We start from the raw sequence: 144,179 nt of genomic DNA on the forward strand, positions 1-144,179 counted from the left end.
GTTGTTTAAGCAAGCACAGAAATGTTATCAAGTAATTGAGATGGCCAATTACTTAGCACCTGTATTGATTTAAAGATTACTAATATTGGAAGTAACTTACTGCATCCAGTAATTGTTTGCAGGAGGCAAATGGCAGAATTCAGCTTTCACGTATGAACCTGTTAATTCTGAATGATAGAAAGTAACTTCTGAAACAGAATTAAGTTCTGCACAAAAGTGTAGTCTTCATTCATTGAAAAAAAATGTCTCTTATCTCTTGGGCCTGGGGGAATTTGACTGAATCAGGGCTGCAGTTCAAAACCATTTCTCTAATGGCAACCAGCACCAGTGATTGAAGAGGAAGATACAAGTGTGAAAATCTGTAGGGCAAAGTCACAAGCTGGTGGGGACACTCTTGTGTCATACCCATCAGCCAGAAACTACCTTCTGTCAAAGCATGAAGGTGTGAGCAACGTGGAGAAATGTATGTACACTTCCCAGACGCAACAGTTTTTGTCCTTCAATGGCCTTTCTGGAGGGGCAGTGGTGAGAGACAGCTTGTGCTTGAGAGTTTGTTTTCCCAGTCCCGGTGGTTTAGCAAGCTGTAGGAATAAATTTCACTTTTTAGATAAGATGAAATACGGAATTTATTTTTTAATTTAACTTTATTTTAGAAAAGATACATCAGTTAAGTGGTGATAACGTCACAATTACTGTTATGTCATTCCTGATATTTACATATTCCCCCTGCCCCATCCCTTCCGTAAAATATTGAATGACAGCAATTGCTGCATAAAAGATAAAGCATCACAGAGGATAAAGTGGTATAATCCTTTCATATCAGTAATGACAAATAACCTTCAGTGTTGTTGGTTAATTTGGAAAATTGTTAATTTATAACAATATGTTAAAAAGGGGATAGTGGCACTTCTCTGCAGTGCAGCTCATGTGAATGATTACTGTCAAGTGCCCTTGAGATGGGGAGTGGGGTGGAAAGAGAGCTTTTGTAGTAAACTTCCCTTTTTTTCCAGACACTGGAAAGCAAAACAGAAGAGTACTTAGAGTAGGGCAGCTCAGTCTTACTAACTGGAAAAGCTAGAAGACACCAGCTATGTCTGTCAGTTTTAGGACCTTTTCCATATGATCCCCATAATCTGCAGTGGTAAGAGGAACCATGATCAGCACTTGCATTTATTCTGGGCAGCAAATTCTTGTGCAAGAGGAGGCATATATCACATCTACTTATTTTTCCACCATTTTTAGATGGTTCAGCAGATTTGCAGATTTATCATCTTCATAACATTCTTATACTACCTCCCAAAGCTACAGAAACCAATAGCAACATTTGATGGCCGTGAAATCATATTTATGGGATCCATTAAAATATCTGTATTGGTAGTTAAATTTGGAACCTGGCATAAGTGAGGAGAGTATATTGGAGAAGTCCCTGTGGAGCAGCATATGTGGGCTCATGTTCATTGCATCAGGCAGCATCTGTCACAAATTTCAGCCCTCCCAAGCAGATCTAATCTGGCATTAGAGTTCAGGAAGCAAGGCACAGCCAAGAAAGATTGTGTGAATATGGCCTTTTAAATAAGTGTTCACATTCCCACTGCATCAGAAGGCTTTGACTTATATATTATGTAGAGAAGGTTCTACAGAAGAGAACAGTCCTTCCAAGCTGTAAGGAAATAACCAGACTGACTGACAGCAGACAAGGGAGGCTGTCTCACAGTGCCCAGCAAAGCAGACTCTCAGGTGGGGTTTGAGAATGACGTACCCTCTGACCATGGCCTGAGGATCTGCACTTCCATGGGAGGACACTTGCTCCTCATATGTGACTCTTCAGGGTATGCAAAGCACCTATGGGCCTCTGCAGATCCTACTGTCCACTGTGGCAGCTGAGTTGTCCTTCTAAGGGGGATTTCACAGCAAAAGCACTTCCCAGCATTAGTCTAAGTGGCACCCACTTTGCAAATATGGGGTAATTTTGATGCCCCACGTTGGAGGACAATAAATGTGCACTAATCAGCCTTACACAATGAATTTTTTGAGGGTGGGTTTGTTTCCAGGCAGTGAGGACTCAGCATGTCTGAGGTCTGAGTACAAGCTAAGGACTGTTCTCCCAAAGCAGCACGGACACAGTCAAGTGTCTGCAAAAGAGAGTTGCAGGACAAAAATGTGTCATGGAAGGGTGACAGAGATGGCCGTACCACTGCCCTACAATTGCACATTTCACCTGCTGCAGACCCACACCACCACCTAGCCATTTGTTTGACCACAGAAGACTTTCTGTAGAAGATGGGTTTCATTGAACAGAATCAAGAAGGAAGGTTTTTAAGTACTGTTCTTCAGTGGGCTGCAGAAAACATCTTTAAATACAACAAAACCACATTTTTCCCTTCTAAAGCTTCTGATTTAGCAACACTTTAGCTAATCAGAAAACTGATAATGCTAAGATAATGGTTTGCTACCTTATTTTCTGCTTCTTATGAGTCAGAGGCCAGCACCAAACGAATTGTACCTTCCTGTTCATTGTCTCTTAGAGATGATGCTTGGAGCAATGCAGTTGGAAAAACTTGGCAAGCTGAAGGCTGAATCAGTCTTTCAAAATCTTCAGGCCCAAGCTCTTAACTGGGAATGATGCAGGGATGCTTTTTCACCAGAGAACTCTTTGCTTTAGTGGAAGTACCAAGTAAGGAGATCTTGTGATGCCTCCTGCAGAGGCTCACAGCCCATACTCTCCTGATGGGCTCCTGTTCTTCTCAACAGCAAAACTCAAATGGCCCTCTGACCTGATTCCTTTCAGCATTTTGCTGAGGAGATGCAGCAAGGAGAAGTTTCTATTTTATTTTAATCTCTGCTCTTATCCCCTCTCTCTCTACCTGGGAAGTTGCTGGCTTTCTAAACTATCTAACCCTAGGCATCAATTTCGTGAGCAATTAACTCCGGTAGCAAACATTTTACTTGTTTTCAAGGGGTCAAGTCAGAATAGGCATTTAGAATACTTGCCAAGTAATTTTAAGGTTTTCAGTCTTCAGACACCAGGCTAAAGGCTGCTCATGACCACCACTTACCTTCACCTTTGGCCACAGGACACCAATGCCCCTGCTATATAGGCTGCTGGAGGCTTGATGGACCTAATTCTCACACCACTGTTGATCTTGAAGGAATCAGCAGCGTAAAAGCAGAAAGTATTTCATTCTGGAGTGGGCCAAAATTTGCTCTTCCTAAACTGCACCCTGAGGCACAGCCATTTTCAGGCCCTGGTCAGAACCATTTTTCTGCAGCACCAGGGATGTATTTGTGGACTGTTTTGCTCATACGAGGAACATGTGAAATGCTGAAAATTGATTAATAGGATCAATCAATCCTCTTGAGCAGGTTCTTCACTCATCCTTGACTAGGTACTTCATTAATTAGAGAGGGATGAGTCAGTGGCACCTATCTCACCCTCTTTCTGAATGTATTTTCTTTATGTAGTTGCATAAAACTACAAGACAAATCCTTCTAGCATATTCAAAGGCATTAACAAGGGACTTAACAGCAATGTTTGCTTTCCCCTTACCTGTGTGTTTCTGATTCCTTTACATTGTTAATATTTTTTTAATTTGTTTTCCTTGCTTTGTTTGGCTGCGGCTCATCCTTTTGTTCTCTGACAATAATGCCAGTTCAAAATCCCAAAACCTTCCTTGGCTTCAATGAGGTATTGACATTTTCCTTACTTCTTCAATTATTAACCACGTTGCTGTTGCGCTGAATCAAGGTCTCACACCTTCTGTGCGATGCTCTGACAAGTGACGTCTGCTTAATTCTAGCCTGAAAAGCAGCTCAAGTTGAGATGGGCAGTACCATCAAAGCTGAAGCTTCTGCAGGCTAGAAAAAGCTTTATTACTGTATATTGGCCTGCAAGCTCAATGTGAGCACCAAAGCTCACACATTTTATGATACTGCATATTGTTTCTACTAAAATCTCATTATATCTTTGTAGTTACCTCATCCCACTGTGAAATAATGTGTGATGTTAATGACATAGCAATGGTAATAAAGTGCCCCTAAGATGATTTGAAATAAAAACAATTTCCCCCCCTCAAAAGCCTGATAACTAGCACTTACTTTTATGATGGACTGCTCATTCACTTATTAAACATTTATTGTTTCCTCAATAAAAGTAATCTTAGATGTATTCAATTATTAATATAAATAAGGCACAAAATGTGAAACAGCAGCAATCTCATTTTCTTTTTGCATTAATCTTCTTTCTTATTCAACTATCACAAGAGGAGAATGAAAAAAAACCCCACATTCAGACTTACTGAAAAACAAATCCAGTTGGCATGAGAAAAGCAAAATTCTTATCTATATTCCTATATCTGTGTCAGGAAAAAAATAAATTAAAACTCCTTGGAAACCGATAATGTTTCTGAATATGTGGTGGAGTATTGTTAGTTTGGCATCCCTAGCATGCAAATAACTGCAAACAGGTTGCCCCAAATGTTCATCGAGGACTATCTTGGGGGAATGCAAAATAAAACTGAAATAGCTCTGTGCTGTGTGTGTGTATAAATGAAAACACACACATATATTTTTACATATATATATATATATATATACACATACACACATATTCTCACACACACATACCCATGTTTGAATGTTAACAAAACATTAGGTTACTATTTCTTACACAGAGCTCAGATATTTAAAAACTATATCTCACACAAATCCTTTTGGATCAATATTCCTGGGATCATAGCAAGAGTTTTGGGGTTCATGCTTATAGAGTAGCCACAGATTAACAGATCTCCAGGCCAGCTGAACGGATCATCTGCAGCAATAATTGGCACTTTGGGTTGGTTTGACCCATGGTGGTTAGGAAGGCGTTATGTTTCTGTCGCCAGTCGACTGGTGTATTTGCAATAACTTTATAGACAGTTGCTCCTGTGAAAGTCTACTTTTTGTTACAAGTGTTTTTACTTCATGTTATCAGTGACACCCTTGAAAGCAATAGCTGTGTCCTCCTGGTGCAACATCAACTCAACATGAGATATAAGTTTTGAGTCTGGCACTAGGCAAATTTTCATTTGAACCCTTTCAGGATCTTTCCCTAGATTTAGCTGTGACTTGGTAGTTTGGAGTGATTTTCTACTCCAAAACCAGCTAGGATAAAATTGGTTTACATTTAAGTAGAAGACATTATTTGTACATGATTTACCCTCTCCATGCTTCCTCCCATTTTGCAGGTGTATCTTATAGAGAAAGATAGTTGGAGGAAAAGAAGGGAAGAATGTCTTCCAGCACTAATATTTCTGGAGTACTCAAACTAGAAAGAAACTGTGCAATATGCGAGGTGAAGAGTGAGAGGTCATGGACTATTTAGTCCAGTAACCTCAAAGACAGATATTTTGGCAACATATGCAAACCTCCATATCAAATGAAAAATTGTCCTTTAGTTCGCAGCTGAAGCAAGCAAGCAGATGAACATAGAAACTCAGTGACTTGAACTGCTCAAGAAATCTTGTAAACCTATCATCATTTGCTATGGGGAAAAAAAAAAATATGAACCAAGTATGCAGATAATTAAACTTCTGAACAGAGGGCAGAGAAAGGAACGATCATCTGAAATCAGAAGCCATCAAAATCTGAAGAAAAATTTGTAAGCTGGTTTGAAGTTTCACTGATATTTTGAAATTTGAAACTGCAGCTATATTTCTGAAGTTTTTGCTTGTTTCATTCTATTCTAGAGCAGTTAGAAAGTATCTTTTAAATATAGGAGAGTTGTTGCAGCTCTCTTTTGTTCCTGCTTATTTTAGCAGATAATCATAATATTCTGATGTTGAAGCAACATTCAGAGCCATACTTATTTAGCACCTGCATAAAGCCAGAACTAGCATTATATTTCACTAACGTTACATTAATTATGGAGTAAATTCTTCCATCTTATTTCCAAATTAGATAACAGTTAATCAGGATTTGGCCATTTATTTAGGGTTTACACATTGTGAGTAAATCTGTAAATTGATGGAATTACTTGAAAGCCATGAAAACCAATATACAGTTTTGGTGTACCTGAGCCATATTTACAGTCATAGACCAAAATAATGTGAACTCTGAAAAAAAAACCAAACCCAAAACAAAAACCAACAAACCCCCCCCAACTAAACAGCTAAAAAAAGTTAGTTGATAAATGCATAATGAAAATATCCCAGCATGTACCGTAGAGCAAAAAGATCAAACCCTGAACCCCGTCATTCCAAAAGAGTAATTCAAATATTACCCAAACAACTAGAATTGCTCCCCTATGTGCTCATGCTCTATTAATGGTTGTGTGACTTCTAGCACCCAGTTGTGGAAATCATAATACTAAGTATCCTCCCATAGCAGGGAATTATCCATTCATTGACAATAATACGGGTATTATATATGTCTGAATATTATTCTCATTTTGCTGCTTTTTTTATCAGCATTTGTATATCATGGTATCACCTTTGTTGACAAGTGCATATGTAGGTAGACACACAAAAAGGGAAAAAGAAAATAGGTGAAGATATGGAAAAGATAAAAAATCTGTTGAAGTCGAATTGAGTTTTTATATTAGAATAGGCTTAATCAAGTGCATCATTTATTAACTTTGAAAGAGGAAATTCTGGAATGAAGAATGCTACTTCAGCTATTTCAGAATTTAAAAACGAACATCAGTTCTTAAGGAAAGCTGTTTTGAAAAGTGAAAATGCAGTGTACATCACAAGTGTGAATTCTGAATGCATTTTATTGCATTGCATGCATAAAGGTTCCTTACTGCCAATGAATAGGTCTAGTGTCATGAAGAATAAATTTAATCTTGCTTGTAAGCTAAAAAATATACCAGATTTCAGAATAATGTGTTTAGATGCAGAAATGGGCAAAACAAAGCAGGTCATTTAAAAAGGAAAGTAAATGATTCAGTTATGAACTGCAATATTTTGAACAGTTTGAAAGGATTAACAATGGGTTGATTTTTTTTTTTTTCTTCAGAGATATTTCATAGAATCATAGAATAGTTGAGGGTTGGAAAGCACCTTAAGACCATCTAGTTCCAACCCCACTTACATGGGCAGGGACACCTCACACTAAACCGCGCCACCCAAGGCTTCGTCCAACTGGGCCTTGAACACCACCAGGGATGGAGCATTCACAGCTTACTCAAGCAGCCCACTGCAGTGCCTCACCACCCTCACAATAAAGAACTTCTTCCTTATATCTAATCTAAACTTCCCCCGTCTGAGTTTGAAGCTGTTACCCATTGTCTTGTCCCTCCCGAGTATCCCTATAGTCCCCCTTCAGATACTGGAAGGCTGCTATGAGGTCTCCACGCAGCCTTCTCTTCTCCACGCTGAACAGCCCCAACTTTCTCAGCCTGTCTTCATACAGGAGGTGTCCCAGTCCCCTGATCATCCTCGTGGCCCTCCTCTGGACTTGTTCCAACAGTTCCATGTCCTTTTTATGCTGAGGACACCAGAACTGCACACAATACTCCAGGTGAGGTCTCACAAGAGCAGAGAAGAGGGGCAGGATCACCTCCTTTGACCTGCTGGTCACGCTCCTTTTGATGCAGCCCAGGATATGGTTGGCTTTCTGGGCTGCAAGCGCACACTGAAGCCTGCTCATGCTCATTTTCTCATCAACCAACACCCCCAAGTCCTTCTCCGCAGAGCTGCTCTGAATCTGTTCTTTGCCCAACCTGTAGCTGTGCCTGGGACTGCTCCAACTCAGGGGTAGGACCTTGCATTTGGCATGGTTAAACTTCATAAGGTTGACATCAGCCCACCTCACAAGTGTGTCAAGGTCCCTCTGGATGGCATTCCTTCCCTCCAGCGTATCAACCGAACCACACAGCTTGGTGTCATCAGCAAACTTGCTGAGGGCGCACTCAATCCCACTGTCCATGTCAGCGACAAAGATGTTGAACAAGACCGGTCCCAACACCAATCCCTGAGGGACACCACTCGTTACTGGTCTCCGGACAGACATTGAGCCATTGACCACAACTCTTTGTGTGCGGCCATCCAGCCAGTTCTTTATCCACCGAGTGGTCCATCCATCAAATTGATGTCTCTCCAATGTAGAGACAAGGATGTTGTGTGGGACAGTGTTGAACGCTTTGCTCAAGTCCAGGTAGATGACATCAACTGCTTTGCCCCTGTCCATCAGTTCCATAACCCCATCATAGAGGGTCACCAACATGGTCAGACAAGAGGAAAGGACTTACTTAGGGAGACAATCCAGTTGGGAATCAAAAAGCATTTTGTATGAGAAATCTGGAGTTACTTCTCAGATAACCTGTTGCTTGAAATGATAGAAGAATGTGTACAGAGACATGGGTAATTCTCATTGCAAGAGAATTTATTATCCAAAAAGGAGGGAATATTTTGTTTAACAAAAAAGTAGGATTCATTTGAGTATTGTTTATGAGCATTGTTATGAGTTATTTATTATTCGAGTATAGTTTATCAGTATTTATTCTGAGTATTCATTTGAGTATTGCTTCTGTTGTATAGGCTCCATATGAGATACACATCATCTTTACCACCTAAATTTCATTTTGCAATAGATAATTAATTAAAATACCAATGGAAGGTTGCATATTTTTTCAGGGATTTTATTTTTTTCATCATCAGTTGTGGCTCTTGATTTGGGTATGCTTTGAAGGGGCAGTCAAATTCTTGTAAAAGAAAATCTATACCAGGTTGTCAAGATCAATTGGATTATTCTCTCATCAAATGTGTTAGGACACTTGACAAGTCTGAAGGCACAGCACATACTGAGTGGCTTTGAATAGAATATTCTCTAGGGGGCATATGCTCCACAGGGTGCAATATTTTGACTGTGAAAAAAACCAATGCTTTTCTTTAGCCTTCTTATGCCAAAATATGCTCACTTCCTTTCTTTGCATGTCACATATTTTTGAAGCTGTTTCTAACAGCTGATGGCTAGCTCATGCTGAGTTATGAAATGATTAAAGCAGCCTTGATTTTTTTGACAATTATTAACTTCAGCAAAAAAAACACGTACTCATGCAGCTTGCATTAAATTGCAGCCAAAAAATAAAAAGATATTGGAATCAGTATTTTGAAGTATTCTTTGGAATGAAATAGTGATCTATTCCAATAAAATATTAGGACCATTCAAACACAGTATGGACCTGTATACTCCCATTAACACCATCATAGTCTTTCAAATCATATGCAAAAGGCTTGAGAGACCAGTTCAGTGTAATTGAATTCAAGGCAAAGCTTGCAGACTGAAGAGACTGATTACAGACTCAGCAAGAGAAGTGTGAAGCTGGAGAGTGTTTGCCTAATGACTTTTCAAGGAATTGCTGGTAAAGCTATTCTTCAAGGATAGCAGAAGACTGAACGCAAAATGTACATGCCCATCATTGACTGCTTGACTGATAACTCGGTGCCAAGAAGCAAAAGACATTAGAACAACTTACAAAACTTCATGATACACGTGTTAGGGAAATAAAAGTGTGAGAAGCTTCTTCATCATCACTAATGAAAAGTGTGTATCTTGTTTCTGAATGTAATTAGTTTAACATGTTCTTAGTAACAAAATGTTTAGTCTTCATTTAGACAGAAAACAGACAAGCTGAAGTCTATCTTCCTCAATACCGATATTGTTTTACAGATTTTCTTGTCTATGACTGGCTGCTGCAGCAAACAGTTTTTAAATAAAAACTGACTGAAATGAGCAGCACAGCCTTAGCACAACCTGTTGATGCTAAATTCAGCACAATTTAGCACAACCAGTTGCTGCTAAATCCCCATTCAAGACTATTGACTCAAATTTTTAAAGAAAGCCACATTTTTTTCAGAGATCCTCGACAAAAACATCTCAGAAATCTTCTGAATTTTCCCCTCTATATTTTAATCTTCAAATATAAAAGAATTTCTCACCTGTTGTCCTGGGTTCAGCAGTAGCAGTCATGTTTCTCCTTCTTGGTAGCTGGTGCAGTGCAGTGTTTTGACTTTCGGCCTGGGAACAGAACTGATAGCGATGTTTCGGTTTGGCCAAGGACTTTGTGAGCCTTATGCTCTGCCAGGGAGGAGGGGAAGCCAGGAGGAAGCAGAGACAGGACACCTGACCCAAACTGACCAAAGAGGTATTCCATACCACAGCACATCATGCCCAGGATGTAACTGGGAGTTAGCCGGAAGGGCTGGGAGACTGCAGGGTTGGAGGAGGTATCGGTCTGTGCTTGGTCGGGCTGAGGGGGGGCAAGTTATCGGTCGGCTGGTGCTGAGGTGTTGTATTCTCTTCCCTTGTTATTTCCTTTATCATTATTATCACTGGTGGTAGCAGTAGTGATTTGTGTTATACCTTAGTTACTAAACTGTTCTTATCTCAACCCGGGGGAGTTGCATTCTTTTTGATTCTCCTCTCCGTCCCTCCGAGAGCAGGGGGAGGGCAAGAAAGGGAGGGGAAGTGAGCGAACGAATTACCTGACTGGGTTTAAACCACGACACCTGTCAAGTAGATGTGTGTTGTTATGATATGCTAAACAATAACTTAAACCACTAATCTGTGTTTATAGTAGCTTAAGAGCCAGACAAGTTTCCTAGCAGTTTGTGTTGATGACTAGACATTTAAGATACAGCCACTGGGTCCAAGAAAAAGGAAGCATAGGGACTAATCTCCTGGTTTAGTTAAAAAACAAGGAAATACTTCAGTGAGGGCTGGGGGTAAGGACCAGATAGGAATGAATCCAGGAAAGATTTGGGCAGAGAAGATGAGATGTATGAATGATTTTATTTTGTTTCTGCCTAAAATATGTGTGCTACTGCACAGTAAATTCTCAGACAAATACTGACTTTTCCATTAACTGGGGCTAGAGGAAAAGATAAAGGTAACATATAGTACATCTCTTTTCTGTGGAAGTGACAGCCAAAAATTTCAGCGAATGGCTGGTACCGAGCAGTCTTCCCATGGATACCCGCAAGGCAGGAGAAAGCTGTTCTCTATGCACCCAGCTCCGGTGGGAAGTTCAAGGGATAGGTGTGAAGAGTTGCAGCAGGTATCCTTTGACAAGGTCAAGATGTCTGCTGCATTCAGAGGTCATTGGGAAGCAAGCACAGACTGCAGCACACACGGTAAATCATATTTTGGGGTCTTTGTTAGAATCATAGAATACTTAGGGTTGGAAAGGACCTTATGATCATCTAGTTCCAACCCCCCTGCCATGGGCAGGGACACCTCACACTAAACCATGCCACGCAAGGCTCTCTTCAACCTGGCCTTGAAAACTGCCAGGGATGGAGCATTCACAACTTCCCTGGGCAAACCATTCCAGTGTCTCACCACCTGCACAGTAAAGAATTTCTTCCTAATATCCAATCTAAACTTCCCCTGTCTGAGTTTGATCCTGTTACCTGTTGTCTTGTCCCTCCCCAGTATCCCTATAGCCCCCCTTCAGATACTGGAAGGCTGCTATGAGGTCTCCACACAGCCTTCTCTTCTCCATGCTGAACAGCCCCAACTTCCTCAGCCTGTCTTCATACAGGAGGTGCTCCAGTCCCCTGATCATCCTCATGGCCCTCCTCTGGACTTGTTCCAACAGTTCCATGTCCTTTTTATGTTGAGGACAGCAGAACTGTACACAATACGCCAAGTGAGGTCTCAAGAAAGGAGAGTAGAGGGGCAAGATCACCTCCTTCGACCTGCTGGTCACACTCCTTTTGATGCAGCCCAGGATACAGTTGGCTTTCTGGGCTGTGAGCGCACACAGACCTGCACAGGACCTGCAGATGTATTTCATCAGGTCCCACGGACTTGTGTGTGTTCAGGTTCTTAAGATGGTCTCTAACCAGATCCACTCCTACAGTGGGCCTAGGGTCTTCATTCTCACAGTCCCTGCGTCTACCTTCCAAGACTTGGGTGGTTTGGTCAGAGCCTTTGCCAGTGAAGACCGAGGCAAAGAAGTCATTCAGAATCTCAGCCTTCTCCAAATCCTGTGTAGCCAGTTCTCCCCATAGTTTTCGGAGGGGGCCTACATTGTCTCTAGTCTGTCTTTTATTCACTATGTAACTATAGAGTCCCTTCCTGTTATCCTTAACATCCCTAGCCAAGTTTGATTCTAACTGGGCCTTAGCTTTCCTAATCTGGTCTCTAGCTTCCCAGACAACATCCCTGTATTCTTCTCAGGCTGCCTGTCCTTGCTTCCACTTTTCATAAGCCTCTTTTTTCCTTCAAAGTTTCGTCAACAGCTCCTTATCCATCCAAGGTCTTCTGGCCCTCCTCCTGCACTTCCTTCTATTTGGGATGCAACACTCCTGAGCTTGCAGCAGGTGATCCTTGAATATCAACCAAGAATCTTGGGCCCCCCTGCCCTCTAGGGCTATATCCAATGGAACCTTACTAAGCAGGTTCCTGAAGAGGCCAAAGTCTGCTCTTTTGAAGTCCAGGGCAGTGAGCTTCCTGCACGCTCTTCTCACTGTCCTGAGGATCTCAAATTCAATCATCTCATGATTGCTGCATCCAAGGTTGCCTTGGGGCGTCACATTTCCCACCAGCCCTTCCCTGTTGGCGAGCACGAGGTCAAGCATGGCACCTCTCCTTGTTGGCTCCTCTATTACTTGCAGAAGGAAGTTGTCTTCTACACAATTGAGCAACTTCCTGGATTGCTTGTGTCGGGCAGTACCGTCCTTCCAACAGATATCAGGGTGGTTGAAGTCACCCATGAGAACAAAGGCCTGTGAGTGTGAGGCTTTTGCTATCTGTCTATGGAGTGCTTCATCTGCAGGTTCTCCTTGATCAGGCAGTCTGTAACAGATCCCCACAGTAATGTCTCCCATTGCTGTTCTCCCTTTAACCCTGACCCACAAACTCTCTGTGGACTGCTCACCTGTCCCCACACAGAGTTCCATACTCTCCAGCCTATCCCTAATATAAATAGGAACTCCCCCTCCCCACCTGTCAGGCCTGTCCTTCCTAAAGAGCCTGTAACCTTCCATTCCAACACTTCAGTCATAGGAGCCATCCCACCATGTTTCTGTGATGCCTACTACATCACACCCCCGTAGATGTGCACACATCTCTAATTCCTCTTGTTTGTTCCCCATGCTACGGGCATTTGTATAGAGGCACCTGAGCCAAGCTCCAAACGAAGCTGGCTCATTGGCTGGAGTGGCTGGATATTTCTACATTGCTCCAAGCATTTATTATAGGTTCTGGCAACTGACTGGGTGTGTTGGGATGGAATGATGCCCCCCTCCCCCAACACATCTAGTTAAAGCCTCCTTGACCAGTCTGGCAAGCCTCCTACCAAACCCACTCTTCCCCTTGTCAGACCAGCTCCATCAGCCCCCACTAGACCTGGTCTACAAACTTGGGTCCCGTGTTCAAGACACCCAAACCCCTGACTATGACACCACCCTTCTAACCATTTATTAACCTGGCCAATCCTCCTAGCTTTTTCAAGGTCCTCCCCTGTGTGCTGGAGAATTGATGAAAAGACTATCTGAGCTCCAGAGCCCATAACCACTGCTCCCAGGTCTCTGTAGTCCTTCTTTATGTTCTCCAGGCTACTGCTATCTGTATTACTAGCAGCCACATGGATCACTAGAAGTGGGTAATAGTCCATGGGACTTACTAGAGCAGGCAGCCTCTCTGCCACATCCCTGATCCATGCCCCCGGTAGGCAACACACCTCCCTTGAGATGGGGTCAGTCTGACAGACAAGTGCTTCTGTCCCTTTCAAAGTAGAGTCCTTTACTACTACGACCCGCCGCTTTTTCCTAGCAGCACCAGTAGAGATCTTCTTTACCAGTGCATCAGCCGGCTGTTTCTGGCTTGAGTGCATTTCCTCATGACCCCCTGCAGGACAGCAAAGTGGTTCTGGGTGGGGGCAACAGGGTTAGGAGCAATTCTCTTGCTTTTAATTGTCCTCTTCTTCATTTTTTTTGTTGTTTTTTTTTGTTACTGTTTCCCAGCTTCCTGGGTTAATGGCCTCCTTCTTACTTCCATGAACTACAGGGGACGCTTGAGGCCCCTGCACAGTTTGGGCATGGAGCAAGCGTTCCTGCTTCCTCTCAGCTTCCGTGTGTGAAATACTAACTCACTCCTCTAATATAGATAACAGGGTTTTATTGAGGGACAAAGTCAATAAAGCAAAAGCAACAGTGCTGGGCATATGACCGTAGCCAGAGGCGCACTGATTAGCATTTGTTACAGGTTTATATACATTCACTATTTCATTAGCCATATACATATTCATAATTCCTGCATATAGGTGGGGTATATCATAACTAGCCCCAGGAACTTACTGTCATAAGTCTCCTCCTCTTGGTGTCTGCACACTGTTCTGTGGTGATTGTGGGCAGGGGTTTGGGGGATGAAGTAAGCAGTGTTCCTCACAGTGTACTTTTCATCCTTGTCACAGTTGGATGCCCAGCAATCACACAACTAGCTGAAACCTGTCATATTTGCAAGTTTCTGATAGCTGGCAAAGATTTAGAACAGTGTGACCTTCATACAAAATTTATTGCAGGATGGGCAGACAAGGAGTATCCCAAGCTAGCAGATGTTTGGGAGGCACTATCTCTAAAGTAACTGATAAATAGAAGGATGGTGTGAAATCATTCATTCATGTTTAGTGGGGTCACTATCACAGTATCACAGTATGCTAGAGATTGGAAGGGACCTCAAAAGATCATCTAGTCCAATCCCCCTGCCGGAGCAGGAACACCTAGATAATGTTACACAGGAATGTCTCCAGGGAAGGAGATTCCACAACCTCCCTGGGCAGCCTGTTCCAGTGTTCTGTCACCCTCACTGAGAAGAAGTTTCTTCTCAAGTTTAAGTGGAACCTCTTGTGTTCCAGTTCGTACCCATTGCCCCTTGTCCTATCATTGCTTGCCACTGAGTAGAGCCTGGGTCCATCCTCGTGACACTCCCCCTTTATATATCTATATACACTAACAAGGTCACCCCTCAGTCTCCTCTTCTCTAAACTATAGAGACGCAGCTCCCTCAGCCTTTCCTCATAAGGGAGATGCTCCACTCCCTTAATCATCTTCGTTGCCCTGCGCTGGACTCTCTCCAGCAGCTCCCTGTCCTTCTTGAACTGAGGGGCCCAGAACTGGACACAATATTCCAGATGCGGTCTCACCAAGGCAGAGTAGAGGGGAAGGAGGACCTCTCTCGACCTACTAACCACCCCCCTTCTAATACACCCCAGGATGACACTGGCCTTCTTGACCACAAGGGCACAGTGTTGGCTCATGGTCATCCTGTCGTCCACTAGGACCCCCAGGTCCCTCTCCCCTACACTGCTCTCTAACAGGTCCTTCCCCAACCTATACTGGAACCTGGGGTTGTTCCTGCCCAGATGCAGGACTCTACACTTTCCCTTGTTATATTTCATCAAGTTATTCCCTGCCCAACTCTCCAGCCTGTCCAGGTCTCGCTGGATGGCAGCACAGCCTTCTGGCGTGTCAGCCACTCCTCCCAGCTTAGTGTCATCAGCAAACTTGCTGATAGCACACTCAATCCCCTCATCTAAATCGTTGATGAATATATTAAGTAATACCGGTCCCAGTACTGACCCTTGAGGCACTCCACTAGTTACAGGCCTCCAACTAGACTCAGCCCCATAGACTACAACTCTCTGGCTTCTCTCCTTCAGCCAGTTCACAGTCCACCTCACTACCTGATCACCCAGTCCACACTTCCTCAATTTAGCCGTGAGGATGCTGTGGGAGACTGTGTCAAATGCTTTGCTGAAGTCAAGGTAGACCACATCCACCGCTCTGCCATCATGCATCCACCATGTTATTTCCTCATAAAAGGCTAAGAGATTGGTCAAACATGATTTCCCCTTGGTGAAGCCATGTTGACTGCCCCTCATAACCCTCTTATCCTTGATATGCCTTAAGATGGCACCAAGGATAAGGTGTTCCATCACTTTCCCAGGGATGGAGGTGAGGCTGACCGGTCTATAGTTACTCAGGTCCTCCTTCTTGCCCTTTTTGAAGACTGGAGTGACATCGGCTTTCCTCCAGTCCTCAGGCACCTCTCCCGTTTCCCAAGACTTGGTAAAGATGATGGAGAGTGGTCTAGCAATGACTTCCGCCAGTTCCCTCAGCACCCGCGGGTGCATCGCATCTGGACCCATGGATTTATGGATGTCCAGATTGCTCAACTGGTCTCTAACCCATTCCTCATCGACTAAGGCAAACCGCTCCGTCGACCTGACTTCATCTAAGGTCTCAGGGGTACAGGGCTCTTCAGGACTGCCTGCAGCAGAGTAGACAGAGACAAAGAAGGCATTCAGTAACTCTGCCATCTCTGTATCTTCTGTCACCAGGGCACCCATCCCATTCATTAGTGGGCCTACATTGCCTCTGGTGTTAGTTTTATCTGCCATGTATTTGAAAAAGCTCTTTTTGCTGTCCTTGACCCTTCTCGCCAGGTTTAATTCTAAGGAGGCCCTAGTCATCCTAGCTGCCTTCCTACATCCTCTAGCAGCAGCCTTATATTCCTCCCAAGTGGCCAGCCCCTCCCTTCCATGACCTGTAAACTCTCCTCTTCCACTTGAGCATACCCAGCAATTCCCTATTTAGCCACACAGGTCTCCTGGCCCTCTTCCTTGACTTCCTACGTGTCGGGATGCTCTGATCTTGAGCTTGGAAAAAGCAATCCTTGAATGCCAACCAACTATCTTGGGCCCCTTTACCTTCAAACAGCCTTGCCCATGGGATTTCCCCTAGCAATTGCTTGAAAAGGCCAAAGTTTGTCCTACTAAAGTCCAGGGTCGCAATTCTACTTGCTATTCTACTGGTCCTACCACACAAGATCCTGAAATCCACCATCTCGTGGTCGCTGCAACCAAGGCAGCCCTCAACCCTTACTGCTTTGACCAGAACCTCCTTGTTAGTGAGGATGAGATCCAGCAGCACTCCTCTCCTGGTCGGCTCATCCACCATTTGCATGAGGAAGTTATCATCCATACACTGGAGGAACCTCCTGGACTGTGGCTGGGCTGCTGAGTGGTCCTTCCAGCAAACATCAGGGAAGTTAAAATCCCCCATGACGACCACGGCCTGTGACTGTGAGGCCTCTCTCAGCTGCCTGTAGAAGGCCTCGTCAACTTCCTCACCCTGATCTGGTGGTCTGTAACAGACACCCACAACAGTATCCCCCCTGCCAGCCTGCCCCTTAATTCTCACCCACAGACTCTCAACTCGCTCGTCATCTGTGCCTGGACAGAACTCGGTGCATTGTAGTTGCTCTCGCACATAAAGAGCAACCCCACCACCCTTCCTGGCTGGCCTGTCTTTCCTGAAAAGGACATAGCCCTCCATGACTATATTCCAGTCATGTGAGCTGTCCCACCACGTCTCTGTAATTGCCACCAGATCACAGTCTCCTGACTTAACACAGGTTTCTAACTCCTCCTGCTTATTTCCCATGCTGCGCGCATTGGTGTACAGACATTCCAGGGAGTGAGCTGAGCACACCGATTTCACCCTAGGATTATAGGAGGCCTCCCAGTCATCATCAATTCTGGAGTGCTGCCCCACTGGGGCAAGCCCAGCTACATCCCCATCCCCCTTCGAATCTAGTTTAAAGCTCTCCAAATGAGCCCTGCTAATTTGTGCCCCAGCATCCTTTTGCCTCTGTGAGATAAACCTTTCCCACTTGTCATTGTCCAGACTGGTGCCCTATAAAACCAGCTGTTATCAAAGAATCCAAAGCCCTGCCTGTAGCACCAGTCTCGAAGCCAATCGTTTATGGACTGAATCTTCCCATTCCATCCCACATCGTCAGTGGAAGATGGAAGGAGTAAGGAGAAGATCACTTGAGCCCCAGACTCTTTCACCATCCGCCCCAAGGCCCTGTAGTCTTTCTTCATTCCCCTCAGACTGCGGGAAGCAGCTTCCTCCCCACCTGTCTGGAAGACCAGCAGCGGGTAGTAGTCTGTCGGGTGCACCAGCTTGGGGAGCGCCCTAGTGATATCCCTGATCTGGGCTCCGGGCAGACTACACACTTCCCTATGATGAGGGTCAACTCTGTATACCGGGCCCTCTGTTCCTCTCAGAAGGGTATCGCCTACAACGACCCTTCTTTCTTTCTTACCAGAGGCAGTCTTGAGGTGCAAAGTCGACCTTCCTATGTGGCCTTGCCCCACATTCTCACCTACCTCTCCTTCAAGATCCAGGGCCTCAAACCTATTACAGAGGGACACCTGGGGAAGCAGGGCAGGAAGGGGGGAGGGTTTCCCACGACACCAAACTGGAACTCGCTTCCAACCCTCGTCTTTTTGGTCCCCTACCTCTGCGCAACAGCTACAGGGCAGTGGCTGTCTCGGGCCATCCCCCTCTGTGTGAGAAGGCAGGGGGTCCTTCCCCTTTTGGGGGGTAACTCCCTGGAACCGTTCCGACTGGCACACCAGGGAGTTACTCCCCAGTCGATCTCCCTTTCACATTCCCTGATGGTCCTCAGTGTCTCAACCTCCTCCTTAAGTTTTGCCACCAGTCTAAGCAGATCTTCCACCTGCTCACACCTCACACAGGTGGAATGCTGTCCTCCCTCCCCCGGCAGCAACAGGCTCTGGCACTCCCTGCATCCAGAAACCTGAACAGCCACAGTTTGGGACGGGGTCTCTGTCTGAGTTGCTGCAAGCTCTCTTTCTGGAGGCGACCATATATTCCACAGACTTACAACACAACCCTATTTTTTCCAGGCACTAGCTTTTCTTGTATCAAGCCCCACCCCACCCGCCCCTTTTATTTTACCTTTATGAATTCTTTTGCTAGGTGACTCCATTTCACTCAAGAGTTCTGGCCATTTTCAACTTGTCTAATCTTGTGTTTTTAGCAAGCTTTGCAAACTTATACAGATATATCCACACAGCAACACCTATGATTTGCGAAAGCCAATACATTTATGCGTTTTCCACACCTGACATCTCGCAGTCTATTAACAGCATCCCCCAGCTCAGCCCCTGCTGCAGGAGGACCTCCACCAGGGAGCACCGAGTGCAGCCCTGCCCGTTGCGCACCCTCCCCTCACCAGACCGGTGCAGGCACTCTCCTCTCTGCACCCCGAGCTCTGCACCGCAGCCTCCCCTCTCACCGGCTCTGTCTGGGTGCCTCCGCTGGCACCGCCGGGGCAGCCAGAGCAGAGCTCCCGGGCCGGGCCCTGCTCACACGCCGAGTGCTCACCATCCCGCCCGCCAGAACCGCCCCGACCCGCCCTGTTCGCCGCGCTCCCTGGGGCAGGTTTTTAACCAATCAGGGCTGGTGCCGCTGCTCCTGGCTCCGCCCCCTGTGAGTCAGCTGCTCGCTCTCGTCAGCTGAGCTGCCGGCTCTGGGCAGGTCCTGGCGAGGACTCGAGGCTCCCTCGGTGGCTCTCGCGGCTCTGAGCTGAGGCTCCTGGACGCTGATCTCCCCCCGCTCCGGTGTTGCAGGCGTCCTCTCTCGAGCCACTCACCTCAGCATCTCATTCTCACCACTCATCTTCTCAGCTCCTTAGTTACACTATTTTTATTAAGCCGGAAAAATGTTTTATAGGGAACAGCAGTGCACAGTGGCAGGGAAACCTTTGTTCTGCTGTTGACTGAAGAACACAGCCCAACAGCCAAGAAGCTAATTCTTTTGGTTTTGTGTTTAATTCGGAGGAGGAAGAAAATTTAAACAAATAAAAAAATCACTAAATGCTTTTGCTGATACAAGTTCTGATCCAGGACTGCACCAATATTGTTTTAATTTCTGCAAAGCAATTTACTGGGTTTGATCATTCCAGTGAAAGATGGTAGACCAGACATCCATCTATACTGTGGTTAATATAAAATAATGCATGCCTCAGCTGACTTATTTCTGGGAACAGTATGAACAGTGGAAAGAAAGATGTTCTGCTTGCTTGTTGTATAAAAACACTGCCTTTTTTTTGCACATAAACTAGCTTCTAAAAGTATCAGCTGAGAAAGGTTTAGCACAGAGGACATCAGTTTAATCCTGTTTTGTTCTTAGTTATTCGGTTTGCAGTTGTGGGTAGGAATCCCAACACAAAGCATCAGGAAATGCATGCCAAACATACCTCAGAAGAATATCTAGTGCATCACTTTCTGTGCTTCCACCTCCAGCAGAATCTTTCCTGACAGATACATGTGAGATATTTTTCCTGGTAATTAATGGTGGAAGTTTTACCCCCTCTCTAGGTAATTTTATAATAATTTCCATCCTACCACTACACTGCTTTTCTAATGCTTAGGGATACACTAAGTTTGTCCAGGTAAAGAAGTGGTAAATGATATCCCTTCCTTTGAGGATTTAAGCACTGTATTACCTTCGATGGGATTTCCTTCCTAATGTTCAATTTTAAGAACAACAGCTGTTCTCACATGAAATTCAGTGTTAAATGAGCCATCCAGCTAATCTACCCAGAGCAGCAATGTTAGCCCAAGTATTGCCTTTAACCTCTACTCAGCTCTTTCCTGGAGGCCAATGGTGGGTGACTGGTCCTCCCGTGAAATCCCTGGACAAGGGGTGCCAATCTGTCCAGCGCCATTCTGCCCTAAGGCTCATACCCATGAATTGACCTTCAGGGTATTTCTCTCATTCTCCAGAGTGAAGCCTCTAGACCTGTTGGGAACCCTCATAAAATAGTTCACAAAGATCTTCATTTCAAGTGTATCAGACATACATTTTGTCAGGGGTGCTGATGAAGTTTTGCTAGTTTAATCAGCTGAGGACCTGGCATGAATCCTGTGATATTTGGAACCAGGTCGCATTTCTGTCCATGTTTTTGGGCTCACAGCACGCTGGTGGCTCTACTCATAACTATCCTTCCCTGACTTCTGGCAGCCTAATGTAACAAGTCTAAATGTGATCAAATTGAATGGTTTCAACCATGTAATGGGACTTACTGTTCTAACTCTCCCACAGGCTGGAGATTTTCTGTTGTTTTTGGAAGAAGATTCAATTTTTTTTTTTTTTCCAATGAGAAAGTGTAATGGAAGGGCTGTAGTTCTAGCTGAAAACTTGTAGGAACTACCAGTGTGAGTTTGCACTGTCCAAAGCAAATGTAAAACTCCACCAAGAGAATTTATAGCTTCAAAGACTTGATACTTTTCTATCTGTAACATACTCTGGAAGATACTGTCTAGCTGACCCACCCCTTGGAACTATGCTGTGTAATCACGACCACACAAGGGTGCACTGGTAAATCTTCATTGCCATCCACATGGACTTGGTGTCTGTGACTCCCATCTTGGTGTCTGTGACTTCTCACAGAAATTGGCATTCACAGTTTTGCTTATTGTAAGGAAAATAAAGTGATGGTTTCCAGTAGAAGCAATATAGGAGAATAACAAGCTCTCTAAAGACTTCTCACAAACCTGAGAGGTGAGGTGAGGCACCAGGACTGCAGAACACCTGAAACACCTGGGAGTCTTGATTAGTCAAAGTCCACTATAAATAAACTATCTAGGTGCATATCATTAATGATGAGTAACACTGATTAATTAAGGATTATCCTATGGATGAGTGCTGATGTAGTCTCACATCCAGCAGGAGGTTGGACTGGAGATCTCCAGAGGTCTCTTCCAGTCAACATTTCTGTGATAAACAGGGCTTTTTTAGCTCTGTTCTCTCTGCACACGTCCCTGGAGATATGAAGAAAACAAAGCACAATGCCAGTGCCAGGTGCTAACCCAAAAGGCACTGAATAGCCAAGACAGTTACACAGAGAGAAGCCAGAGCCCCAGACCCCAAGTTTAAGCCTTGTCCTGGTGCTCCTGGGAGCTGCTCTTTCCTGTGCCATCAATCTGAGGCACATTCATGGCACATGGCTGCTGTGCAGGGCACAGATAAGCTTTTCAATGTGGTCTTTGGATTTGGACCCATTTGTGAAATTTTTTATGCTAAGGGTGGTGAAATACTGAGAGTGGTTGCCCAGAGAGGTGGTAGATACCCCGCTCTATGAAGTGTTCAAGACTAGGTGGGCAAGGCCTTGAACCTAGTATGGTGGAAGGTGTGCCTATCCATAGCTGCAGGTTTGGAACTAGGTGTTCTTTAAATATCTGTTCCAAGCCAAAGCATTTTATCATTCTGCAATTCTGTAATAAAAAGTAACCTTATTTATAGTATAATGAATCAGTAATACAGAAAAAAATATAAGAGAGACACTTGCTGGGCAGTGTTTTCTTGGTAAACAACAGTATCAAACTTCCCCAGAACTTCCCCAGCTGATTATCTGATCTCTTACTGCAATGATTTTAGCAGCTGTCAAAATCAAACATGAAGGGGCTTTAAACCACCTTTTTAAAGACCGAAAAGCGTTTTCATAGTTTTAAGAGTCCTTCAAACCCAATTATCGAATCAAAATGCAGTTGCAGCCACTCTAACATCTCTTCAGAAGTATAAAAACATTCATGTATAACTAATCGCTCATCAGCTTGCATAGTAAATGCTTTCCCAGTGTGTGCCTTATGATAGCATGTATGAATTAAAAGTGAAATGCGGTTCTCTTAGCATTCACCTATAGCCACAAAGAAGGCTATGTTTCCCCAGCTGCAAAAACACGAGCCCAGATCCTACAAGCCACGTGGGAAGCTCTCAACAGATGAAGCTAAATGGAAGCTCTTCAACAAGCTAAGACATCAGCAGGTGTGGAGGAATATATATGAATACATATGTAAATAAATAGATGTATGTATATGTGTGCATATATATGTGCATATATATGTGTGTGTATACTGGCATATAAATCAATGAGTAGTTAAGTAACACTATGATGGGCTTAGCAACTGTGCTAGTATGCATTAAGAAAGGTTACTTTTTTTCAAAGCAAGATTCCCAGCTTGGAGAGCCCAGACATGTGCCACCCCCCCCCCCCCCCCCTCACCTTCCCAGACCTGGAAACTTGTTTCAAAAGCTTGAATAAAATGCTTCAAATATCAGTTTAGCTAGGTTCCCTGCTGTCAGTACAGCTTCGTGGATTTACACTGTCTGATGCTGCTGTCCCCTAAATGCTTACTCTAGGGAAAAGTGTTAGCATATTTCACATGTTTATTACTGTCCTATATTACCACAAGCTGATTCACAGCTGGTGTGAATTGTTGTGTCTCTGTGAAGTTAACATCCACATCTTTTCACAAATGCATATACATCACCTCTGTCCCCATGAATAAGTATTTATATATAGCACATAGAATAATGATTCAAGCCCTAAATCCTCAGCTAATAACACTTGGTGTACTTCTCTTAATAAGTATCATTAAATATATCTTACTCTGCTGCTTTTCTCCTTGTGTAGATATATTAGTGTTGATGGAAGTAAAATTATTACAGCACATAAAAGGCCATATGCCTGAAATATAAAGTGTTAGAGTCTTAAAAGTGTATTATGGCATCAGTCCCTAAATTTTAAAATGCTTTGTTTAATTTCACAACAGGCTACTTTTTGATTAATTTGGTTATTTTTGTTGCTACATTTGGGACTTATATTAAAGTCAAATAAAAACCCAATGTTTTATCTTAATCCTACTTTTAAATACGTGTGTGTAAAAATAATTATTTAGGCTCCCACGTATATTTCTGGGCAGCATCATTATTGATTTCATTTCTTTCTCTCACTTTGTCTTACTCATAAGTCTGTTGTTATTTTACATTTTTTGCACCTTTGTCTTTTTCCCCAGATGTCAGCAAAACCTCTCCTGTAGAATCTTTTCTATTCTTGGACCACCATCATGGCAAGAAACTAAAGTCCTTATTAAAAAACATGCAACTTACTTTTGCTTACTGACATAACCTACTTGAAAATCAATAAGAATTAAATTCTTCACATAAAAATATTACTAGAGTTTTATAGGTTTTCTTTAAGGCCACGTTTAATTAATAAAGCTATACTGCTTTGGATGTTTCAGCCATTCCACAAAAATGAAAAGGAAAAAAAGAAAGTTTAATGAAGTAATTATTAGAAGAGGAAACAGTATCAGAAGGGACATTTATTTTGCAGTATAAGGTATTTTTGCCCAAGGAAAGAAAAAACATAAGGTTAATTGAGGAGGGAAAAATAGCTGCTGGGCAATACAGAGGCCTGGAAAGGTGAGGAAGAAAGAAATCAGAGTAAGAAGTGATTTAATTCCATGCTAAGGATGTGTGCAAAACAGTCATAAACAGTTGGGTACCAACAACCACCCACGTTTGGAAATTATGCTGAGAGGAGCTGCAGTAAGGATAAGGTCAAAGCAAGCGAAAGAGGCTTCTTTCAAAATTAATGTTTTTTATTTATGGAATCACACTTCCCTGAAATGTTTTGCTATTTTTTTTAAAAATGCAATATTTCCAAAATTGTCAGGAAAAATATAACAGATCCTGAGCAATCCATACTTCAGGAGTGTATTTGCTGTTGTAACGGAGCTGTGGAGAGACACCAAAGGGATGTCCAGGACAGAGGAGAGTCTGCCTCTTCTCTTTAGGGACGGATTGACCTGCAGAAAAAGTAAGAAGAGAAGGAAAAATAATTATCATATTCTCCATATGATATTTCTCTTAAAGTCTCTCAGACAATTAACATCCTTTGGAAATGTGAAGGACTTAGATTATTTCCTTAGGCTTTGCTGGATTTTCCTCTTGTTAACACCGGCACTGCTGGTGCTCCAATGCCCCTGCCTGGTTCCAGTGACTTCAGCAGAAATACTGCTGATCTTCACAAAAGTCTGGGCCTGTATGTACATGCACGGGTTTCCTCCCAGGAAAGAGTCCTTTAGTCAACATGCTACAAAGGCTAGAAATTGAAAATCAAATTGCTTTCTGCTCCAGGTAGCGCAGCAGCTGATACTGGGTTTACAGTTTCAAAATGCCTGAAAGATTAAAACCATTACTCTGTGCACTTCCTCCAAGTGATCATGCCTGAACCAAGACCAAATTTCATCCCAGGCAGTTATTAACATTGGGTGAACAGTACTTTGTCTAAGAGACAGCAACAGAAGAAAGTGAGCTTGGATTTTTGTTAGGTTTTTTTTTTTGGTTTTATTTTGGTTCAGTTTATATCTTGTTTGTGGAGGTTTTTATTTTTAATGAAATAAAGTTTTGCAGAGTAATGATGAAGAGAAATTGAGTCTAATTCCCACCCCCATTCTTTTTTAGGCTAGGTGGTGAAATATAATACCTTCAATTGATGACACCAATAGCAGCCATCCCGTTAGGACAGTCTCTCACCCTGTGGTCCTTTATTGAGAGGCATGGTGTCCAAACATGGAAATGTTTGGACCTCACAGCCCTTGGTGTTTGGTAAATAATTTGCTAACATGATAGGTTACTAATGTTTCAGCTACTTTTATTTAAAGCTTGTGTTTGAAATATGTCTTTACCATCATATACTGATGTAACAGCATGATAGACAAGCTCCTGAGATTTCTGCTAATTACTCTGAGCCTGAATACAATAGGAAAGACCTATATATGTAAAAATGAATATAATCGGAAAGACCAATTTTGTTTTTTCAGATAACTTAATTTAGAGCACAAGAAGTACGATTACAGCAGATCATTTATGATCTAATCCCACTGGTTGCAGGGTCCAGAGCATGCTATTTGAGAAGGATAAAACAGGGTATATTTGCCTTGGCAGGCTTCACTTTTAATGTACTCTTGGTGCAGCATCCAAGCAAGCTCATGGAGAGCTGAGTGTACTGTTGTGGCATCCTCTGAACTGTTTACCTGCAAGCACACCAGACAGAGACTAGGCTGTTTTTATGTGGGATTCCTGTAAATACAAGTCCATTAGGATTTGACAATGTAATGAATAGGGAAGCCATTTTTCATTAGAAATCTCTGAATGAAAAATACATAGTCATTTTGTTTGTAATGAAGCTAAATCAATGAGTGGCTTTACAATCCTAACATTAATGGGAAACCCGGTATGTTGCTGGAACATTACATAAGGTGAGTACCTTTTGCAGCAACTCTAGTAATTGGCTGTAAACTGAAACTAAGGAGTGGTGAAAATGATTAGATGAGTGGAAGGTTTCCTGAAAGGAATAGAAATCTGTGGTTCTCATCTAGAATTTCAAAATGTCTTTGCACATGTAGGCAAATTTTAAATGACACATTAGTTGTTTGTGCTCTAAACTAATGTATTTAATGTATTAGACCAATACCTTCTCCTTCCGGATATTTTTTAATATCAGGGGTGATCCTGCCCCTCTACTCTGCTCTCGGGAGAACTCACCTGGAGTATTGTGTACAGTTCTGGTGTCCTCAACATAAAAAGGACATGGAACTGTTGGAACAAGTCCAGAAGAGGGCCACGAGGATGATCAGGGGACTGGAGCACCTCCCATATGAAGACAGGCTGAGAAAGTTCAGGCTGTTCAGCGTGGAGAGGAGAAGGCTGCGTGGAGACCTCATAGCAGCCTTCCAGTATCTGAAGGGGGCCTATAAGAATGCTGGGGAGGGACTCTTCATTAGGGACTCTAGTGGTAGGACAGGGGTAATGGGTTATAACTTAAACAGGGGGAATTTAGACTGGATATAAGGAAGTTCTTTACTGTGAGGGTGGTGAGGCACTGGAATGGGTTGCCCAGGGAAGTTGTGAATGCTCCATCCCTGAAGCTTCCAAAAGCCAGGCTGGATAGAGTCTTGGGTGACATGGTTTAGTGTGAGGTGTCCCTGCCCATGGCAGGGTGGTTGGAACTTGATCTTAAGGTGCTTTCTAACCCTAACTATCCTATGATTCTATGGGGAAGGAGAGGCTAAGGGAAAGCATACAAAAGAATGAGAAATGTTTGAAAAGCAGTAGGTGAAGAAAAGAAAACAAGGTGAACCTTAATCTTATTTTTGTCATTTTTCTTTTAAAAGAAACAAGCAAAATCCTGGACAGAGAAACAGAAAGAGAAGGCTCCAAGGAGAAAGTCACATACGGCACATGTGACTCAGATTGGCAAGCACAAATGCAGCGTGGCCCACAGTTTGCTCACCTGTACATCCTGGTTCACTAGCTTGTGTGTTACATGAAAAAAATCCTTCTGGCACATTGCTGCAATGCATGAGTTTTATAGCTATAGATGATTCAACTTCTATTCAGCTGTAATTGCTACTGGAGTAGTTGAACACTGTGCCCATCATCAGTTGTGAGTGCATGTGTATTTTCTGTTCCTGGGGAAATCTTCACGACTTTCTTGTCTTTTCATGAAGGGAATCCATGGGTGTAAACTTGGCATCACTAAGCTGTTAAAAACCTGCTATTTAAAATGTGTATTTATATATAAAAAATGGGTTTTCAATTGCCCACCTACTAAAAATCCACTGTAAAGAAAAGGGAGAGAGTGCTTAGTACCTTTGGAAAAAAATCCATGATCATTTTAATCACAATAATTGTCACTGCTTGCTTACATCAAACTAACACCAAAAGATTGCAGCCCTGTTGGATAGCTGCTGTGCATAAGAACAACTCTTCTTGAGGCAAAGATCTTATATTCCAGCTGCAGCGTCACTCCGTGGAGTAATTACGCAGCGGTGCTTCATGCTTGAGGACTCCCTCTTCAGATCAGCTGAGACCCAGACAAAGCAGGGCTGTCTGCAGGAGTGAAAGCACAAGATGCAAACATCAAGGAGGGATTTCTGACTAAGTATCCTTTGTTGATGCACAGAGCAGAGGAGGGCTGGGCAGAGCTGGGAAGGTTCCCAAAGAAGTTGGTGTTCAATGGAGCCTGAGTGAAAGTCTTCCAGTCTCTAGCGAAAGGGTATGAAGGGGAGGGAGGATAAATAACCTAGTCACACAGTTAAACTGCATGGAGGTGTCGTGGTTTAAGAGAAGCCAGCAACCCACAACCATGCAGCTGCTCTCTCACTCCCCCCCCTTTCCTCCCCCCTGCTCCTGAAGGGATGGGGAGGAGAATCCAAAGAATGTAACTCCCACAGGTTGAGATAAGAACAGTTCAGTAACTAAGGTATAATGCAAACCACTACTGCTGCCACCAATAATAATAATGATAAAGGAAATAACAAGGGAAGAGAATACAACCACTCACCACCTGCCGACCAATACCCAGCCCGACCTGAGCAGTGATCTTGCCCTTCCAGGTAACTGCCCCCAGTTTATATACTGGGCATGACCTCCTTTTGATGCAGCCCAGGATTTTTATGTTGTGTCCTCCATGAGAAAATGAACATGAGCAGGCAGTGGGCGCTTGCAGCCCAGAAAGCCAATCTTATCCTGGGCTGCATCAAAAGGGGCGTGACCAGCAGTTCGAAGGAGGTGATCCTGCCCCTCTGCTCTTGTGAGACCTCACCTGGAGTATTGTGTGCAGTTCTGGTATCCTCAACATAAAAAGGACATGGAACTGTTGGAACAAGTCCAGAGAAGGGCCACGAGGATGATCAGGGGACTGGAGCACCTCCTGTATGAATACAGGCTGAGGAAGTTGGGGCTGTTGAGCCTGGAGAAGAGAAGGCTGCGTGGAGACCTCATAGCAGCCTTCCAGTATCTGAAGGGGGCCTATAGGGATGCTGGGGATGGGGACTGTAGTGACAGGACAAGGGGTAACAGGTTAAAACTTAAACAGGGGAAGATATAAGGAGGAAATTCTTTCCTGTGGGGGTGGTGAGGCACTGGAATGGGTTGCCCAGGGAAGTTGTGAATGCTCCATCCCTGGCAGTGTTCAAGACCAGGTTGGGCGAAGCCTTGAGTGATACGGTTTAGTGTGAGGTGTCCCTGCCCGTGGCAGTGGTGTTGGAACTTAATGATCTTAAGGACCTTTCCAACCCTAACTATTCTATGATTCGATGATTCATTCAGGCCACAATAGTCTACCGTTAGTCTCCACTCTCCGTTAGACTTTCGCACTGGCCATATGGGGCTATTAAAGGGCAAGCGGGTCCTGCTGATCACCCCCTGACTCTCCAGTCTACGGATCAGCTGGTGGATGGGAATCAGGGAGTCTCAGTTGGTGCGATATTGCCGCCGGTGCACTGTTGTGGTCGCAATTGGAACTTATTGTTCTTCGACTTTCAGCAACCCCACAGCAGAAGGATCTTCTGAGAGACCAGGCAAGGTGGACAGCTGCTCAATTTCCTCAGTCTCCAAAGCAGCAATACCAAAAGCCCATCAGTACCTTTTTGAGTCTTTGAAGTACCCTCTCCTGAGGTAGTCTTTGCCAAGGATGCATGGAGCCTCTGGACCAGTCACAATGGGGTGCTTTCGCCACTTTCTCCCAGTCAGGCTGATTTCAGCCTCCAGTACAGTCAACTTTTGGGATCCTTCTGTCATTCCAGAAGGATAAATGGGTTCCACCCCTTGACAGCTTGATGGCATCAGGGTACACTGTGCACCGGTATCTACTAGAGCCTTATACTTCTGTGGGACTGATGTGCCAGGCCATCTGATCCACATAGTCCAGTAAATCCAATTGTCCCCTACCTCCACCTGGCTGGAGGCAGGGCCCCTCTGATAGTCATCACAACATTGGTCACTTATGCCTTGTTGACAGGGATTAGTCTTTATCACAGGAGCAGGAGTAAAACCAGCTCTTCCACTTCATCTGGAACCTGCTCACCAGAGACCGAAGCCGCAGCTTTCGTGGGATGACCATCCTTGACCTTTGTTCTCCTCTTCAATTCATGCATCCATTCCTCCAGAGATGAGGTAGGTTTTCCATCCTGCTTCCTCATGTCTTCTCCATGATCCTGCAGGTAAAACCATAGGGTGGCCCATGGCATATACCTCCTATATCTCATATCTTCTCTCTCGAGTGGTAGGATGCCTTTTGTTAATAGCTGAGACGTGGCTTTGAACACATGGGGAGCTGGATAGATCGATCATCTCTCAATTGTTTGAGATCCTGGGACAGTTTTTACACAGCTGAAATGATGGAAGTAGTGAGATTATCTCCAAACTCTCAGAGTTGATGAATCATTTCATTCACTGTTGGTGGTGCTACATCATTCCAGGTTATTGCTGCCAGGGAGTGGGCATATGATGACAGTGCATTCCGTGTAAATTTCTGCCATATGGGTCATGTACATTTGACTTCATCTGGATCTATGGATCCTTTCCTGGTATTTGGCTTGCGATAGATCATCTCTACAATGGCCGATTCCCTCAGATACTGGATGCCTTTCTCTAGAGGAGTCCACTTGGCTGAATGACTCAACATCGTCCTTGTATGGAAACCTTTCTTTCACAGCTGTCAAGAGCTGCCTCCAAAGGCTGAGGGACTTTTTCTCTCTTGCAATTGCTTTGTCAGTTCCCCCTTCCCTAGCAAGTGATCCCAGCTGCTTGGCTTCCCTACCTTCTATTTTGTCACCATTGGCTGCTTTGTCCTAGCATCAGAGCAACCAGGTGATGATGTGCTCACCTGATTGATGGGTAAAATCTTTTTGCATATTCTGTAGCTCAGTTGAGGTCTGGGGTTGAGATGTCACCTCTTCTTCTTCTGATGCTGTCCTGGGTGGTGAATTCATTGTTTCTTCATCTTGTTTCATCTTTCTTGCCTCTTTTTTGCTTTTCCCCTTGAGTACAGGGGCAACTGATATTGGCACAAATTGGTCCTCTGGTTTAGATGCAGTGATTAGCACTGTGGTTGCAGTGGCTGCAGTATCTGTTGTTGGGGTTTGGGTAGCTGCTGTACTTGTCACTAGGGTCGGTATAGCTGCTGTATTTGGAGTTGGAGTAGCTATGTTGTCTGTTGCTTTGCCATCAGATCCAGAGACATTTTTTTCACTTTAAAGGTGCTGGATAGTGTTGAACAGGGCTCTGTAAACATAGGCCAGACCCCAGCACGTTGCCATGATTTGTCCATCTCTGGTATGGCCAGAATGACCACACACCTCATTTAAGTATTTTACTAATTTTTCTGGATTTTGCACTTGTTCAGTGGTGAATTCCAAAGCACTGGAGGGGCCCACTGACCTAGATACTTGCCCATACTGTCCCACACACCCTGCCACTCATGACTGTCCAGCCTTGGGGAAAATCTCTTGGTCCTCCTATATTGTTTTCTAACCCTAGACAAGGTCCAAACCCGACTCTGCTTAATTTTTGAGATCAGACAAAATGGTCTTGGGTAAAACACACTCTGTATGTGTGCCAACATGGTGATCCCCATCACAATAAACAGGCAGGTCTCAAGGGCACCCAAAGGCTATTCAAAACCTACAGAACTCTCAAATGAAGCTGTAAACAGTCTGGGGGGGGTGTGGGTGTGGGGTGGGCAGGGTTGGGAAGGTAAGGGAATGCCTCCTTCAGAGACTGATCACCCGAGGAGGGGAAAAAAGATGTGCAATTGCTAAGCACTTCTATTATATACCTCCCAAAATACAGAGATGGTGACCACACTGGGAATGCAAGCCAGATCAGTTTCATGATCAATGATTCTATTGTATTACAAGTCATTATCATAAAGGACAGTGAAACAAGAACCTTAGCCCAAGGCCCCCACCAGATAAACACTAACACAGCAGATACTGGCTGTAAGTAAGGTACAGCATGCTGAAACTCCGAGATCAAGAGCAACAACTTTGAGAGCCAATAAATGAGCATTATAACAAGTGACTATTAATCTGAAACAATGAATGCTTATCACAAATACGATTAGACACACTCTGGTCAGATCTGTCGTTATCTCAACCCTTCATGCCCCATGTTGGGTGCCAAAAAGAGCTGTCATGGTTTAAGCCAAGCCAGCAACCCACAACCATGCAGCTGCCAGCTCACTCCCCCCTTTTCCTCCCCCCACTTCCAGAAGGGTGGGAAGGAGAATCCAAAGAATGTAACTCCCACAGGTTGAGATAAGAACAGTCCAGTAACTAAGGTATAACACAAATCACTACTGCCACCACCAATAATAATAATGATAAAGGAAATAACAAGGGAAGAGAATACAACCGCTCACGACCTGCCGACGGATACCCAGCCTGGCCCAACCAGTGATCTAGCCCTTCCAGGTAACTGGCCCCAGTTTATATACTGGGCATGACGTGCTGTGGTACGGAATACCTCTTTGGCTAGTTTGGGTCAGGTGTCCTGTCTCTACTTCCTCCCAGCTTCCCCTCCTCCCTGGCAGAGCATGAGGCTCAGAAAGTCCTTGGTCAGAGTAAACATAACTGAGCAACAGCTAAAAACATCGGTGTTCTCAGCATTGCTCCCAGGCCAAAAGTCAAAACACTGCACTGCACCAGCTACTAAGAAGGAGAAAAATGACTGCTACTGCTGAACCCAGAACAGGAGGTTGAGGGATATTTCAGTAACAAGTGATAATAGCAAGATGCCCAGGGTTGAGTCACCATCCCTGGAGGGATTTAATAGATGTGTAGGTGTCACACTCAGAGACATGTTTTAGTGGTGGACTTGGAAGTGTTAGTTAAACACTTGGATGTGATGATCTTAAGGATTGTTTCCAACCTAAATAATTCTATTACTCTATATTCACAGACAAAGTATCCCTTGGTGAGGGTGTGGGCTCCAAACACCTGAGCAATAGCCTTCTGGGTTCTGTTCAGAATAGAAGTGTTTTAATAAGTAATGGGAAGGGACATCTGAATATATATTCCGTTAGCTTAGTGCTTTTTATGCAGGTGGTGCAAATTCATGGTACAGTGATGGGTAAAGACACAGCACTAAGAGACTGGACCTGTAGCCTGTAGATGGTGTGAGTAGGAGGAAATGCTGAAGCAAGAGTGGCCATAGTCTCACTCCTGAGCCAGACGTGATGGCAGGAAAGGTCAGACATACTTGTATGTACTGTCTGGGGTCTGATGGCAAAAGAGTAAGAGTTCATGCTGCTCTTCATGGGTATAAAACCAGGTTATATATACACAAAGAAGTGACTGAGAATCTAGTATACACAAGCCTCACCTATCTATCCGCACATTTAGCTTTTCAGCCTGGATGCTTCAAGAGAGGAAGGAAAAAGAGAGTTATCCAGCCCTGACCTTTCATTCCAAGCATTAGCAGCCCTGGAAGAGGTTTGCTTTTCTTTTTCTTTTGTTTCTTTGACTTTATGATTCACAACTAACCCTTAACTATAGACCAGTGTCCTGGTTTCAGCTGGAATAGAATTAATATTCTTCTTAGTAGCTGGCACAGTTCTGTGTTTTGACTTCAGTCTAAGAGTAATGATGATAACACACCAATGTTTTAGTTGTTGCCCAGTAGCACTTACCCCAATCAAGGACTTTCCAGTCTTTGCCAGTGAGGAGGGGCACCAGAATCTGGGAGGAAGCAGACACTGGACACCAGACCCAAACTAGCCAAAGAGATATTCCATACCACAGCATGTCATGCCCAGTACGTAAACTGGGGGGAGTCATGCAGAAATGGCTGATCACTGCTTGGGTTAGGCTGAGTATCTGTCATCAGGTGCTGATCAATTCTATCATGTATCACTTGTGTTTTTTGAATTTTCATTTCCTCTTTTTTGTTGTTCCGTATTATTAACAATTCTTATCTCAACCCACAGGTTTTACGTTCTTCTGATTCTCCTCCCCATCCCACCTGGGATAGGTAAGGGGTAGAGTGAGTGTGTGGCTGTGTGGTACTTAGCTGCCAGCTAGGTTTAAACCACAAGTGGAGAGAAGGTTATAATAAGGACAGTCTCTGTAAGAGGACAATTGTTCCTAACTTTTCAGAACGTGTTGCTTTAGAAATCTCACCTTGAAGAACAGCAAGGAAAGCCTTAGTGCTCCCTGGAAAGATGGTGAATGCTGAAGCTGAGAGCAACCATCAGTCATCAGACATGGATGTGACAGCTATGCACTGTGCTTTGTTTTTTTATCTTTCTGTATGCTTTCCTGAAGCACCCCTCCTTGTTGCTACAGCTCTCCAGCACACAGAGCCCATGCCTGGGGTCAGGCCTGCAACCCCCTGAGACATCTTCCCAGTGACTCCCTGGCTAGCTAGGGACATCTGCTCACTCATGCACTACATACTTCTCATTGCTGGTGTTGCAATCAGTAATCACAGAACCAGTTTTTGCAGTCACCAGGGAGGTTGTTCATCTGCATGTATTAACTGAAGGGCAATTCAGTATACTGGGGAGTCAGACTTTCCCCAGCAAAGCTGTGTAAATATAACTCCAAAGGATTTACAAACATGCTGGGAAGTTTTCTCTGGGCCAAACAATACTTTAAATTTGTTGATAGCATTTTAATTTTCTCATGATGAAGATCTTCTAAAGGCAACCACGTTGGAGAGTGAGAAAGGGTCAAGAGGCAATTAAGAAAGGAAAATCTTGCTTTTCACTGCTAGGAGAAACAGTTAATTAGGTGAAATAAGTGAAAAAGGGAGAGAGAAGAGCTGAACTGTAATTTGGAAAATTTAAAAAGCTTTCTATCAAATAAATTGATTAGCAGACTAATCATAATCAGGACTCTTGGATTAGCAGTTAATTTGTGGAATCAATTAATAGTGGTATTATTCAAATCACAGTTTCCTCCAGAGCACAGGGAATTTATTGCAACATGTTTGTAGAGATAATAGATGCTGGATTAGGGCCGTGGAATCATTCCCTGTCAATGTATCAGCTCTGGTGTACCCTGATTTCGGGATTCTTATTTTTAGGAGGTTTTGTGTGTGTGTGAGTAGGTGTTAGCTAAGTTGTTTTAATTCCTTTCTTGTTGCCTCTGAACTTTCTCATTTTTTTATGCTAAAACCCAAATTATTCTCCCAATAACTTTTTAGGACTCTCTGGTCTGAAGATTAACATAATAACCTCTTGAGGTTGAAAGTCAATTTCCTGCATTAGAAAATAACAGCTGAAAACAGCCGAAAAGTTAGTGGGGCTTTGTTATCCTTGTGTTTTAAGGCAACTGCAGCTGGGGGTGCTTCAGGAGCTGAACACTGAGAATCTGGGACTTCCTTCTGACTTCAGCTAACCCTGTCCTAGTCACTATGCTGGATTTTGTGGGAAGATAAAAAAGGGTCATGAGAACAATTGCATGTTGCTATTTATTAATTAATAGGGTGCATTATACTGCATAATTACATGAACTTAAACTAAACCTAAAATGTATTTTGGCAATAATTCTGTGACAGTTTGACAATTGCTGCCACAGCTAAAGCAAACTGAAATTATTATTGGCCTTGCCAAGTCCAGACATTTCTTGAGACCACAGATTAATGCATCAATGCATCTGTAGTGGTTACTGCAATGTGAATGGCCCATATTTTGGAGTACAAATCCATGGGAGAGTTCATACACTGCTTATTTGAGGACCATGAGTATTGGATGCCATCTAGTCCTTGTATTTATCATGTCTCCTGACTCCCATTGTTAAAAACATTGATTTAGCAGAAAACTTTGCAGGAAAATGTCAGGAAGATGGATGAGTCCAGCAGTCCCTGTACTCCTTAGGGTGACTGTGCTTGCAGCCACAGCAGCCGGACATGGGCTTATGAGGGAAAGCAGCCAAAATTTCCAGCTCTTCAGGTGCCTGATAAGTCAGTGTCTACTGTAAAAGAGCAGCAGGTACCCCAGCCTGGGGAGCAGTTTCTTCAGCTCATGTGTTTCTGTCTCTGCTTCTGAATGTCTAGAAGGAAGGCACTCACCAGCAATAAGACCTCTGGGCAAACCCATCTTACTCTTTAGGGGTCAGTTTCACCATGTTCATATTTCTTTAATGCTGACACCAATGAATAGTTTAAATGCCACTAATTTCAGTTACAAGGAAGATCCCCTTCTGGGCTGTTCTGTGGAGTGTTAGAACAGCCAAATCCTTGAATATCTGTATCATGCAATCAAGGAGATGCAAAGATTTGGGAAGAAGGACATAATGACTTCAAGAACTATAATTTTCAAAATTAAAAAAAGCCATTCTTTTACCATAGTTTTGATGGAGCTGAGTGTCTGGCACTCAGTTCCTAACAGACACTGTATGTTTCTAGCAGGAACTGTGACTTGGGCTGTCACGGGCTCTTCAAAGAGTCCTAAAATAAAAGTTTTTCTGATTAGGGTGATAAGAAGCCTTTTGCTCTACTTCTATTATCCCTCTCTTATTCAGGAATCTGATCTCTTGAGTCTGTTGTTAGTTGGTAGAAATACAACTAGTTAAAAAAAAAAACCCAAACCAAGCCAGAAGTATTTTAAGACATATGAAAAACAGAAAATCACATCATTTAGTCAAAAACTGGAAAGGCAATAGACACAGACAGATCCAAGTGAAATCCACTTTGAAACTACTACTAAGTGAATTTCCCAGCATGGCGTTTCTTGCAATGCTTCAATCCTGATAAAGAGAAAAGGCAGCAACAAAATGTTTCAGGAAGTTCCAGACTAAAACAGCACTAAAGATGTCTGTTTCTAAAAGTACTGTCTCACAACTTTCATTTTATGGTTGTCTAGTTAAACTTGCTTTTTCCATTCATGGTATATAAGGAATTTTACTGTGCAAGCTGTTCAATCTCACACGCCTTTTGTTTCCTAGAGATAAACCAACCCTACTGGAATATCCAGTATATAGAAACACATTGCAAAATATTCATTAACTAAAGATGATGGTTTATCTAGCATCTGTATAATTATTTAGAGAAAATATGTGTCTGTCATTTCACGTCTGCCAGCTCCTGTTTCTAACTTTCTTACCTCATGAGTGCCCTAGAAAAGCTTCAAAAATGTTCATTAAAATTGACTTTTCTGTCCAATTTCATAAACAATGTAAATATATTAATTATCTATCTCCTTTGAGTAGTCTTTTGTTTCCTCCACAGCAGAATGCCGTAGTATAACCAGCAATAAAAGCAGCACAATGAAATGAAAACTATTAGCAAAATAATGTGTATGACACCAAAAATCAGAGAATAGAAGGCATTGTGCATAGGATGTTCAGGAGACTTATTTATGTATCTGTTTCAAAAATTGTGGATTATGATTTTATGTGGTGAAATTATAGCTGAAATGACAGATATGGTAGAAAAGGTGATTGGTGTATTGTGTATAACTTCATTTTGATGTATAACTTCACTCCTGTAGGACGAAGTGAACTTTCTAGGAAAGAGTCAAAATCATTTATAATTAAGTTTGCATTCATATTTCCAGCCACATACGCTTTGTACAACCACTGATATCTATAGAAATTACAACTTTTGAAACAAACGTCCTAAACATGTTGTTCTGCACATTTTGGGATGGATGGAAATACTTAACTTTAAAATGTTTTGTTTAAAAGGTGATCCCATTCCTCTCCCCAAATTCATAAATAGCTGCAATATTGATGTGCTGAGTGGAAAAAATCTAGGTAGAGCACTAACTGCTTTGTCCTTCCCAAAGGATGCTGTGATTACCTTGCCACTAAAATTAGTAAGCACTGGCAGCTTGAGAGCATCTGAGGAAAGACTCCTGACAACCTAAGTGATTTTGGCTCCCTACTTAACCCAGTTTAACAGTTTATTGACATGGACTCATTCATTGCCACTCACTTTAGCCCACGTTATGAATAATTAATTACACCAACACATTCATTTAAACTATTCTTAAATTAATGATGCATTTGACTAGAGGACTTTATAGATCAGGACTGCAGGGGGATTACGAATCTCATTTCACTGGGAGGAAAGGCTGCACCTGAGTCATGAGGGTCAGCAGTCAGCTCTGATTGCCTGTCCCAGCAAGCTGGGTAGTTTACTTAATCTGTGTACAATGTGAGACTCTTATCCTAATTAACTAGCTGCTGTTTCTCTTCAGGTTTATTTTAATGGCTTGTTTAAATGAAAGACAAACAACATGCCATTACACTGAGATGTATTGCTCTTGATATTTGATATCATGTTATTAATTTAGAAGATGAATATCATCTTATAGCATGTATTTTTTCTAATTTAATAGGTTTACAACTGGGCAACCGTCCTTGTCATGCAGGCCTATTTCCTACAAGAGAGATGACCAGCATCCCTCTGGCAGTTTTCCCATGAACCCTAATAATTCTGAGGTGAACCAAGAATATTTTTATATCAGAAATTGTTTCATAATTTACGCCTACTGGCCACCACAGCCCACAACATTTGTTCTAAGAAGTAGTTACTCACATACCCAAAAATGTGTCCATTATAGTTCATTCAAATATGACTACTGTCAGCTTCCAAAGGAAAAAAAAACTTATATTTTTGCTTTCTAATGAACCCAATTTAATATTAGACATCTGTGCTCTTAAAACATTGCAAATGAGATAAAAATCTGACACTTTCAATGATAATCAAGATGAAACTATATTGCCCATTCAATGCGCACTCCTACAGTCCAGAGTGAAAAAATTGCATAAAGTGGTAAAAATCTGGACATCATCTCCTAGAAGGAAAAAGCAGTCCTATAGAACAGGAATGAAGCCTCCTCACTGTAAAAACCTCTCTATATTTCCAGGGATGTACATGTTCAGGGATATGAGGCTGATTGAGGTGGTCAGCATTGTGGTCCTTGTTGCTCCCCTCACTTTTGGCCAGTCTCAAGAGCTGCTGTGGTTTGAGCCAAGCTGTGCCCAGCTTCGTGTGCCCCAGCTCAGTCCAGCTGAAGTCTGTGTGAGCTTTATTAAACTGAGCCAAGGTGAACATTCTTGACAACGAATGCCTCTCCAGGCCACTATGTTTATCTCCACATTGCCAGGTTCACTACCATTGTCATTTGAAAGAGTTCAGTGTTTGCATGTGAACTGGACTACGGCTTTTTACTCAGATTCACTACCATTGTCATTTGAAAGAGTTCAGTGTTTGCATGTGAACTGGACTACGGCTTTTTACTCATCCAGTCCTGTAGTTTTTCAGTCCATTTGGTCCCATCCTGGACTCAGTGCAACTTTTTTTCCAGCTACTACTATTGTAATAAATAAGACCACACACATATTATTATTATTACTATTACTATTACCATTACTGTTACTGTTATTTTTACTATTACTATTATAGTATTGGTATAATAGAATCATAGAGTCATTACTATTACTATTTCTATTGCTATTCCTGTTGCGGTTACTGCTACTGCTACAATTACCGTTACCTTTACCATTCCTACTATATATTCCATTACAGAATATTAATAATAATGAAAAGAATACTTTTAACCACAATGATAATGACAGCAATAGGAGTAACAATAGCAACAAATCTTCAAAAGATGTGTGACAAACTGACATCTCTAAATTTTACAGCTGCTGTCTCCTAGCTGGCTGATTTCAAACACAATGCTTCTCATAGTGCTAAATTACATGATGACTGCCTCACTGGTTCTCCCAGAGGGCTCTTTATGTGGGACTTAAATAAAAATCCCCTAGCAATTAACATTTATCTTCCATTATACTATCTGGAACTGGTCTTTTCTTTTAAATTTCACTTTAGTTGTTGATTCAGTAAGATACTCAGGAGTGCTTTGTAACAGTGTGAATGTGAATTGACTGCACAAAAATAAACACACTTAAAATAAGTGGTGGAGCAAACCTGGGCTTTTGTTTCAGACCTGTGTGGGAATGTGTAATCAGCTCCCCTCATTTAAATCTTATTTCTGAAATTTGCCCCAAGCTTAATTAATTCCAAATTATAATATTCTTCAAAGTTTCTCATGTCTTGTCAGCTGCTCTTTACATGTACATATTTTAGATATGTGCATTTAGTTTTGATTCTGAAAAAGTGTTATTAAATAGGGAATAAAATATTTATGCAGTATGACTTTAAAGCTAAGAATATTAGATCAGAAGAGATTACTCTAATTGAAATAGTCTTTGTGTGTAGCTGGAGTCTAAATTAAACTCTGACAAGCTTAGTTAAAACTTTAAACAATAACATACATGTAACACCTTATCCGTATTGCTTTTCAAATACAAGTGATTATAATATTATTAATTCTTTATTACATGAAAAATCAAATAAAGCATTTACATTCAATGAATATTGCCACCTGCACGACTTGACTATTTCTAGATTCCTATAATGTGTTTCTCATAATGTGATTAATAAATAAAATGCACAGGTGTGCAAATGTGCATACATGGCTGCATATATACATGATCATGTACGGTATAACACATACTCGTATACTGTACATACATATTATTATCAAGGCCAAAATTTAACGAGATACTGTAACAGATGCTTAGAACTAAGCCTTTGAATTAATCCCTGGTTTTAGCTGTGTTCCCAGATTCATCATGGTCCTTTTGGCCCTTTTGGAACCAGCTTGACATCGCTGACCTCTCTGGGTACTTTAGCCTTAGCTGGTGTATACCTTACAGCCCTTACAAGTGAGCTGCCTCTCTATACATTAAACCAGACACAAAGCACACTGAAGAAGCCTATCTATCTACCTGGAAAGTTCCATGGCAGAAACATAATTTAAAAAGTGAGTGATTTTGCATGAGAGGTATTCTCTGGGACAACATCTAAGCTGGTCTAAGGGTGGTATTCAAAACCTAAAATTACTGTAAAACCTTCCTGACACTCTGCAGAAGGTATCGCTGGACCCTGCACATTGCTGTGACTGAGCAGCACTGGTCAGCGGCAGGGATAGTTGGTACCATTGGTTAGTCCAGAAGAACGAATAATTGAAACATTACAGAAGATTTGGTGGGTGAAGTTTCCCCTCTTGTTTCTTTACACATGTAAGACCAGTTCATTCATCAACATAAATCAGAGTAGGTCCACTATCTGCAGAGAAGTGACATTGGTTTGCACTAAGACTAAAGGTGCCCAAAATTCCTTGGGCACATTCACTAAAGAAAAACCATCATCAGGATTAAAAGCAACCCACTGATTCCATTCCCTTCCTCCACCACCCATTCCCAGCTACTTTTTATGCCTGTGTGCCTGGCATGGTGACACTTAATATCATTTAACAACTGCTCATATTAGCAATAAAGATGCTTAGGATGGGATTCACTTGTAAGAAATGTGGATGCTGGCATCCTGAGCTAATTATCAAGGCTTCATAATCTACAGAGAGAAACATGCATTTTTGGTACAGTCTCTTCATCCAGAAGTGTGATAGATTGTTCTCAGGACACCTCTTTCACTCCTCTAAGCAAAAAGAGAGCTGAGTGTGACTGCCATGGAGACTTGTAGTGGTGGGTTGAGAGTCCTGCTTCATCTGCCCAGGATCCCTCTGCTTCAATCCACATTGTAACTGGCCTATTTCAGCTCCTGAGTAATATATTCTGACAGTACAGCTCAGTTGTTAGATGTTCAGAAATGAATAACTGCTCCAGCTGGCATCAAAAACTGTAAGGCAATGTAGCCTTTGAGCCAAACAAAAGGCAATGTTTTCAGAAAATGAAAAAATAAATACAAGGATGAGCGCTCTATAAAGATGAGTTATGGTCTCTGGTGGCACACGAAACAGATGAGGAGAGTGATAGCATTGTTCGAACACAAGCACACAACCCATGAAATCACTGGGATCTGAAATACAGTTCTGTATTTCCACTGCTGAGCACAATGATGGCAGCCCAGTGACAACGTTTGTTAATAGGAGAGGACTTGTAAGCAGCAACCACTGAGTCTTATCAGCTCATTGTCAAAGCAAAAAGCAATTGGAATACGTGCCCCAGCGGCTCAAACCACGTGGTTGGTATTAGTACAAGCAAGGGCTTCTGTGGAACAGTTACATACACTGAGAGGTGTTTTGAAAGTGTGCCTTTAAGGTTTCCCAGCTTTTCACCTCATTCTGGAAACAATATGTGGTGGCAGTTCTGGTGTAAGAAATAAGTATAATGAAATTTTTCTCTGTTTTGATTGAAGTGAGGCTATTTTGTTTTCAGCTCAGATAGACTTTGTGCTTTCAGAAGTCAAATCACAAATCAGGCTCAAAATTTAAGGAAAATGTCCTTAATGATGAATCAGCAAAGGAAAACCCAGAGTCCCATGATCTTGTGATTTTGTCCTATACCACAAAATGAAACACAAGTCATATAATCTGCCCCCATAGTTCATGAAAGAATCATAGATAACCCTTTTCTGACAGATATGCATCTAACCTGTGCTCCAAGACCTCCAGCACAGAGTTGTGATGACCTCTACCTGCCTCTCCCATGACTCTATTACCCTTTACACTGGAGATTTTTTTTCCCAATGCTTATCCCAAATCTTCCTTTCAAGAACTGAAAACTACTTACACTTTTAAGAGCCTTCTTGGGAATAGAAAAATGATTATTCCTTCCTTCTTTCCTTTTTTTTTTTTTTTAACTTGTTTGAAAATTTCCTCTGAACTCAGCCAACCACAGCCACCACCCGTCCGCTTTTGCAAACTACTAGGGATGAATTTCTTAATGATTGAAGGGTTCACTGTCATGCATCCATGTGGTGAGTCATCACTTCATGGCTTTGAGGAATCATAGATGAGAGCTGAAACCTTCCCTGGCACCAGAAAAGACTGCTGGAAATAAAGTTTGCTACTCCAGACTTTATTGCTTCTTGTGAAATATTGCTAAGTAATATAGGCTTCTGGAGCTTAACCAGAATACCTATGAACTAAAAATAGCAACAATAAAGAGACAGGAGCATTTCACAGATCTCTTTAACAATACCAAGTCTTTTTTAAATGACTCAGTACTTACAGCTCCTTAGGAAACAACCTCACAGGTTTTGCTTTGTTGCTGATCACCCCTTAACAAAACTGTGTTCAGCATCAACTGGGCTAGTGCGGAACTCTGCATTTCTGATGAGTGAAGTATTGGTAAACCAAATTTCCTAATTACAGTACCGCAAAACCAGAGACTTGAATGGTTTAACCAGAAGATGCAGGAGCAGGCACTCAGCTGACTATAATGAAGACATAGCAATATCTAATCAGCCTGAGCCCCAGCCCAAGGAGCTCTGGTAGCTGTGTGCATTGGGGAGTTATATATGCATATGAGCGGTCACCACTGTGCCCTCCTCTGCAGAGAGATGATTGCCTGGCACATCAGTAAATTGACTTTCATCAGAATAGCAAGACACAGTGCAAGAACTTGCAGAGAGGAAAATTTGGCAATTTTCAGCTCTGCATGCTCCCGTGCAAGTCCCTCACCACCTCTGGTGGCATTTCACTTACCAAGACACAACTTTGGCCTCCATTTTTCAATTCAGGAAATGGGAGGTACAATGTCTAAATTATCTTTGACTAAAGAAGGACATTTTTTAGAAGAAAATAATCCATAACAAAAAGAAATGAAGAAAAATCCTGCTGCACTTAAAAAACAACCAAACCCACCCCCCAAGAGCAAGTAGGTTGAGATTGTTTCCTTTTTATTTTTTTTTTATTATTCAAATTGCCTATGTTAGTAGCAGCAGTATTTTCTCATAAATTACCCTTTCACATATCTGAAAATTTTTGAGATATGTGTCCTGTATGGTTCAGTTGCCAAAACTCATGATCAGCTTAGAGCTCAGAGAAGTAAAGTAAAAGTGATTACTATACTTTACAAGCATCTGGTTTTTAAGCAAGAGATGTGGGCTCATTTTCCAAAGTGGAACTTATTGTCTCTCAAAGATTCAAGGAACCAGTTTGGAGGATGGGGACTGTAAACATTCAGGAGTCTCCAAAGGAATTCTGGCCACTAGGCAAGTGTGTGGGAAGGAAAATGTAAAAATCGCACTTTTCAGAAACCTCATTTAATTTTTTTTCCCTTTGCCAATATATTACATGAAATACGCAACTTCCACATTGTTTAAGATTAAATGTATTCTTATAAGTAACACCTGTCTAAAGCAGAGCTGATTTTCCTAGGATAAAGTTCAGCAGCAATATGTCCGAAGCTCAGCATAACCAGCAGTGTGAGCTTGCAGCCCAGAAAACCAACTGTATGCTTGGCTGCATTACCAGCAGTGTGGCCAGCCGGTCGAGGGAGTTGGGGCTTCCCCTCTACTCTCCTCTTGTGAGACACCACCTGCAATATACCACATCCAGCTTGGGGGCATCCAACATAAGAAGTATGTGCAACTGTTGGAGCGAGTCCAGAGGAGGCCACAGATGCTCTGAGGGCTGGAGCACCTTTCATATGGAGGCAGACAGAGAGAGCTGGGGCTGTCCAGCCTTGAGAAGAGAAGGCTCTGGGAGACCTAAGAGCAGCCTTCCTTCTGGTGCCTGCAAGAAAGCTGGAGAGGTGTTTCTGACAAGGACATGTAAGGATAGGACAAGGGGGGATGGCTTTAAACTGGAAGAGGGTAGATGTAGATCAAATATTAGGAAGAAGTTCTTTATTGTGAGGGTGGTGAGGCCCTGGCACAGGTTTCCCAGAGAAGATGTGGCTGCTCCATCCATGGCACTGTTCAAGGCCAGGTTGGATGGGGTTTGAAGCAGCCTGGTCTAGTGGAAGGTGTCCGTGTCTGTGGCAGGAGGTTGGAACTGGATGATCTTTAAAGTGCCTATGAGCAACTGCCAATGTTATTGAGGATCCTTCTAAGAGTGCCCTCCTGGGCTTCCCACAGTGCTGTAGGATAGCACAGGATCTTCCCCAGTCTGAGTGTCCTACTCCAGGGGAAATTCTACTGTGAGCTTCTGGTCCTGTCCTGCCCAAGGTGTGTTGCACCAACCACTGCCTCCTGTCCCAGCAAGCTGCTGTAGAAGAAACTACCCACCTTTGAGGGATAAAAGTGGAGGCAAACACTGAGACTATTGATCCATAATTTTGCTTTCACAGAGATAAGCAGACTTTAATTTGTAACAGCTCTTTGATTTGTTATAGCTACAACAGCACTCCTGCCTTTCCTGGCTGTGCAAGTAAACAGGTATTTAACAAAACGCTTTGATTCAAAGGGTCTCGCATGTTACTGAGAGTCAGCCAAGCAATCCTCAGACCTCCTTTCCCATGATGAATCCTCCGCTGGGAGAATACAGTGCCAGGTGTGTGGTTGCCTGTGCCCCATCACTCCCTGGAAGTGCACAATCTGCTATGCAGCCCTTGTGCTCCCATCCAACCCAACAACAGCTAGAAAAACTGCAGCTTCAGATGTTGGCAGAACTTTTGTCTCCTGGCTCTTGTCTTAGCTATGGTCTTATTTGATCAACAGACTTGCCATATGGTCCAAGCACGGTCCTATTACCGAGTGAGATTTTTTTTTAGTTCAGTGGCAGGGGTTAATGCAGAGGCATTCCCAACAGAGCTGCATGCTGCATGAATAACCCAGCAGTGCCATGTTAATAGACAAATCAGACCAACAGGAGGGGTATAGGAATTAATGTCACCTCCATTTGCTAAGGTGATGAAAGCAGAGAGAAAATAAGTGACTTCCCAGAGATCATTCAGGTGGAAAACCTATTGCACTTGTCTCTTTGTACCTCAGTTCAGTGCCATAGCACAAGCTTGTTCTTTGAGTAAAAACTTCTTTTTTCCTTTTTAGCCAGTGTAAGGGTAGGATCAATGTAGCATAAGAAATGTCCCTTTTACTCATGCTCCATGTGACCACCATAATAAGTTACAGTGACTTGGACGAGAGAGAAATAAGGTAGCAACAGGGGTATCAGGTACAGACTTCCTCTAGTGCTACCAGGGGAGTCACAGGCCCTGCCAGAAATACCCTGTATCAACTACCCTCAGTTACTCTCCAGGCACTAGAAATGGACAGCACAGACATCTTTTAATTCTCTTGAAAAGCATAAAAAAGAATATTGGTCTTTCTTGAACATAATATGAGTTTCTAAATATAACCCCTACAAAGATTTTCATTCAGCATTTAGTGGTTAAATAGGGCTTTATGAATCTCTCAAATTGGTAAAGAAAAGGACTCATAGCTATTTTTACAGGCTTAAAGAAGATGGATCAGAGATGTGGGATATGTGCATGCCGTATTAGTGTGCTTTGGTATTCTTATCTTACTTCTTTTTAAATATTTAAGCACTGTTTGCTGCTACACTTGCTGTAGGATATTGAATCATCTGTTCCACATTAACCTTTATGTAGCAATATTCCTGAAGCACAGAAGGCTTTAATCTACTGGAAAAAAAATGTATCGATAACTAAGCTTCTTTTCATAAATTATATTAAATCAAGGCATTTGGTGATAGCATTAATGATTGTGCATAGCCCAGATTATGTGAGAATTATAACAAATACAGTTCTTAATATTGTCAAATGTGAAAATTTTCTTGCCCTCCTCAAAGGCTACTTCTTAAAAACAAGGGAAAATGATGATCCCCAAGCCTGTAAACTCCACTTCCATAGAAAAGTTTAAAACTGCTTTGCAGCAAATTCATCATGGACCAAAAGATCACCTGAAAAGAGCAGTTGCAGAGCTCCAAATCTTCAAATAGCAACACATTGATTTAGGACCTGTAAAGAGGAGGGTCTATAGCGTTCCTATCAAATTTGCCTCAGTTTAGACTAGGGTGTGTTAGCAACCCATGTGCATAGCAATTGGTTTAAAGTCAATTGATAAGCACACTTTATTTCTCATATTTTATTCAAATACTACAGCATCATATTTTTTTTTCAAGGAGATTAGTTACAAAGCAACATATTTTTCAGTGCAGGAAAATACTTTTCTTGGTTAAAACACTTGAGTTTCAAACTTGCCATTTTGGGTTTGCCTGGCTTCTTCCTTTTTAGGGGCTGTTTGGGGAGAACGTATGCAAATTACAAATACCAATATTAATAACAATGAAGATCTTAATTTTAAAAGGTGGTGGTTTACATGTTATCCTTGTGCAACCTGTGACTACATTAATGCATGGTGCTACTGTCCTCAAATGGAGCCTTCAACTGTGCACAGGGATGAGCACCCTGCAGCAGGGCTTTCCACTTAGATGTAGCATATGAGCCACACATCCCTGATGCTAACACATCTGCTTCAACTTATTCTATTCAATTAAGTGCAGCATCAGCGACACAAGGACCCTGTCTGGCTGCTGCACCTAGCCCCCCATGCACTCTTATGCTCAGAGAATAGAAGGTCCCTCACCCAGAAAAAGAATTAGGAATTTCATGGTTTGTGATAAAAAAGCAGGACAGGCTGCACTGGCCAAACATAGAGCATGATAATACCAGCATGCTGATGAGCCAACTTGCAACTGGCCTTTTCTGTCCCCTTATTTTCCCATGCTTGTTTCTCCCCATATCACCTAAATTCATCCCTTACCCTACCTTTGGTTTCTCCCATGAATATCCCATAATCAGACCTGCGCAATCCTAAAACGCACTTCCTTTGCATCCCCTAACATGTGCCACACTCCTGGGCAGTGATCCCTCCATCCTAAAGGTACCCCAGCACTGATTACTCCTCATGGGTGTCACCTTTGGCCCTTGGGACTTAGGGTCCCCTGAGTCAGACAAGGGAGGGTCTGGATGGGGTGCTTTATCCTTCATTTGGGTTCCAATCATTTGCCTTTGTGCTCCAGTGGTCCTCTTGGCTCCTAGAGGGGGTACTGATGGGCTGATGGTTCCTAGCATGGACAATGGGTGCAATTAGATGGGCAGGGTGTTACACAGGGTCCCCTTCACCACTGTCTTCATCTCCTCCTTTGTGGGTGTGCAGATGAGCTTCTTATAACATAGCCTAACAAAATATATCTTCCTTCCTAATTTTATTATGACTGTGTCCTGGGTTCAGCAGTAGCAGTCATTTTTCTCCTTCCTGGTAGCTGTTGCAGTGCTGTGTTTTGACTTTCGGCCTGGAAATAGAGCTGACAACAATGATGTTTTGGTTTGGCCAAGGACTTTGTGAGCCTCATGCTCTGCCAGGGAGGAGGGAAAGCCAGGAGGAAGCAGAGACAGGACACCTGACCCAAACTGACCAAAGAGGTATTCCATACCACAGCACATCATGCCCAGGATGTAATGGGGAGTTAGCCGGAAGGGCTGGGAGACTGCAGGGTTGGAGGAGGTATAGGTCGCTGCTTGGTCAGGCTTGGGGGGGGCGAGTTATGGGTTGGCTGGTGCTGAGATGTTGTATTCTCTTCCCTTGTTATTTCCGTTATTATTATTGTTGGTAGCAGCAGTGATTTGTGTTATACCTTAGCTACTAAACTGTTCTTATCTCAACCCATGGGAGTTGCATTCTTTTTGGTTCATCTCTCCATCCCTCCAGGAGTAGGGGGAAGGAAAGAAAGAGGGAGGAAAGGGGGGGAGTGAGTGAACAAGCTGTCTGGCTGGGTTTAAACCACTACAGACTGGTTGATTTAATTTTTATTTTTTTTTTCCCCCCATAATATTGCCTGTCTGTTTGGCACCTAACTCAGGGAAATCAAACCAGCACAGAATAAATTAAAGGGAAAGACATATTCTGCCCCAGAGTGTACGTACTCTAGGGAATCTTTCTTTCTCTCAAGGAGGGTCATGATGAGCTATTAAATTCAGTGCTAGTTTGACCAAGGAAGAGTAAGCTGCACTAGCAAAGGGTTACCGGTGTGAGGGGAGTGAACATTTTTATTGGGTGAAACATTTTTCCTGGAGTCTTTTCTTTGCTGTGGCATGGCTTGAGCAGCTTTGACCCATCAAGCTTGTCTAAGTAGCCCCCCTATATTACATTTTCATCCATCAAAGAAACCCCCACTGTTGTAGTGCCCTTCTTTAAAGCCATTGCATTTCCACCTAAGCAGTCATGAGCCCTGAAGAGGTCACGCTATGAGCTTCCCTCTCTAGCAAGAGCACAAGGGGAGGCAAGCAAGGCTGCTCACCTCTCTGTTGGCTATAGCAGGGAGAGGGACATCATTTCAACGGTGTTAGCTGGTGATGTGAGAGCAGAACACTTTTTTGTCCTGGGACTTCATTTTCATCTGACTGGGGCGTACTATGTTGCTGGTGATGCTGAAAACTACAACAGATATTTAGCTCCTTGACCCTCTCCTGCTGGGCGCTTGTTGTAGGTCCCCAGTGACTTGCGTGGGTGCAAGCTCATGAGCCCGGTGCAGAGGACTCTGAAGAGCAGAGTGGGTGCAAGGACCCCTTCAAGGACTCCATGAGGTACCTTGAAGTCCCAGGTGGTGAGCCACTGAGATCATAAATTGGTCATATTGCATTTCAAAGGTGCTTTGATGTTGCTCTTATGGGTGGTGTCACTAGGAAGCTGTTCAAGAGCTTTGCTGATACTACAAACCTCATTGTAATCCACAGCCTGAGTTTATTCATAGCCTGTTTAAGCCATTGGGAATTTGTGTGTCATACTGTGACATTGCAGACAATTTTCTAACCAACTACCATCAACCTGACACCTTTTAAAGGAAAACAGAGTGCTCTGCAAATGACTTCTCACTATTTATCTCTGCTGGGAGGGACATGCTTCTGCAGAAACAGTTGTTTGCATCTTTCCATATTTGATCTCATTTGGGTTTGGATGACTGCCTGCCTGCCTGTATGTATTCCTCAGTGTCACTTACACATGACAAAATCTCCCTTCTCTTTCAGATTCTCCTGCATGAGCTACCTTTGCCCTGAAAAGCAGAGTCCTCCCCACTAGGACTCAGCGGGTACCCCAGGCTGCTGACGCAGACCCCAGTGAATGACTCGGGGAGTTATGTGGACACATCTATCAGCTCCAATGCAGCTGGTGTTTTGAAGATTTTACACGTAGTGTGAAAAAGCCTCGGCATCAGAGACTGTAATTAGTCCTGGGTTCACAGTGAAAGTTTCAATGTAGAGGTGAAAGTAGTAGCTTGTACACTGAGGCCATGATACAGGATCATGAAATACTACCAGTGTAGCATGGAGATTTCATTCATACTGTGGAAAAGCACTCCCTCCACAGAAGGCCAAATCTATGGAGAATGCACAGTTCATCAAACAGAAATGCAGCACATGATGGTTTGTTTTTTTTTTTAAGGTAAGAGACCTCAGCATGCTTGGCTGAGCTATCAAGAAGCCACCTGGAGTAGCTGCCTTCAAACATTAGTAGTTTACTTCTGATATCTCCAATAGTCAAGGAAACAGCTCCCTGACAGTTTCCCTCTTCTCTTTCAGCTCCACTGTGATAATGGTGTTACAAAACAGGAAACATAACCAGTTCTCTGTTCTCCATGAGTTATCAGGCAGCTGTGCCAGAGAAAGCCACCATTAATCCTTACAACTGCAGTTTAGGGTCCTTGTCTTAGAAATGCTTCTGCCCATGCTGGAGTAGGGCTAGTCCCTATAGTAGGCTTAAGTATCACAGTACCACAGTATGCTAGAGATTGGAAGGGACCTCAAAAGATCATCTAGTCCAATCCCCCTGCTGGAGCAGGAACACCTAGATAATGTTACACAGGAATGTGTCCAGGCGGGTTTTGAATGTCTCCAGGGAAGGAGACTCCACAACCTCCCTGGGCAGCCTGTTCCAGTGTTCCGTCACCCTCACTGAGAAGAAGTTCCTTCTCAAGTTTAAGTGGAACCTCTTGTGTTCCAGTTTGTACCCATTACCCCTTGTCCTATCATTGTTTGCCACTGAGTAGAGCCTGGCTTCATCCTCGTGACACTCCCCCTTTATATATTTATATACACTAATAAGGTCACCCTCAGTCTCCTCTAAACTATAGAGACGCAGCTCCCTCAGTCTTTCCTCATAAGGGAGATGCTCCACTCCCTTAATCATCTTAGTTGCCCTGCGCTGGACTCTCTCCAGCAGGTCCCTGTCCTCCTTGAACTGAGGGGCCCAGAACTGGACACAATATTCCAGATGGGGTCTCACCAAGGCAGAGTAGAGGGGAAGGAGGACCTCTCTCGACCTACTAACCACCGCCCTTCTAATACACCCCAGGATGCCATTGGCCTTCTTGACCACAAGGGCACAGTGTTGGCTCACGGTCATCCTGTCGTCCACTAGGACCCCCAGGTCCCTCTCCCCTACACTGCTCTCTAACAGGTCCTTCCCCAACCTATACTGGAACCTGGGGTTGTTCCTGCCCAGATGCAGGACTCTACACTTTCCCTTGTTATATTTCATCAAGTTATTCCCTGCCCAACTCTCCAGCCTGTCGAGGTCTCGCTGGATGGCAGCACAGCCTTCTGGCGTGTCAGCCACTCCTCCCAGCTTAGTGTCATCAGCAAACTTGCTGATAGCACACTCAATCCCCTCATCTAAATCGTTGATGAATATATTAAATAATACTGGTCCCAATACTGACCCTTGAGGCACTCCACTAGTTACAGGCCTCCAACCAGACTCCGCCCCATAGACTACAACTCTCTGGCTTCTCTCCTTCAGCCAGTTCACAGTCCACCTCACTACCTGATCATCCAGACCACACTTCCTCAAGTACATAATAATTTGAAAGGACTGGAGCCTAAATGCAATACTGTCTCACTCTTTCTCTGTTATTATCATTCATTTATCAAGTCAGATAATCTCATCCTTGACAATGACCATGAGGAGCCCACTAAGTCTTCTACATTGTGTTTCAGTGCAGGTAGTACTGAGCTTCGTCTCTGGCAACAAATGAGATGATAGGTATCCACTGTTAATGACCTTCATTACCTATTAATTCTCTCTATGTTTGAAACATATACAACATACCTGGTACTCACTTTTGACTTTGTCACTTCTTGCAACTCTTACAATTCTCTTTCAGCACGAAGATATTTCCTGTGGCAGTAACAAATGCCTTCCCTTCTGTTTCCTAGCTCCCCACCCCCAATGTTTGGAGATGCAGCTTTAAGACTTTTCACCCCTATCCTAAATATATGCTTGAATTTATTTGAGAAAGTTAATCAGAAAGGTGACTTTCCCCCATTGTGGAAATATTTTTGATCAGAAATTCAAGTGAATACGTATTTATTCATTCAGATTCTCAGGCATGGAAATCTCTCAACTTTGAGTACAAACTCAAAGATGTTTTTATTTTAACCTCACTTCTGCAAATTAACATAGTCATATAGTTTTCAAAATTAAAAACTCATGGGATTAAACTCAACTGGCAAACATAGCTTGGAAATAATTTTGTGCCCCAAATATTAAGATTAATAAATGTAGATGAAAGAAGCAATTCCAGAAGAAATTTCTGTTCCTTCATGACTAAAGAAGATAAGCCTTAACTATATGGGCATGCAAAAAATGTAATATGATTTATTTTCCAATGGGCAAAACTACTCTATATTGCTTTAGGTCACAGAGCAATGTGACTGGAGTATAAGTAAAACTCCAGGGGCTCACATGCTGATGATGGCTGTAATTATTGATTAATTCTGCTTTAGAAAGATTGGAAGCAAGTCTGTCTTGACACAGACCACAACATAATGTCTCTCTCATTGCATGAAACTAAAATGTACCCCTCATTAGAACTGCCTCAGGTTTTCAGACTTGCCAAGGGATAAAAGTCATATCTGTAGACAGGAAATGAAATTTATACCTCCAACTTTTTGGAGAGAATTTTAATAAGGATTAAACTAGGCTGTTAAAAAAAAAAATGCAAAACAACCAAACCACAACAAAAAAAAAAAACAACTAAAAATGCCATGCTCACCAAAACCCCCATAAGCAGGTTTTCCAACCTGAACACAGATAGTCTCTTGCGGTTTTTAGGGGAAAACAGGTTTCTCTCTCCCACACTATCTTAGTAAACTGGTTACTGGTTTATCCTTGTGTATTAATAGCATCTGGGGACAGGTACCCAGCTGTGTTCAGCACAATGCAGACATCCAGGCAATGCTGGTCCCTTTCCCACAGACTCCACAATCCACAATTAAGACAAGCAACATGGGGCTTTTTCAGGTCCTCTTTACTCCAGTTCTAACAATTTCACCCCAGTAAAATCTGTAGTAGATTGGTTCACATCACCTCCTTTGCCACAATGGATAGTTCACTTAGAAGTCTTGTCTTTTTGCTTTTAGAAAGAATCAGTCAATGTATCTGTGCTGGAATATTGCATACCCACATGAACTATGCTACAATGATTGGTAAGGGATTAAAAGAGCTGTCTGTTGACATTTAGTATAGGCAGAAGATATCTTCTACTAAGAAAATTCTCCTGGATGTGTGTCTTACTGAGAATATTTCTGTTGGTTGGTTTGAAAACAGGAGAGGAGAACGGCAGAAAAAAACCTGACACTGGTCAGTTGGGAAGATGTTCCCTATGTCTGCTTTACCATGGCAAACACATGGTAGGGCCATGCATGACAACTGTATCAGGTGTCTGAATTGTATCATTGGAGCAGACCAGGAAAAGCCTGCAGCTTCACACTCCTCCACAGTGCAAAAGGAAACTGACTGCTGCTGATTTACCGAATAGAACTTCACAAAGAGAGTTATAAAGCATGTATGTTTATTGCGACGCCGGGTACGAGGGGGATCGCTCCTCCTAACGCGCACACCAAGAGCTCAAAAAGCTGGATATTTATTATGCACAAACATACATATTCATTAGGTTCCTGAAAGTTCAGCGGGGATATTACAATTAGTTTAGGTACTCATTATCATAAGTCTCCTCCCTTTTGGCACTTTCGCACTGCCCTCCGATGGTTGTGGGCCAGGGTCTTCCAAGATGAAGTAAGCAGTCTTCCTCATGGTGCACTTTTCACCCTTGGCACAGTTTCCCCAGCTGGCAACCTCAAGTCTTATAGAAAATAGTTGAAACAAATTCCTGTCAAACATTCATCTTCTTGAGGGAAAAGGGTTTCTGATTTTAAACAATGTGTTTCAGCTATCTATTCCATTCTGGGTTATAGTTTAACTGGCAAGAACAAGAACATACCTGTTCCCTATTCTAAGTTAAGACAGTGTATAGTTTGAAGAAAACTCTTAACTCTTTCCTTAGTCCGTTAATATTCCTCGCATTAAGGTCACACAGTGGCCACTTAATGTCTCAGAAAAAGAACTCTGGAGAGCATGGGCATCATGCTTGCCTTCATTTATCACAGAGGACATAATAATATTGTGTCATGGTTTAAACCCTGTCGGCAAGTCAGCCATGCAGTCTACCTCCCTCCCCCAACCTCTTTCTTACCCCACCCCCCCCACCCCCCCGCCCAGCTCCTGAAGGGACGTAGAGGAGAATCGAAAGAATGCAGCTCCCACGGGTTGAGATAAGAACAGTTTAGTAACTAAGGTATAACACAGATCACTACTGCTACCACCAATGATAATAATGATAAAGGAAATAACAAGGGAAGAGAATACGATACCACCCGCCAACTGAGCCCGACAGAGCAGTGAGTGCCCTTCCGGGTAGCTCCCACTTACATCCCGGCCATGACATGCTGTGGTATGGAATACCTCTTCGGTCACTTTGGGTCAGGTGTCCTGTCTCTGCTTCCTCCCACCTTCCCCTCCTCCCTGGCAGAGCATGAGACCCACAAAGTCCTTGGTCAGACCAAAACATCAGTGTTATCAGCGCTGAAAGTCAAAAACACAGTGCTGCACCAGCTACTAAGAAGGAGAAAAAAATGACTGCTACTGCTGAACCCAGGACATACTGCCAAAACATCTCCTGGGAGAGGGTTGCACCACCAGTGTCTAAAATCTGCCATTTGACTGGTATTATCTGAGCTTTGGGCCAGTCATGGTTAGGGGTTTTTGGGTTGTGCTTTGGCATCAATTAGTTTTGACATCTGTTTTCTTATTAAATTTGGACAGTTTTGCAGAGGTAACTCTCAAATCTTTGACCTGTGGTGGCACAAGGCTGAAGAATAAGAGTATCTCACATAGAGACAATAAGCACACACTGAGTTCTTGTTTGCATCCGGAATCACCAGAATTATCTGATGGATGTGAATTTAATGTGGGGATATTTCTGAAATGTGAAGTCTGAGTATAACAAATATCCCAACTTCCATTGTCTTGAGAATGATAAATGTTTCAAAAATTCAGATTGTTTTTATTTTCAGTGAGTCAGTGGCTGACTTGACAGGGATATTAGCTGGAAAAACAGATGGGTGGAATCATAGTTTGGGATGTCAGGTTTAAATTGTCAGCATACGAATGGTCTGCCATTTTGCCCTTGCATGCTTTGATCAGATACAGTCCTGTTCCCTCCCAGTTATCAGACAGCAGCAGCGGTAGGTGATTTTTCATTAATGTGAAAAATCCCCAACCAACTGATTAATTAGCTAATTTTATACTATATCATGTAATGATTAAATATTTTCCCTTCCAACTATATTTTAGCAGTAGCTAGTCTATTAAAAATAATAGTGATCTGAATGTTGAGCCAGCTTTTTTGATAAGCTTTATGGCTTCTGTGGCTATCTTGCTGGAAATATTTGAATTAGCTATGCCCATAAAATTGCTTTTATTGATGTATCTTTAAATTTCTGTAAAGCATTTGGTACCAACTGACCTTCAGATCAATGACTAGGATGATGCATAGTTGGCATGGCAGCTACTATGTGAATTAATGCCTATCTAGTTGTCAGGAAGTTATTATCTAGCTGATATCTCTAATACTGGATCTTAACTATGTTAATATTTGAAAATAGCCAAAAATTTTCACTAATCAAGGTTGCAGATGACATCAATTAGGAGAGTAGCAAATTACAAAGAGAACAGGGTGCTAATGAGTAGCTATTGCAACAATCATTAAAAAAGGTAAAAACAAACACTGAATGACTTAATACAGCCTAATAAATTCTCAGACAGCGAGGAACAAAGAATGTATGCCACCCCTTCATGTTGGATATTTGTTGAATTTCTGTGGAAGAGTTATTTTGTTTATTCCAATATCTAGAAAATTAATCAGACAGATTTAGAAATATGACATAGCTTTTAAGCAGTGATGTAATTAATCCTGGAACAACTTCACAAGAGTGTTGTTGGATTTCCCATCACTGCAAATTTCTAAAAAGAGACTGCAGCCTTTACAGAATTATACACTGTATTCAAATAGGAAATAAAGAAGACCCAATGGCTGTTTTATTCAGGAAGTCAGACAGTTAAAACATTTTCTAGTTTATGAGTCGGTTGGGTTTTTTTTTTCTTTTTTTAAGATATAGACTGCTGTCAGTACCAAACTGATGTATTTTGGGCTAATACTGTGAGATTATAATCCACCCACAATGGTAAAGTTCTTGCACAGAGGAAGCCATTCAAGTGCCTAGATAAGTTTGGAGATAATGTGACATGACTTGTACTCCTTGAAACTCCTGATGAATGCAAGAGCAGAATTTAATATCAGATCTCAGGTGAATATAAACAACCCTTGCTGACCCTATTCAAAGTATGACCAGGTTTGGAAAAGAGCATTGTGAAAGCCATAAAGCAAAGATTTCTTCTCCTTAAGTACCACCTGCAAGTAATAGGAACCTGACAGGGTGCAGGTAGTACTTTAGAATATATTCTTCATCTCCTTGACATTGTTAATTCTTCTCTCTGCACACAATATATGGAAAGCAAATAAAAGCTCCTCAGAGCAAAGGTCCAGAAAAACCCCTCTTTGTTCTTGACAATATGAATACAAACAGAACTTTATATTTCTTTGCCATTTCTACAACCACATCAGTTTTGCATCAGCAGGCAGATTTCTCACATTGGTCCCTTCTTGAACATGGATCTCTGATTTCTTTTTGTTCCATGTTAGAATTCATTATTAAAGGAGACTTTTCTTTTTAAGCTTCATATTTTCACTGCTCAGTTACTTACTGCTCCAAAGCCGTTGCCTTGTTGTACTATTTTAGGTGTGAGAGGTTTGCATAACCACTTAGATCACCATTGCGAGGCAAGACACTAAGAGGAAGATTTTGAAAATAAGTGCAGAAAAACACATGGATAAATATTTTTAAATATTTACAGCATGTCGCTTTGTGTACAGGGGATCCAGACACAGAAAGTGTGAAATAAACTTGGAAAGACAGTGAGGAGCTAAAAGCACAGTTCAAAGGAAGAGAGTGATCTTAGTCTGTCACTTTTCCCACAGAAGATGGCAAAAACAATCATTCCCTTGGAATGTGTTTTACAGGAGGAAGGTGCTACAACCGACCGTATCATCTCTACTTTGTACATGATTGATAAACCATGACCTTCAATGTGTCACTCAAGGAAACAATTTCCTGTAAACAACACTGTAGCACACACATCTGTGCTCAGCCTTAGACCGTGAATGCTAAATAATTGACCCATTTTGCCCATGGCAGGAGCAATGCATTCCTAGTGCTGTGTGACTTCATTTCTTAGTCTTCCAGAAACACACTCTGCTCTGTGCTTCAGTGTGGCTGGCAAGGCCATTGCACAAGGAGAGGATGGAGCACCCCATTCAGCCATCTGCCAGGATTCATTTCTGCCTGGCCTCATCTTTGCAAGCAGATGCCCGGGCCCGTCTGGTCCCCTCATGGCTGCAGTGCCTGCACATTCAATACCCCACATATGCCATTGGCTGACATTTCCTCTCCAGCAATCTTCATGGGACAGTGGGAGCATTATTTCTGTCCTTCTCCAAAGACATCCAGTGCAACAGATTGACTCATCAGCATGTAGCACAGCTATCTGAAGGGCAAGTTCCTGGGATCTGTATAAAATCATGGGGTTTTGAGGAAATGTCAGGCTTTTCTATGTGTTTTGGAATGAGATGTGAACACTTACAGGCTGTAAATTCCTGCTTTGCATAGTCCCTGTTGTCATTCTCATGGAAGGTGTAATAACCACCCTTTCCTTGAAACTGGGTACATCACGGTGTGCTTGTCCAGTGGTGGCTTGGTTGACACTGTGGCATTGTGTCTGCTGGGGATTGCCAAGAACATCACTGCCCGATAGTCCCCTCCCCATCTACTAAATGAGGATCAGCACAGCTACAGCCATCTGTAACTGTTCATGGTGGAGATGGTTGGTTGTCGTGGTTTAAACCCAGTCAGGTAACTCGTTCGCTCACCCCCCCCCCTTCTTTCCCTCCCCCTACTCCCGGGGGGATGGAGAGGAGAATCGAAAAGAATGCAACTCCCCCGGGTTGAGATAAGAACAGTTTAGTAACTAAGGTATAACACAAATCACTACTGCTACCACCAGTGATAATAATGATAAAGGAAATAACAAGGGAAGAGAATACAACACCTCAGCACCAGCCAACCCATAACTCGTCCCCCCTCAGCCCGACCAAGCACCGACCGATACCTCCTCCAAGCCTGGAGTCCCAGCCCTTCCGGCTAACTCCCAGTTACATCCTGGGCATGACGTGCTGTGGTATGGAATACCTCTTTGGTCAGTTTGGGTCAGGTGTCCTGTCTCTGCTTCCTCCCGCCTTCCCCTCCTCCCTGGCAGAGCATGAGGCTCACAAAGTCCTTGGCCAAACCAAAACATCCTTGTTATCAGCTCTGTTCCCGAGCTGAAAGTCAAAACACTGCACTGCACCAGCTACCAAGGAGGAGAAAAATGACTGCTACTGCTGAACCCAGGACATTGGTTAAGGTTCAAAATGCCTATTTCTAAGCTCAAGGCCCTGCTATGGCTATTATTTCCCTTCAGTATCCTGGAAGTAAAATGCTAATGTAGGTCTTAGAAGGGCTAAGGCATGAGTGAGTCCAGGCCTCATTCAGAGTGCTGGAGGTGGCACTGTTGCTGTTTTCTGTAGGCATATAGCAGAGTCAACTTCCAGGTGTTACTGTCATGTTGTATGGGGCTACAGCATGCCATAAGCATTTGTTATTATGCATATCCTTTCCACATCCAGATTTGTTTTATCTCTTCTGTAGCTGAAGATCTTTTCTTGTATTATCAGTGGCGTATTCTAATAATAACTGAAGAAGAGTGAACACAATGAACTGCTTTCCCCCTTTTTCGTAGCTTTTCAATCTAGGTATTATTAGCTATTATTATTCAGGATACTTGCAAGTGTCCCTGGATCCACCCAAGGATGAAAAGCCCTGAAGAAAATACCACTGAAGTCAAAACAATCATTGTAGTACATCAGCACAAGCTCTGGAGGACACTTATGTCTATTCCCAATTTATTGATATTATTAATGACCTTTTTTTTTCTTGTCCCACCATTTTTTGGTATCCTCTCACTCTCAGTAGCAGTAGGTTATTTCCTACCGCTGTTAGATGAATAATAGTAAAACAGGACTATCATCACTAATAACAACAGACATCATGGGTATTATCATATATAAGCAGGAGGATTTGTAATGGCTGATTTCCTGTACAACTATCCCAATCATATATATACCCAAGATCTTGTATTCCCTGTGAAAGCAGCAGAAAAAACAGCCTGATGATGACCAGACAGTTCCTATGTGTCTCCTTCACCAGCTGGTTGTTCTCAGGTAAAATCCCAAGGAAGAAACTATACAATTTCTAACAATATGTAGCAATATTGTCTCTGTTTCCCCAGCGTTATTACTGACATAGGTCTTTCTACATCATGCCTAAATTTTATACAAATATACGTATAGAGATCATCCTTGAGATGATCCTTGTGTTTACTTCTCGTAAAAACTGTTTTAATTTTACCAATGGATTCAAAAACACCATGTGGTGTGTTGCTGTGTAAATCACGATGTTGGCAGCGTGAGACTGTGCTTTTCAATCAAGCCTGATGGGGTTAGGTGTAATTCAGAGGGATTTGCATACTATACTGCCAGAAGCACCTCTGAAAATAAGGATTTTACCAGATACCCAAGCCCTGTTGTTGTCCTGTCCTATGCACAATAGTTGGAGCTATACAGGTCAGTTGTCCAAGCAGGACTGCTGAATCAGGGTGGATATGTAAGAGAAAAAACATATTAATTAGCAGCATCAATAGTCCAAAGACTGAAGTCCTGCTTCCAGCATTGCTTTCAATCTGTGTTTAAGAGCATGTCCTATGCAAAGTTCAGGACATGATTCTTCCTTGGTATCTCATTGGTGTAGAGTGAAGCAAAGGTTTCCCTTTGGGGCCCTTTTTAGGGCAAAGAAGGTGCAGTTTTCCTCTGGGAGGGTGTTTGGTAATCTTTTTTAAATAAGCTCTGAAAACCACAGCAGGATCATAGATTGATATTGTTTAAGGCACTTTTTTCCATGACTCAAGCAAAAGGCTTCAGGAAGCTGCTCACATTAACAGTTGCACTGCTCTCTGCTCCCTGCAAGGACTGAATAACAGAAATTACAATACATGAAAAAACATTTTAATAAAAGTAAGTGGCTGAGATGTGTAGTCCTGATATCCATCAGTCACCAGAAACCTGCCTGCTGGCAGTGGTGCACACACAGAGTCACAGAGCAGATCTGTGCTCACGTCTGGAGCACAAACTTCACCTTTTTAGTGCAGACAGACGTTCTTTATTTCCCCATTTAATATTTCATCTCTAAGAAGAATGCAGTCATGGAAGTGGCCAAGGCTATTTGCCAATTCAAGCTGAATTCAGCAAATCGCTTCAGCCATGCAAAACATGAACATGAAACCTGGACATGAGAATGCAACTCAGTTTGTCATTTCTAGGATTAATTGTTTTGACTATTTGTACAGTTTTTGAGCATTTTGGCATAACTCATTACATGGTAAAAGACCTCTTCCCCTTTCATCCTTCAATAGTTAGCATTGAGAAAGAAAAGGTCTATCTCTGAGAAATCTGAATTTCTCTCTTCAGGCTGTTCCCATTTGCCTGCAAGGGAGCATTTGAAGGGCTTCGCCAGCTGAGTGTATGCTGAGCACCACTCTGCTGGGGAGGTGGGAAGGGGAACACCTCAGTACAGCTGGGCAGGGGTTAAGGCCCTTTCCCAGGAGATCAAAAATTTGTCTTCAGAAGTCCTGCCCTGAAGACAGGCTGTGGGTGCCCCTGGGGTTGGGTGGACCTGCTCTGACCCTGAGAAAGTTGTACAACCTTTTCCTGCTGCATTTGATATCACACAAACACACACGTATGCGGAAAAATGGCAGGGAAGCTGAAGCAAGGGAAATTATTGCATGTATTCACATATTTGAGTGCTTAAGATGAGATCTGATCTCCTTGAAGGCTTCTCCCATGTGAGATGAACAGTAGAAGACCCTGAAGACCTGTAGTATACACCCAAGCTGCTCATTTAATTTTCACCTGCCAAGCAGGAGAATAGACAGGTAAACATTTATACAGAGCAAAATTCTTCTGCACTGAACTACTCCAGGAATTCAAAAGCCCAGGAAAGCACTATTACCAGCTGAGTCAATGCTCTTTACGCCTTAACCAAGGCATTAAGATGTAGTTAGTGATCCTCAGCGATCAATGGAAGAGAAAGATGGAGAGGCATGGAGAGCAGGGTTTGCCAATAATCTTCTGCTGGGCTTGCCTTCTGCTGAACCACATCCATGCTACTTTATGATCCTCTACGTATCTTTAAGCCATCAGGGTAGAAGGAAATCTTTTATGGAATCATGGCAGATAATGTTCCTTTCTCTTTGCACCAGAGCATCTGAAGACATTAATACTACTTAGATTCGTAGTTGACTGAAACTTTGGAGGTATTTAGCATTACAGTTGAAATTATTCCCTGTGTGAAGGACCCAGCTGAAATCATTCACCAGCTCTGTCTTGTATAAGCCCTTAAATCCAATTTGAATTTGTGCCAGATAAATCTTACAGCTCTCAGCCTGGTACATTCCCAAATGTTATTAACCTTCCTGTGAATAGTGCACTAGCACAAAGGCCTTCTGCCTTGCCTGTGTCCTCAAGTTACTGGAAGTATCCTGGATAGTCGAGGGATGTTTTGGAGTCACAATATTGCCTGAGCCACTGCTTTTGGTCAGAGAGAAGTCTGCAAATGGAAACTATTATTTCAAAAAATATCATATATGTTCAAAATCAATCACTTGATAGCTGAGAGTATTCACCATCATCCTTGGGTAGTGTGGAACCCAGGGGCTGCCAGCATCTCTCCTGAGTGCCAGCCCAGAGGAGATGAGAAAAAGGGCCCCAGCTGTGGCCTTGGCTGTAACTCCACTCTGGAAAGGTACAGGGGCCTCAGTTTTAGAGCAGATTTCCATTTTTCCAATGGGTTAAACCCTCAGGGGGAAGTCAGGAATTAAACTGGGACATGATGTGTGTTCATGTTCCTGGCGCTACCGCTGGCAAGGCACTTTCTTAGGCTGCTCCACAAAACAAGATTTTGCCATTCAATTCATCAGAAAGATTTAAGTAAAACAAAAGAGCACTGCCTCAGATACCTTAAGATAATCATTCTTTATGACAAAGTGCTAAATATATTCCATTTGTGATTTCCATAACCATTAATAGGTACATGTGATTAAGGAAATGCTCTCACTGGTGAGGAGCTGCACTTCCATGTGCATGTGTAAGCAGCATCTGCACATGAAACAGGCTTCCCTGGGAAACAGTGGAATTACCAGCCCTGGAAGTGTTCAAAGACTCTGAGGATGAGTCCCTCAGTGACATGATTTAGTGGTGGTCTTGGCAGTCATGGGGTAAAGGTTGGACTTGACAATCTGAAAGGTCCTTTCCAACCTGGATGATTCTATGATTTTATGTAAGTGCTACATCAAGGCACAGTTACTTTATCTTCATGTGCAAGTGGGGATTTCATATGTACAGACAAAAGTGAAATAAAATTTGAGAAATCTATTTGCATCACTGGCAGAATTTCATTGTGAAAAGCTACATGCAATAGATCCCTTTAACTCTCTGAGCAGAGCACCAAACCATATGGACCTTTGCTGAAGAGCAGCAGGTTGGAGAAGGCTGCAACTGCAGCTCCATGCAGGCAGGGTTGTGCAGTCATGGATTTGGCAACACATTCATTCCACTAAATACCCTCACTTTAGCAGGTATTTGAGCCCAAGAAGGACCCTGCATGAATCTGATGAAGAAAAAATGAAAACACTTGAGAATGCCATTTTGAGGCATACTGAACTTGAGTAAATGAGATTATTAACTATTCAATTATCTATGGCATTTTGAATATTTTAGCATTCAGCCCATTCCTCCCTCTTTGCTATGACAGCATCCCTTTTCAGGAGATAAGTGATCTTTCAGAAAGATGCTGGAAGTCCTCTCCAGGCTGTATTTCCCAGGCACTTTTATGACCTCCCAGATGCAATGATCAGGCAGCAGCTAAATGAAGGTGGTCATTCTTTTCTTTGAGTTGCCTTCACAATTTTATATCTTAGGGCTGCTCTAATGTCTACTTTACTAGTTTACAATATTTATTGCCTTTTCATTTTTGTGATCTGAAAGCTGGTAATAAATATGAACTGTTCTTAGTTTGTTTTATTGTTGTGTACAGACAGGTGAATTCTGCTGAAGACTTACTTTGGATTATGGTAACTTACAAGTTTCTCTATGTTCAGTTTTCAGAGAGGTCTTCACCTTTAATTATCCTACATTAAAGTGTGTTCCTATCAAAAGCAATTTCAGAAGATTAATGTGATCAAAATACCAGTATCAAGCATAAGATGTGGAACTTGTCTGATCAAAAGCAGAAGCCTACATGTACGCTTATATTATGTCAAATATTTATCTATCATACCTTGTAATGTAGATTTCTATTATAATCAGTAGAATAAGTAATCCCATCACAAATGCTTCTCATCCCAATGTAGACAGTGGAAGTAGAAGAACACTTTAAAGCATGCCAGGGGTGGATGCTCCATCCCTGTGTTCAAGGTCAGACTAGACAGGGCTTTGAGCAACCTGGTCTAGCGGACCCCTTTAGCAGGGGGCTGGAACTAGATGATCTTTAAGGTTCCTTCCAACCCAAGCCATTCTATGATTCTATGTTTGCTCCCCACTGACTAAAGAGAGAATTGAGACTGACAAGATGACTCTTTGAAGACAATCTTATATTGGATTTTAACATTTATTGAAAGCATCTTCAGCCACAAAAGAAAATGAAAAAGCTGCATTCATAAAGAGTTAGTTAGCAACTTGTGTTAAAACCATCCTCTCATCAGCTGTTGGCCCAAACCCACAGGTGGTGGGGCTGAAGAAGCCACAGAGCCTGTTATATGGCTTTGGGGCAGCCTGTTTTGCATGCTTGTGGAGGTGGGTGCTGCTGCTTCTTCACAAGGAGTAGCTATTGTTGGTAAGCAGAATAGCTGAAATACAGGGCTGCCTTAAGACATATTATACTCATTCTGGAAGTTTATTTTAATTGTCTCTAAATTCAGTTTGAAAATGTAAAGGCTGTCAGTGAGATGACTTCTGCAGATTCTGATGGTAGAAATGAGCTGGGTTTCCATTTCTCTGTGGGTCTTTTGGAGCAGTCCCCAGCTATGCTTGCAGCCTGTGCCAGCCCAGATGTCAGGCTGGCAGGGGAGATCAAGCTGGTGGTGTTTCTGGGAATGGGGATGGGTAACTTCTCACCCTCGTCCACCCATATTTGTTCTTAGGAAGTACAACAAAAGCTGGTGGGCATTTACGCTGAACCAACATCTGTCATGCTTCTCCTCCCTTGGTTCTGTTTACCTCCATAAGCTTATAGAACAAACCTCAAGAGGCTGCTGTCCTCCTGTGTTTTAAATCTCCTTCTCTTTCAATTATTACTTGAGTTTTTTCCAGTGCTATTAGTGTTATCTTAATTTGGAGTGTGAAACTAGCTGTAAAATGATCTGTAATTGTATGTGGTATCAAACCTCTTTTATAGTAGACAGCCCAGGAGATGCTTCAGGTTATTTAGTTACCGCGGGTGCTCCTGATATGCGCTCCTGATGCCCATATTACCTGCATGGTGAAGATATCTTAGGAATAGGTACTGAAGATACCTTAAGGGAGCAGGAATTTCCCCCAGTCATGCTTAAAATGCAGAGCTTTAATGAGCTGCATGTTCTCCCTTGCTCAAAGTGAACCCCAATGTCCTTGTTCAACTATCACCTACTCCAATTAGCTAATTCTTTTTCCAAGCATTTGCATAGGGGATGATTGAGGAATTAGGGCAAGTGATTTTTATGAATATTGCTATGAATAGTAAATGCTGTTACAATTAAAATGGATAGTTAATAAAACATTTTTTGTTTCTTCTTTTATGCTTGTACTAAATTTTCAAATAAAGTAGTGAAAAATAATTAGGTAAACTAATACTTACTTCCAAAATAGGAAAATACTGTTTAATCCCTAATGAAAGAAGCTATGATAAGGTGGTTATTATAGCGATGAAAATGAAATTGGTCAAGTGAAAACAAGATCAAAATTAGGAAATAATATCCCAATTAATTTTGGTAGGATGCTTTAATTGCCAAAAGCAGGGGCAAGAGCTTTGATGTGTGTGTGTATATATGTACATACTTTGATGTGTGTATATATGTATATGTACCTATATGTATATACATATAAAAAGAATCGCCAGTAAAAGATGAAGACAAAAGGGAAAAAATGGTAATTAAAAGTGCAACACTTCTGTTCTAAGCAAAAGCAACAGTGGAGATGGTACAAAACCCATGTGTATGGTAGATAATCACAGTTTTCACATAACCTGAGATAAATTCAATTCTCGCTTATTGTTTGTTTGCAACTAATTTTACCACACAGACCTCAGGCAGACATTTTAAATTATCTTCACCTGTAAGGAAATCTGTATTTAAAAACAAGAATTACAGTTGTCATGAACTCCTGAGGAAAAAAAAAAAAAAAATCCGTAAGTTGATTCGAATGTGTGTGTGTGCAGGCAAATCACTAAAACTTCAAAGAAGCTTTTCTTTCTGAAAATCACAGACAAAAAGAATGTATTTAAGTTGGTATTTAATCTCCTAAGAGCCAGTTGCGAAGATCATTAGTGTGAAAGTAAAGGATAATTGAAGATATTGCTAGACTACAATGATGAACACTAAATACTGACCTTAGAGCAGACATCATAAGGCAAAACACTGTGAAAAAAAGATGTTAGATCAGGGAGTTGATAATGTAAAGAGTTTTATTTTGTAATGTCTGCATCTCTAACTGCAATGCACGTGGTCTAAGCAGTAGAAGTACTCATGAGTGTTGAATTAATCCTGTGAAGTCTACTTGTGGTTGCAAAGTAGATCCTACTGAACAAGGGTTTGCCTTGACTGTAGCTGGAAAATGTCAGTTAATGGGCATTGTGGCTTCTTGGTATGAGGCTTTTGGCACACATTATCAAACACAGATGGAATCCAGTTGAGACCCCCGTTCCCTCCCAAGCATGGGTGCAAGGAAGCCCACTGCTGCAAGCACACAGGGTAGCAGCTTTCTTGATGAAAAGGTGATACGATTTTTCACCTTGGCAGTGGTATTAATAGGGCAAGGGGAATGGCTTTAAAGTGAAAGAGGGTAGATTTAGGTTGGATATTAGGAAGAAGTTCTTCCCTGTGAGGGTGCTGAGGCACTGGCACGGGTTGCCCAGAGAAGCTGTGGCTGCCCCATCCCTGGCAGTGTTCAAGGCCAGGCTGGACAGGGCTTGGAACAACCTGGTCTAGTGGAAGGTGTCTCTGCCCATGGCACGAGGTTGGAATTGGATGAGCTTTAAGGTCCCTTTCAACCCAAACCAGTCTGTGATTCTTTTTTGATCACAAAATACGATGAATACTATCATGACTAAAGAATATGTGAAGACAGTATGGTACAGTGATGTTTTCTTCATGATTAGCAAGCATTCTGCTTTTTGTAGCAAATGGTTCAGCCTTGCAAATCTTCAAAATTATGTCCTTTAGGAGAACTTGCGCAAAATACTTAACACTAGAAAAGATCACACCTGCTTGGAGCAGGCTGGAGGGGTCAGACTCCAACCTACCTTCTAATAAGCTCTGCTATTTTGACTAAAGAGCAGAAGTCATTAGCTGGGAACAAATGTTTGCTTCTCTCCTCAGTAAGTCTCTGGTGTGTATGTGCACTATGACTTCAGAGAGTGATAAGGAAAATTTTTGTTCCACAGCACTAGAGCTGAAAAAATGGCTTCAGGCTGTTTCCAAAAGCTTGTAAGAGAATGAACCATGAAAACGCAATTCTGGTCTGTGACTACACCTAGTCACTGCAGCACCCAGGGAAGCAATGCAGGCAGCTTTTACAATGATGTTCAGCAAACTTCATGCAGAGCTGCACAGAACAATGGGTCCTGGGAGAGAGGTCCTTCATCAAAACATAAGTAAGCCCTGAGTGAAATAAGCAGCAGAAAAACCTTAAATGTTGAAGTTAGGGTCACTGATATCTCCAACTAGTGCTGCTTCTGGTGATTTAAATAATGCAGGAACTCTGCTGACTGCAAAGAAGAGGGGATAAAATAATCTAATACTAGTGACATATGTCAAACCTCAGCTTCAACACAGGAGTAAGCTGTTATGTCCTATAATGCTGTTAATGCTTTTGTATTCCTTTATCTTCATATGTGCTTGGAGCCCAGCCAGTCTGGAGCACATCATAGAATCGTAGAATAATTAGGGTTGGAAAGGACCTTAAGATCATCTAGTTCCAACCCCCCTGCCACGGACAGGGACACCTCACACTAAACCATATCACCCAAGGCCTCATCAAACCTGGTCTTGAACACTGCCAGGGATGGAGCATTCACAACCTCCCTGGGCAACCCATTCCAGTGCCTCACCACCCTAACAGGAAAGAACTTATCCTTATATCCAATCTAAACTTCCCCTATTTAAGTTTTAACCCGTTACCCCTTGTAGTATCACTACAGTCCCTAATGAAGAGTCCATCCCCAGCATCCTTATAGCCCCCTTCAGATACTGGAAGGCTGCTATGAGGTCTCCACGCAGCCTTCTCTTCTCCACGCTGAACAGCCCCAACTTCCTCAGCCTGTCTTCATACGGGAGGTGCTCCAGTCCCCTGATCATCCTCGTGGCTCTCCTCTGCATTGTTCCAACAGTTCCGTGTCCTTTTTATGCTGAGGACACCAGAACTGCACACAATACTCCAGGTGAGAGCAGAGCAGAGGGGCAGGATCACCTCCTTCAACCTGCTGGTCACGCTCCTTTTGGTGCAACCCAGAATAAGATTGGCTTTCTGGGCTGTGAGCACACACTGAAGCTGGCTCATGTTCATTTTCTCATCAACCAACACCCCCAAGTCCTTCTCCGCAGAGCTGCTCTGAATCTCTTCTTTGCCCAACCTGTAGCTGTGCCTGGAATCGCTCCGACCCAGGTGTAGGACCTTGCACTTGGCATGGTTAAACTTCATGATGTTGACATCAGCCCACCTTACAAGCGTGTCGAGGTCCCCCCGGATGGCATTCCTTCCCTCCAGCGTATCAACCAAAATGTGTTGTAAATCACTGAAATTTACAGTATATAGAACTCCCAGTATATTTCATCTGTCAGATTTAAAGTCTGTTTTGGGAAGCAGTCTGAGAATTACCTTCTTGTAGAAACTGTCCTTTACAGTGTACACTGGAAAAAAAATGCAAATAGGTTCATGTAAAACGCTTCATATAGATGCACAAGCATCCTTGGTACATAGTGGAGGTCCTATCAACTTATCTGTATCTTGGAGCCATTGCTTGACACTAGAGGATCTGGGTCAGACTAGCAGATAGGATGCCAAAGAGGACCTCCTGGGGTTTTCTTCAGGATTTGGAAGTTTGTAAGCTCTTTCCAGTGACTGGCTCTGCTTGGCTGGCACTGTCAAACAGCTGTTTTTCAAACAGGCTCTCCTACCTTTTCTTTAGCTTATTGCTGCCCTTTTTGGCCCCCAACTCTAAAACTCTGATTTCAGAAAATCAAGGGGCACTTCAATGGAGGTGTCCTTGTAAATTCAAGTCCAAAGGCTTGTGGTCCATTCTGGTCTCACCTGCCCATTGCCCTGGAAAGCTGCAGCACAGAAATATGTTATGGCCAACTTTGTGTTCAATTGTCCCTTAAACTTTTGCAGACTGCTGTCTTTTTAATCAAGGGCCCCAGTTCCAGTTGGCAGCCACTTCGGTCAATGAACTCCTTTTGGGTCTGAAACTCCACAATGGGTCTTCATTGCTTCTGTGCTTAGGACTGGAGTTCTGGCACATGGCCTCCTAACCCCAAAATAGAGTCTTTTTCATACAGAAATACTTGTAGAACTGGATCTTCAGGTGATAAAGGCATTGAAACTACTTGCACAGATCCTGGCACAATCTTCAAGTTTCAAGATACAAGTACGGGATTAGTTCCTAATTGCCTTCAGCATAGTTTTGGATGGGAAGCAGTGAACAAGACAAAGCAACATGGTCCTAGCACCACTGGAGTAACAAAGGAATATTAAAAATGTTCTCAGTTGCTGTTATCATCCCAGATAATATTAAAGACTATAAGGTCCAAAGGAAATTACAACACACACAGGAGATAAAGCCATCTCCCTGCTTGACTGTGCTGTCTAGTCTGCCATACTCAGCTATCATTCATTAAACTGTGGGATATACATTTGCTGCATGGCGGAGGCAGCAGCACTCACAGACTTGCAGAGTGTGCAAACTGTCACTTGCTACATAACCTTGTTAGTAACGACGCCTATTTAGATTATTTGCTTGGCTAACCCAAGTCAGGCTGTAGGAGCAGGGGACGAGGTTTACATCCAGAATTCTGCAAGCCCTGTGAGTCCCACATGGGGACAGAGCAACAGCATGTCTGGAAGCAGCATCTGGCCTTACTGCAGTGCTGCTCTGAGAGTTGAAATGGGTACAGTATCCACATGTAAACCTCTTATTTGTGGCAACTCTGTGAATATTGATGGAGCCTTGGTACATACACATTAGTAATCCTGCCTTTGAGGGCATGTAAAGGGATTGAAGCACAGACAGGAGGCCAGGAACTATTCAGCCAAAATGCTATTTCTGTGCTGTGTGTCTTTGATAGGCTAAATGTTTTAGGTTTGAGCAGGGGCCTGTAGGGTGTTTGGCTGTGTAAAGGTGGGAAAGGAAGATGGCTCTTAGATTACTCTTGAAAATCTGTCAGGCTGGATCCAGTTCTGCAGAACTCCTTAGCACCAAGCAAGGCATTGGTGACTGTGATGCCACACAGTCAGAGCACAGGCTGCTGCTCAGATGAAGTGGGCAGCTGGTCCTAAAAGACCAAAGACTAATGCAACTGAATGATTTACTCCCCAGGCATGGAAAATACTGGCTTGGGAAATAACAGTTATTCAAACTCCAGCAGGTTTATTATGAAATAGTCATCTTGGCCAGAGAAATTAAAATCAACTTCCAGGAAAATGTGTTGGTCCTCATTTTAATTTCAAATTCTGTTTAACTACAGCACTAATTACCTTTTAAATCTAAAGGCTTCTCTTCACATTTGAGAATCTTGCAAGCAGGGTTTTTAAAGCCTTTATGATTCACCTTTAAGTAGCTGGCAGTCATCATCATCTCATCAAAGTTTAATTTGCTCTGCTCCAGTACAAAGTCCTCGCTACTTGGTTGGCGAGGCTGCTTAGGTTAATTACTGTCTACCAGGAAAAAGACAAATTAAATGTAAATAGCCAACAGGTCCAACTAAATAATGAAAAAATTGCCTCTTGTAGCACACACTGGGGTTTGCATCTATTTAAGCTTAGTGTAACCATGTATAATGACATCATTTATATTTTCTCTTCTTTAAATGTATTTGCAATGTCTGCGGAAGAAACACAATAGAAGTTTTACTAAGTCCAAACTTTCATTTGCCTAAGTGTAACCCAAAGTAGCAGTCACTTTAGGTGTAGCATCCCTGGAAGGTGTCAGCCTGGAAAAGAAGTGGTCACCTATCCCTGATACATCTGATGTACCAAAGCTACTGCCATGTGGGGTAGATGCTTTTTACCAAAGGATGTGTGAAGTTGTGCTTGCAGAGTTGGGATGGTGACCAGTGGATCAAGAAGCAAACCAGACTGCTTGATAGGTTTGGTCCTTTGTGTGCATCTCTCGTTTGTGAAGCGTTTAGATAGATGAACAGTAACACTTTTAAATTTTCTTCATCCATGCAAGTAAATATCATGTTGTTATCTCCAAAATGTGCTATTTCTGCCCTCCCCTTTTGCCTTCAAAACAGTCTGTTCTGATTTTACTACGTGCTTTCCCCTCCTTCTACCGCTGAGCTGGGTCTTTCCTGCTCCATGCAAGAAGCTCTGAGAGCTGCTGCAGTTCTAGAGAAGGAGTTCTCTTCAATTTCCAGTTTCATCTTGGCTTCCTAAGGTCAAGATAGGAAAACCTGTACAGCAGTGCAAAAAAAAAGACAGAATTAATGTTATGAACAGAATGTTTAAAGTTAACAGAAAATATGTCACAGCCTTGCCTGAAATATCTTGAGACAAAACTTTGCAAAATAAAAAGTTTACTAATGCAAAGGAAAAGCTGGAAGAAAGTTGCTTCTCACAGCCTTTTAGTAAGATGTCAAAAGGAATTTTCAAAGTGCTTCATAATGTGAAAGGAAAAGAGAAAATTTAATGTAGCTGTTATGTTTGGATGAGTTTAATTTATGCCCAAATACTAGTATCCACCTTTCCACAGTCACTAACTTCTATATGCTGAGAAGACACACTGAGCACATATAAAATATGCTGTAACAAAATTCATTTGGAAAATGACTACAATTCCTTCTTTTGGCACAAATTATAGAGGAATTCAGGAAATCATATTTCATTCATTTGGAGAGCATTTAAAACTTATCATATATCTGTAAATTAATATTTAAATCAATAATTAAATTTAATCAATTTTCTTTTTTCCCTTTTTAAATAATGTAACCTGCACAGAGATGTAATAGCAAAATCTGCTCAATACTTCTCTCTGGTTCATAAAGCGGGTTTAAGTTGAAATATGTAATGGTCAAAAGGGTGAACCAGACAAAGTATCAAAAACTTTTGAGCTTAGCATCGATTAAGACTCACCTGGAATGTGCCTGGCATATCTCATGGCAGAGGGAATATGCAAAATTAGCAGGGATTCAAGGAAAGGGGGTAAAAAAAAAGATTCTGTCTTGAATAAATTTGGTGAGTAGAGGCTGAAAGGGTGAGGACTAATTACCTAGAAAAAGAAGCAAATGGCATGAGAATATCAGTGTTTAGTAGGTAACAAATGGCCTGGAGAAGGCAGCATGGGAAATTCTGCTTCCCCCATATCAACACTAGGGCATAAGGACATTAAAATAAATTAAAAAGACAAATGTTTTTATATGTAAAACACTGATTTCCCAGTGGAGCTTACCTCTTCAGTGAGTCGATGAAATTAAGAACATCTCAAGACCTAGAATCAGTGACTAGGATTACTATTAGGAAAATCCAGAGTGACTTCAATTAGTCATAACAAAAATGCTGCAGAAGAGGTGAAAATCCACATTTTACTACTCAAAGCAATCCTTGGCTATAAAGGTAAAACTTCATTTGTTTATTTTGGGCTCTAGTCTTCCTTTGAGGCATCCATCATAAATTCTTGTCATCAGAAACAGTACTTCTTTATGCGAACATTGAGACTAGATCCATGAGTTTGAGGTTTTTAAACTTAAAAAGTGCACCTTAGCATGCAAAGTACCTGCAAAGTAACTCTCAGAATGTGTGAGTTACAGGGAACATTTACTTTTTATTTCTTTTCATGACTGAAGTGAATCTGCACCTTATGTTTTCTTAGCCAAGCCTTATGAAACAAGAAGTTTGCAATTTTGTACTTATGCTAAAGTTACAGTCCACAAATTCAAACCATAACTACATTTATTGTTTCATGGCCAGGTTGGAAGTTTATGTTATTGTAATCTCTGTCTACATTATGTCCATTTCCAGTCATACAGGGGGGCTCATTTCTAAGCCAAATGGAAACCACAATAAGACTGATTTATCTCCCACACAAGCCTAACATGACTGATTTAATGTTTTGCCTTTCTCATCAGCTGAGACTCAGAAAGCTCAGTTCAGCCATGTCTTGATTTTTCCCACATTACATGAAATGAATTTTCCATAGGCTGGAAAATAATAATTTTAAGTATTACTGTGAAATATTTCAATTCAGAGAAGACTGTTTATTTGGGCAGCTTTGGGAAAGGCGATACTTTTTGTTGTTCTGTTTGGTGTTCTGTTTTTTTTTTTAAAGATGGATTCAAAGCTTCAAATCTTCCATTCCTTTCACTTGCCATTCTCCTTCAGCCATTTAGATCTTAACAAAAAGGGTAAGGAAACAAAGTAAGAGGAGGAGAGTTAAAAATTGAACTACTTGACATATCTGAGCTGCTTCCCCCCAGCCAGCAGCTGTCACTATTGCAATTTTCTGGGTGCAGCACAGCTGGCCATCCTTCTCTTCTAACTTCTGTGAGGTGGTGCAAGCTCCCAGTATGAAGGAGCAGCCAGGAGCAGATGTGGGACATGCCCCCACACCAGCAAAACTTTTTTGCAGTGCAGGGGCCCTGTTGGGGGTGAGGGACATCGTCACAGTGGGGTTTGCAGGAGGAAGAAGATGATGAGCTTTCAGTACCCAAGCTCTAGTGAAGCTCCTCACTGCCTGGATGTTTTGCCACCTTATGTTCGCCATAAACAGAATTTTTACTATATAAATATCTTTCCTCCCTATGCAGAGAGGTATGGCTGTATGTAATTTCCTTATCTTTCCTAGGTGCGCGGTTCCCAGCTTTATTGTGCAATTTTTCCAGCACTGTTTTGAACATATTTCCAGATTCTTCTTAATAGTTTTTCTTCAGTTCTTGCTCCCAATTAACCTTTCATACTTCCTTTAATCCAGTAAACTTCACTTTCCACAATTTACATTTTTTATCTTACTAATTGAGTTTTTTCATCTCCATCTTTTGATTTCAAATCTAATTATATTGTTATTGCTGGTGTAAAACCAGTAGGTTATTGATAACTCTGTTCATTACTAAATTAAACTCTGCCTTATCATTGTTCATTGCTTTGCACTCTGATGTAGAAATCAACCTTTGCTCAGCTCTTGAATCCTTTCCACTGTTTCCTAAGGCTCAATTTACTAACTATCTTGTGTTAAATCATTCTGCCCAGCCCTTCTTCAATAACAAAATTCAGCTATGGCTTTGTCCAGGCTTTATTAAAAATACATGACAAGCAGTGAGGGATTAGCCTACCACTCTGTGAAAGGTTCAAGTATTCCTGAGAAAAGCTGTATATATATTATGAGGGAATAGAAGAAATGTTTTTCCAAGAACCTTCAAAATCTTAGAATAAATGCAAAATTTCTTTAGTGCTTGTGGCACAAACATCCTTCAAACACACTCGTATACATGTTATCTTTCGTGTCACAGAGTAAAACAAAATTAGCATATTATATATTCTTGTGCCTATAAAATATGAGAGCTGTTGCATATTCTTTCTCCAGCCTGTGCCTTAGATGAATAAACTGAATGTTAATTCACAAGTTGGCAGAGATGACTCTATGGAAAAAAAAAATAATTGGGTGGGTTTTTTTGCTAGAAGACAAAGTTGATCACAGGGTTTTTCTTATAATGATCGGTATTCTGAATAGCGTGGACAAGTAACTGGTATATATAAGAAAGGGCTATTTCCAGGGGAGAAAATTAAAACACAACTATCAGAATAAACCTAAGACTAGACACAACTCACAAGACACACACCAGTATTTGACTCTATATAGGTGATCTGAAGAGTATGAGTATAGGAAATCTCTTCCACATGTGTTGGCTGTCAGTGGATTTTCCCACCCAAATGAGTTAATGTGAGGTGATAGCTATTTTATTTTCTCTTTCCTCTCAGATCTCAATAGAGGCATTTGCAGGATTAATTTCTTTCAAAGCTTACAAGGCAGGTAGTTATTTCACCACATTGTGGAATAACATTTTATATCAAGAATTGCAATATTCCCTTTTCTGTATTCCTGCTTGTAGTTTACCAAGTTTCCAAGCCAACAAATCATCTGGTAAATACCAGATTTCTGGAGACCCTTTGTCACCAAGTAATAATCTGAATTGAATGAAATTGAAAACTGTCTTGGAAATCCAACTCAGGTAATTTCTAATCAGGGCAATATTGGAAAGGCTGCACCAGATGACCTGACAAATCCTTCTTTCACTGTGATTAACTCATCCCAGATTGCATATAGGTACCTTTTGCTACAAGAGACAAAGCCCCTTGCTCAGAACAAGTGCAAATCATGTGTGGAAAGCAGTCCAGATGAAAGTGAGGGTCATCTTGCTTCTACAGCACAAAAGAGAAGAATTTTAAAAAATGTACAGATACTCAATTACTAATGGTAGCGGGCCATGGAAGTTCATCCAGAGCTCTGAAGGGCAATATGGTACGGAATAAGAAGTAAAGTTAGGTATCAGCTGCATAGGAATGAAATTGAAATGGACATTTATGTTACAGAAGAAAATGACTAATGGGATGATCAGACAAAAAGATCAAAAGCAAGGAGGGCAACTGCCAGAAAATTATTTCTAGCAATTACTGGATAAGACAGGACTGGAGGTTTCTCATGACAAGAACTTAAAACCAGTCCTGTTAATCTTTCAGAGAAGAATATACAGAAGATATGATGGGCCAGTGTCAAATATAGTGTAATTTTACTGAAATCACCTGAGAAATTCAAGAGACTGATATAGTTCTTTGAGTTCAAAGTTATACAAAGGCTGAAATCCTTTGCAAGGTGACCATGATCTGGAAGTGGAGTATGGAGCTTTACCAGCTGCAACAGCCATTTCACCTTGTTCAATAATTAATCACATTGAGCTTTACTGGCAATTTGTATAGTATCTTGCATAACATTGTGACACTAGGAAACATTGTGCTGCTTATGGGATTATAGAAAAAGTTTACAACTTCTTCCTATGCCTAGCATAGCCGCTTTGCTACAAGCTTTGGAAATTCAGGCATCAAGTTGTTATCCTTACTGAGAGTTTAAACAAGCCCAAACAATTGAATAACCTGCTTTGCCTGTTCCTCGGCAGAACAAGGTTTTAACTCCTGCCTTTCCCTTTCTCCCTTTTTCCTTGCAATAAATTGAGTTTTGTTTTGGCTTGGTTTTTGTTGTTGGTGGTGGGTTTGGGGTTTTTTTTTTGCACACTTCCTTCCTGCTCACCTCAGGCCTGATAGATGCACAATACAACAGATGAAATAGGTTTGTCCCTTGTGCATTCCCATGCAAACTGCAGTGCAAAGAGGCAGACTGAACCTCTTCTGCATCTTCAGATATTCTCTCAGGGAGAGTTGCTCTCCAGATGGACTTGAGTGACCATTTTCTGGGTTTAGGAATTACATGGGTTTTGTTTGGCTGTTTTTTGGTGGTTCTTTTTTTGGGGGTGGGGTGGGGTATGGTGGGGTGGAGGATATAAAGCACAATTAAAACTAATGAGTATTCCCCAGTCTGATAAAATACAGTTTAGATCCTCTGCTGGAATGAACTCAGGGACATCTCAGACTTCAAGGAAACTTTACCCATTTGCACCTGCTCAGCTTCTGTGGCTTGAAAACCTGCTAAATCCTTTGCTACCACGATGCATATTTTGGGAACACTTAAGGTGTATTGCCATTTAAAGGAGTGCCATCACGCATAATTTTCACCTTCTTTAAATTCCCTGATGCTCTGCTATAATGAAACTAAATGCCTGAATACACTTGTGGAATATTCTGTTTTCTTAAGGTAATTCAGAGATCATGTACCTAAATGTGATGTGGTTGCATGTGATTTGCTATTCCTTGTATTACATATATGCTGCAGGATATACAATGGTATGGTAAAACTTTAAAATCCTATTTTTGATTGACTGAAATCAACATTCATCCCACTAATATAATGTGAATTCTGATACTTACTCCATGGCAGCTCAAGTCTTCCATTTGACAATCCCCTGTCCCACAGCAATGACTAAGGACTGTTTCTCTGCCCTGAAGCCTGGAAAGAATTATTTAACTTCATCAATCAACATCACTCTTTTACCTCAGGTCTCCTTTGCCTGTCCAGGGAGCCCTAAACTCTCCTGAGCTGGAGGGTGTAGGTCAATTAAGCATGGTTTGCTGAGCCTGAAATGAGTGCAGTAATTCAAGCTCTGAGAACTTCAGGAGCAAGCAGTATTGCACAGGGATGGAAATGGCTCCCTAACTCTTCTAAAGATGCTCCAGGGAACAGCTCCTCCTCCCTCGTCCAGGTCTGATCTTCAACATCCCTCTCTACTTTTCATCCCCAGTGATGAGAACAAGCAGAGCTCAATGGCTAGAAATTATCTGTCAGACCAGGCTAGAAAATTGTGTTTAGCATTTTTTTTCCTTTCATGCAGTTACATCAGCACCTGTGAAATGTGGGGAGAAAATCTGAACATGGGATAGGCATCTGGGAGGCAAAAGAAGAACTTGCTCTTATAAGTTATTTTCTGATAATATTTTCTGGTTTATGTACAAGTGATCATGTACCTCCTGCAGTTTTTCATTATGTGACTTACAGGCTCCCTTCACTGCCTTTGGAGTACATACATGCATGGAATCTAATAGTATTTGCTTATCGGCTTCATGAACTCTCCCTTCCTGATCCTCCTCCCTGGCCAGATTTCCAAAACTCAACATACTTAAGCCATGTTAGACATCCTGCACTGTGCATGCCCCAAAATGGGAGCTGTTCAGAGAAGATCTGGCTTCCAGCTGGCCTAGGGACCCAATTTTCTTTTATGTGTAAACTTGGCCATTTGGGAAAGGAGGATGCTGGGACATGCTATTGATCCACTGTGGAGGCAGGACACAGTGGGAGTACTTGCAGTTGAGCCTAAAACCACTCCTGAGTCCTTCAGTATTTCTAACCAGGGACAGGTCCCATGAGGAGAGAGGTGTCCCCTAGGACTGAAAGTGTCTATAAAGAAGATGGAGACTCCCTTTTTACAGAGAGTCACATAGGAAAGATAAGGGATGACAGGCACAGGTTAGTCCTGGGGAGGTTCTGACTGGACACAAAAATTTTCACACTGAAAACAATCAGTCATTGGAATAATCTCCTCTGGGAAGTGGTAGACTTCCCAGTGTTGGACACTTTTAAGATTCAGCTGGACAGGGTGCTGGGACATCTAGTCTAGGTCATACTTTGCCTAGAAAAGTTGGACCAGATGATCCCTGAGGTCCCTTCCAACCTGGTATTCTATGACTGCACCCGGAAATCTGAAAGGCAGAGCAAGATTGTCCTGTGACAAGCCCTGTAAGAGGAATAAGTGGTGCCCTCTGTAGGGCAAACAGAGCTCAGTGGGAGGAAGGAACTATCACCTGGTTTGTTATAGGGCTGATCAAGCTCAGAGATGAAGGACATGAGTCGACAGAAAACAAGCACAGCCTGCTTTCCCCCAGTGAAACCTCAGGCCCTTTTTTTGCTTTTTTTTTTTTTTTTTTGGTACCTTCTTCTGTTCCAGCTTCCCTAATAGACTCAATTCTTCATTAGCCTACCTGATACTATAGCTATGAGAGAAGGGAAAAAAAACATTTGCTTTCCAGGCTTGCCATGTTGTGCAAAAAATTTATGATGCTATTGCAACTGAAAGTCAGATTTTGTGACAAATGAGTTGCTATTAGCCTGTGAAAACTATCAGTCAGTTTAGTTAGCTAGGGTGTTATTAAGCCAAGAAGGACATGACGGAACATTTACAGGAACGGACAATTGGTCCCCAGTTGCACCCACCTGTATTGTTTATGACATGCACTTTGCTCGGTTTGGCAGGGTGCCATGCAGGCTGTGTTAATTTTAGCAGCAAGGACACTAGAGAAAGCAGACATGGTTAATAATGTATGCTGTTGGGGTCCTCTATTGTCTCTGCTTTTCTTGTCGCAGTCCTCTGTGTGTTCATTGCAAGACAGGGGAGGAGAAAACCATTCAAGAAAGGAATTTAAAAAGAAAATAACCCAAAATACTTGGTATTTGTCCTTCTGGAAAGGCACAAGGACACATTCCCCAATTATGTAAATGAAGAAAGGCCTACAGAAATTAGTGTGTTTTTCTTAAGACAAGCCTGTTGAGAAACTGGACCTAATTCTGAGTTTGCCTGTTGCCTGCAGACATCCTGGTCTTATTTTAGAGATGTGGAGTACCTGCAGTTTCCACAGAGGTCAGGGGTTTGACAGACATCTCTGTAATTATAACCGGAAAACGGGGCAAGACTGAGTTTCCAGCTGTAGTTGTCTGTGGTGCCTGTTTAAATCACTTAGCAGAGAGTGTCTGCACATTCTTACTTCAAATTCACCGTTTCTTGTGAAGAACAACTCTATGTGACTGCTGCTCATGGCTTCATCTGCCCATGATACCTCCCATCCAGCCACATCCAAAGCTCCCCCTTTCAACTTACGTGGAAGCAAGCATAGTGCTTCCCTTTGTGTTAAGGATAATCACCATCTTTTTTCTTTTTCCCCTTTTCACAAGTTCTGGGTGATACTGACTGCAAGCTCTGCTGGAGAAGACTTGCCCCTCTTTGTGTATCTCAAATGAATTTGTCTGTCACAAACAAGCCACAGTGGAGAAAGCACCAAGATTAATGTAGATCTTAATAAGAGTGAATTAGTTTTTAAGGTACTTATTATGACTGATTAATTAAATGTCTCATAAATACAGGGACGACATCTGCAATTCCAGTTTCTGAGCAAAGTAAGTCCACCTACTGTAATAAATCTGTTTTTAAAGCTTTATGTATCCTCTAACCTTTGAATTAGCATTGCCATTTTTGTTACTGTCTCCAGCAATGAATCAGTTGTCATGCCATTTTCCAGCAAATGTTATAACCCAGCCATTCACAAACTCCTATTGCAAATCCGCCTTCCTGCAAACTCTTATTTGTTAATGCAACAACCTTCAGAATCATTCATTTTAAGAATAGCAGAGTAGGATCAAATTTTTGAGCATAATGACAATGTCAGTGTAGTTTATGAAACCATAACAATGTAAGAAATGACATCTGGTAAGCCCATCATGCATGTAATGTAAGGTTAGCTTCAATGATTCCTCAGAGTTTTGCTCTCTCTGTAATGTATGGGTGGCAGTGTGCCACTCAAAGTAAGGAGAATCACTCAGCTGTCTTGAATATAAAGTGGAGAATATACTATGCTTCAGCGGGCAGGCTGGTGGCACAGGAATGTTGATGCAGACACCCTGCAGAAATACTGTGCTGATAAACAACATTAAAAGAACAACCTTGCAGGTCAATAAAGCAAGGACTAGTCTGGGGGAAGCTTTTACATTTATACTGAGAGATGTCAGTGGCCTGCACAGAATCTGGGCAATGATGTCCACACAGTCAAGCATGATCTCTCAGGTTTAGGTACAAATAAACCCATGTGGTCTGTGCAATCATCTCATTCTCATTTATTTAAGACTCTTTTTTGCACTTTGGAGGAAAGTCCCAGACTGAATTATGAGGTGGATGAAGGACCAAATACAGCAGAGCATGGGGTGGAGGTCACTGAGTCATTGCTGCCACAAGCACATGTTCATGGGATGGTTCCAAAAGAAGCAGCATTTGCCAAAGTGATGGTCATTTTCTGGAAGTAAGAATGAGAAAATTCCCGGCTTGGACATTTTATAAAAGCGAGTAGGTATAAGGCAAGAGGAAATGGCTTTAGACTGACAGAGGGGACATAAATGCAAGGGGGAAGTTCTTCACTGTGAGGGTGGTGAGGCACTGGCACAGATTGACCAGAGAATCTTTGGCTGCCCAATCCCTGGCAGTGTTCATGGTGAGGTTGGATAGGGCTTGGAGCAACCCGGTCTAGTGGAAGGTGTCCCTGCCGATGGCAGGGGGCATGGAACGGGGTCATCTTTAAGGTCCCTTTCAACCCAAACCGTCCTCTGATTCTGTAACCCACCCCTTAGAACCAATCTGCCTGTCAGTGGCAGTTACAGGCACTTATTACTATAAAATATGGATACCTACTTACTCACCTAAAAATACATGAGTCTGAGATAATGGCACAAAATCCCACTGAAAGCAGCACAGGAATTGAACCCCAAGCCCTGCATCTCCCATTAATACCCCAACCAGCTCCTGCATCACTCATGCCTGGAGTTGTCACAGGAAACCTTTGCTAAGTTAAGATTTTCAGTTTCTGTATAACAGCTCAAAAAGTTGGTACCTTTATTTACACAGCCTTTGGTTTATTTGACATCATGACCCTACTCCAAAATCAAAGTGACACCAAAAGCATCAGCAGAAGGAATACAAGAAAGAGCCACATTGGACCTGAGGCCCTGGAAACATCTTTTCATGGCATGGAGGAATATGAAAACCACTGTGGAAGGGCTTAAAAGCTGGTGAACTCCAGCTGTATTTTTAAGGGAATAGTGTAAACTGGGAAGCAAATGCAATGGGAACTCTGCTGAGACATTTCTGGGAAGAAGCTACAGTGAATGTGGATGTGACTTGGGTCTTCAGGCAGCAATTACATAATGTTTTAGAAATACCAAGTTGTCCTAGGTTCAGCAGTAGCAGTCATTTTTTCTCCTTCTTAGGAGATGGTGCAGTGCTGTGGTTTTGACTTTTGTCCTGGGAACAGCGCTGATAACATTGATGTTTTTAGTTCCTGCTCAAATGTTTAGACTGACCAAGGACTTTGTGAGCCTCATGCTCTGCCAGGGAGGAGGGGAAGCCGGGAGGAAACAGAGACAGGACACCTGACCAAAAGTAGCCAAAGAGGTATTCCATACCACAGCACGTCATGCCCTGGATGTAACTGAGAGTTACCTGGCAGGGCACTCACTGCGGGGTTGGACTAAATAACGGTTGGTGCTCGGTAAGGCTGGGTATTGTCGGTCAGCGGGTGGTATCATATTCTCTTCCCTTGTTTTTTTCTTTATCATTATTATTGTTAGTGGTAGCAGCAGTGATTTGTGTTCTACCTTAGTTACTAAACTGTTCTTATCTCAACCCGTGGGAGTTGCATTCTTTTGATTCTCCTCCCCATCCCTTCCTGAGCAGGGGGAGGGCAAGAAGTTGGGGGGGGGGGGTGGGTGGGTGAGAAAGAGATGGCGTGATTTATGGCTGACTAGGTTTAAACCACGACACAAGTGTAATAAACAAAACATACACACATCTCTTCCTCCTTTCTATATATGTCTTTTTTTGAAACTAGCCAAATGTCACTGTTTGTGCCTTCCAGGATTACTGTATTAAAGTTCCCATAATAGTGGAATACTTCCAACATCAAAATGGGTCCTGTTAGCAATTTTAATCTTCAAATATATCAAGATCACTTCCAAGTCCCTAGTATTTTAATGAAATTGCTATTTTTATTTTTTTTTTAATGGTGTCACAGACTCGTAACTGACAAATGCAAATAGCTAACAAAATTAAAGCCTTTCAGGCATTCCTATGGCTGATTTTTATTTATTTATTTAATTTTAATATATGATGGTGAGAAGCCATCTTGTATTAAATGATGGGTAGCAAAATATAGCCTAGCTCTCAAAGTAAGGTCTCACTGGTAGAGAGAACTCATTAATGTCATTCAAATAAATTGGTGTGAAATACGATCATCTCCAGCAGTACGTTTATTTACACTTGCAAATCAAAAATAATACAGTTAAGATATATGAGGCAACAATTAGGGAATATGTCTGCAGGTATTCAAGGGAATATCATTCAGCTTCTGCTGAAAAAAAATATTTTATTGCCATTGTATATGTCTAATTGAATAATGAGGATACTAACGCTCTTTTACAGGTACAGCAGCAATGGAAATTTCAGCTAAGTATAGAAATAATTCCCCTGAAGTAGACCTGGTATAAAAAGAAGCCTTGTGTCTGCTTCATACAGAAGCTTTCTCTGACTTTATTTGCAAAGACCTGGTGAAGCCCAGTGAGCTGCTTCAGCAGTGCCCTACTGCATACAGGGTGCAACCCAACATGACATAACTTCCAAAATGTGGTGCTTGAAATGTCTGGAGTGGAAGAGGAGGCAGTGACAGCCATGAGTGCAGGCAGGACAGGAGGTGAAAGGTCTTGCAGTGAGTGGCACACAGGCTGTTTTGGACCCATAACATTCTCTGCAATTTGCAGAAGATACTTTTAACATGAGGAGACTGGAAAGAAAGTTGCCTTGGAGAGGACTGATCTAACCTAGATCTTTTCATACTAGACTGACCTAGATCTTTTCACGTGTGTGCTACCCTACTTTCTCTTTTTTTCTTCTCCCTGGGGTGAAGAATAGGGCACAGCCCAAGGTAGGGTAGATGTCTCCATACGCCGAGGAACCATCATCTCTGAAGCCATCACCTACTGATGTCCACCTACTGATGTCCACAGGAGCATTTCAGCTAATTTCATCCTTGAATAGGGGCCATTCAGAACAAGGGGACCAAGAGGGTGGCAGCTCTGTGCCATCCAAAGAGGCTGAGCACTGTGGCTGTTCCTAATCCTGTCCCACCTTCAGGCTTTTCTCTGGCTTTACAACAGTTCTCAGCACACACAGATAGTTTGGAGAGAGCAACTGGGACATCTCAGGTTTGCTGAGGGCTTCAGGCCATAACAATATACTCTAGCAGTCCTCTCAGCTCACTTCAAAACTAAATGGCTTTGCCCTGCATTTACCTACCAGTGTGGTAAAGGCTGCTACTGTCGTAGGGTCTTATTCTATTAATGTTATTGCTTAATTATACTGTAAAGCCCCATGGCAATACTTCAAACACCAATATCCTCAAGCTTAGCTTCATGGTACAGTGTAGTGTGAATATTCTGTGTCAAAAAAAAAAAGAAAAAAAACTTTTACCAAGTTTATAATCAGTACAATACAGTAAAAGATTTTAGGCCTCTGGAATCAGCTGAAGTATCATGAGGGCTACATCTTAGGGGATAAAAGAGTACAACTGTATTAGGAGGTTATGATTACTACACATGTCATTGTCATATCAGTCATTTAGCAATCATATCCTAATAAACTGCTGTGAAATTTGTCGTTTCAAAGTCAGATTAATGCAGGTTCATATAATAAAGTCATCAGAGCACACAGCTAAGTAATTATGTTCAAGCTTTGTCTCTGCAAATAATGTCTATGTGCCTAAGTACTGAGGGTGACTTTTTTTGGCTGCTGTTTTCTTATTGATGGATTAGCCAAATAGGCTCTTTAATAACTTTCTTTTGGAAAGGTGTTTTAATAAGAATCCAGAAAGACAGATTGGGGAAAACATAATCTTATTTGAATAATATAGTAACTACTGGATTCTCTGTACTCTTCTTTGGGAACCTTTGGATTCATAGCACTCATTACAGATCAAATAATTTAATTCATCTATATATCCTTTTTTGTGCACAGAAATACAAAATAAGTTAGAGAGTCAGCATATGTTACAGTAAGCAACAATCTGTTATGGTAGTAATTTCACTGCTTGCTGTACCACAGAGGGTTGTGCTGTAACATGGCTCATTATAATGGATGTACTTTATTTTGTTAAACCAGTCATGGTAAAAATATTTGGCTAATGTTTTCATTGCTTGCCATCTGTGTGGTCAGCAAGGTTGTCCAACAACATCCAAAATGTCATCGCTTCAAATAAGGGCTTAATTGAAACTTGATCAGACAGATCTTTTCTATTAATTAAATACCAGCTGATTAATGCAATGTATTTTGATATGAAGTAACTGTGGCCCAGATTCAGCTGTGCTTGTGCACAGTGAGAGTTACTCCCTCTCCCCAAGGGCGGCTGCTGACTGCAGCACAGCTCAGCTGGCACGAGAAGCGGTGAAGTCTGACTCTGTCCCCCAAAAGGCACGTAAATGCTGCCAAGCCAAATATCAGAAAATGTCATAATTAAGGTTGCAAGCACAGTCTGGATCCAGCCCTTGTGCTGTTGTGTTGGGATCTCACGTGCTTTTGTTTTCCCTCTGGCACCACTCAGCCTTTGGAGAAAGTGTTTCAGTATTTCCTGGCATTGTCGTCATGGGTCTCGAACTGCCATTTGCCCTCTCTCAAACCCTGTGTAGTCTCACTGTTTTTTTTCTGCTTTTTGAGGTTTTTGCATGTCCTGGGTTCAGCAGTAGCAGTCATTTTTTTCCGTCTTGGTAGCTGGTGCAGTGCTGTGTTTTGACTTTTGGCCGGGGAACAGAGCTGATAACACTGATGTTTTGGTTTGGCCAAGGACTTTGTGAGCCTCATGCTCTGCCAGGGAGGAGGGGAAGGTGGGAGGAAGCAGAGACAGGACACCTGACCCAAAGTAGCCAAAGAGGTATTCCATACCACAGCATGTCATGCCCGGGAAGTAACTGAGGGTTACCAGGAAGGGCTGGGAGACTGCAGGGTTGGACAAGGTATTGGTTAGTGCTTGGTTGGGCTGGTGGGGGGGGGGAGAGACACGAGTTATTGGTTGGCTGGTGCTGAGGTGTTGTATTCTCTTCCCTTGTTTTTTTCCTTTATCATTATTGTTATTGGTGGTAGCAGTAGTGATTTGTGTTATACCTTAGTTACTAAACTGTTCTTATCTCAACCTGTGAGAGCTGCATTCTTTTGATTCTCTTCCCCATCCCTCCGGGAGTAGGGGGAGGGAAAGATGGGCGGGGGAGTGAGCGAACGAGTTGCCTGACTGGGTTTAAACCACGACATTGTAGAACATCTCCCACTGATGTCTTAGATTTGTATGTATGTTAATGGATTTGCAATCCTGCTTCAGCATGAGGGAGCAGTATGCTTTCCCCCTTATAAAGTGGGCTGCTCACAAGAGTGCCCACTGACTTTTTTAATCCAAATCAGTCAGGTCAGTGACCCAAACGTAAATGAATTTGACCAATAGGTTTCTACTGTAGCTACTACAGAGTCTTTAGTCTGTGACACACTATGCTGAGTTTCACAGTGCTGTTTTTAAGAACCTAGATGATCAGTCCATGGCTGGTGGAAGTCCTGTCCTTGCTTTCACTCAGAAATTGTGTGCTGAACATGTTTGCTTCCCTGTACAAACAGGAAAGGTAGGGTAGACAGACAAGCCTTCCCCTTCATGAAGTCAGGATGGGACCGGGAATTACCTCCAGACATGGGAACCAGAAGTATATGTGGCTTCTACTGTTTAGGTACAGACCAAAGTATTGCCCCCATAGCACAAGTCCTGACACAAGAGTTGACAATTTAAAAAAGTCTGAGGTCTCATTGCAGACTCACATTTAATTTTATGAACATTGTCAAAAAAAAAAAAAGTGTTCACAAAATGGAAAGACAAAGATTTTTTAATAAATAGCATAATAAGGGTAAAAGCTGTCATCCTGCAAGTTTTTTAGAGACCTCTTGAAAAATGAAAGAGTCTGGTGGAAGAAAGCTGCAGTTCTGATTAGTGCCTTTCTCAAAATATCTGAAACCTGGGAAATGTACCCATAACCACCAGTAATATTCCCAGGGCTGCCCTAAGGTTGACATTGAAGAACAAAGTGCCAGGATGGTGTCATTAATTTAAAGAGTAATTTACATTTATCATGAGAAATAAACTCTGGAAACAAATGGCAGCTTGCTACAATAATTCACCCACCTTATATGAACCTAAGGAGTCCACCTATCAATTAACTTTTACCAAAATGCTATAATTTCTATGAAAAAGAGTGATGTAAAAAGGAACATCAGGCTGTAGCAGTCCTATGACTTTCTTTGAAAAATTCATTGCATATTTTCGCTCAAAACTGCCAAAGAAAAATCAAGTTGTTAATAAAAAATAATAGTCCATGAGCAATTCTTTAACCTTTAAAATCCAGATCCTGGTACAACCAAAGCACCATGATACTGTTGTGCATGCAAGGATGAAATGTGTAATTGATATTTGGGTTCATTTCTTCAAGAGTTCATTAAAACAGCCTGAAGTAAGAAACACATTTCAATACAGTTCTCTAAACCCTATGTACAGCAGGGAGTAGGCAGCACCCTGCCAGAACAGATAGATCTTTGAGAGCACCTGAAATCCTGCAACACAAGACTAAAGTAATGAGCCTCTCTCTGATGTGAATATCTCTTAACCCCTTGTTGCTCTTGAACAATCACATATTACTGACAGTTTAGCATTAATGCTACATCTTAAGTCAGCCTTCCTACTTGTCCTTGGATTTAATTAAGGACAGAAACGTCACTCTGCAGCTGCAGCCATTATAAATATTCAACTAAAATAATTTTTCCTTTAAGAATTTGTTTTCCCAAGAACATTGAAGCTTTCAGAATTTTATTTCTTACATGGAGGTCCCCTTTTAAAAAAGTCTCTATAAGAGACATAGGCTGTAAGTTGTGTTTCATCCTCCTCTGAAGTCATGGTAATGGGCATCCAGAAGTAATTTTGTCCTGCCAGCTTAGAGCAGACAGTTTTAATTGCCCTTATTCTGCTGGCAATTCTTAGTGCTTGGAGGTTGGGTTGTTCAGTACAAAATTAGCAGCCCAAAACAACAGCTAAGAGGAACCCAACATTGCTCCCCCAATCACTGGTGCCACCACAGACTCTCCTGGGTGCTCAGGGATCTGCAGACCCTTTGGTGACCTTTGGCCAGGGGCTGTCCATATGCTCCCCTGCCTTTGCATGCATCTTTGAGACAACCCCCACTAAATAAGCAATAAATATGCATGTACTTCCAGCAGCCCCATGATAGGACAAGAGGGAATCTAAGGCCATTTGAGGTTGCACCAGAGCCAGATCTACCCCAATATCCTATTTTTGACCTGGTCAGTAATGAATTTTTTGAGTAAGGTCAGGACAGCCATGAGCTTTCCAGCTGTATGGACCCAGCAGGTTAGTGGCTGGCTGTGCCAGTGGCTCTGTCTTGACTGATGCCAATAAAGGCAGCTTCCACACTCCTGCTAATACCTTTTCCACTTGCTAATGCCTTTAGGCTCCACCACATCCTTCAGCTACTAAAAATAACAGTGTATTATCTCCATAAAATCAGCAGTAGGAGCCTTGTGGCAAATATATGATATCAGGGCCCTGCTGAATTATATGCACTGTACCAAGGAAGGTAAGCAGATGTCCTGATGAGTCTGTAACTTCCTGGGTGAGGAGAGGCACTGTGAAGGAGTGAGTGGATTATTACCTGTCTTACAACATAAGGAACACAGACTTTATGTCTTGACCCAAGTCACAGGAAGCTATGGCACAGTCGGGTACATAAATGCAGCTCCTAAATCTCAGTATTCTTTTTCAGAAAATCTTTTTCTTTTACACTGTTTGATAAAATAGGCTGTTTTATTACAATGTTTTTAGAGGTCAACTGCCTCTTCTGCTCTTATTTCTCCATGTTTCTAATTAAGTTACTGTGAATCCCATCATATTTCAAAGGAACGGATCAAGAACCATTGCTTTCATGATCTAGTTAATACCTGTAAATATCAGCTGTTGCCCAATTCCCACTATGAAATAGTAGGTGGAAAGAGGAAGACACCATAAAACACATTTCACTTAAAGGCAAGAAGCAATAAATGATCTTTATGACCTTTGAAACCTGAGGCTTCCTAAGGCTATAAATTTCTTTTTAGAACCCAGCAGATGTACCCATTTTATCAGTTCATAATGCTTTTTTTTTTTTTTCAGTACTAGGTGTTGGGTTGGGTTTGGGTTTTTTTTGTTTGTTTATTTAGCTCTTGGACATCTTCATGCTTGCAGAGCAGATGCGCTTGCTCAGCAAGAAAACTGCATGGTGAAAAGACCCTGAAGGTCTTTCCTGTGTTGCCTCCAGGCAAGAAGGTCCAAAGGACATTACATGCGATGCATGATGATGACTCTGGGAACACTTGAGCCATGTCCACCTCTGCAAAATGCTCTTACAGCCCCAGCACTGCAGCACAACACTGCTTTGAAGAGTCTTATTAGCAAAATGATCTAAAGGTTTTTTGTATAAGGGAGGACTTTCAACAGAAACTAAGTAAAATGGTTTGAGACGGGAGAAAAGATTTAAGTATGACTGAGCTTATTTCAACAAGAATTAAGGAAATACCTAAAAAGTTGCTCATATGCTGACGTTTACAGATTATCAGATCCCTTGGAATGACCCAATGGATGAAATAAAAAAGTTGGGTAACTTGATTCAGATGTAACTATTTACACCATCTAAACATTAGACTTCGCAATTTTTTTTTCAGATGAATTAGTAATTATAAATTGTCTTTGTTACATATCACCCAGGTTAATTTCCCTAACAGTTTACTGTTTATGAAAGGCACCCATACTTCGGCACCTTATCTCTTGCATGGTTCAATCTGATGGGAAAAAAAAATGCATGTGATCTACTCTATTCAACACAGGGACATGTATGGAAAAAGGAAGTGGATGGATGGAAGGAAGGAAAAGGTAAATTGTGCTGCAGCTCACACACTCAAATTGTTGCTCCAAGGGCATTAGAATCAGATTTAGAAAGTGGGATGAGAATTTAGGGAATTCAGAGGAACTTCTTGATTGGTTTCCTGTGAGTTTTTTTAAACTTTTTTAATGTATGAACATTTGAAATGGATTCAGCACCACTGGAAATGTTTTGTTTCCCAATGAAATACAGAAAATATGACATACTTAGAGCTGTAAATTGGTTTTAACCTGGCTGCTGCATGGCTGTACAAAAGCTGCACCTTCAGAGCCTGCTGAGAAGTTTCCTGTGGTACTGTGTTGTCACACCAGCGTCACCGCTGCAGAAGACCCTTGCCCAGCTGCAATGTCCCTGCTTTCGCTGTCTGAGGAAAGCAAAACTGCACTCCCATTCCTTCCCATAGGGAAAGTCCCTGGACATTAAAGAGGAAAGAAGTTCATGAGGCTCTGGGTTACATCAGTATCCTGAAACCTAATTGGCCAGGTTGTGTATTAAGCCCACTTTTAGAGTTTTACCTTGTGTTTCTCTAAAAATCTTTGTTCAAGATTGCTTTGTGAATGAGCAGTGGTAGATATTTCTGAAATAAAAGAACTCAGATCCATCGCTGTTTTCAGCTCGGAGCACCAAAATACTACTTTGTTATACATTTAAAGAGTTTAATACTCGTAACTACCATTTATATACATGAGAGATACCTTGTCCTTTTCATCATTAGTAAAGTATGTATGAAGTACCATCACCATCCTGATAAACATTCCTAGTCCATAAATGACTCAAGCCTGGGTCAGCTGAGGATCACCTTAACAGCAGAAGAGATGGGAATGAATTGGATAACTCAAGCCAGCAGCATCAGGAGTCCTTTGTCTTCCTCCCAGGGAGTCTAAAAGGTGTTAACTAAATCAACAAATATTTACAATATGAAACAGAAAACATCCCATATTTCAGGTGTAGAGATACCAGCTTGAAACAAAGGACAATCCCGTATAATAAAATTAATCATTTATCTCACTGTGAATATCATGTTGTGTTCTGAGTTTCATGGTATAAAATGTGAGTTGAAAAAAAATATGTAGGAATAAGTTAATGTAGGAAAATTATTTGCTCTATATTTTTTCAGCTTTAAGTGACACATAATGCAGTGTAACAGTCACCGAAATGGCAGATGAGGTGTTGCTTTGCACAAGAAATTAGTGGCAAGAATTGATTAATGCTTACCCAGCAGATATCTGAGTCAGATTTCAGACCAATTTTACAATGATGTTACCATACTGAGATTGATGGAACTGCTGCAGGTTTACCCTGAGGTCCATCCCTTTACTAGAAATGAACTGACTAACAGAAATATGATCAGATTAAAAACCAGATGATGTGATTTATCAGTTACTTTTTCATAAACACTGTTTTTGAAATTTCTCATTTGACGCTCCATAGTGTCTAGAATTTCATTTGTGGCCCTCTTTTTTGATGGTTGTTGTGGTTTAAGTGCAGTCAGTAACTCAGATCCATGCAGCCCGCTCGCTCACTATTCCCCTTCCCTCTGCCCAGCTCCTGAAGGGACGTAGGGGAGAATCGGAAGAATGTAACTCCTATGGGTTGAGATAAGAACAGTCCAGTAACTAAGGTATAACACAAATCACTACTGCTACCACCAATAATAATAATGATAAGGGAAATAACAAGGGAAGAGAATACAATGCCACCCATTGATACGCAGCTCGACCGAGCAGTGTACTAGCCCTTCCGGGTAACTCTCAATTTACATCCCAGGCATGACGTGCTGTGGTATGGAATACCTCTTTGGTCAGTTTGGGTCAGGTGTCCTGTCTCTGCTTCCTCCCGGCTTCCCCTCCTCCCTGGCAGAGCATGAGGCTCACAAAGTCCTTGGTCAGACTAAACATTTGAACAGTAACTAAAAACGTCAGTGTTATCAGAACTGGTCTCCCAGGCCAAAAGTCAAAACCACAGCACTGCACCAGCTACTAAGAAGGAGAAAAAATGACTGCTACTGCTGAACCTAGGACAAGGGGTCTCTGTATTGACCTAAGTATTTTGCTCCTTGGTACGTTAATCAGTCTACATTTCCCACAGTCTATTTTAGTAGTATTCCTGTCACCTGAACAACTTCTCTTGCATTTTTTTAAAAAAGGCCTCATTCTACAAATTTTTCTGCAAAAGCATTTATGGATATTGCAACTTTCAGCACTTACTATTTATGTCCAATACTATTATACAAGACTTTTCATTACAACCTGTCCTGGGTTCAGCAGTAGCAGTCATTTTTCCCCTTCTTGGTAGCTGGTGCAGTGCAGTGTTTTGACTTTCAGCTTGGGAACAGAGCTGATAGGTGATGTTTTGGTTTGGCCAAGGACTTTGTGAGCCTCATGCTCTGCCAGGGAGGAGGGGAAGCCAGGAGGAAGCAGAGACAGGACACCTGACCCAAACTGACCAAAGAGGTATTCCATACCACAGCACGTCATGCCCAGGATGTAACTGGAGTTAGCCGGAAGGGCTGGGGGACCGCAGGGTTGGAGGAGGTATCGGTCAGAGCTTGGTCGGGCTTGGGGGGCGAGTTATCGGTCGGCTGGTGGTGAGATGATGTATTCTCTTCCCTTGTTATTTCCTTTATCATCGTTATCATTGGTGGTAGCAGTAGTGATTTGTGTTATACCTTAGTTACTAAACTGTTCTTATCTCAACCCGTGGGAGTTGCATTCTTTTCGATTCTCCTCTCCATCCCTCCAGGAGCAGGGGGAGGGCAAGAAAGGGGGGGAAGTGAGCGAACGAAATTACCTGACTGGGTTTAAACCACGACAGTTCTTTTTGGCGCCCAACGTGGGGCACGAAGGGTTGAGATAACGACAGATCTGACCAGATTAATAGTCACTCGTCACAATGCTGATTTATTGGCTCTCAGAGTTGTTTCGCTTGATCTCACAGCTTCAGAATGTTGTAACTTACGTAGAGCCGGTATTTGCTGTGATAGTGTTTATCAAGTATGGGGCCTGGGCTAAGGTTCTTGTCTCACTGTGCTTTATGGCAATGGCTTGTAATACGGGCGGGCTCCAGCAGCAGGGCGGGACGGACGTGGCCGTGGACTTGTACCTGGCCGTCCGGCTGCTCTTCACCGTCCTGGCCCTCACCCTACTCTCCATCTTCGTGAGGCTGCGGGGAGCTGAGGGGGAGCGGCCCCGGGAGCCGGCGGCAGCCGAAGCGGCCCGGGAGAGCGGCCCCGGGGACCAAGCGGCGGCGGGAGCGGGGCCGGAGGCCGCGAGGGGACGGCTGCCGGTGGAGGAGGTCGGGGCGGTCGAGGAGCAGAAGGAGGCGGCTGCCGAGCAGCGGGAGAAGGCGGCGGAGGAGCCGAGCCCCGCGGAGGAGCCCAGCCCCGCGGAGGAGCCGAGCCCCGCGGAGGAGCCGAGCCCCGCGGCCGAGCCCAGCCCCGCGACGGCCGAGAGCATTTCCCGGAAGCCGCCCGCCGAGCCCCGGGAGGATGCAGGAGACCACGCAGCATTTCCCAGCAAGGCAGAGGAGGAAGAGCTGGACTCAGGAAAAGAGAAGCTGGTGGTGGGAGAGCCGGCAAGCACAGCGGCTACACCAGCCCCAGTGACAAGTACAGCAGCATCGTTTGAGAGTTCTGGAGGTTTTGAATGGCCTTTGGGTGTCCTTGGGACCTGCCTGCTGATTGTGATGGGGATCAGCATGTTGGCACACACACAGGCTGTGTTCTACCCACCACCATTTTGTCTGATCTCAAAAGTTAAGCAGAGTCAGGTTTGGGTCTTGTCTGGGGTTAGACGAGGATATGGGGGGACCAAGAGGTTTTCCCCAAGGCTGGACAGCCAGGAGTGGCAGGGTGTGTGGGACAGTATGGGCAAGTATCTAGTCCACTGGGCCCCTCCAGTGCTTTGGAAGCATTGGAGATGGAAGGCAGCTGTATGGAGTCCCCAGCAACAAGCTGCAGAAACTGCTGAAGGGGACAGTGAATTATTTTGAGCCTGGTGGGCCCAATGCACTTCAGGCCATCAGAGCAGAGATGCAACACAGAGATGGACTCATGATCGAGGGGTGGACTTAGCAATGGACACTATTGCCCAGGTTATTCACGAGTGTGAACACTGCACACAGTCTCTCCTGCTCTGGAAGACTGTTACAAGAGATGGAGACTGACGTCATGGACCAGATGGACTCAGCAGCTTTATAGGGACTGGTCCATGCACTAAGTTAAGAGTGCACCAAGAGTGATGGTATATTGAAAATGGGGGATCTGAGCATGACGTGAATGGTATGGAATAAGGGGTGGATAATGTCCTGGGTTCAGCAGTAGCAGTCATTTTTCCCCTTCTTGGTAGCTGGTGCAGTGCAGTGTTTTGACTTTCAGCTTGGGAACAGAGCTGATAGGTGATGTTTTGGTTTGGCCAAGGACTTTGTGAGCCTCATGCTCTGCCAGGGAGGAGGGGAAGCCAGGAGGAAGCAGAGACAGGACACCTGACCCAAACTGACCAAAGAGGTATTCCATACCACAGCACGTCATGCCCAGGATGTAACTGGAGTTAGCCGGAAGGGCTGGGGGACCGCAGGGTTGGAGGAGGTATCGGTCAGAGCTTGGTCGGGCTTGGGGGGCGAGTTATCGGTCGGCTGGTGGTGAGATGATGTATTCTCTTCCCTTGTTATTTCCTTTATCATCGTTATCATTGGTGGTAGCAGTAGTGATTTGTGTTATACCTTAGTTACTAAACTGTTCTTATCTCAACCCGTGGGAGTTGCATTCTTTTCGATTCTCCTCTCCATCCCTCCAGGAGCAGGGGGAGGGCAAGAAAGGGGGGGAAGTGAGCGAACGAAATTACCTGACTGGGTTTAAACCACGACACAACCTAATGAATGACCTAGTGATAATGGAAGAACTCCCCCAATGAAATTTAGAAACAGCTAGATATTTTGGGAATATTACATGATACTAAGCACATTATCGTCAGAACTAGTTTAATGCCAGTGTATGCACATGCCTACTAGCTGTATTTCTACTGTGGTTTTGAGTTGAATAATGATGGAAGATGACTGAGGGTTTGTCCCCAGCACCTTTGAAAAGATTGACAGAAACTTAAGGAAATGTGATGGAAAGGACACAGAAGATCATGTATTGGCTTGTTGCCATGATGAGAGAGAATATGATACCAGAATGTGTCATGATGGAAAAGAAGTTCCTAGCTTAAACATAAAGAGTTATTATTGAAAACAGAACTGATGCTTGGCTCTAAAACTAAAAGCAGAGTTGATAAAATAACCGACAACATTCTGAAAACTTTAATTGAAAAAGTAGGATAAATGTCATAGAATCATAGAATAGTTAGGGTTGGAAAGCAGATTAAGATCATCTAGTTCCAACCCCCCTGCCATGGACAGGGACACCTCACACTAAACCATGTCACCCAAAGCTCTGTCCAACCTGGCCTTGAACACCACCAGGGATGGAGCATTCACAGCCTCCCTGGGCAACCTATTCCAGTGCCTCACCACCCTCACAGTAAAGAACTTCTTCCTTACACCTAATCTAAACTTCCCCTTTAAGTTTTAACCCATTACCCCTTGTCCTGTCACTACAGTCTCTAATGAAGAGTCCCTGCCCAGCAACCTTATAGCCCCCCTTCAGATACTGGAAGGCTGCTATGAGGTCTCCATGCAGCCTTCTCTTCTCCACGCTGAACAGCCCCAACTTTCTCAGCCAGTCTTCATATGGGAGGTGCTCCAGTCCCCTGATCATCCTTGTGGCCCTCCTCTGCACTTGTTCCAACATTTCCATGTCCTTTTTATGTTGAGGACACCAGAACTGCACACCATACTCCAAGCGAGGTCTCCCGAGAGCAGAGTAGAGGGGCAGGATCACCTCCTTCGACCTGCTGGTCACACTTATCTTGATGCAGCTCAGGATATGGTTGGCTTTCTGGGCTGCAAGCGCACACTGAAGCTGGCTCATGTTCATTTTCTCATTGACCAACACCCCCAAGTCCTTCTCTGCAGGGCTGCTCTGAATCTCTTCTCTGCCCAACCTGTAGCTGTGCCTGGGATTGCTCTGACCCAGGTGTAGAACCTTGCATTTCTCATGGTTAAACTTCATGAGGTTGCATCAGCCCACCTTACAAGCATGTCGAGGTCCCTCCGGATGACATTCCTTTCCCAAGAGAAATTATTCACTTCTGTTAAATAATCGTATTAGAAATAAAATGTGCTTGACGGAACTATAGGACTTAGATGCTTTAAACACATCTGTACTTCCAACAAAATTTTCACACTTCCTAGAAGCATGTTTTTATTACCTTATTTTTTATTTGACAAAATTTTCCCTCTGATTTCAATGCACCCACACACTTTCATAGAATAAACACATGAACAAATTTTTGCATAGAGTATGAGCCTTTGTCCTTGTCTCACAAAGAAATTTTGGACTTAATGTGTCTTACTACAGTATAAGTCAGAGACAAATTCTCTGAAAGCAGGAGAGCTAAACTGGTATGAAATTAGTACAAGCAAAAGTACATCCCCTATATTCAGAGAACAGACAAACTGAAGAAGTAACTTTTCAAGGGTCCACGTTAATTTATTTCCATGTATAGATAAACCCTGATCTCATAATAATCAAGGAATGCCCAGACAGTGTGACGAATTTTTGTATTCTTCTCCTGTAACATCAAAGGTTCAAATGTAAATCAAAAAACCCTGCCCTGTCTGACAACCCCAAATAATGTTTTGACACAGACTTTGCCAGGCACCTTCATTCCCTGCTGTGATTGAGAGGGACATTTCTTCTCTGCTAGCCTTGTTACATAGCAAGCTGTGTCAAGCACTGGGCATATTCTCCCTGCAAGTGAGCAAGTCTTTCACCCTAATACTCTTCCTTGTTTCTCAGTGATATTTTAATTTGTTTTTTAGATTTAGTAAGTTATTTTTTGTTTGTGTTTTTTTTTCTCTTGTTTTCTGCACAAGAACTACTCCTCTAGACCTATGAGGGCTTTTCTCAATCATATTATTAACATTTGGCTCTTTCTATTGAGGTTCATATCCTTTCTTGAGCTAAGGTTCAGGAAGATACTGGTTTTTTCTTCCAACTTCTGCCTTCCTGAGCAAATCAAGCACACTTAAGCATGTAAATCATGAAGTGGAAGACATATGAGTGTTACGAGCTAGAAACTGGAGCTCAAAGACCAGGGCAATTCGGGCAACAGAGTCCTCCATGGAGCTCAGAATCTGCAGAGGCTGAAAGGTTTGGCCAGGGGACAATGAAGATACGGAGACAGACTCAGGCAGAAGAAATAATATATCTCTGTGTTTTATTTCACTGATGAAATGAAACTCCTGAGAGACCATACACACTTGGTGCTCCTGCTGATTCTAAGAAAGGAAAACTGCCAGGACACTATTGATCAGTCTCTAGACTAATGCATCTCATGGAACTTCAGTGACAAGAGATGTGGACCGGGAAGCATTGGAGTGTCAGTGACTGTCCTGTAGAACATCTTCAGATTCCTTTTATCATCCACTCTCTGATAATATAGAGGACTAAAATACTCCAGAAGGGTCACACTCCAGAAATTCCTGCTTTCTTCCCCTGAGAGAGGCTTGTTTCTGCAGCTGCTTCAGATGTAGGTGCTTGTACTGCAGAGAGCTACTGGGAAGTATAATGGCTCTTCTCTTGAATGAAAAAAACACAACAACTTTCCTGAGCACAAGTGGCTTCTGCTTTCCTTGGTGTGAATCACAAAATCACAGAATGGTTTGCATTGGAAGGGACCTTAAAGCTCATCCAGTTCCAACCCCCTGCCATGGGCAGGGACACTTTCCACTAGACCAGGTTGCTCCAAGCTCCGTCCAACCTGGCCTTGAACATTGCCACGGATGGGACAGCCACAGCTTCTTTGGGCAACCTGTGCCAGGGCCTCACCACCCTCATTGCAAAGAGTTTTTCCTTTTGTCCTGTCTAACTTGATCTTCCTTCAGTTTAAAACTGTTGCCCCTTTTCCTGACACCACAGGCCTTGGTAAAAAAAATCTCCTTTTGTATATTGAAAGACTTCAATAAGGTCTCCCCAGAGCCTTCTCTTCTTCAGGCTGAACAGCCCCAACTCTCTCAGCTTGTCTTCATAAGAGAGGTACTCGCAGCCTTCTGAGCACTTTCACAGTCCTCCTCCTGACCAGCTGTAACAGGTCCATGTCTTTCTTGTATTGTAAAAACACTAACTTATTTTTAAAAAAAAATCATAATCCATTTTCTATGTTTTATTTTCTTTTTCATTAGCCGCAACATTCCCCAGTAGATGAAGACTGCTAATTTTCAACTAGAAATAAGACTCAGGAAAAAGATGTATCTGATTTTGGAGAGTACATCCAAAGTCCCACTACATCACTTTTAAAGTACAAAAGGTTTTAAAGCTCAGGGACATAGCAGGACACAGAGGAATTAACGAAATTAGAGTAAGCACAAATAAAGCCCTCTGTGTTGTTAATCTTGTGGATTTGGGGGTTCTTTTTACTAAACAACTCTAAAAGACATCTTGAAAGCTTCTACGGGTAACCTGTTGGCCTCCACCTCCTCCTAACAGTGTTCACAACATTAATCAAGCCATTTCAATTCTCACTTTGTGTGAGGCAGCTCGCTCACACTGCTCTGGGTCTGCAGGTCTTTCAAGATCCAGGTGTGAAGAGTATTGTCCAAAAATAAAGCAAAAACTGGCACCAATCAACACTCAAAAATGTGTCTTGACAGAATTACATCAGGGAGAAGCAGGAAACTGTTTCCAAGATAGACCATGCTTAAAAAACACCTACAACTGCAGAGATTATTTCCCGAAACCAGAGTAGCCCTTGGGAATTCATGCTTAAGCCATTCCCTTCTTTCTTTGGAGCTGTTTCAGGGCAAGGGATTTGAGCCCAGTTCCCAAAAGATTAGAAACAATCTCCAGCCCATGCTCCAAATGTTGAACAGCAACATGGTCAGCAGTTGACCCCTGCCTGGTCCAAAGCAAGAAGACAGTGGCAGCGGACTGACACTTATCACAGTGCCTTGTGATTTTGTTTGGGCAGTTTTCTTCTCCCCACTGTCAGTTTTATGTCTTCATTGTGATTTTGGGACTTGTGCCCTTCAGTCAAACCCACATTTAGATCTGGTGTTGGTGCTTTTGAATTAGGTGTTTGTCTAAAGAAGCTTGCTGTGAATGAAGTGGGTTGTTTCACATCTTTATGACTCTCACATCCCAGCCAACAAGCCAGTTTATAAAATATTCATAGCATAAATGATAAGCCAGAAAATCAGCTCTGTGGGATAGGCTGGAATGTGATGAAAATGTTGGCATTTTCACATCCCAGCCTATGACTGCCAGGAGAATTCCTGGGTTCACAAATTTTGGGTTCAGGAGGAACCACTGGCATGGGTGGCTCTGAGCAGCAGCCAGCAGAGAAATTGATGTAGTGACCTCTATGGACTGCTCTGTTGTGAATCTGAGGCTGAGTGTGGCTTTGGAGAGTTTTCTGGCCTAGTTTGGAGGCTGTGAAGATTTGGTTACATCCCTTCCTGAGCTATTCCAAAATCCCCACTAAAAAAAAATGAAAAAAAAAAAAAATGAAATGAATAATAGAATAACTAGCACCTTTTCTACCAGTGCAGCTCTGTTGGCTTTTATTTATAGTCATTGACTTCAGAATCCTGAATTAAAGAGCTGCTCAGGAAGAGGAATGTTTTTGCCCTTACATGGATCCTTTATACACTGCTCTCAAGCTAACTCTTCACTTTCTTTTTTTTAAGCAACTGAATGCATTTAGTGTCTCCCTGTAAAGAACCCTCTGACAGCAGCTTTGTGCAGACATTTCAATTTATCAATCTCCTTTCAGAACACAGATGCCAAAACTGGACTCACTATTACAGTAACAGTCTCAGTGATGCTATAGACAAAGTGAATATTGTTTTGTGCATTCCTGTTCCCCTAGTCATACACATGAAGACCATGCTGCCCCTTCTTCTTTCTTCCCTTCTTGCACAGCATATTTGGTTTTATACAAGCAGCGTTTCCTTACAGCCATTGAAGATAGCGCTTGGAGCAAGAAGGAAGGGTTATCACATGCAGCTATAGACTTTCCCTTTAGCTATCTGGGCTCTGCATTTCACTGCTTTAAAATATTGTTCAATAATGGACAGCTTTTACAGGAAATCCAGATCACTTCCTTTTAGTGGTCTTTTCTCATCACTGTCTCAAGTTGAGAAGGCAGTTGTAGTTTTCTGAAACGGGATGGTTTCCTCTATCCAACCTGATCTTCTCCATGTGAAGGGGAAAAGCCACTGTTAATTATCCAGAAGCTTTAATTTTAAAGTATGGTCTTTAGGATTTGCAGTGCTACTAGAAACACATTGGAATGGTCATGTTTCTTTTTTGAAATAATTATTATTCCTGCATCTCTTACAGGCATCTCCTGTACAGCTTTGACGGAAAGCTCAAAGGTCTGGCTTCCACATCTTTCAAAATATTCATTATTTTTGCCCTTTTCAGCATTGCCTCATAAAAATAAATTATAAGAATTAGAATTGGGAAGGGGATGGTTTAATTTCTCAAAAGCAAAATAATCACTCAGGCTTATGGAAATTGGGTTGTCCAAAAAGAAATGGGGAACATAAATGCAAATGTCAGGTGGTCATAAGCAGGTTATGGTGCCAGAAGGTTTGACGCAGCCGTAAGAGCTTCTCTGCTGCAGCACAGGGGTTTTAGCCCCATCAAGTCTAAACCCAGCACTGGTGTTGGGTATTGCATCTCCATCATGATGTGCTGCTGAACCACACACCACAAAAATACGACTTCAAAGAAAAGTCATCTCACCTCCAGGTGAACACAGGGTGGCTTGGCTGCACCCCTGGACTACCAAGTGGTTTTTGCACTGCAGGGGCAAAAGATTGTCACCTCCAATGGTGACAGTCAATGTAGCTCTGGTCTGGCCAGCTCAGATTAGCAGGTTTGTACCTGCAGAGTATGTTGCTGTTCACAAAGGACATTCACATCCTTATCTTGTTTTGCCTTCTCCTGAATTGCATTGACTTGATTATTCATGAAACAAAAGCCATCAGTAATGGATGAAATTTATGCGGCACACATTTTGCTCCCTAATAATAATAATGACTTTAAAAATTAAAATTGACTTAGCCTGTGAAGGACGTGTTGTCACTGGGATGCTTTACCTTGCAAAATTTCCACTTTGATGCTTAATGTGAAATCTCCTATTAAATGGTAACATATGAGATGCTCACAGCAGACTCTCTGTCATCCTTGTCAGGAGTGAAGGGCTGAACTTTGGGTACTCAGAGCTCAGGGTGGTTTGAAATGTGAAGATCCTTTTCTCCACCAAGTCATTCAATATTCAAAAGTAAATTTGACAAGAATGTGACAAGAAATATTATGTCAAGTTTTTTTCAAGGGAAAAAGGAAGGGGGGGAGGGGGGGAATCCATATTATGAAATAGCTAGTTACTGGAATATAAAATACTGCATCATTAAAAGAAGAGCATGGTGCATCCCTCCTGCTTTCTCTTAGGTCCCAATTCATCAGACAGTTCCTCTTGAGTAAAGCACATGCCAAACTTTATGCATGTGTTAATGTGCCTGGCTGAATACAGATGGACCTAATCATGTGTTTGTACGCTTTGCTCAGCAGGCTTCTTAATTAGATAAGTTGTTTAAAAAAAGTCCTACAGTGATGGCTTTTCCATTCTTTCTTTAGGAACTAATCTTTGAAACTAGTGATATGCAATTGCATCTCAGCATGTTACAAAATATTAATTAAAGCCACATTCATGCAAACAATCCCTCTTTACCAATGAGCCTAAGGGGAACAAAATCCAGGCACTAACAAAGCACTTGTTTATCTGAGCAGAAGTTCTTTTGTAAAACATCTGAAAAATAGTGGCATGATCATGAAATAAATGCCACGATAAATCAACTGGCCTACTGTCTTTTTCCTATGGCACTTATCAACGCTAGCTGTGTAAAGTACGCCTGACTTTTCTAGCATTAAAAAAAAAAAAAAGGAAGAAACACTTGAAATAATAAATAATCTCCATTCAATGGGAGAAAAACCATGATGAAAATGCCAACCTGCATCCACTGCGCCTCAGCCAGAAAATACCAACAGAAACAACCTGATCCTGAAACTTCTTTGAACCTGTTTTTTCTACAGCTTTTAGCAGCTTGATATGTGCACCAAATTTTTGGGCCTTACGCGCTCAGAAACTACCACTGTGGTAGCTGCAAAGGCAGCAGGTTCAAAGGGATCATTGTGCTCGAGACTGCCTGGGTGAATATTTTGATTTTACAGATGATTAAAGATGCCATTGAGGCAAGTGCCCAGTGCTAAGACATGAATTCATTATTACACATAAGCATATAATATACTTTATATAGCTTTTTTTTTTTTTAACCAGGCTTACATTTAAGTGCTTCACAGCATATTTTCTTTTTATCAATAAGGCTTTCTGTGAATTTGCATGCACATGTACACATTTTGGTAGTACCCAATCTCAAGCTATGGATGTATTGAAACTAATGGCTTTACTGACTCAATCCTACGCTTAAATTAAGGGAGCTTCCTTAAAATTACTCTCTAAATTAAACCTAAAGACTATCATCTTTCTTTGCCCTTGTTACCACTGGCAACCCTTCAGCTCCCTCTCCAAAGAGAAATAAAAAGGTAGGTAGTACTGAGGGATCGCTGAAGCTCAAAATCTGACAACTTTCTCAGGTAGATGGCAAACAGCAGGACATTTGCTACAAAACAGTGAATGAAAATTGTTTCTAAAATCTGAATGGAGGGGGAAAATTAATACAATTTTATTAAATATATATTTTTAGAACAGCAGCAGCTTAAATTTGAAAAGATTCCTGCTTGCTTTGCCAAGCCTGTATAGATACACAGGCAGGGCCCTTGTTAGCAGCCAGGAGGTAAAGAAAGGAAGATAGCATCCATTTTAATGATCTACTGATTTTTTTTTCAGGTAAAATTTTGGAGAAAAGAAATGACTGATCCCATGCATATGTATTGGACAATGTTTGCTGTGCAGGGAAGGAGAAAGAGAAAAGAAGGGGGAAGCATAAATAGGGTCTGGACTACCTTGTGGATAAGGTTGAAGTAGGCACCATTGCTCCTGGTAAATGTCAAAGGAACTCAGAGTTTCTGTTTATATTGGAGCCTTTTTCTGTAGCCACAACAGCTCTGGATGAGCAGCTCCTCCATGCATTCTCCATTTTGAGAGCCCCCTACAAGGACATCTGGAGCAAAAAGACTCATTAAGATCTCAACTCAGGTGACAGGCATTCTTTGCCAACTAAATAAAGGGATTGCACTGTTTCATTTTCTTGCAAGCATCATGAATTAGGACTGCTAGCCCGTGTACACCAGTTCTGCACTGACCATACTGAGCTTTGATCTCAAAAAAGTCTGAATTTCTTGACTGCTCTGTACCCTTGTCTCTTGCTTTCTACATGGTGTGAACTCTGGGACACTGGAGGATTCGCAGTCAGCAAAAGGAAGTATACAGTAAACTACTGCAAAACACAGGGAATTTTGATATACATTTGTATTTCTTGAGTGACCTGTGGAATTCACTGGTGCAAGGATAAGAAAGAGAGAAGAGCACAGTGCAGGGTGGTAAAAACAAATAGGCAAAATGCAGCAAGAATAATATCTGCATATCCTCATTTATCCTTGCTAGGGGAGTCAAAACATTTTTAGCTTTTTCCAAAGGAGTTTTTTGGAGATTATCAAAACATTTCACTATTATTGACACATTTTAGCGTTATCAAAATGAGGGAGCTGAAACGATTCATTTAAACTTCTTTTTTTTTAGAAAATGACGTCAGAACTGACATGTTCCCACAAAATATTTTGATCTTTATAGAACAATACAGTTCAGCTACAAAAGCTCTGAGGGGAAAACAGTTTGTTCGACTTTCCCTGAAATGCAAACTCCTGGGTTTTCCCCTTCCAAACTGATCTCCTGGAAGGTTTCTGCCAAACCCACTGCAAGAATTAAGGATCTGGAAGCAAAAGGATGTTGATTGGATGTCCTGTACATACATGCTGCAGCACACTGTCCAGGTGTACCCCATCTCCTTTTGCCTCCAAAACAGTACAGCAACGTGAAAGCAGTGGGTGCTTGTGTTAATACCATAGCTGTCTTCTCATACTTGCTTCCCAGAAAGGCACGGCCATCCTGATGGCTGCTTCAGATCTGGAAAATGATTTAATGCTAGGTTTTATTCTCACCTTGATGTTTTTTTTTGCAGTAATAGAAGGACTCACAGTGACGTGTTTTTTTCTAAAGGAGCACCTGGCTAAAGTGGTTGAGGGGCCATGGGGACAGTGCAGGGCCCCTGTGCAGGCACCCACATTTGTGTTCATGTCACAGAAGTGTTAGGACTCCCCACGGGGTTGTGCAGGTGTTTGCATGGCCCTGGGTACACAGTAACAACCCAGACAGCCCTGAGGTGCCACAACGGCTGCTCTTTGCATTGCAGAAACTCCCAGGTTTCTCCCCAAAGGAAGCTCTTCAGCAGGTGAGCAACATTTTGAGGAGCAAAGTGAATTTCCTCCTCAAGGGGGAACTGTTAAGCTGTTTCAGAGAGCAAACCCCAAGGTGGGATCAGCTATGCACATCTCTGTCTTGGAGACTTTTGGGGGTATGTTTCTCCCTAAAAAGTAATGCTAAGAGATGCATGAAAACCCTCTCAAAACCCAAAACAGGATGCAACACACCCTTCACTGCTTTTCTCCATGGTTCCTCTGCTACCACAGCTTGAGATGGACCCTCTCCCCCTGGATGTCTGCAGCATCCACTGAATTCTTGTACCACAGCAACATAAGTATAAAGGGTGAACAAACAGAGACTGGGGTCTTGAAAAGCAGTCTGTTTGTGTTATTCCCATTCCTACCCCTTATATTTGCTGTCTTCCATGGCATCTGGTGGCAGCAAGATGCAATTTCCGTTTTATATGAGTGGTAACAACGGGGACAGGGGAAGATATATGTACCACAAAATAATAAGGGTTCTCCTTTGTTTCCCAAAATAGCAAACGTCTATCATGATCCAGTCAAAAATCCTGTATAATTTCTCTGATGTCAGACAGAGAAATCTATCATCTGATGAATCCCTTTGCATGCCTGACCTGAATTCCATGTAAAAGTGCTGGATGTGCTTTCTTTTGAAGCTGTTCCCTGTAAAACAAGGAAAGAAAAGAATTCATTCACCAATTTGCCTCCTCTGTAAGGGTATGAATTAAAAAGGTGCTTCCAGACATTAAGAACATCCATCCTCTGTGACTGAGAAACAACTGCACACCCTGAGGACAAAAAATAAAGCAGCACTGAGAAACCCCAAACCCTCTCCTTTGTGTCATTTAGGCTATCCTAACTGACACATCAGCATTATCAGGCATATGCAGCTCTTTAAAAACTTTTGCAGAACCGGAGTGAAAGTTAAGAATATTTTATGACTATTTTTTGGCCAGCTGTTTTCCAGCCTCCGTCTGACCCTGAAATCATAAGAAGATTATCTTTGGAGCCTAGGATGGTTTATGGAAGAAGAACATACTATGTTCAACTTTATATACTTGAAATGAGGTTGAAACTAAATCTATCCTAGATGGTTTGTTTTACAATTTTCCATTTCTATCCTGAAGTCAAAGGTAATGTTGTTGGCAAGAGGTGCAGGGAAATCGTCATCATCAGTGTTTGGAGGTGGGGGGAAGAAGTGGATAGGAAACGGGGTTTTATGGCTGTGAGGTGTTCAATGTTACAAAACCTTTCCTGCCAGCAGAGATGTTAAAGCCTTCTTACAGGGTGTGGACTCACACTGAGCAGGCAGCAGCTTGGTCTCTCCGTGACAAGAGCAAGTCAAGTCCAAGCTTTCAGTACAAATCAGGTTGAGCAGAAACGTGAAAATGCGTTTCCCTTCTATTGGTGAGCATGCCAGCTGCCAGGCTAACTCCTGTCCTTGCTTCACACCTGGAACTTGTCAAAACTCATATGTTCCTGGAAAAGCCTCTGGCTTTGGCAGATACTATCTACTGAAAAAGATGCTTTTGAAAACTCCTGTTGAGCCCTATTTATAATCCAGACCTGACTGTGCAAGGGTTGAGCTCCACTGATAACGCACAAATTCAAATGAAAAATCACCAGGTTAGCATTTAGGGCTGTAGTGCTTCTTCTCCAGTTCCGCAGTTCATTTTTGTCAGGTTCAAAGAGGAAGAGAGCTTTATCATTTAGGAAAGGCCAAAAAAATCTAGGCCTCTTTTTTCTTTGAATGTTAATAACCATGTACTTTCTCCTCTACCAATTACAACACAACTGATGTCAATTAGTGCATGTCTATTGACTAAAATCTCTCTCACTATTTGCTGTTTTCAACAAAAAGCACAAGGACATGCCAAAAGGCTCAGCAGTTGCCAGGCTTTTGCAGCAGCATGTGTTGTGGAGTGAGTTAGCTCCCAGCACCCTGGGAAACAAGACCTGTGTCAGGAATTATAAATTACATTTTGCCCCTTTGGAACAGCAAGGACAGGGTATGACCGGTGTATCATTACTGGCATTGTGTATCTAGAAAATGGGCTGTCTTTGGAGACCCAAAGTGCAGCACCTGGGGAGACCCAGGTCTGCCCCGCATTCAAGGGTCTCTCTTGTCCAAAGAGCTGAGCAATGCAGTGAGGAGCAGCAAGACATGTGAATGACTGATCAAAACTGCACCAAAATGGTGCTCCGGAGGAGAGATGAGCATGATGGGAGTAGAAGGGAGGAGATAATAACTCTGCATGTCCTTCAGGTTGGAATATTTTAATTTGAGCTCATTATTTCATCAGCAAAACTCCTGTTAGAGCAAGACGTTGATTTTACTAAGGGGTTTGACACTTAAACCAATAACTCAGGGGCTCCACACTGTGAATAATCAAACCCAAACATAAATGTTTTTTCACTATCATTTTTTAACAAGAAACATCATCTACATGCTTGTACAGATGAATTTCTGGAGGCATTTTTCAGTGACTTCAAATTAACCAGTGCCTGGGCCAAGGAAGATGACATTCACAATAACGGTGCCTGTTACCTCACTGGCTGACTTGATTCCTTTTTTTTTTTTCTCCAGAAGAATGCCCTGCAGAGATCAGTGTGTAGTTTTATGGCCAAATATAAGCAATCTATAAGGGAAAATCAGTAGGCTTAGAAATAGCAAGTTTTCTGTGGCTATGTATTTCCATAGGGCTGCAAAAGGGAATACTGAGATTGTGTTTCAATAGAAAAGAAACCAATACTCCCAGGCCAAACTCTTCCATAAAAAAGAAGTCCAATGAAGTCCAACAATTACCTTCTTCTGCTTGTTTCTATGGCAATACACAATCCCTTTCCTACAATAAACTCATCCCCTATTTTGAAATGAAAGATGACTTGCAGCTGCTGGGACAGCATGGCCAGAGCTAGATGTTTATTTGTGACATCAAATGGGAGTGGTATTTCTTGGAAAGACTCACCTGACCCATGAGTTTCTCAGCAATCTTGAAGATCCAGGTCTAAACCTTTTCATGCATTTCATGGAGAGTGCTGTGCAGAAAAGCTCATTTCATGGAGGTCCTTGGAGTTCATGACCCTGGGAGGCTGACGGACTGCATGAACACAGCAATGAAGAAATTTGGGGAGCTGGTGTTTGACTATTTTTCACATCTCTCCTTTGGGTATATGACCCAGATCTGGAGAGATTCATTTTCTTTTATAGCCGTAAAGGAAATGTAGTCATTTCAAAGAGTGTATTTGGGCAGGACCAAAGATATTTTGCAAAACAAGGGCCCAATCACAACCAGCAACACTGTCTACCTGTCCTCAGGAGAACACTAATGCCTCATGAGATCTTTCCTCTTTTCAAACTAATTTCACAAGAATTATGGAAGTCTGTTATTGCTGGGGGAACTAAGATGTAGACAGGTTCGGTGACCATAGAGTCCAGAGAAATTATAAGAGTTACATCTCCCATGTAACTAAAATTTATAATGTACAGCTTAGAAAGACTTGACTCTTTTTGTACTGACCAAGAGCTGTGGAATTCCCTTTCTCTTGTGGGCAAAGACAGAAAGCCTGAACAGTAAACGACACTGAACAACCGTAGCACAAATGCACAGGCAGGGATTTCTGCCATGCTTTAGCATTTATCTTCATGAAGACATATAACTTGCAAAATGTTTGTCCAAGCACTTTGTAGATGCTTCAGGCCACAGCAGTGAGTCCTTTAGTGAAAAATGCAGACAGGAAAGAAGGAGGAAGAAACACCGATTTCATTATCAGATGGAATTTTATCCAGTCCCTCTTTAACTGTGATACCTTTCTGTGGGGTCTGATGCAGTACAAGTGCATCTGCCATCCCTTCAGTGGGTTTTCAAAACCATGGTTATTACCTTAAAATCAAGGCAGTCACAGGCATGAGGTATCCTGAGCATGGCAGATGAGAATCAGCTTTTTTGCTTGCTTAATGTGCTGATTTGACAACTGAATTTTTTGAAAGACAGGGCAGGTTTGGAAATGGTTACTTCCTCTCCTTGAAGCTTCCTCAAAGTGCAACAGAGCAGATGGGGCTGCGAGGTGCATCTTGCACACAGATATTAACTAACAGACAAAAGCTCCTTGTACTCAAGTCAACAGAAATGCAGTGAAAATCCTTATTGCTTGCACACTGAGGCAAATTTGATGGTGTCCCATGCATGTTGCGTTCACATGCTGGTGGCAGGCCCCCTCCCACATTCCACCTTGGGTGTTCCAAAACAGAAATGGCCAAGAGATTAGTGTGTGGGGGAGGTAAAAACCCTTCTGAACAGAATGCTTGATATAGTAGACATTATCCACTCCCTTTTTTGAGTAACAATTTGATTATTCTTAGCTGCATTAGGAAAAGAATGCTTGTAATCCTGTTTAGCCCTCTTTGGTTTTTTGAATGAGTTTCCTAAGCTTTTAGAATAATGAAAAGGCATTACTGTCATCTGGCACCATTTCTTTCCTACCACCTTGCAGTCCCCCAGCCCTGGTGGCCTGTGATGCTGCTGAGCATTCCCCACCATGCTAGAGATGCCAGGAACCTGCACGGTGGTAGGTAGTGCTTGCATGAGAAGCAGCAGCAAACCCTTCCACAACCATTGTGCACTTCAAGCTGTTATTCCCTTGAGCTTTGTGACCTTTTGTGGCTTACAGTTAAACTCAGTTAAGATAAAACAAAGCCCCCAACACTGGGGTTTAGAAGATTCCCCCCTCCCAATTTTCGCTAGGATTTGGCATTCACAGTTCTTTGGTCCTTGTGAGCTACTCTCTTCTGTCTCTTTTGCTTAAGCAGGGTGGGAATATATGTGCATGTGTATATGTTTGTGGGCAGGCTCCTCTAGGAGATTTTAATAATAAAATAACCTGGTCTTTCTCTCTTGGCTGTGGATAGTATCTGTTCTTGGTTTGACAGCAGGCAGAGCTTCCCAACCTACATAGGTATTCCAGGAATGCTTTCCCAAAACACTGGGTTTCAAGATGAGCTCTTGGTTATTTCTTTTTTCCTTTGTAAGAAAGGCAAGTGGCTCATCACTGGGATCTGTTTCTTTCTCCCTGACACCGCCCAGTAGTGTTGTGCTTTCCTTCTGCCGCAAGGAAAATAAAAAAACAGTTGCAATCAAACAGGCTGCATGAGATTTCTTCCAGCTGCCATGGCCGAGTAAGTAATTTACTTTGTCAGCAGGAGACACCATTGTGCCCCCAATCAATAAGGCTGACATAGGTGAGCGTCCCTCCTTATTAAGTACTCCTCATCTGCTGAATTTGAGTCACAACTCTATTTTACAAACACGCATCATATACATGGATACATTAACAGTCAATACCTTTCCCCTGTTGTTTGTTAGGTAGATTAGGAGACACTGGGGAGTTTTAAATTTTATTCCCAGCCAGGGAGGGATTTTAATGTCATTACTCACACTGAGATCTTCTCCGCTCTACAAATAGGCCATTGATTTTAATGGGGCAACTTGTAGTGCAAGGCATTATTTAGTGTGATTAAGAGTATTATAATTTGATGACTTCTGTTCGTTACCATAATGGGATGTGCAGATAGTGACAGGATAACTGGTCTTTGGTTTCTCACTGAAATGAAGGAAGTGTGTTTTTGATATGGGAAGTGTAACCTCCAGCTCTGGGAGGTATAATTGAAATGAAGGAGAAGGTGGTGAGGATGGCACTTGCCCCTATTGTCTGGCTGTTTCTGACCATGGGCCAGCATTTGCAATTTCCAGAGTTTGGGAAATTTCTGAACTTTTCCCATATTACTCTCTCCTTGAGTAAGTTTCAAAAAAGTGGACTGAGTTCAGCCATAGTCCCCAAGGCTTTGGAGCTCTTGGAGTACAATAAATCTCTCCCAGCTCTAAAAGATTAAAATGTTTAGGTTCCCAGGGGTCCATTGGCTGGGGCCTCTCACGCAGCCATGCCCATCAGCCAGAGCCTGTGAGGAGCCCCTTCCTACCTGAGGCACCATGGAGTGGAGGGGACTCTGAGTCCCCTGTGCTGGATGGAAACCATCCTCTTGCCCAGGGATGTCTCATCACATCTTTAGTCTGCTCTTCAGGTCACCCAAGCTCAAGGGACCAGCAGAGGCACTCAGACCTACTCCTTCACCCCCACTGCTCCTACCACCATGGTGCCTCCAGCACATTTAGGGATATAAGGAAACAGATATTTTAACTTTGCAAGATAGAAATAATGTTTTGGTCAGGTTTTTTTTCATCCACAGCATCATCATTCCTTGCACTGAGGAAAGCTGGCAGTATGGGTGAGCAAGGAAAGGTACAAATACCATTTTCAATGGCAGTTTTTTATGCAATTGCCCCATGCTTATGGGTCAAAACCCATGGAGAGGATTAGCATTGTAGCCACAGGTGGGCTATTTCATTAGAAGGAGCTTTTCTCCTAATAGGGAGAATAGGCAAATCTATCTTTCTACAGATTTCTACAGAGATTTACACAGTAGCTTGACAAGTTCAATTCATTTATCTATGTCTTTATCAACTGTTCAAAATACAGGAACTGAGGGTAAAACTATGGACAATTTTGTTTTTTTTTTCGCAGAGTGAGTTTTATTTTAAAATTTTGAAATATTTTCTCCACTCTTCCTGCCTTTTATTGCCTTTATACTGGGTAAGGTTTCTGATGTGGGGGAGAGCACCCACAGTGAATATTTTTACACAAAGAGCTAAGATGAATCATTTACTCCATCCTTACAAATGATTGTGAAAAAATGGAACTTTCAGGGACTAATTACATAGACATTTTTAAATCAAGGCTTCCAAATAGTATATAATAACTCATGCAGCTGCTAATATGACAAAAAAAAAATCTGCTAGATAAAGTGCAAAAGAGAAGGACTGGGAATATTTAGGATAGTTTAACGGTGAATTAAGGAATTATCATGGTTCTTCCTGGGATTTTAATTTGAAGCAAAGAACATTAAATGCCCCTGTTTCTTGCCTCATTTAACACTACCAGGGGTACTCTGCTTGCTTGTTTTCTGGACATGTTCCCTGCAGTACAGCCTATCATGTTAATTGTATTCTCACATTTTTATTACGTTCCTGCCCCAGGACAAAAAATGTCTCCTTTGGAGAGATCAGATGCTTTCCTCTGAGACGTGTTCTCCAAGGCAGATCTCTCATTGCAAAACAGCCCTCACTCAGCTGCTGGGCTCCCCCAGGGCACCCTCCTCTAAGAAGACACAAAGGGAAAACACAATAACCAATGAAAACTGTTTCTCGGAACCCAAAATGTAAGCAGCCAGTGCTGCCTATCTATGTGTGTATAGAGTCATATATGTTATAACTTGATTTATTGTCCATAATTAAAGCAAGAGCAGACTAGCCTAGTACACGTACCCATTCTCTCAAGGCAGCAGGATTTCCAGAAGCTGCTGTGTTGGGCATTGCAGATGCCTAATTTCATCTCATCCCTGTTATCAGCCCAGTGTGTCACTGATGTGACAGCATTTTGGCACCTGTGGGACCAGCTTCTTGCATGCTGGCACACATCCTCCTAGCACCCAAACAGTATCTGAAGGACTGTGAGACAATGGGGCCATTTCCATACAGTCACTAGCGGGCAGTAAGTTTCAGCAATGTCTTTCATGCCTCCCCAGGTTTGGCATCAGATTTGGAAGGTGTTAATAATTTTACTGCTAGCCCATACATCAGCCTGTGCTCTTTCAAACACTTTTTGATGGGCTTGGCTTGAATTTCTAACCCATAATGAAGTCTGGAGCTGAGCTAATTAAACATGAGCTGTGGTTTTGTTTCAAAACTGTGCATAGGTTGTCCTCAACTGAACCACAGTGGAGGCCCAGATTCAGCACAGCACTCAAACACATACCTTGAAGGACCAAACTCAGTAAGAGCAACATACCCAGAGAGGCTGTAGCTTTGCAGGGCAGAAACTGATGATTGCAAGCATTGGCTACTTATGCAACAGCATTTTTGATAAGCCAACATTATTTGGTCTGATCCTACATGATTTCATAGAATCACAGACTGGTTTTGGTTGGAAAGGACCTTAAAGACCATCCAGTTCCAACCTGCCTGCCACAGGCAGGGACACTTTCCACTAGACCACGTTGCTCCAAGCTCCATCCAACCAGGCCTTGAACACTGCCAGGGATGGGGCAGCCACAGCTTCTCTGGGCAGCCTGTGCCGGTGCCTCACCACCCTCACAAGGGAGAACTTCTTCCTAATATCTGATCTAAATGTGCCCTCTGTCAGTTTAAAACCATTTGCCAGGATTTTTAGTTTCTGCCTTGAATCACGGCAGCAAGAATAAAACAGGTCCTCAAAGTCTTCCTGCATCCTGGCTGCAGGTTGCATGTGAAGACTGTGATTTCACTTGCTAGTCAAGGAGATAAGAGTATCCTCTTTCTCTCCTCTAAGGAAGCAGGCTCTGTGCAGTCTTCAAGGGGGTTAGCAGCTTGCTGGAGGACAGGTGGTGAGTGTGGAGCCATGCACATCTTTGCATTCTTTGGGGGAATTAATTTTAATTGCTTCACATGGGGATCCCTTGCTTGCTGCCTTTTTCTCTGGGTGGAAGAGAACATTGTTGCTGGGTGCTTCACCTCCCAGGACCCCAAAAAAGGGATGTGGTCACTGGTACTGGGCCAGCTGTGAACCCTCTCCCCAGATCCACTATCTGTGCTGCCAGAGCTGTTGCAAAGCTTGTGCAAGGAATTAAACCCAAGCAGGCAATCACATCTCAATGCAATTATAAAGTCATGCAGCACTTTCAGGCTTAGAGAAAGCTGTTGCAGGCTTTACCAATGCAAAGTGAAATGTGCTGTTACTTGCTCTTCTCATTTCTGAAGCTTAAGTCTGACTTGATTTATTCCTGCTGCCTTGTCTCTCTTCTCTGTTTACAGAAACAGACTCCTTTTTAAAGTACTGTTTTAGAAGATGTTTTCATCTTTCTCATCTAGATTGTTTGTCCCTGACACTGGTAAACAAACAAATACATTCTTCTGTTGTTAAATATTAAAAGAGTACCAAGTACAAAACAGATGATTAATGACTTGGATGCTTCCACCTGGCAAGCCAAATTACTGAGAATATTGGACAGCACAAACTTCATAATAAATTGATTTTTCCATCCCTGCTTAAACATAGGGTAGAAAGAAAACAAAACCTGATGACTGGTGAATGAATCCATTCATGCATAGACTCAGATCCTGAAACTTCCTTTACATCATTTTGTTGACCTGCTTGTAAAGCTCTAAATATTTCATAGTGCCAAATGTTGGAGGCGGGAATGGCCAGTACATAGTCAAGCCTGCTGCAGGTCCTGCAACAGGTTGGATGAGCCCTTTTCCTACGTGAAACCGGGAATGAAATTCACTGTATTTCAGCAAGACTAGTACTTGATTTTGACTCTTCCTCTGCAATCACCGAATTGTACCCCTTGTCATGCACTAATCCCCATTCTGCACAGGTAAATGCCTTATTTTAACTCATAAAACTGTACTCTTTTTTAAAGATGGGGGATAGTCTTTTTACAAACTGTTTTTCCAAAGTGCTGATGAAACACCACCAGTATACTTTTGCAAAAATAGCTCAGACTCAGCTTTATTTTGCCATTTTGGAATGGAGCTGAGACCTTTCTGAACCACTCAAAGTGAAATCCACCAGCCTCTGTGTGGGCACACATTCAGCCTGATGTACATTTAGTTTTGTCTGAGCTTTTGCTTTTTATGAATGCTGAATGCTGAGATGACAACTACTGAGGGAATACCAGGTTTCCCCCACACATCTGATTTGCAAAACCCAGGAATCCTTTTTTTTTTTTTTTTTTAGTTATTATTTCAGAATAAAATGAGTCAGAAAGAAATTTCAGAATGAATCTAATTTGCTGCTCAGTGGCCTGCCCACACAGATGGACTCTTCTCCCTGAAAAAAAATGAATAAAAAAGTCCTTCTCATCCCTGTCTGACTTCTGCTCACCAGGTACAAAAAGGGATGGAGAGCAAAAACTTCATCCCTGTGCACATCTGATGGTGAGACTGTGGGAGTGGGGCAGCTCTGGGCACTTTATGCATGAATTCCGGTATAATGGTGAGAAATAGTTGTGTTACTTTTTCAGTGTTGCTCCTTAGATCCCTTCCCCAGGTTCGTGGTACCCTCAGTGTCTGGTATGATCACTGCATGGCTGGGAAGGGGGGCCAGAAACAGCAGTTTTCTTCATCTTAGAGGCAGACTTGAAAGAGTAAGAGATGCAGGGAAGTGGTGAACCCCAATTTACAGGTTCTTATTTCTTAAGCAGATGAATCATTTATATATTTTTGCAGTTAATTCATCCACAGACCTAACTGCCTGTAAGCAACCTACCCATAGCATGGGAGATCTGATGGGATTACAAGGCACTTACAGATAATGCTCTGAATGACTGAAAGAGAAAACCGAACATTTTCTGTTCTGTTTAAAGCAAAGATTATTCAGGAAAAAAAAACCAAAACCAAAACCAAAAAACAAAAAACAGTAACACTGTGAAAGGCTTTTTAAAAACTACTATTTCTCTTTTTCTGCCCTCAAAAGTGAAGTTTTTATTGCTTTTTCTGGTCAAGCCTAAGGCAGGTTTTGCTATTTGAAAACAAACTGTCAGCCTGCAGCAAAGACAACCTGCAATTTCTGGTTTCTTCAAGCCAGCTATGATTTTCTTGTCTTCGTAAATATTTATTTCCCCTAAACAAGCAAGAAGTCCAATAGGGTTCATTTGATTAACCACACATTTCTTCACAATCCACTGGAGAAAGTCAAGGAGAATTTGTAACCAGACACATAACAGAAGAAGGGCTCTGTTTGCACAGAACAGTGCGGCTGGTGGGATTTTATCCTGTCTCACCTTGTGTTGTCCTCTGTGAGTACCTTTATAAATCCTGAGGGCAGTGAAGCTCCTGTCCCTTTGGGACTGTAAATGACATTTCATATTTATCATACGTGCAGGAGGCTGCTCTATGTCTTTCCTAAAAGCTTTCTCTAGCTGGGAAGTAGGTTTGACTCTACTGTCAAAGTAAATGTTTGCCAGCAACCCAGTGCTGAGGAGCAGAACTAGGCAAGTTTCTTGAAAAGATTTAAGGTACCAGACAAGAGCAAGTGGATGACGCAGTGAGGATGGTGAGAGATGGGTATGCTTTTAAATGTGGTTTGTCAAATCCATCGCTTCAAAGATATCATGAATGTGGCATTTCAATGGGGTGGATAAGACCATAGGGTTATTGCATGCATTCTTTCATAGTTAGGGTTAACTTGTCTTTGTGGACCCCAGGACAGCCCCCAGCCATGACACATGTCCGTGGGAAGGCTCCCACTTCTTCCTGCTGACTTCTCCCTGCACAGCTCTGCAGGCTGTTCACACAGACTGTGTGTGTGTGTGTAGAAACACATGGAGGGGTGGGTGCTTCTAACACGCCAGGAGCCGGCAGTGGAGAGGCACTTCCAACAGTTACAGGTCAGGTTGTGCCAAGAAAAGGTGTTTTCTCTCCTATTATTCACAGATTCATTAGACTTCCTGCTCATAACAGCTGTTTCCCATGAAAAGCCAGTTAAGTGGAATGTCAGCTGTAATCCCACAGTCCTGGCAGGCATGTGTGACTGGCTTTACCTTGGCTACATCTGAGCCTGACAGTGCACTGCTCACTTGGGTGATGTCCATGCACTGTGCTTGAGTTTCACAATGTAACACCACTATCCTGCCTTACCCCTACAGGCATCAGATGAGTAGGAAGATGGAGACAGCATCTATCTCCTACTGCAGCCTTTTCCTTAGTGCATAGACTTTGACATACCAAGGACCAACAACACAAGACAGAGGTAAAAAGCAGAAGCCACTTTACCAGACACGTGAGCCAGTTTGGAAATGGTTTGCAAATAGTTAAAAAGGGGCAAGTGTAATCTGTTGGTGAACTCTGCCTTAGTTCTCTAAGAACTCTGCCTCTAAGTTCTCTTAGAAACTCTGCTGGTTTACTCTGCCTTACACCCTATTGTCCCTGATTCCTAGGAGTTCACTGAGTCCTACAGAGATGCCCAAGTCACTGGCCACCTAGGGCAGTAAGCATGAAGACTCCAGACACTTGGACCCATGCTAGTCCATCAACTAGCATTATTCTATGATTCTATGATTCTATAAATGGTTCTGACCAGCTATTGTAAGACCAAAATTAAACCTTCTTTAAAGAAGGTAGGGTCTACAAAAGGTCTCAGAAATCTATTATTTTAAGATCTTCAGGTTCCTCTGGAAGCTCAGCTGAATGTGAAACTAAACCAGGAAATATTAAGGACAAGAAATGTGCAGCATGCTCTGCAAGTCAACATGATTGCTGCAAGTCAGCACTTCTGCACAGCAGGTCTTGCTCTGCTCTTTTTCCAAAGACATACTTGGTGCAAACTGAGCATCCTCCATCAGCCCAGCAAGCACAATCTTTGTTATAGCATCTCTGACACACTCCATTCATCTCCAGCTACTTCTGGTGGTATGTTTGTTTCACTGCTTGCTTCATTAATGATTTTAGCCCAAGTACTACAACTATTATGGCACACTGTACTCCTGCCAACTGTTTCTTGTAACTTTCTATTCACAGTCACTGTAGTCTTGCAAAATATGGTGTATGTGGACCTGCTGGAGGTGAGGCACAGTGAAGGGAGAGCAGGGGACTGAAGCAAGCTGTTTTACTCTGTAAAGCAAGATCTTATAAAAACAGACAAAATTTTGTTGTGCTTTGCACCAGCTTTTTTTCATGACCATAGTCAATAGTATGACAATAAAGTTGATCCCAGGATAAACCTGGGTTATCACATATGTTTGGTTTGTTTGATAAATGAATCATCAACCCCTTGACAATTCCAGCAGTAAACTTAGATTTGTACAGTACTGTGAACAAAATGGGAAGCTCAATGTTTATTTGGATAAATGCCTATTAATTTCTTCTCCTTTTTTCCTCCTTCAAAGACGTCTTCAGCTAGGTCTTAGAAAATCAAAGCACTTTTTTCTTTTTTTCCCTCATACACAGTTCACTGCATTTGCTAATATATGGTTGCTAGCACAGAGTTAATTTTGAACAGAAAGTACCGTAATGATGTAGGTCATTCAGTCACCCACAAAGATCATCTCCTTTGGCTCAGCTACACCTTGTACATGCTGATGAGAGTTCCAGAGCACAGACAGGCTGAGATCCTCTGGCACCACACAGCTCTGAGACAGCAAAGGGGCTCCACTCTCTGGCTTCATGAGTAATTAAAATGCAGCCAGGAGCCAGGCACTCCAGCCTAGAAAAAGCAGCTCTTATGGCTTGGTGCAACATCACTGAAAATGCACCTGACCTTGTCCAAGGCACCCACGGCAGGGCCTTTGGGGTTGGGGATGGAGATGTGGGAAGACTTGAGCAGGGTGACCAGTGGGGAAGCAGGAGGGAATTGCATTTGCTGGTGCTGCAGGCAGCAGCAAGGTGCATGAAGCTTTGCTCAGACTCCACAGGTGAAACCAGGACAGGCACAGCCACATTTGAGACTGATCCTGACACCTCATTTCTGCTGCAGACAGGCTGAGCCATTGCCCTGTCTATCACTGCTAAAACAAACATAGCTAATTCTCCTCAAGCAGCAAAATTCAGAGACGAAAAACCCCAGTGGGTTCATTTGCTGTTGTAACCAGATTTCAAAGGCTGAGGGAGAATTTGGGGGCTCTGGATGTCTTGCAACAAACACTATCTGCCTGAAACAGAAACAGAGAAGATTGCTGTGAGATTCTTTGAAGGGAGTAAGAGTTAAGATAATTATATTTTCTTCACAGCCTTTCAACAGTTCCCCTGTAATGATGGGAATTGCTTAACCACACACCGACTTGCTCTGCAAGCCGATCACTGCTATCTGACACTCCTGAAAGCTGTTACAGGACTGTTCAAGGGGGCAGGCAAGACTTTTCAAGCTGGTGGCTGTGCGTTCTCCCTGATGTGGGAATGCTGAGCCACCACAGTTCTGGAGCCAGCAAGAGCCAGACACAGAGAGAGCTTGGATCCAGCCATGATCACTGTCCCTGCAAAGGTCCTCCTCATAGGCCCTGGGGAAGTGCTGTGCACCCACTGTGATAGAAGGGTATGTGGTCCAAAGATGAGCCCTCTACATCATTTGTCACCCCATGGGTCAAGAGACAGAAGTCCCTTCTCCTGTTCATTGCCACCATCACCACCCTGTGATGGCACCAGCAAAGCCTGGGAAGGCTCCCGTGAGGAAAGAAAAAGACTAAAGTGCATCAGGAAGACAAAGGACTAATGCACGTGCTGCATTGAAGGCTTTTGTCTTTACCAAGGAGCACAAGTGTTTTTCAGTAGTTCCTGAAATACTTTCTGCAGCAGTCCCAATAGTTTGTGCAATAGTGGCAGCATCACAACAGGGCAGGGGAGCTGCTGGGAGAAGCATCTACTTTGTGCTCATGTCTCGGCTGGAGAAGCACAGGCAGGTTTGCCATGTAGTCTCCCAGCTCAATCAAACCCATTTATATGATACCACAGACATTCCTCAGTCACAAATGAGCCCAGAGCACCAGCTTGGCTGGGTTCTGCCATCCTGCTTCAAAAGGGACGGCTGAACTCAGTGCCCTGGTACAACTTTTACACTAGCCCCTGCCTCCCTCTGGAGGTGGTCCCCTGAAAGTGAGCAGGACAACCTGGATTTCCAGGGGAAGCTGAAGGGTGGTGTCCTGCACCATGTTATATGACATATGTATACATGGCTGGAGGAGTGTAAAGGTGTCTGGAAGACCCTGACTGCCCCACCGCAATGGAGTGCTGTCCTGCCATCAGATGTGCCCAATAGGAGAGGAGCCGTTTCCACTTTTTTATTTTGTTTCTTAAGCAATTGCTGATTGTGGTGAATATTTCAATCTGTGTCTTTTCATCAAGGAACTGAATTTGCAGTTTGATGGTGGCTATAGATCAATACATACTTCCCCTGAAAGCAGTGGGAGATAGCTTGGGAAAGGTAATGAGTTTAGTTAAGAAGCTAAATACCATTACACCTGGAATCGTGGCAAATTGTTTGTGCCATGGTCTTTTGATTAGCCTTATTACTCAAATTGCCACAATCCATAGCCGAGTTCTCTTTGCATTGCCTATGGTGGCAGGTCTTTCCTCACTGGCACAGCAGGACAGTCCTTCTCTTGACTCTGCCCTGAAAAGTCCTGCCAGAAGTCATCATGTCCAATCCACTTTGTGAGCAAAAGAACCATGCTCTCTATGGCTTTGTTCCTGCCCTACTGATACACGACGCTCTTCTAGATGGGTTCAGACTAGTTTGTGGTCCACAGTAAATATGCCAAAGGTCTCTTTACTAGTCCTAGTGCCATATTTTGTTTGAACTGAGCTTGTTCTTCTTAACATTAAGAAATAAAGCAGAAAAAAATGGGTAAAGGGAATGCCAGGCTGATCCCATCACTCCTGAAGTCAATACAAGTAATTCCATCAGCTTTCCTGGGCTCTCCAGGTTTCCCAAAAGTTATGTTGAAACGTTTTTTAAGTGATTTAGGAACTTAAATCCTTCTTTTCAGTGGTAGACTGTGAAACACCTGCATATCACTGGATTTGGTGGTACTTTGGTGGTGTGTCTACTCTGGAAAATCTTATATGGACTTTGCCTAAACACATTCCTATATCTGTCAACTTCTCCCTGGCTCTTTCCTTGTTGTCTGTCTTTGTTTTCTCTGCTGCTTCCCAATGGCAATTTGGTTTTATTATTTTCAGCCAACAAACTGTGTGCTGCTCAGCAGGCAGCTGACAGGGAGGCCTGTCACCTTACCACAGATACCCAGCAACCAGCTCCTCTTAGCTGTGATCACCAGCAGCCCTGACGCAAGGATCTGTCCTCCTGAAGGAATGGTAGAACCGCTCCTGGCTTACAGCCCATGGTGAGCAGCTATCTTCATTATAAACCACTCAGAGGGCAGCTGAGCGAGCTGGCAGGGCAAGAAGACAGCATGATGGATAACCAAGAAGTGGCAAGATCACGCCATTAGTGATCTCAGGCACTTTTGACATGGGGAGCTGACATCCCCATAAACACTGCTCGGGCTGGTGCCCAGAGATCTATGTTTCTCCAGGCTGGACAGCTGTTCAAGTGTTCATCTGCTTCTCTTCCTACACACAAGAACCAGATGCACAAGCTCTTTTAAGCTAAAGTTATCACATGCATTTGGGTTTGCTGGAGCCCTTGAGGGTAGGAGGTAGTTCTGGGGACTGATGCTGCCAGGTGGCTCTGGAGCCTGTGGCAAGATTCTGCTTCTCAGGATGGCTGGCAATTCCCTGTTTTAGGCACTCAAGCTAATTTTCTGAGGTCTCTGGTTCACTGGTTAAATTAGCAGGTTTAGGAAGCTGCAAAAAAAACCAGAAATCTGACCAAGGAGGTAGTTTTTATTTCATTCTGTTCTGAAAAATGAAGTCTATGTGGTTTTTTTTGCCCAAAACTGAGTTACTTAGAATCATAGAATCATAGAATAGTTAGGGTTCAAAAGGACCTTAAGATCATCTAGTTCCAACTCCCCTGCCATGGGCAGAGACACCTCACACTAAACCATGTCACCCAAGGCCTCGTCCAACCTGGTCTTGAACACTGCCAGGGGTATAAAATGTAAACCTGTTTCCCACTACAGTCCTAGCGTTGAAACGAAGTGTTTCTACTGATGAGCTGAACGTCTGCTCACTCATAGAAAATCCTGGCAGCTGACGCAACCCAACATTCAGTTTAGATTTTGAGAGGTTGGAAGAGGAGCATCAGTGTTCAGGGAGAGAAGTGGGACCACGCCTGGCTGAGCTGGGCCAGGCAGTGCAGTAATGGGTAAATTGCATCCATCAGAATAAGAACAGCAACTAGTGACTCTTTACAAGCTTTCTAAAAGTCATGGAAGCAAAACTTTCATGCTAAAGCTCACAACATCTGAGGTTATTGAAAATAACATGAAGAAAGCCAAAACCACATCGGGCAAATCCCCAGCCACTTTTTAAACCTGTTTTTGGTCATCTGGGTAATAACTGCTTTTAACATAGAATCATAGAATCAACTAGGTTGGAAAATATTTTTAAAGTCATCGAGTCCAACCGTTATCCCAGTGTACCATCAGTGACATTCTCCACCAACTTCAGAGTGAGCTGGAGCTGTTCAGTGGCTTTAATATTCAGGTATTTAATGAGATGCCCAATTAAGCTAAACCATAGCCGTTTGTCCTGATATTTATTATAGAAACCCAAGGGACTTAAGTGACTGATTCATAAAGATTTCAATATATAGATATTTAGTGATTTAAAAAAAAAAAAAAATCTTTAAAAAAGAGAAAACTTAATTCCTTTACACTGTTCTGATGGAGAACAGAGGATTAGAAAGAGTAGAACAGGAAGGCTGAGCTTAGTGCAGCATTTCATGCAGTGCAAAAGAGGTGAGGCAGGGACTGTTTCACAGGCGAGGACATGCAAGACGTGTGAAAATCTTGGCCTCTGCAATTTGCATCTCCCCAGACAGAGCCGGATGACATTTCAAGTTTCACAGAAAAGTTAACAGGATCAAAACTCACATAGTTAAATCTCAGCTGGTTCGGAAATGTGCCACAAACTTGAAAATAAGCTGGCGTCACAGGGACTCATGCTGTGCAATGAAAGCTTTGCAGAGCAATAGCAAATGTAGTGTCAGGGCAGAAATATGGTGTCTTTGCCCTTTATTTTTTTGAGGGGTAGCAATGAATGCTGAACACGGGGACTGCACGCTCCTGTCTGCCCAGTGCAATGTCACATAGGTTAGTAAAAAACATACAAGTTGGCTAATGCCAATATATGTTATATCTCTACCTATGTATATATTCTGGATGCTCTTCCCTGCCAAAATGTGGGCAGCAGGAAAGGAAGACAGCAGAGAGCTTTCAGCTTTGCTTGTGGCCACTGTGCCTTGACTCCCCCAGCATTTGGGACTTTTAAGGCATGATATGCTGTGCAGGTGAGAATCTTGGCTCACACCTGCATAAATCAAAGCTACTTGTCTTGATGGGTTACTTTAGTATACGCAAGGTAGCAGACCTCACCATGCAAGTTGCATCTCTTTTGTAGCTGTCTTTTTATTCAGATTTTTATTTCACTATTTCACATGTTGATTTTTCTTTCTTTTCTTTTTTTTTCTTCTCCATTCTGTTGCAAAGCTGAGAACTTCTAGTGGTTTTAACTTTGTTTTAGGTGAAGTGACAAATGCTTGCTGTGAAATTACGTATCTGGGTTTAGAGAAAGTTATTTCAAATGCAGCAGCAGCTGAGGAAGCAAAACGATGCTGCGCAACATTTGTAATGGAGAGGGACTGTGCTGATACGCCACGTGTACCCTGCCAGGTTTGCTCCTGAATATATGAAAACGAACACTGGTTGAGGCACTTTCATAGGAAGACCAATGAGAAATGCTGATCGACTTGAGACCTCCAACCACAGCCATAAATCCTGCAAACTGTGAAAGTTAACTGCAAATTCTACCACACAGGTCTACATCTCAGTATATGTTTGACCATGCTTTCATGTGTGTTGTGTGAGCACCACCAATTTCATGTGTGCTTGTTTTTTGGAAATGTGTTGAACAGAATCTATTTACAGAGCTCATTTACTCATGATGAGGTTCATGTCAAAATGGAAATAATCCATTTTGAATTACAAAGGCTAAATGTCCCAGTATGCTTGTTACCCCAGGTAGAACAGACATCATTAATATCATCCCACTGAGATTTTTCCCTCCCAGACATTGTTTTCCTCATTCCTAACACAGTAAATCATCTGTTGTGATCTTAAACCACTTCCTGGGCTTAGAGTTATAATCTTTCATTGACTGAAGCGCTCTAACAGTTCTTAGGACAGTAATAAGCACATGCATTCTGGATTAGCTCTAATTTATTGCAGAAAGTATAAACCCCAGGTCACCAACAAAATCTCAACTATGTGTGCAGTTATTGGTGGCTTTTATATTAATACTCCAAACTATTAATGTGGGCAGTCCATGGCTGTGGGGACAGAAATGACTTCTGTTCAGTTACAAGTAAAAATATACTTAAAAAATGTACAATAAAATACAATTAAGTTATTACTATATAAATATAATTCGAAGTCCAGCTGTGTGTATTTGGACTGTTACGCTGCCAGTTCCCATAGCTGTTTCCTCCACAAACGGCTACTCAGAACCATGCAATCTAGCTCACTTCCTCACACTTATATTGGCATTGTATCTTAAATAATCTAAATGCTTGGATACTGTAGTTCTAGATTAAATAATCAGGTTAAAATAATCGAAAATTAACTATGTATGCCTATTCTATTAATTCCAAAAAGACTAAAAAAGAACCCCAAAACTAATTATGGAAAAAGCAAGAGGTCCTTTTCAGCACATACGTGCCATGTTTCCCACCCTCCTGCCCTCCGCTGTTGGGCAGAAGCAGTGGCAGAAAAATTAATCATTATGTATATTTTATAAAGTTTGATTAGAAGAGTAAGAAAAGCTCAGGAAGTTATTTACAACTGTATATGTGTTACAAGCATGGTACTGCTATTTCAGGCTTTTTGATTTCTTTTTCAGCAGCAGCTCCATCAGTTCATTTAAAGTCATTTCCATCTGCAGAGGCCAAATTGAGAAGTTCCCCAAAACACTGTATTTGTACGTGTGTGTGCATGCACACACATCTTCAGAACTGCAGCATTAACTCAGCACCTCTACAGTCTGCAAACAATAAAGTTTCTAGAGGTTCCTAAGCAAGGTCAGGTCTCTCCAGGTGGCAATGTTTTACCAGACCAATTGTCCAGATGCCTCTGGAGAATGAACGAAGAATACCAACAGAAAAAGTGCCCCAGAGGTGTTTTGTTCCATGTGTATTTTTTTTCAAGTGTATTTTTTTCCAATTCTCTACATTCCTTTCAGGCTGTCTCATACACAGATCATGCAGCCCCACCTGCAAAGTGTTCCTAACGTGAATGCTATGGCTGCTGCAGAAGGTCTCCTGTGACTGTGCTCTCCTGCTGCTGGCAAGAGTGAGTGATGTGGCATTATTTCCCCATCTTCTGGAAAATAAATTTATCACTGGGCAGAGGCACAGATCTGAGTTCTGTCTTCCCAGGGCATTTCAGAAGGCATCAAACAATGTTAAACCTCAGGGCTGTTTAAGCAAATACCAGAGAAATAATTGCTGGCAATTCCCTGACAGCTTGCGGCAAGCTTCCCATGAAGCTCCGCAGTAAAACAGAGATCTGATGCACAGAAAACATGACACAAACACTGTACTTATGATACCATTTTTTCATTCTTCTTTGCTCTTACTTACACTTAAATGTATTGAATAAATGGATTTAAGTAAGATTTCCAGAACAACGCATGCATGGCTCAGCTTATTTACTTATTTATTTTAGCATGACAGGTGGGGTTTCTTGCTCCTGCCAGGAACCAGGGAAAAAAAAGTCTCAGCCTTTTCCAAACCTTATCAACAAACAGTCTGAGATGTTTCCAGCTGGGGACATGCCTGTGGATCGGAAAAGTCTGCTGATCATGAGACTAAAGTCGAGCAGAGAATGAGGGCTGAGACTGCCATCAGCCAGAAAAAGGTATTATGTTGCACAGGAAAATGTGATAATAAATCTAATAATAAAATATTTTCAAGAGCACCTGACAGGCAGGATTTGTCTCCCAAAATCCTCCTACCCATGGCCAGGAGAGCGGATGGGCTCCGGACTCTGTGCACGCTGTTTGCTTGTTCCAGCTTTAGTAGCATGGAAATGAGCTTTGCAGTAAATTCTGCTCCATCTGGGACTTCAAGTGCCACTCATCAAATGCTCTGATCCTTGTACTTGCCTGAGCTCTGTCTAGTGGGGATACAGTTGTTTAAGAAAAACTGGCTGGATACACCTGTGCAGCAATATTTACTTACAAAAGCTACTAACAACTTGTTTTGTATGCAAGAAATGCCAGCAGACTTGTCAAGTCTCTATTGCACAACTCAGGAATAAAATCTTCAGTCAAATGAAATATGAAAACCCAGTAGAAAGCAGCATCACGTTTCTTTGAAACCCACAAAAGACTTTGTATTATCCTTCTTACCAGGAGTACCTAAAATATTCCTGGTGATGAACTTTGGCTCAAGAAGATTTCACATTCACACCCCAGTGTTCAATCAGAAGCTGCCCAGAGCAAATGGGAGCTCTGGCAGGATGGGGAGCCCTCAGGTGCTGTGTTACACACACCAATATATGGAAACATCTCTTTTCTGCATAAAGAGATGCTTATAGAGATAAAAAAATGTAACTATGATATTGTTCACTGTCACAAAGGACATCAGAAGCACAGGAACAGATGCAAAGTTATACACTTAGCACTGCAGCTATGGTAGAGAAGGTTTTATTAAAAAGAAAAAAAGAGAATCTGAAACCAAGAATCAAAATGTGTAGAAACACATGAGTTTGAGAGATAAGAGCTGTGGCAGCCCAGAGAGGGGATATCCACCATTATGGTTTTAGCAGATGCCAGGCTGTTTCACATAGCTGCAATTAAACAGGAGCCCTTAAAAGGCATGCCAGGTTTGAAGGCCTCTCCAAAACAGCTCTGCTCTGTTCTGCTGCAAGGGAAGGATTTTCCCTTCCAAAACTTTTTGAAACACAGGTGGTAAAAATGTACTGATGGGATGGTAAATTACCTTTTTGTGTTTAAGGTAGTGATGTTGCCTTCAATTCTGACTTATCATTTATAGCATGCTTATCTTTCTTTTTTTTGTTTTTTCTTTTCCATATACTGACCACGCTTTTTAAGTTTCATATCACAAGTACTCCCTGGACCACTCCCTGGGCCTTGTGTTTTGTGAGACATCACTGTCTTCCTTCCCGTTGGGCTTAGCCAGTGCAGGTGGAAGACTGAGCCGTCAGGTGCTTACACCAAAGACACACATCCTTCATCTTCTCCACCAATTTTAGGGTCCCTTGCATCACATCCTAGTTTGGAAACCACATTGAAGGGACCTCCAAGACTGCACAGGCAACTATAATGTGAAACCACTGGTGAAACCCCTCTGTAGACAGTTTTCCTCTGCAAAGGACATCAGTTGTACAGCACTGGAGCCCATGCATCTTCTAGCACATGGTACATGGAGCAAGTTGATGCTATTGAAGCCCTGGTGATGTAACCCATGGCTCAAGTGAAATGTGGTTTTGGTTAATCAGGGTATGACTGAAAAGAAGCATTGCTCATCGATTTCTCCAGGGGGACGCTGGCAACTTTAAACCTCTTCTTTGTTGTTTTTGAAGTGTCAGACAACATTTTTGGCCAGTCCCAAGGTGTAACCAGGGTAGGAAAAGTTTTACCAAATGTTCCCTTTTTTTCTTGTAGCTTGGCTCCAAAAGCCCCAGCTACCAACCGATTTCTACAGCACAATTTGCTGCTTTCACACCACACTGGGAAGACGAAGTATGAAGGTATCATTGCTGCTATAACAGCTGGACTCTATCAGCTGCCTGAGGAAAGACAAAGGGGCTGTCTCAGGGTTTAAGAAATACATATATTTCCTTTCATTATGAATTGTATCAGGGTGCACCAGGAGCCTTTACGATGCAGAAAGTCTCTTCTGTACTTCTTTCATGCTGAAAAGAAAAGCTCCAACTTCACAGCTGTCTTGTTGGGAGGGTGTGAAGGAGCATGGGACATGTCCCCCAACCCTCAAACTGAGAAAAACAGAGGGATGGTTTTGTTTGTTCTTTTCCCCATCACCAGCACAACCTTGTATTTGACCAGGCAAGCTCAGATGGAGGCAGGCACTATTTTTGTTTTCATGTTACCTTTCCTTTTTCCCCAAAAAATATTTATTTTTTATTATTGTTCTGGCTCCCACACCTGAAAAAATACTCAGAATGAGATCTGGATATGTACTTCTAAAACTCCCCAGCAGCCAGAGCTCATCTTGCCATGTGAAACGAGGGAGAGGTGATGTCACACTCAGCAAAGCAAAAACAATTCCATCCATGAAGAGCTGGTGCCTGCTTTCAGTTGCTGCTTGAAATGTCCAGCATCGCAATCTCTCTTAGCCACAGCACAACAGAAACATGTATTATAATCTCCTTTTAGGAATAAAAATATCCTGCGTTATAATCTGCTCATGCTCACTCTTCATCCCTAGATTTAGAAAGCAAAATGAAGCAAACACATTTTAAACAAATAAACAAAATTATTCACCCAGTAACCCTGGTTTAATCTGGAAGATTACTATTCCAGGATCTGAAACAGAATTAAGAAAAAAACAGAGGAACCTTTAGACAAGAGGACTTTAGAAGGTCATCTCTCAGTAGCAGGACAGCAGATTGTGATGCAGCTGCCATTCCCATTGGTATGTACTGGCTTTTTATAATCACATTCTGAGCACCAGGTGAAACAAAAACAGAAGCAGAGGTTATTAAAAAAAAAGCCAAACAGGAAAGCAGGTGCACAAAACAGTCAGCTGGGATAGCTGCTTTGGGATAACCATCCTCAGCAGTGGAAACTTGCACCATCTTCAGACATTTTCTCTACTGTGTGCTTGGTTCCAGGCTAAAAGCTGAAGCCACTCTTCTCAATATTTAAGTTTCTTATTGATATTTCAAATGCTCTTTAAAGAACAGGTGATGAAGTTTAACCATGACCTTTCTTTATTCTTTTGTGATCCTAACATCTTAGAGAAGAAAAGAAAGAAAAAAGCCAGGCATGCACATTTGCATGTGCAATTATGCCCCCTAATTTTCTGCTGTAATTATGATGAGAGCATATTAAAATCATGTAATTGCATGCATAGTGGATAATTAGGCATGTGTGTGGGTACAATCTGATAGCTTTCACATTTAACTGTGGTACTGGTGTAAATATTTTACACAAAAGTTTTCATAGGCTTAACTAGTTTTGCTAGTGCAAGTGTCCTTGGTGTCCTACATGACACTGCTGTGCAGACAGCAGCTATTGCATATATATATATATATTCCTTCAGAAGGACGTGAAGTGCTACATTTTTGCCATGCAAAAGCCTGCCTCTGTGGAAAGAAGGACAATCTCTTCCTGGAAACAGTGCAGCTGAAGTGAATGATGGTGGATCTGTTCACTCAGCTGTGGGCTGTGCAGGGCAATCTCTGTCCATTGCCATTGAATAGCACTTATGCTAGCAAATACCAATATTAAAAGGTCATTTACCAGCAGGAAAAATCATCTGTAGTGTCTGTTTCTCCTGTTTATTCATTCTGGAGAATAATCAAGTCCACATTATCTGGGTTTTATCTGTAATTAGGCCAAAGAAAGGTTTGCTTCATTCATGTTAGTGTTCCACCCATTTTTCAAAGTGTCACCTTAATCTTCTGTAATTATTGAGTACTTCAGAGATCAAGTCAGTTTTGTAACCCATTAAAAAGCCAATTAATGCAAACCTTGAGAGTTCTTCTCTTGCTGTGGGACTGCATCAAGCCCTGGCTTTTCTTGCATGTGAAGTGTTTTTTCTCTTTGTCTTTATGTACTGCAAGGATCACTTGTTTATTGAATGGCTCGTCAGCTCCCGCTGCATAGCTGTGATACTAATTGGTTGCTTGAATTTCATGAGCTTTCTAAGCAAAGATGCAGGATGTTCTAGTTCAGCCAAGTTTGATAAACTTTCAACTTAGTTCACATCTACCTGCTTCTGTCTCTGCCACTCACGCTGCTGAGCAAGGTCTCCAATGGCCATCCTGCTCCTACATGGATCACTTTCTTTGCTCACGGAGAACTGTCATTCCAGTAAAATTCACCTTCCCAGATCAATTCCATCATGGCTGGGTGGCATTTATTTATCCAGAGGCCCCAGATACTCCTTCTCACAGCACTAAGCAAAGCAAGTGCAGAGCTTACTGGCTCACTCAGCAATTCAGTGTTCATGATTTGAGAGCAGGCTCCTCTCCACAATTGCTTTCTCTACCTCTCTAACCTGCCCAGGAGCAGCAAGGTCACCTTATCCCCTCTCCAACTCTCTGTCCAATCTTCATTCCTTTTTTGGCCACCACCTTGAAACACAAAAATTCAGATGTCCCTTCCTTTCCAGGAGGTTTTGCTTTTGCTCTGACCAAAACTCTGAGGCCCACAGACAGCTTGCTTCCAGAAGACCACAATCAGCAGGGTTCAAGAAAAACCACTTGGTGCCCCTAGCACTTGAGACCAGCCCCTCCAACTCTGCTCCCCAGATGAAGGGGAATTTTGAAGGAAAACTTGGCTTATCGCCTGTTCAATTTGACTCTGCTAGGAGAAAGGTGCAGATGGCTTTTCTCTGCAGTGAATTTAGATGTGCTTGGTAGACATTACAGGGAACTTCACTGCCAGACTGAGCAACAGTCTTAGCTGTGACTGGGCTGTCTTTACTCATCACAGAAAGGCAATAAATGGCTTGGGGAAGTCTTAGTCGCTTTGGCAGATACATTGAGGGCAAAGACAATTAGCCCTTTAAGAATGACTTAAACAATCTGAACCTGCTCATTAGCTTTGCCATTGTCATGAACAGAGCAGGTCACAGTGCTATTGTTAGGGTAGGCTGGCCCCTCGCTCATTACCCCTTGAGTTCCCTTGAACCGGATGAGTTGGTTACTGTACACCAAGACATTGCACAACAGCTTATATCAATTCTCTAATCAAACTTTGAATAGTGCAAAGATTTCAAGGGAAATAAAATGTATGAACCCAAACAGAAGACATAATGAAAAGACAGAATTATGAAGGTTGTAAAAAGAGCTGTTTAATCACTTGGTATTGCTGAGGTTTTTGTAATGGCACCTATAGGAAGTAATTTTGTCATTGCACTTCTCATCATCACTTTAAATAACTTACTTTATAGAACAATAAGATCAATTAATCCCATTAGTTCATATTTGCTAGTACAGCCTAATGAATTTTCATCTAGGATTTATGTCTTCCTCGAATTTATGTCTTCCTCATCCTAAGCACCAGTGAAAGGACTGGAAATACAGGAAATTTCCTTGGCAGGTACTTGGTGTCCCCTCTTGCCTGTAGATGTTTTTTCTGTGAAAAGGGACAGCTCTGCTATTGTAAAGGGGGTTTCGGTCTCTGTGTTCATGTCCCAGGATCTCATGAACCCTTGGACCACACTGATGGTGAATGGGACCAATTTGTGTCAGGAGATATTCAGTAACAGTGAGAAATCACAAGAAGCTTGTGAGAGAGAACCATCAGGTCCATGAGGCAGAAGAAGAAAGGACAGAAAAGAACAGAGAGGAGTACAGAAGGACCATGAGGAGTTCCTCTAAGCTCCAAAAATATGTGGTGCCACATTACTGCTGGAAGCATGACAGTGACAGCCTGTGATGATGCCATATCTGAGGTGAGATTACTGAAACAGGTTGGCATCTCTGACATCTGCCAGCATCCTTACCTGAGGGGAGTCTGATCTTCCATGCACCAGTGTGCATCCTCCTTCAGTGGGAGGTTGCAGCCCAGTCAGTGCTTCCCATCGCAGTTCCCCATGCCTGCCAGAGCTATGTCAGTCAGGTAGGGGATGTGCTTTTCATGGCATCTGGATCCAGAGTGAATGACTCACAAAACTGCAGCAAAAAGAGGAATGAAGGCCCTCAGGGATGGAATGGGCAGATGGGAAAAAGTGGCAGGAAAAACTCTGAGCATCTGGCTATGGCTTTGCACCTGTCATGGGAGGTTTGTTACCTTTAAGAGAGACACATCTTAAACAGTTTTCCATAGGGCTCATCAGCTGGCTTTCAGCTAATGCACAAATTGTTGCCTGGGTCCTAGCACTTCACATTTATCTTGTGACACTTCCTTCTGCTGGAGCAAGCTGCATGGCAGAGATTTCACATATTGGGGCAGCATCTAAAGGGCAGATGTTATTGCACATAAATATTCCAAAGGAATCTATATTTACACAATGGAGGAAGAAGAAACACAGCCTCCTTGCAGAAACTTGCTGGAGTTAGCACATTTGTTTAAACAAAGCTTCTTTTACCAGTACTGAATTAAAGCACTTCTTCAACAGCCTCAGCAAGGGGTTTCTTTCCTTTTGCTCTGTGACTGGTTTTAGATTGTGTTTAACATTTGCATTTTCTTGTCTCACTTCATTCCTTTGAATGACCCCAGCCCATGAAGGGGAACACTGCTGTCATCCATTGAAGGAGAGACGTGAGAAGCTTTTAGGGGAAATATCTAGACCTCCCAGGTTGGATTATCACTTTACCTGAGATCAGACTTTGTCAATTTGTCAAGAACTAGGAGCTTAACAATAGCGAATTGATCCCTCAGAGGATTAGTTTTATCCCACTGTGATAATCAATATAATAAGCACTTATTAACTCTCTATTCAAGCTGATGCCTCTCTCCAGAAGAGCACAGAAATCTCAAGTAGCAAAGGAGGCTGCTGATCTTCAGCACCAGTAGCAGGCGCTGGGAGAGGAGGAGGACAGCAGGACAAGGAGAGAGAAGGGAGCTCACTGGGAGCACACAGAGGGACTTAATTCTCTTCAACAACCCTGACCTGCCCACCAAAAGGTTTTATTTCAGGAGGAAGGGGGGAATTCATACATATACACGCTCCTCCCATCCTCTAAAAATTAAAAAAAAAAAAAAAAGCAAGTAGAAAGTTTTCTAGGAGAAACATCACTTAAAAAAAATGCTGCCTTTGTTAGTATAGACAATACTGTCTTGAATCAGGTCAATTTGTTTTGTGTCACATCAAAGTTACTGAACGGTGCTCACTGGTCAGCTGCTGAGGTCCTTATTGCTAAAAAGCTTCTCTCATTTCATTCAATTTCCTCCTGTTTAGCTTTTTCCAGGGCTTTAGTCCTGCAGCTGTAAATAAGCTTTCCACCAATATCCCTACCCAAACAGGCACTGAAAGGATGACAAGGAAGATTTCTTTTCTTATCCTTGGAACTCAGCAATATCAACCCAAATTCATGGACCACACCTTGGGGTTGCAGCAGATCTGTAATGAGGTTTGGATACATAGGATCAGAAAATGTATCTTCTTTTTTTCCCTATCAGCTTCACATGAACAGCTATTCAAAGAAAAGCTGTGCATTCTAGTTTTTGTGATGCAAAAGGATAAAGTCCTGGAGTATGAAACTACAAATGCAGTTACATTGAGAAAAGGTAAAAATTAGTGAAGCAAACTTAAACTATTCCTGACATCAGCCTAGCTTTTAAAAGTCACTCAGTGTCCTCTTGGGGTATTCTCTTAATTACCATATGCTAATGGACAGTTCAGAAATAGGTCCCATCACAGAAGTTGCCTTTCAGAAGGGTCCTAGTTTTCAGGTCCTCCTGTCCCACAGTTTACACCAGAAGGATGGATGCAGGTTTTCAGAGTAGCACTTGGGACCCAGCACTCATTCCAGTGAACTAATTAATTTAATCAAAGCTCTCACCTTCTTTTCACCTTACTTACTAATTTCAGTGCAACGTATTGCTTCTTTCAGAGACTTGTGAGAATATAAATAAAACATTGCTTTAGACTGTTTATGCATGTCTTGCCTTTTGAAATGCACCAGCCCAGTGATATGTTGATTTTTCTCACTAGACTCATTCCTCATCTGGAGAGTTAATTGAATTGCTATTTTATCTGAGTTTATCCTTCCCAGAAAGCATGCCTTGCATGGCTACAATTTTCATGGCTTCATTACAACTTACATGTTTATGAGTGTGGAAAGTATCAGCAACTTTTTAATACCCATGCTATTCAGGCTATGAAGAGGAATTTACATTCCCTATTGCAGAGCAATGACACTGGTGACTGCCAGCACCCAAAGTGTCTCCCTTCCTTATTGTCCCAATTGCTTGTTGCATGTTAAATAGGCTGGGGAAACTCTACAGATAGCTCCTGTGTAACATTATCTGCTTCTAGAGTACCAAGCCCAGAATCATCTCAGGGCATCAATGTAAAGTCAATACTAAATGCAAATAAAACCCAATCTGGTCTCAGACCAGGACCCCTGTGGCTCTGTCGAGGCAGGAATGCCCTTTCCCTGTACATTATTCAAAGCAACACTTATGCTTGGTACAGCTGTGTCTATGGACCAAAAAAAGTACTGCTCTGTGCAGGACCAAGCCATTGCAGATGGGTACCAAGAAGTGGGTTTTGCAGAGCTCCAGGGTTCTCCTGACTCTGTGTACATGAAATATCCATCATGACAGAAGGGAGCGCTGTAAGGGGGGGCGTTTGTTTCAGCAAAGCTGAAGGAGGCTGAGAAGGTTCTTAACTTAGGGGCTAGGAGGTGAAAAATGGAAGGAAAAGGTTTAGGTTTAATGTGTGGAAAGGATTTTCCGAGCCTGTCAAATAGACCATCTTTCAGAAGAAAGGCAGTGGAGATCATGTTATTTGGGATGCTCTGAGTGTCCTGAGCTTATAAACAGTTTCTGTGCAATTATTTAATGTATCTAAACTGTCCATTTATAAACCAAAAGGGATTAATAGTACTCCCATATACATAAGTGGCTGTGGAAAACCAGATCTTAGTAGTGTTGACATGATCCAGGAAAACAGGATGGAGTGTGGTGGGTTGAAGCTGGCTGGATACCCAGTGCCCACCAAGCTATTCTATCACTCACCTTCTCAGCAGGATGGGGAGGTGGGAGAAAATAAGGTGAAAAACTCTTGGGTTGAGATAAAGGCAGTTTAATAAGGCAGACCCAATCCACAGAGATAGATAGGGCATACTGTAAAAAGATGGAGAGAGATTAGGGAGGGGGTGGTGCTCTCTGCCCAGCCTGATTAGAACACATTGCTGAATCCAAGTAACGCTGGGCTCTGGAAGCGACTGAATGAGGCTGACAGAGCTACCTGAAAATCTTTCTAACTTTCTTCTTTGCCTCAGACTAATTCTCACAGAGGGTAAGTAAAAGCATGTCAGAAAATGAGACTATTTCAGCTGATTTCCAGGACAAAGGTTTGCTCAGCTGCCATAGTGTTGTATCCAAAAGAGGTACAGTGAATTAAACACAACACAATCGGTCCAAAATACTTTACCTGGAAAAGATGTATAAGTTGGCATAGTGAACAACAGTGTTATATTCTTTAGTACTGTGCTCAAGATCTTTTTCAGGTGTCCTGGCAAGTGAAAAAGTGCTATAGAACAAATTATATCGGAGCCCAGCTCACAAATACAACCTCTTTTGAAGAATTAGAAAAACTGAAAAGAGACATCTGAACCTGAGTGGGGTTTTTAACAGTGCGTCAAGTGGTTGGGCCATAGCTGGCAGTGTTGTGGTCTGAGGCAGATGGAATGGGTAAAGGCTGAAATGCAGACTTCAGGGGGGCCAGGCAGAGCTTAGCCCTACTAGACATAGTTTTTCTGGGTCCCTTCCAGTCTATGATACTTCAGTAAGTTGAAAGCAGTAAGTATGCAGCGCAGCTCAAAGACAAAGAGGGTCTCTCTACCCACAGCTATGTGTAGAATCACAAGTGTGTAAAGCAGTTGTGAACATTACCATGAGAAGTATCACTCACACTGGTAACGTATAGGTCTGTCGACTATAAGTGCACACTGTCCTTATCACAGTGCATTTTGGAACAGATCCCTCAACCTTCTACATTGTTTTACTTAAGCATTTTGTTGTAACTGCATGCAGTCACCATGCTACAGAGGTCATGTCCCTCCCCATGCTGCCCCACATGCCCCAGCCTGCCTGGCAAGCAACGTCGCAGCTGTTGCCTGCACACAGGACTGGTGGCAGGCAGGAGGCAGGCAAGGTGTAGCATCATGTCCTTGTGCCAGCTTCAGTGGTGGTGATTTCAAACACTATAGTGTTACATGGCTGCCCCTCATAAAGCCACCTCTGGCTGCACAAAACATCCTCCCAGAAAAACTGAGGCTGAACCAGCCCCTCCTGTGCTGCACAGAGCTCGCCAAGGCTGCAGCACTCCTGACTGCTCAGCCATTCACTGCCCTCAGCTGCCAGGGTTTGGGAGACTTCCCTGCATTTAATTTATGTCCTCTGTCATTGTGTTGGTGGCTCTTTGACACTGGAATGCATTAATCTGGTCTTCCTGTTAACAAACACCACTACGGCTCCATCTGAGAGCCCACCTACCTAATCGGAAAATGAGGGCAAATACCCCATGGCACCTGGACAAGATTTCTGGTAGGAAAAACAGGCCGCACCTTGGAAAATCCGCTCACATGATGTCTTAGGTGCAGCTATACAGCCACATCGGCAGGGGTTATCAGCATGATGCAGAGGGAATTACATGGCCCCTAACATTGTCTCACTGTGTGTAGCTGATTGGTGTTCATTACTGGTCCTCTCCCCCTCTTCTCTCTTCCCCCAGCCTCAGTTTCTTAATGAGGTTACATCGATTTAGCCCTTTGCTCCATGACCATCACAGAGGGCACTCCAAGTACTCAGGAGCCCTAAACCAAAGCTGTATCTTTCACAAGATAAATTTTCATTTGATATTCATTTTATGGAAGTGACACAATACAGAGACAGGTTCTAATCCTAATTATTCTATATTTTCACAGCCATTACTCAGAGGGAAACAGTTTATTACAAAGTCAGCATCGCCCTTGCGTATATATGGTTGTGGGACCTGGGGAGCTATGGGGCAGCCAAGCACCATTGCTCAGCAGAAGCAGCTGCTCTGTCCATCAGAATCTGAAAGAAGAGCTGAGACTGAGGTGTTTATCCCTGCCCTGGAAGGCTGATCCTCCACATCATCTTGCAGCTCTCTTTCCATCTTTAACGTCCATAGGTCTTCAAAGGTTGAGATTTCTCCCAGCACTCAACAGAAGAAGAATGCATGTTCCTCAAGGGAATGTATGTGTTTTGCCTTTGCTACAAAACAGCTTTCTCTGCTATATAATGGAAACAGACATGATTTCGTAACAGGACATTATTCATAAAGAGGTCTCAGTTAACACCTACACCCAGTGCACAACCAAAGCGTGGTGCCAAGAGCTGCAACAATGGTATTTTCTCCTAGGCCAGACACCGATTTGTTATATTCAGTAAGCAATACAAAAATAACATAAGATGTTTGAACACCCAGCCCACCCCACCCTCCCCCATATGTATCTTTTCAAACCAGAGTAAGCCCTTGCACAGCAGCCTCCCAACCCAATCTCTCTTGGCTCCTAAACTGGTGCAGCACACCACCATGTTGAGGGAGTGCCTTGCACCTTCCCAGGCTGGCACAAGTGGTGCGCAGGGTGAGAAGGATGTGTGGCCCAAGCACAACAACTTCAGAGAAAAACCATTGCAGAATGACCTGGTATCAAAATGACTTACTTATTTTTAAGGTCAGCAGAAATTGCTCTGATCAGATAGTCTTGCCTATTATCTATATTAAATGTACCTTTTAGCATGCATTTGCACTACTCAAATCCTAATCTGTGGCTCAGCAATATAATGTTTTTAAGTGGCAACACCTAAGAGCCAAGTAAAAATGCTAAAACCTTATGATTTACCATGGTCCTAGGAAACTGCTGCAATGGCTGATGCCGTCTCTAAAGAAGAGCAACATCTGTGCCAGGTTTCTAGTCTGAATATTTTTGTCAAGCTTCAGCATCCAGCCATTGGTGGTTTTTCCCCCTACCTGTTTTTGCAGAATTTAAGGCAACATTCACAATATCTTTCTGCATACAGATCTCTGGACTGTGTTCAAGTCAACAACCTTTCCTTTGTTAGCCTGAACAGACTTGGCCACTCTGGACTCTCTCTGAAAGGCTAGCTGCAATGAAGCATTAGGACATGATTACTTTGAGGGTTTCTGTAAATAAGTGTCTCATTTGGCATTAAGGAATGGGCATGAGGCAAAGCAACACCTTTCCAGCTCAGCCCTAATTTCTGCAGCAAGTGATTAGGCATACCGCCAGCGTTTAAAGCACCGTCTGTTTAAGGAAAATAACATTAATGGAGGAGGTGTTCACCACAGGAATGACATGATTGCTTGACTGCTGTTAATGAGTGCTGAGGAACAAACTGCAGCCAGATACTGGTTGAAAATGTTGCTGCTCCCTGAAGCCAACACAGGTAGCTCTGAGATCAAGTTTAAACAGCTCATGGAGAGCCTTCTCTCTTTAGCATGAAAAGCACTAGAGCTGGAAAGCTTTAGGATGGTGCCAGAAGGCCATGGGCTTCAATCCTACCTGAAGCACATCAAAGACCATCAATATCTTAAATTGACTTCAGGCTGTCAGTCACAGGACACACAACATAGAAGCATATCATAGAATCATAGAATGGTTTTGATTGGAAGAGACCTTAAAGGTCATCCAGTTCCAGCCCCCTGACATGGGCAGGGACACCTTCCGCTAGACCAGGTTGCTCCAAGCCCCATCCAACCTGGCCTTTAACACTGCCAGGGATGGGGCAGCCACACCTTCTCTGGGCAACCTGTGCCAGTGCCTCACCATCCTCACAGTAAAGAACTTCTTCCTAATACTTAGTCTGAATATACTTTCTTCTAGTTTAAAGCCATTATACCTTGTCCTCTCCCCACAGGCCCTTGTAAAAAGTCCCTCTCCAGCTTTCTTGTAGGCCCCATTTTCCAACATACCTGTCTGTAGAACAGTGATCCAGGTATGGTTTTCCCATATTGGGATGAGGCTAAAACCATTGAATGAGCAGAGGGACCATCCCTCTGCCCATGGCTCCTAATAAAGAATGGATGGATCCTCCATGTGTGGAGAAAGTCTAGATTTTGCCCCAGAGTTTTGAAAGATGCAGGACTTGGGCTAAAGCAAACACATCACTAGATAAATGGGAAGACATGAGAAAGACTAATAGTTCTGACAGTTTGCAATTCCAGAGTTCATCTTACAAAACATCTTAGTACAAGGTTTTATGCAGAAGACAAACAATTTCAAAGAAAAATTTTCCATTACTATTACTTAATCTGAAATCAATACATTGCTTACATGAAACAGAAATGTAACCGTGAGAGAGGTCCCTTGCTGCCACCACCAGCCATTGACAGCGAGGCTGGGGAGGGTGGCAGACCCTTGAGGACAGTTAGCACTGTCCTGGTCTGCAGAGACCAGACCATGTAGCTGCATTGCAAGGTATCCCTGCTGTGGAGAACTTACAGCCACCAGCAGAAAGTAACATAAATACATCAGATCGATTTCCTTGAACTAGCATAAATCTTCGAAGCCAGCAAAGCCACACTGATTTACTTCCCATGAGGAAATGGCCAATAAAGATGATGCTTAATCACTGTCTTGCTTCTTCTGCATGACACATGAATCATTCTGTGTTGCCCTCACACTGTGACCAACAGCTGGGGCTTGTCCGAAGCCCCTTGTGGGAGCCCAGTCATGAGAAAAAGGAATGTGAGTATTGCCTGCATTGCTACTGAGCTCCTCCACAGGACTTCCCTTGGGACGGGTCTCATTTTACACTGTCACTTGGCTTTAACCTCCCACCCCTAATCATTGCTTTCCCTTTTCTACTGTGTTAAACACTTTCTAACCCAAAGCCAGGAACCCTAGGGACAGAGGGAATGGAAGGGAAAGGAAGACAGACAGAAAGGAAAGCAAGAGGAAGGGAAAATGAAGGGAAAGGAAAAGGAAGAGAAAGGAAAGGAAAAGGATGGGAAGGGAAGGGGAGGACCAAAGGGAAGGGCAAGGGAGGTGAGGGAAGAGGAGGGAAGGGAAAGGCCAGAGGGAAAGGGAAGGGAGGGAAGGGAAAGGAAGGGAAGGGAGGGGAAGGGAAGGGGAGCACAGAAACCTTATTGCACATCTGTTTGCCTTTTATTTGTATCAAACACAAAAGCAATCTTCCCCCTCACAGAAAATCTTCTGCTTTCTAGTCTTTTTAGGAGTTTGGTGTCACACACTAACTCTGGAGTTTCCATGTGCACATCCTTAATTTCAGCTGGTTTAACATGTGTTATTAAACTGAGTTAATTACTCCAAAATAAAATCTTAGTGAAAACAAAGCTGTGCCTAGCTTTCAGAGGAAGCCAGCAACTCAAGGAGCAGATTATACCTGTGATAAACCAGTGCACAAGTTTTAAATAATTTTGCCTTTACAAAATGATGTCTTAACTCATCAGAAAGGGGCACACCCAACACCACTGAGTTTTGACAACATAGCCTTCCCTAAATGAGAGATAAAATGCATTAGTGTAACATTCCTCCAGGGCCTATACCTTCTTATACCACCAAACACAGTTGTGTTCAATCAAAGTCCATAGTCTCAGCCCGTTTTTTGTAATATCTTCATGAAGTTAGTCACTTCCATTGGTGTGATGTATTATGTTTTCATATAGATGCTATACCCCTAGCTATAGCCTTTACCAGCTGCATAGCAGTAACAAATGCAGAGCTGTGTCTTACCTTTATTTCATAATAGGGTAGCTAACAGTCCTTGGTGGCTGATAGGCTTGTCTCTTTTGGGATGTGCAAAAACACCTCTGGAAAGAGGTTTTAAAATTGCCTTGTCTTCACTAGAACCTTAACTGGAGTAAAATAAAGATCACAACTATTGCATTCATAGTAAAGACAAGCCCTTCACAACCTGCTTGTAGCACGATACTTATCAAATCAAGAGATAACAGCATTGGAAATTGGTGCAATCAGTTCCCAGAGCACAAGCTTTAACATAGTAAAAGGGAAATAACAATAACACAAAAATAAATTGCTACAGTTACAGTTGTTTTAGTTCTCTCATATTGGTAGAAATTTAATATCCCACTAGAGCTATTTAGTTGCTTGTTTTAAAGTTAATTTTGTCCTTTAGGAAAGAAACTGTGAAGAAACTGTGTAGATTTGTCCAGTATCAGAGACATATCTTTCCTTTTTAAGCAGACAGTGGTCTTTGCTTCTCCAGCAGCCAGCATGGAGGCTGTCCTAAAGAGCTTTACCCATGTCATCTCACACACTATACTTAAATGAAGCATAAAAACCTAACAAAAAAATCCCGTATGAAAGCTGTCCCATGTGCAATGCTGTTGTCCAGTGTACAAAGAACCAGGCATTGAGACAATGCTACTCCTATTTGCAGGATGAGGAGCCCTGAGTTGTAGCAGAACAGAGCTGTCTTGACTCAGCACCCCATGTACCTCTCGGTGAGAGACATGGACACACATGCCCCTGGGAATAGCAGCTGTGTTTGCAGATTAAAGGTCCAGCTACTCCAGTGTCCTGGCCTTCATGGTGGCTGAAAGTGGATGCTCAGGAAAGAGTCTAAGCACAGGGAAAATACATGTTGCGCTTGACTGGGTACTCCACTCTCCATACATTTGCAACTCAGGAACTGAAAAAGAGGTAGTGTCTGTAGCTAGAAGAACGCTAGAGAGGGACTTCTTATAAGAGAAAGTAGTGATAGGACAAGGGGCAGTGGCTTCAAACTAGAAGAAGGTATATTCAGACTAGGTATTAGGAAGAAGCTCTTTACTGTGAGGATGGTGAGGCATTGGCACAGGTTGCCCAGAGAAGCTGTGGCTGCCCCATCCCTGGCAGCATTGAAGGCCAGATTGGATGGGGCTTGGAGCAACCTGGTCTAGTGGAAGGTGTTCCTGCCTGTGGCAGGGAGGTTGGAACTGGATGAGCTATAAGGTCCCTTCCAACCCAAACCATTCTGTGATTCTATGATATGATTCTAGTGACTTTCAATGAATTTCTGCTCCATCAATTAGTCCAGTCTCTCCCTAAATCTGTGTAGTCTACTTCTGGAGTTGCAAACACTGGCAGTAACCCATTTCTCTTGTTGGCTTTTTCACAAAATCTGTCTCTCTTTGGTAGGCCTCCAGTGTGAGACAAAGGAAGTTGGTTGGACTCTGTGCTTCCAATAAGCGCATTTAAGGATAAAAATAAAGCAAATTTTATCATATGAAGAAAATCATCATTATGGAAAAAAAAAACAAACAAGTGGGAGACAGTCTGACTGGTTCTCACCCACAGGTGCCCTTTATTTTCACATGATCTCATGGTAGTCATCCTTACAACAAATACTTCCTGCTGCTTAGGACTGCAAGAAGCAATGCCTGACCAAATTGCACCTGCTGCCTCAAAAAGATAATGGTCTTAAGAGGTTGGCGGGCCTGATAGGAAAGTGCTGGACAAGTACTTGGGCTCTCATGCTGGCTGTGATTGAGGGCAACTTCTGTGATTTTCTTTCCCTTCCTTGCTTTCGTGCCCTGAAAGTGAGCACTCAAGGCAGGGTATCCTCTGGCTATGGACTTGTCCTTGGGTCATTTCTGTGCCATATTTGTGTGTTTAGAGGAGTCTGTGAACATCTATGCCCTCCTTTCCCACCTCCTGTCCACTTTGCTCACTCCCAAATGCTGTGAGAAGAAAGTGATGATGTGCTGCAGTACTGCTTTTCAGATCCCAACACTGATCAGAGTCTGTATTTAGCTTTGCAGAAATACTTTCAAGAACCAGTATCCAGAACCTCTACAGCTACAACTCACTGCTGTAAGCAACATTTATGAAATGAGAGACCATGTTCTGCAAAGCACAAACCTAAAAAGATGCCACTGAGCACCAGCCACAGTGCCAGGTAGCCTGGAGAAGACCACTAGGAAGCCAAGGAGGAGATCAGCACTAATAGGGATGTGGTGTCACATCTGCACTCAGCATTTGTGACCTCATTGCCACAGAACAGATACAATTTTGGAGTCTACACTGAAAACCTCATGGGCATCAGGAGTGCATGAGACCTGGAAAACCTCCTTAATGAGACTTGAGATGGGTTTGTTTAGAGAAGGTGTAGAGGTGACTTGCTCATCATTTACAAGTACCTACGTGTGACATGTGCTGATGAGAGAGGGCTCTTTCATCCAGAATATAAAGGAATAATTAAGGATAATATTTAGCACCTGGGCCTGGAAAAATTCAGACTTCAAACAAGGTGAAATTTTTAACAAGAACTGTAGTTAGCCACTCAATCTATTTAGTGGCTCTGACATTTTGAAGGCCTTAAATCAAGTTTGAATATGATTGTGGGAGTTCTGGCGCTAGCAGAAGCTGCAGGCTTGATGCAGGCATTTTGGGCAAGGGGCTCTGTCAGGAAAGGGACACAACCCACATAGTAAGCTAGATCAGTTCAAGATGAAAGTTTTCTAGTAGTGACTACTGTGATCCCCCAGATGGCAAATTTTTAGCAACTTTAAACAAGAGGAAGTTTACACAATACAATAAATATTAAAAAAAATAACAATGAAACAACAACAAAAACAACATCTAAGAAGCTTGAGTTTTGAAGGAAGAAAAATAAATTAAAAATTGAGTATCTTTCTGGGGTTTTAGCTCTTCAGCAATACCCAAGATCAGAGCAATATTTTTGCTAAAAAGTTCAGCTTCTGGTTAAATGTCACTATATTGGCAAATTTCCTAAAGATCTTGGCCAGCTGGCTGCACACGAGGTTTGTAATCTTTTGATCTTCAACCTTTGGGTTATTTTCACAAATACTTTGTTAAAAATAACTAGCATTGATTTGCATCAGTTTAACACCTGTCTCCGGATTCTGCCTTGCTTCTCTATGGAGAATCAGGATTCTCTATGCAATTGCAGAAACTGTAATGTGACTTAGAATCAAAATTTTACACTCACTGATGTGTAGCAGGCACATACCATTAAAAGAGTTTTACCAGGAAAGATTATCCGTCACTTTAAATAGGTCATGCATACACTTAGCATATGTTACATTAATTCTCTTACATGCAGCCAATCATACTGTCTAATTGAAAATTTCTGTAGTCACAACCACAGAAAGTCATTTCTTCGACGATCAATAAGCAGGGAGTCTGGGAAAAGAGAAGAAAAAAGAAGCAGGGCATGAAAGAGGGACTGGACTTTGTGGGAAGTTCAAGAAGAATTGCATCCTACAATTGGACCATCCAGTTGCTGGTGCAATTTATATCTGAAAAAGAAGGTGTCATCGCCATCCTACACCTCATAGCCTTGAGCAGGGTGGGACCCCTCAACATCTTCTCCCAGGTCATGCCATCTCCTTGGGAACGGGAGTGCCAAGGAACAGAGCTTAATACCTCTCAGAGCTCACCAAGGGCCCATGGAGGAGCGGAGGGCAGTACTGAAATGCCCTCCCTGGTTACATGTTTAATGTATCACTTAGCATTGCATTCAACCAAGACATTTATTCTTTCTAATTACATCCATGGCTCTCTTTATTTGGGTTAAACGCCTTTTCAACACGAAGTATTTTTAACCACCACCCTTTGCAAATGCTGCACCAATGTCCTTGTTTATCAAATTTCAGGTCAGAACAAGTTTCACTGAATTCTTAAAAATGACAGAGCAAATGGCTTCAGCCTTGCCTGCTGACATACCACCACATTACATGTCTGCTTCCCCTCTGAAATATAGGAGGCGTTCCTCAGTTGCACTGGCATAAGTGGGAAATGAATCAGTTCCTCTGCATTTGTTCTCAGGCACCCATAGCCAACTGCCGGGTTTGGGCTCAGTCCTTCAAGAATTGATTAAGTCCCTTCCTGGTAATTACACTCATGCACACACTTTCAAAGCCACCATCGCAGTCTGTGTAGGCAATGTCTAGTTTGGTGCCAGCAGATAGGAACCAACCAAGCGTTTCTCCACCCTGCCACCTTCCCTTCAGGCTCAACTAAAATGCTGCTATGATTTGCAGGAAAACTCAGCATGGGAATATTTTTTTTAAGACACACTGTAATACCAGTTAAGAACAGATGGTCTTGCAGGAATGGAGTTTGTTGATGATGTTTGCAAACCTCCCAGGCAGTCAGTTGCTTGTTGCTTGCTACTGCGGAGGGTTTAAGAGTTGGAAACCCCTGTGCTTCTCTTGTGCACTGTTCTGGGAGCCTGCAGTGGGGTGACAGACCCATGCCAGGGGGTGGTCCGGGTGACCTGCCTTCCTCTGCTTCTGAACAAGGTCCCAGGCTCTGGAGCTGGCTTGACCCTGGGGGAGCACCAGCGCCTCTGCACTCTCTGAAGGAGGTGCTTAGACAGGGCAAAGGTGACAAAACCCAGCAGAACAGGAGCTGTTAGGGAAGTTGCTTCAGGTGTCCTCTTGCAGGAGCACAGGCTCGTGGCTTTGGTGACCCTGAGATCAAATTGCTGCTCCAAACCATGAGTTTTCCTTTAATACCCACAAACCCAAACCGAATGAAGCTAACAAAGCTTTCTACCAGAGCATCTCCAGAAAGGCAATTCCCAGTTTGCATTTAAATTATGTTCATTTCATGGAAATTCCCCCAAGAAGCCCCAAGCAGTGAGGAACTGTTTCCACCCACTAGATCCGTGAGCATTGCATTGCTCTGGCTTCTCCCAGTGCATGGTGCTTTCAGTAGACTGTGCCTGTTTTCCCCGGTAGTGAGTATCAGGTCCAAATGAATCAAGTTTATTTTGAGATGCTTTCATGAGCTGCTGCTTTGCATTTCCATTGCCTGCTGTTCCCTGTGAAGCTTGCCTTGATTCACCAACAATGTCATTTGGATATTAACTCACCCAATGCCTACCTAGTGTTTCCCTTCATTAGGCGAGTACATCATTCGTAATTAAGCCAGCATGGCACTTTGCTATGTGATTTTAATTTCCTTGGGCCAAGCAAGGTAGCACGCAGCTTGCTTTGTACTTGGAGACATCTCCTGTTAACTTTGTGAATAGCTTTGCCTGTGTTGGCACAAGGTACTACCTGAGAGGGCTGAATCTGGGCCAGGATGTCTCAGTTTCAACGGAAGTAGCTGTAAGAGGGGACTAGGGGTGTGGAGAGAGATCCTGGGCCAAGGACTGTGCTCATTTATGGCAGCTGTTACAGATCTCCTTATGTGGGTCTACAGATCAGAACAGCTCTGTGATAGACACTATAATAGACCATCAAAGGGCAGCTTCCTCGTGA

Source organism: Pezoporus occidentalis, unplaced genomic scaffold, assembly GCF_034315485.1.
Source record: "Pezoporus occidentalis ecotype Australia unplaced genomic scaffold, CSIRO_AGI_Poc_V1 ctg46, whole genome shotgun sequence".
NCBI classification, from domain to species: Eukaryota; Metazoa; Chordata; class Aves; order Psittaciformes; family Psittacidae; genus Pezoporus; species Pezoporus occidentalis.